Consider the following 144,179-nt stretch of genomic DNA (forward strand, 5'->3'; position numbering starts at 1 on the left):
GTGCTCAGAATATTGAGAAAGGTTCCATTTCTGCAATAAACTTTGGCCCTGCACCATGTATTTCCTTGTAAATATCTTGTCCAGAAAACTGACCAGAAAGACAAGCGGATGTTTCCAAATCCAGTCAACCCTGACTTGGAAGAAGAAAGTCTACTATGTACAATGGTATCCAGACTGAATTGACTGAAAAAGAATTAACTATTACTAAAACATCATCAATACTAATTACGATCCCAAGTGGTGGTAATTAATGTTTCTGTAAGCACTGAACTGTTAATCCATGAAAGACTAGGTGGGCGTGTTGATAGCTCAACAAGTTTCATGCTTGATGAGCAGCTCAGTATGTCTTTGTTAAATGCAGTTAGCCCCACTTGTAGCTAGCTCTATTATCAATTAAATATACAAAAGTAGATTGATAAGTACATGGTATAAATTATTAATTCAAATGGAGGACATGTTTGTATTTTTGGTCTAATGCTTTCAGTTATGGGTATGTCCTTCATATGTTTCATGGTTTATGCCTAAGACCTGCTTCAGGCTTTTCTCTTCAGCTGACCAGCCAAGTGTTAGACCAACTACCTCGCTCTTATACTGCTCTTACTGTGGGCATCACACGGTGCCCATCATTCTTGTACGGCATCTTCTCAAGAAATCACACTGCGACCATTAATCCTGTAACCTACAACTGGCATCATAGCATGAGCAGAACTCCTATACTGCTACCAATTCAGGCATCACAATGTGCTCGTCAATCCTAGACCAAATCTAATTCAGGCATCAAAGTGTCTCCATCTCTCCTAGACTGTTCCTGCTGTAGGCATTACAGAATGCCCATCTCTCCTATACTGTTCCTGCTGTAGGCATCACAGAATGCCCATCTCTCCTATACTGTTCCTGCTGTAGGCATCACAGAATGCCCATCTCTCCTATACTGTTCCTGCTGTAGGCATCACAGAATGCCCATCTCTCCTAGACTGTTCCTGCTGTATTACAGAATGCCCATCTCTCCTATACTGTTCCTGCTGTAGGCATCACAGAATGCCCATCTCTCCTATACTGTTCCTGCTGTAGGCATCACAGAATGCCCATCTCTCCTATACTGTTCCTGCTGTAGGCATCACAGAATGCCCATCTCTCCTATACTGTTCTTCTTGCTGTAGGCATCAAAGAATGCCCATCTCTCCTATACTGTTCCTGCTGTAGGCATCACAGAATGCCCATCTCTCCTATACTGTTCCTGCTGTAGGCATCACAGAATGCCCATCTCTCCTATACTGTTCCTGCTGTAGGCATCACAGAATGCCCATCTCTCCTATACTGTTCCTACTGTAGGCATCACAGAATGCCCATCTCTCCTATACTGTTCCTGCTGTAGGCATCACAGAATGCCCATCTCTCCTATACTGTTCCTGCTGCAGGCATCACAGAATGCCTATCACTCTTGGACCACTGCTACTGCAGGCATCAAGAATACCCATCAGTTTTGGCCCACACCTGACTGCAGGTATCACAACGTGCCCATCTCTCCCATACTAATATCAATTCCTATATTGCTTCTCAGACACAGCTGCTATGTCTATGTAGCATTCTAAGAATTCACAGAAGACGCCTAACATAAAAGAATGCCCATTTATCAGAGGCAGACTAAGTGTGTGTTAACACTAACCACTTAAATACAAGAAACTGTTGGAAGTGCTTATGGGTTTTGTTGTCTGCCTTATCTATGAAAATGTTTTACATTTGTGCGTAAACACAGTACATCAGATTATGAATGACATATAATGATATCACTTATTTGGAAGAAAACATCCAACTTCTAATAGATCCATATGATGTTTGTGTCGTATGTCAAAATGACTGACATACAAGTCTATTCAAGAATGGTTATTATTGAAAATCACAAATAAACATTTATGAACCTGTCAGTAACGCTTCACCATGTCAGAGAAAAAACATCCTCACAGTTGAACATGCAGCAATCCCTTAATATTCAATAAATCTCATGTATAGTGTTGCCATAGAGACAGCTGACAAAGATTTCAACTTTGGATAATTTGATAAAGTTTAAGGTACTTGTATCATTATAAAAATGTTGCATTAAAAGCAAAACGTAGTTGAAGTCCTCATTCTGTTCATCACTTGCTTGATAACAGTGTTAGAATCTACACCAAAATGTCGCCCTCACTGTAATAAAGAAGTTGTTCATCCATATATTTTTAACTGTGAAACATATTTAACAATTTGAAAAGTAACATTCAAATTTTGGGAATATCTTTAAAAAATCAACACTTTGAGGATGTGTTCAACTGATCTGATGGATCACTTACTGAGGATATATTTCATTGACATTTGATTATCTGTACTTGTGAAGGATGTAGCCAACATGTTCTGAAATCAATACCAACCCTCATTAAATGATCATCATTTTTTTCATTGATATAGAAAACATTTTCTAGTGATCTAAAGGCTGCTGGTCACGAACAAGTGATAAGAAAACTCCAGACAAATGGAAGAGGAAATATTGGTGATAACTGTTATCACAAGAATAAAATTATTTTAATATTATGTCTAAGAGGAAGGAACCTTAAATATCAGCTTAAAAATGCAAGCAAATGTATGATAACATTCCCCATACAACTTTATATTAGAACATCTCTTGACTAGATCGATTGAAATGATATAATATACCTTTAAGTGTGAACTATTTTTCTAGGAAAAATCATGCATATGTATGAGTTTTAAATATTTATACAGAGACAAGATAAATGAATTAAACCAAACAATGGACTGGAGTGATCAAATTTGAATAAATTATAAGTTTCACGAGAATTGTGAGTATTTCTTATTGATGTCAAACCCTGGGTTCTACAAAGCAATGTTAAAGTTAACATGATCAAAAGTCACATACTAAATTAGAGACTTATGATTGAACCTCGTCTTCGTGAGCCAACGCTGGCTACCCCACTGTTTGGTCACTGATCTGCAACTGTTTGGTCACTGATCTGCAACTATTTACACCATCTGGAAATGGTATATTGCTGGCTGAGGTAATGCTTACCAAGCTCAGATTTGAAATGTATTCAGTGCATATTTTGTACTAAGTAGAGAGTCTGTTTGTTGGGTTTAATGCCACTTGGAACTGTATTTCAGGTATATCACACAGAGTATCAAGATATTGCAGGAAAAGCCAGAAGTGATGCATATCTCAGATATTTACCACTTGCTGAAACCCACTGACAGTCTTGAATTATAATTGGAGGAAACTGGGACTTGAACCCACAATCAAGGTTTCTGGTAGGGGCCACAACTCTGCACAGCAAATTGTGGAAGCTTAGTCAACTGAGCCACCTGTGTCCCCCTTCTTCTCAGTAAAACTTGATGGAAGAAATGAATGTAGCGCCGCAAAACACTGCAGATTACTGATTACTGCTGTATTCTGTCAAAACATAGTCAGTGAGTGGAGTTTAGTATCTGACATGTTAACTAAACCGATGAACATTTACTTGGATCATCATTTCTGACATAACACACCTATGTAAGTGGCTGTAGATGGTGTAATTGTTAATGTGTCTGCCACCTGTGGCTAGAGAGGTTTAGTTCCTCACAGGTACAATATGTGAAGCCAATCCTGGATGCAGGAACAAACAACTTACCTAACTGCATCCATCCACTTTTCAGTTCCTTGAAGACTTGTCTCCCTTTACTTTGCCTACATGTTCAATCTTAATGCAATGAAATTATACATATTACTTAAGTTAGTTGTTATTTAAGATCTTTTGAGTAGGACATGTTCATTGTGATACAATACATCTTTTAGTCAAGTCTTATCTTCAATTCTCTCATTACATATGAAGTATCATTGCAGTAAAGTTTGCTTGTAAGGCAGGTTATAAATAATGAACACGGTTATAACTGATGTATATAATGAACTGTCTTTTCATTCTCGGACACTTGCTGTATATTATATTTTAAATATATTATATATCTAAATGCATGTAACTATGGTTATAACAAACAAAATTAGTTGTCCCTTTGAATTTGTCATAAACCATAATTAACTGTGTTCAAACAAGCAGCATATTTACATAATTATGGTGTATGTAACTATGTACTTTTGTTATGTTACCATGGAGTGAGTAAGTTTTGTTTTATGCTGCACTCAGCAATATTCCAGCTATATGGCGGTGGTCTGTAAATAATCGAGTCTGGACCAGACAATCCAGTGATCAACAGCACGATGTTACCATGGAGACTGTACAGGTGAGAATCAATACGCTACCTGCATCCAGACTTAAAATATCGTCCATGATGCAGAAGATAGAAAGTGCTGATATAAAGAATGTGTGACAAAGTAATATACCCATAATTCCTAGCAACATGCCCTTTACAACAATGCACAAACTGGACTCTTCTGTCACTGGGCAAAACGTAGAAAATTATTAATAAGAAATTGATGTGAAACAGATGCATTAGTAACATAATTTCCCCAAAATTTCCAAATCCAAACTTAAATATATTGATGATGAAATATGAATCAGAATGATATTCTCTCGAAATGCAACAGATCCTCAAGCCATCAATATGTATGAATTCAAAGGGAAGCTGTATAATTCATACTTCTATAATTTTGAGAAATTATGTTACATACAATTCCAACATATCTCCCAGCACCGAACTATGTCTTCAGTTTATATACAGGACAAACAGTGAATACAACATTTATGGTGAGTATAAAAAATAATTGCATTACAATTTGGTGAGCAAAATAAAATCACAGATAAAGATAAATATAGAGAAAAAAGTGAGATTTGCATAGTAAAGTTACAGTTTTTTACACTGATATGCTTGAAAAGTGAAAAGATATTATGTACATAAAAAGTGCCTGTTCAAATATTATTGAATACAAAAGGCCATATGACTGTACATGATTGTAATGAGATCAGGTTTGACACCATGGAAAAAAATGCAAGTGATAAATAAGAGATATTTACAGGAATAAGGCTGCAACGAAACAATTCTTCATTCTCAGACAATGGCAAACAAGCAAAACATTTCTCATGAAAGCATTTTATTTTGGATTTTGGAAAATATGAAAATTCTGATTCCTAGGATCAAACTCATTGTCTGTGAACCAACACTGTTTCTGCTTGCCCTAAAATGTAAATGTTTATATGGAGTTTAACATGGTAGACCAATAGTTGGTCTGTGATGGATTAAAATGTGTAAGACCAACTGTCAGTGATAGCATCTTGTGTTAATTCTGACTATGAAACAATTTTCATAAATTGTCCCATGGAGTAAAGGAAAACACACTGAAAGATGTGTCATACCACTCAGCACCAACAAAGCCAGTCAGTTTGTGATGAAGTGAGTCAGCTTATCACTCACTTACATTACCATAAACACATAGTCTGTGGTACCAACTTCTTGAAAGACATAAAAACTATACTGACCTCTTCTGAAGAATTTTTCAACTTGAAAAACATATTCTACTTTCACTGGACATTATCACTTGTGCGTGCAACAATTTCTGTCATCAACCATTGATCGTCTCCTCACAAATGAAAAACATGAAGTCAACTCCAATATGAATTCTTTGAAATATTTACCATGCTCCTCAGGACATCTGTCCAAAAATGTTGATATATACACATGGAAAAAAGTATTGCAACATCTATGATTATAGCCAACCCCTGCCATAACGGCTATTTATATTCATGTCAAATTTATGTTTGTTTGTTTGTATGATTTAAATTTTCACCCTTCAGGTGCATCACATAATGATTTTAGATATGCACTCGCTATTATCAAAGATGAGACATCAAGTGCAATATGTGTACCCATCATTAATCAAATATCAAGTTTCAGTAAACTGTTCTTACAGCTCAGTATCATGGAAAATCAATTAAATAATGGGCCTCCTTAATTGACAACTGCTCAAAGAGGGCATGTTATTGGTATGTCATTGAGGACTATTGCAAGACAAGTTGGTTGTCATCCATCTATTATCAGCTCATTGTCCAGAAAGCCCCAGCAAACCAATGATGTTAAGGACCATCAGTGTTCAGGTCAACCACGAGTGGCAAGGTCAATGGTGGATACATCCCTTCTCAGAATCAACTGACTTCATCCATTCTGTTAGCATGTTAAGAACATGACTGGCCTCGACTTCGATGTTTGCCCATCGCTTAAAGTCAGCTGGATATAGAGCTAGTATGACCTATCAGACATTATCTCTGAGCAGAAAACAGCATGACCAGCCTGGTGTCAAGCTCACAAACGCTGGAATTTGACGTAACTGGAACTGGTCCACTGGTCAGACAAAATTCAATTTCTTTTGTTCTTGTCTGATGGTCATACTCGTGTTTGGCACTACAGAAACACTGTACACTTGTACACAAGGGAATATGCTGGAGTATTGGTGGGAGTTCATTGATGGTGACTGTGGGCCTCTCACGTGATTGTACACTTGACCTTGTGACAATCAGACAAAATTTGAATGGACAACAGTACATCAGTGTCATCCTAAACTGGGTTGTTTTACCACGATGACATCCTCTGAACACAAGGCCAGTCTCCATTGACAACATTGCTGGTCCATATCGTGCATGAGCCACTGGTGATTTCTTAGATTAAGAGGATAGGAGTCCTGGCCCCAATTTCTCGAAACAAACTTAAGTTTTTACTCAAATTTCAAACTGAGTTTGACAATTTGAAACAACTGAATATTTAGCCCAACTGCATTTTTCAAATGAAAAAAAACCCAAACAACTTAAGTCATCTATCCACCAAACTCAAATTGTCTACTATGTTTGAGTTAAATATCGATTTTAGGTCATTCTGGGAAATGCATTTTCTCAAATTGGAGTAAAAGCTCTACCTTAAGTCGAACTCAGATTTAAGTTTGTTTCGAGAAATCAGGGCCAGATCTCAATCCCATAGAGCAATTGTTTGAGACATTGGGCAGTAGGATATGCCAGACGTATAACAAATCTTGATGTACTGGAATAAGCCCTCCATCGAGAATGGAATGCAAGACCTAATCACAAATTCAGCGTCTGATACAGTCCATGGATGTTAGTGCATTTGACAGAGGTTACACCAGATACTGAGATTGTGCTTTGTTATTGATACTTTTGAGATTTCTTGAGGATTGTATGACAGAATCTTGAAAATGACAACACTTTTTACTGTCATATGCGATTCCCCACTTGGGTACAATGTGTGAAGCCCATTTCTGGTGACCCCCGCCTGATATTGCTGGAATATTGCTAAAAGCAGCGTAAAACCATACTCACTCACTCACTGTCATATATACCTCTCTGAATAAACTGCAGTTATTCATTCTTTTTGTGAGTAGATTTTTTCATTTAATTATCCCCTGATGGTCAACCCATCAAGATAGTTAATTGAGGTTTGGATAAGTTGCCCTGCTATGTTTAATGGTAGCACATTGATACTGTGATAAATATGGGGTGTTCTGATACTTTTTTCCATGTGTATATTTCATTTGCCAAGTATGGAACAAACTGGTAATACTTAATTTCTTGTAAGGAAATATCTTATAAGAGCACAAGGTGTTTATTTATGAGTAAACAAGAAATTTATTGAAAAAAACCCCAACCAAAATGTGAAAAAAAAAATCAAAGATTTAAAAAACAAACTTAAAAGAAACAGAAATAACCCTGTTCATTCTTATTGACAGGGACACCAAGGCAACATGTCTTTTCATATCCTTGCATTTATTTCACCCTGCAGACCATAAATTTACAGATATCTTTAAAAAATGATATCTTTGTATTATATTTATAGTTTCAGTTCAGTCACCTTCCAATGGTTTGGAAAATAAATATCGGTAAACCAAACACTAAATAAGAAAAGTTGAAAAACATCAAAAGTATTGCATCACCAGGAGTCTGGTGTTTCACCTAAATATCCACGTAAATCCTTGATCAAGTTTATTCATCTATTATGAATGACTCAGTATTCATCAATATTAGAACAAGTTAGGGCAGTTATTCACCTATTGCCCACAACTTTCCCAAACTGACCATTAAATGTCACAAACAGGAAGTTAAGTCTCCACAAAACATCATAACAGATTCCACATTTTCCAATCATATATTCTTAGAATGTATTTATGTTTTCACACCCTCCATGCATGGCACTAGTTCAGTGTTGTTTTATAAGGCAGAGGGTTCGTAAAGGATTTACAGTACTTCATAATGAAAACATTCAAGACAAATGAAATAATTACTCTTAATTCAAGTATAATCAGATGGAAAATAGTGGTGTGGAATGTAGTGTTTCATATAAATATGCCAACAATAAAACAAACTATTTAACAAACCAACAGAATAAAAAACAATATCAAAATAACATCTCTGATTCAAGCAGCATTTGCTCATGTCAGTTTGTTCTTGGATGCACGCATCTGCTTGCACCCGAACCAAAACAAATTGAGAATAATATCTCACAAATATTCGTAAACTGCTTACAGTTTAATAAGGCCAGGCATGTGCAACTTTTGTAGGGAGCAGTTCAATGGCTTAATGACAAGATTAAAATATTAAATATCGGCAAATTATTTCTTCTCATGGTCACACACATATCCAACTCGTGCAACAACCTAAAACTCCTCATCATGATCAGTCACAATACATTGATGACTTGTTCATAGAAGTCACTGCTGACTTATAAAATTACCTCTTGAGGGAGAAAAGCATCCCTAGCAAGCTTTTCGAAAAAGCATAAATGACCCTGAACATAGAGATTTTTTTCTGGGTTACATCTTCTTTTTATTCTCGAGTACAACGTTTCAGGGCTTGTTCTGGCCCCATCATCAGGAAAAACTGTAGTATACCTGATGATGGGGCCAGAACAAGCCCTGAAACGTTGTACTCGAGAATAAAAAGAAGATGTAACCCAGAAAAAATCTCTATGTTCATCAAATATCATCTTCTAAAATGCCAATCAAGCATATAAATGACCCTGTCGTTGATCTCTAAATATCTATACATAGGCCATTCATCCTTGCATAAAACACTCCTCTTTCAGATCAGCTAGTAAATCTGGATCCAGCAAATATACACATATTCATCATGTTTTTTTATTATCTGTAGAACATGAGCTGCAGAGTATTGACAAACATCAATTTGAAGTGACCTTGATTTAAGCCATGGATGATTTTCAGCCATGTGAGAAGGTAGAACACACTTGTGACTGCAGATGTTGGCCTTCCATTGTTCCAATACAAAAAAGAAAAATCTGTTCTGATACAGTCACCAGTGTTAGAAAACAGAAAAATCATGTATTCCAATACATTTCAATATTAAAGAGCGAATTGTGAAAAATAGTGTATTGATATAATATAGAAGTGAAGATTAATCTGAATTGTTGTATCACAATGATACAACTTGTACACGTGTGCGTCTATAATTATAGTTAGACTGATATCAAAGATGTAATCCTTAAAACCACATTGCCAAACAATGTACATATTGGTGGCTAAACATACAATATTGCACTTTGACATTATTGAATCTGAATAATGGTAAAATAAATGTGTATTTTGCCAAAACATTGCTTGCATTGTCCAATGGCATTATTGTGATGTCTTGGTAAATAGGAGTGAAAATGGAAAGTATTAAATCTCCTAATACACCTTGATTTTACTGGTGATGTCATACAATTCATGAAATGTCTACTGCCATGCTAGGAACTAGCTATAACTAGCTGTCTCTTCCAATGCCCTTCTTTAAACTCCAGAGTGCGGTGTCCTTCTTGGAGTGAGTAATGTGACACATTTTCAGGATTCTCAACCTTTTCTCTTCATGCAATTTCTAACCATAAATTTCCTTTCAAGGAAAAAGTGCTATGAAAGCAGCCAGGAAGCCTCTCCATCTTGAAAAGCTTGATAAATCTTTCAAAATTATCATGGTCTTCTGTGAACAGTTTCTTTTCTCTGCCACCATGTTCCATGTTGTAGACCATCCATTCCTAAAGCTCCCAGCCTAGCTAATCCTGCTGCTACTCCTTGGTCTACAAGCTTCTCTTGTGGGCAGCCATGATACACATAGTATCAGTAGCTGATGGCCACCAGAACAGGATTTCCTGTTGACAGAACCCAGAACAAGCCAGTTATTCCTCAGCCATAGTTTGATGCTGTGGGATCTATAGGTGGTGTCAAGTGGTTGAGAACTCGAACAGGACTAAACTTATCACGAAGCCTTTTCTCAGGAGTAAAATTATTGTTCCTTTCAAATGTGAAATGACTCTCATTGGTGAGCACAGAATCTGGTGTTGCTAACGCTGTCCTGTTGCTTTCACTAGCGGTCTCAAAACCACACAAACTGTCCGTGGAAGAATAGCTCCACCGGTCTGCCAAAAAGAGCTTGGGAGACTTGTGGGGGGTTAGCTGGGAGATACAGGCACTTAGTTTGGCTTGAGCGTTAACTGTTGCTGGAACATAGCAGTCCATGGGATCATCTAAAGCGGTATCAAAACTCCCTGATCTACTGCTACGCTGTGATGGTTCACCATCATCGTCATCATCATCACTAGATTCACCTTCTGTACAGTGATTGTCCTCAAAGGCATAGTTTGTGGCTTGACCTTCAGATCCAGTTATCACTATCTGGGGTTTAGCGCCACTGGAAGCAGCTAACTCAGCCATGAACTGGTAAATATAACGATACTCATCCTGAAAAAATGAACATGTAGAAAATCAGAATAAATCTCTGTGGTATGATTCCTGTTATCTATAATGCATGTGCTTTTTTAGCGAGTGACACAGAGGATGGGAGCATGGGTGTTTGAGTTGAATGAGTGAGTGGGTGAGTAAGTGAGTGAGTGGGTTGGTGGATGAGTGAGTAAGGTGAGTGTGTGGGAGAGTGAGTGCATGCGTAGTTGTGTAAGTGAGTTGTCGCAAACCAATTCCAAGATTCTCACAATATGTTAAAAACATATCTGATTAATCGTATCAAATGTTGAATGGTATATTGGTACTACTTAAAGAAGAATTTGAAACAAAAATGTAAATTCTAGTTTTCAAATTAAAAAATCTACCATGGTATCATTAGTTTCTAATTTCTATAAGCAACATGTCTCGACACAAACCTTAGTTTAAGACTAGCAAAATTTTCATTCCATTATTTCTTATTCTTTCAGAGTAAAAAGCGTTATAAATGACAATAAAATGTGAAATAAGTTCAACCGAAAATGTTGCTCGAAGAGTTCCTAAAAACAAATGAGCCAGTTTCTGTAACCATTGTGGTACAACATGTATGTAGCAAGTATATGTTTTTATTTATTAGACTTACAACATTTGGCACAAGTTGGGGTCTGTTTCGTTTGATGAGCCTTACAGCGTTGAAGATGTCCACCTCACCATCCGTCCGCAGCTGTTCCGAGCAGATGTTGATGCCGCAGTAGATGCCAATCCTACAGGAACCATCTCTGTGGGAACAAGAATACACACATATAAGATAATCACCTATGCAGTCTTTGTGTAATGATGCTAGCTGCTGATACAAAACACAGGCATTAACAGGGGTTGTATCATGTTATTAACAGGGGTTTTTTTCTGGTTACTAACAGGGATTGTATCATGTTATTAACAGGGATTGTTTCATGTTATTTACAGGGATTATATCATGTTATTAACAGGGATTATATCATGTTATTAACAAGGATTGTATCATGTTATTAACAGGGATTATATCATGTTATTGACAGGGATTGTATCATGTTATTAACAGGGATTATATCATGTTATTAACAGGGATTGTATCATGTTATTAACAGGGGTTTATCATGTTATTAACAGGGATTATATCATGTTATTGACAGGGATTGTATCATGTTATCAACAGGGATTGTATCATGTTATTAACAGGGATTGTATCATGTTATTAACAGGGATTGTATCATGTTATTAACAGGGATTGTATCATGTTACTAACAGGGATTGTATCATGTTATTAACAGGGATTGTTTCATGTTATTTACAGGGATTATATCATGTTATTAACAGGGATTATATCATGTTATTAACAGGGATTGTATCATGTTATTAACAGGGATTGTATCATGTTATTAACAGGGATTGTATCATGTTATTAACAGGGATTATATCATGTTATTAACAGGGATTGTATCATGTTATTAACAGGGGTTTATCATGTTATAAACAGGGATTATATCATGTTATTGATGAGGATTGTATCATGTTATCAACAGGATTGTATCATGTTATTAACAGGGATTGTATCATGTTATTAACAGGGATTTATCATGTTATTAACAGGGATTATATCATGTTATTGACAGGGATTGTATCATGTTATTAACAGGGATTATATCATGTTATTGACAGGGATTGTATCATGTTATTAACAGGGATTGTATCATGTTATTAACAGGAATTATATCATGTTATTAACAGGGATTGTATCATGTTATTAACAGGGATTATGATCAAGTTATTAACAGGGATTATGATCAAGTTATTAACATGGGATTATATCATGTTTTTAACAGGGATTGTTTCATGTTATTAACAGGGATTGTATCATGTTATTAACAGGGATTATATCATGTTATTAACAGGGATTATATCATGTTACTGACAGGGATTGTATCATGCATTTCACAGGGGATTTATGTGGGATTCATGTGGGATTTATTATGTGATTGTCATGGTTACCTGTGTATAACCTTGAAAAGTTAGCATCCAGTGTGTCACTACAGTGTCATAATATCATGGTCATCTTCAGTGTATATCATTGTCAGTCCCCTTATTTTTTCACACAGTAAAGGTTTGTTTGTTGTTTAACCCCGTACTCAGCAATATTCCAGCTATATGGCGGAGGCCTGTAAATAATCAAGTCTGGACCAGATGATCCAGTGATCAGCATTATGAGCATCAATCAACACAATTGGGATACGATGACATGTCAACCAAGTCGGCGAGCCTGACCACCCGATCCTGTTAGTCGCCTCTTACGACAAGCATGGGTTACTGAAGATCAATTGTAACCTGGATCTTCATGGGTACTCGGTATAGGTATTGTTGATTCAGGACACAGGGCGGTAGGGTAGCCTAGTGGGTAAAGCGTTCGCTCGTCACGCCGAAGGCCCGGGTTCGATTCCCAACATGGGTAAAATGTGTGAAGCCCATTTCTGGTGTCCCCCGCCGTGATATTGCTGGAATATTGCTAAAAGCGGCTTAAACTCACTCACTCACCATGATTCAGGACACATCAATCTACTCAATCTTGAACTAATCACCTACACCACTTTTCATCCATCAACCAAACCAACAAAGTAAATAATGCACAAAGCAACTTGCTTTTTCAAAAGCAAGAGTGCTGATCTAGAGATGACCTACTTGGGCATGACACTGATCGGGTTCATGGGTTCTTCAAGGCAAGAGTGCTGATCTAGAGATGACCTACTTGGGCATGACACTGATCGGGTTCATGGGTTCTTCAAGGCAAGAGTGCTGATCTAGAGATGACCTGCTTGGGCATGACACTGATCGGGTTCATGGGTTCTTAAAAGCAAGAGTGCTGATCTAGAGATGACCTACTTGGACATGACACAGATTGGGTTCATGGGTTCTTCAAGGCAAGAGTGCTGATCTAGAGATGACCTACATGGACATGACACAGATTGGGTTCATGGGTACTTAAAGGAAAGGATGCTGATGACCTACATGGACATGACACAGATTGGGTTCATGGGTTCTTAAAGGAAAGGATGATGATGACCTACTTGGACATGACACAGATTGGGTTCATAGGGTTGGTCTTCTTCTGCCATTGGTCAGCACTGTTCATGACGTAGGTCAGTGACTTGGCCGACACATGGATGCGGGATCGGCTACTGCTGCCTGTGATCTGGAACATCTTCACCACCAGGTCATCACTAGAGGGCGCTTTACTTGTAGTCTGCCAATCACAAGATAACATTTACAGACAATGATATAAGCAACTTGAAGAATTTTGGCTATATCCTTTAAATTGTTTGGGATTCAATTTTCTGAAAGACAAGGAATTTTTGTGCCTATATCCCATTAAATTTTCTATGGTAGTCTTCCATCCAAAGGCCATTGTAGACTCTCAGTCTCCAGTTTGGTCACCATTCAAGCACAGATAAGCTTTTTCCAGACTGTAAATTAGTCTGGGACAAACAATCCAGTGATTGATGTTGTGGGCAAGAATGCACACCATTGGGATACCCTGACATGCAATCCCCAAGCCTGACCACCCAATTCATTTCACAACTCTATGACAGGCTAAGTTGCAGGGATGAATTCTAACCCAGAAAGCCAATGGGGAATACTGCTTTTTGGAAAAGGAAAGGTGCATTTTGTAATTTGTTGTATTTGTAACAAGTTTACTTTTGGTATGCTTTAGTACGCTTCAAGCAAAAGTTGGAGTACAAGCCACTGCACCACTCTCTGGATCTGCTTCAGAACACATCCGCTCATGGAATTACCACAATTGAAAACCTTTTTGTGACTTATCACTGTGATAAAAGCTTACTTACCTTGCGAATAGAAAATGCTCGGATGACAATCTGTGTGTACCGACCACATCCCAGGTACTTGACTGAGATTGGACCATATTTGCTCTCATCTTCTAGTTGTTTTGGCCAGAAACGTGGATATGACTGCAAGCACACAATAAACCACTACTTGACTCAGATGAATAAAACATTTACTTCACAGAATATTTAACATGCTTATACAAGCTGTGTCACAACTGTTTGAAAAATTGAGTGATGACCATGTAGCTGATAGCATGAGTGAAAATCCATGTCAGTGAAATGATGAAACCGTCGAAATCAGTTCTTATGGCAAGCATAGGAAGCTGGGGATAGATTCTTACAGGGAGTCCCTCAGGGACCAAGATGCAGAAGACATGTAAACAAAATTACAAATGTTGCCGATGATAAGCATGGAGTGCACAAAGATTTCTTTCAGTGTATACCAAACAGTATTGTGGTTACCATGGTTACCATATCCTTTCATCCCTTCACCTTAACTAACATATTTCTTCATGCTATTACTTGGTACCCCAGGTTGTCCAGTATTGGACTCCATCTTCAAAACAGAAACTGAAATGAATTCGGGAGATGGATATCCCTATGAAAACGCTTTCATTTTCAATAGTGAATCCTCATTCAAATCCTCGTCCGATGAAATATGGCATATCTTGAGGATAGTGATTGAAAAGGTACCAGTATGTAGTTTGAATTTCTTTTATGTGTAGCCAGTTTAGGATGTGCATAATGACCGACTTTCTTCTTGGAAAGTCCATCACCCTCAGTAGAGACATAGAGCTGATAACTGAAAACTGGATGTAGGGAGACCTGCAGCCGAGACAGCAGACGTCGAAGTATGGACACTCACCCTGGAGAACTTGACGTCATTGAGGACAACAAGTGTGTTGATCTTGTAGTCATACAACAACCTCCAGATGTCGTTCACTGTGTTCTTCTTTGGCCACTGTGTACAGAGGTAGGTGTTTTCCTGACTGTACCCCTGCATTACAACAAATAAACTTATTTAGTTCATTCTTAAAATCATCAAACCACTAGGAGATCCTGGTTACTTTTGGTCCCGAGCAAGCAATACTGACCAAATGGATCAGTAATTGGGGTCAGTGACTTGCTTCATTGAATGTCTTCATTATCTCATTCAGTGCATTTTCCAGACCCCAGCCAACATACAATGTTTTTGCAACATTGTGGGAAGGTGGGAATGGTAACATCATGACACAACGTTAGTATTACGTCATTTTATAATGTTATGTCACAACGTAATAACAATGTTGCATTTACGTTGAGGAAACGTTTCTCTTTGGGCGCCTTAACCTCATAATGTTTCTTAAAACTTGTCACGATACATTTTTCTGTACAACTTTTCGCTTTGAGATTCTTTCTTCAGTACTCATCTACAGCTTCAGAAAACACACGACCAAAACATCATGCAAATTGATGAATAAACATTGAAGTGAATTTCTGCTTTGTTTCTCATGTACTGTTCACTAATGGGAAGACTAGTCAACTATTAACATTAAATAGAATGTTAAGACAACGTAAAATACATTAGCATGAATAACTTTACTTTTTGGCGATGTAAAAATGACGTATCACCTCAGGCCACAACATAGTGACAACGTAAAGGGCAGTCCAGAGAATAATGTTGTACAAACGAAACCATAATGTTGTGACAACATTATGACAACGTTGTAACAATGTGGAATTGTTAGCGGGGAACCTGACTGGAATATTTACAGGCAGGTGTCTGGAATATTGCTGAGTACAGAGTTTAACAATGAAAAAACAATAAAAACATTTCCATGCATTCTTGTATTTTTAACTAAAGATACAGCACAAAATGGACATGGGTTAGACATACAGAGTCAGGGCATCTTGTTGAAATATATCTGAGTATGTCATAGGAATCCTGTTGATACAGATGTCTGTAATCTTCAACAAAGCATCACCGAGAACTTACCTTGTCAGTAATTGAAAACAGTATGACGCACGATGAAGGTTATTTCTGGTAAGACATTACTCTTAACTTAATTATCCTCAGTGACATGCCTCATTTGTATACAGTGGTATGTTTTGTGTGCCTCAGACTGAAAGCTACACTGAATCAGAAGAATACAACAGTGTGCAGAGTGTCAATCTATGAATTTAATGCAATCAATTTTCAATTTCTTTTTTTCAAACAGAAAGAAATTCATGTCAAGTAATCCTACATCCCCAAAGACTGTATTTGTATCAGAACCTAAATATTCCCTCTTGGAGGCATACCACAAACCTATTCATCTCATTGTCTGAGTCTCACAAAGACTCTTGTATTGGACATAGCCGTGTACAATGCATACATTACCTACCAACACCGGCGAGACATTATACACACACGTTGGCAAGATGGAGTGTGTGCATTCAAATTGCTGTTGTGTGTATGAGGGGCAGGCATGTTGAAGTCATACAATGGAAAGTCGATCAGGAATTCAGCTCTAATTACTAATTCAGTTGATAAATTGCAGACATTACTCCTGTGAAAGTGAATAAATTTCAGACAAGGTTTCTTTGAAAAATATTGATTATGACGAGGATTAATTGTGGAGTACAAGATGTGTTTACAGATGATGCATTAGTAACGTCCTATTTGTCTTTATACAGAAACTGAAACATGTTATAGGGAAGCTGCAACACCTCGGGGAGAATATATTGTTGAGAAGTTTATAAGCCAATGTTTCAGAAGGGATATGTTATTGGGAAGTATTACAGCCAATGTTTCAGAAGGTATATGTTATTGGGAAGTATTACAGCCAATGTTTCAGAAGAAATATGTTATTGGGAAGTATTACAGCCAATGTTTCAGAAGGTATATGTTATTGGGAAGTATTACAGCCAATGTTTCAGAAGGGATATGTTATTGGGAAGTGTTACAGCCAATGTTTCAGAAGGAATATGTTATTGGGAAGTGTTACAGCCAATGTTTCAGAAGGGATATGTTATTGTGAAGTATTACAGCCTATGTTTCAGAAGGTATATGTTATTGGGAAGTATTACAGCCTATGTTTCAGAAGGGATATGTTATTGGGAAGTGTAACAGCCAATGTTTCAGAAGGGATATGTTATTGGGAAGTGTTACAGCCAATGTTTCAGAAGGGATATGTTATTGGGAAGTGTTACAGCCAATATTTCAGAAGGAATATGTTATTGGGAAGTATTACAGCCTATGTTTCAGAAGAAATATGTTATTGGGAAGTATTACAGCCAATGTTTCAGAAGGAATATGTTATTAGTAAGTATTACAGCCTATGTTTCAGAAGAAATATGTTATTGGGAAGTATTACAGCCAATGTTTCAGAAGATATATGTTATTGGGAAGTATTACAGCCAATGTTTCAGAAGGTATATGTTATTAGGAAGTATTACAGCCAATGTTTCAGAAGAAATATGTTATTGGGAAGTATTACAGCCAATGTTTCAGAAGGTATATGTTATTGGGAAGTATTAAAGCCAATGTTTCAGAAGGTATATGTTATTGGGAAGTGCTACAGCCAATGTTTCAGAAGGTATATGTTATTGGGAAGTGTTACAGCCAATGTTTCAGAAGAAATATGTTATTGGGAAGTATTACAGCCAATGTTTCAGAAGGTATATGTTATTGGGAAGTATTACAGCCAATATTTCAGAAGGTATATGTTATTGGGAAGTATTACAGCCAATGTTTCAGAAGGTATATGTTATTGGGAAGTATTACAGCCAATGTTTCAGAAGGAATATGTTATTGGGAAGTGCTACAGCCAATGTTTCAGAAGGGATATGTTATTGGGAAGTATTACAGCCAATGTTTCAGAAGGGATATGTTATTGGGAAGTGTTACAGCCAATGTTTCAGAAGGTATATGTTATTAGGAAGTATTACAGCTAATGTTTTAGAAGGTATATGCTATTAGGAAGTATTAGGTTTCAGAAGGGATAATTGGGAAGTGTTATGTTTCAGAAGGGATATGTTATTACACAGCCAATGTTTCAGAAGGTATATGTTATTGGGAAGAGGTATACAGCCAATGTTTCAGAAGAAGGTATATGTTATTAGGAAGTATTACAGCCAATGTTTCAGAAGGTATATGTTATTGGGAAGTATACAGCCAATGTTTCAGAAGGTATATGTTATTGGGAAGTATTACAGCCAATGTTTCAGAAGGTATATGTTATTGGGAAGTGTTACAGAAGGTATATATGTTATTACAGAAGTGTTTCCATATGTTATTGGGAAGTATTACAGCCAATGTTTCAGAAGGTATATGTTATTGGGAAGTATTACAGCCAATGTTGTTTCAGAAGGGATATGTTATTGGGAAGTGTTACAGCCAATGTTTCAGAAGGTATATGTTATTGGGAAGTGTTACAGCCAATGTTTCAGAAGGGATATGTTATTGGGAAGTGTTACAGCCAATGTTTCAGAAGGTATATGTTATTGGGAAGTATTACAGCCAATGTTTCAGAAGGGATATGTTATTGGGAAGTGTTACAGCCAATGTTTCAGAAGGTATATGTTATTGGGAAGTGTTACAGCCAATGTTTCAGAAGGGATATGTTATTGGGAAGTATTACAGCCAATGTTTTAGAAGGTATATGTTATTGGGAAGTGTTACAGCCAATGTTTCAGAAGGGATATGTTATTGGGAAGTATTACAGCCAATGTTTCAGAAGGGTGATATGTTATTGGGAAGTATTACAGCCAATGTTTCAGAAGGTATATGTTATTAGGAAGTATTACAGCCTATGTTTCAGAAGGAATATGTTATTAGGAAGTATTACAGCCAATGTTTCAGAAGATATATGTTATTGGGAAGTGTTACAGCCAATGTTTCAGAAGGTATATGTTATTGGGAAGTATTACAGCCAATGTTTCAGAAGGTATATGTTATTGGGAAGTATTACAGCCAATGTTTCAGAAGGTATATGTTATTGGGAAGTATTACAGCCAATGTTTCAGAAGGTATATGTTATTGGGAAGTGTTACAGCCAATGTTTCAGAAGGGATATGTTATTAGGAAGTGTTACAATGTTTCAGAAGGTATATGTCATTGGGAAGTGCTACAGCCAATGTTTCAGAAGGTATATGTTATTGGGAAGTACTACAGCCAATGTTTCAGAAGGTATATGTTATTGGGAAGTGTTACAGCCAATGTTTCAGAAGGTATATGTTATTGGGAAGTGCTACAGCCAATATTCAGAAGGTATATGTTATTGGGAAGTATTACAGCCTATGTTTCAGAAGGAATATGTTATTGGGAAGTGCTACAGCCAATGTTTCAGAAGGGATATGTTATTGGGAAGTATTACAGCCAATGTTTCAGAAGGGATATGTTATTGGGAAGTGTTACAGCCAATGTTTCAGAAGGTATATGTTATTAGGAAGTATTACAGCTAATGTTTTAGAAGGTATATGCTATTAGGAAGTATTACAGCAAATGTTTCAGAAGGGATATGTTATTGGGAAGTGTTACAGCCAATGTTTCAGAAGGGATATGTTATTGGGAAGTGTTACAGCCAATGTTTCAGAAGGTATATGTTATTGGGAAGTATTACAGCCTATGTTTCAGAAGAAATATGTTATTGGGAAGTATTACAGCCAATGTTTCAGAAGGTATATGTTATTGGGAAGTATTACAGCCAATGTTTCAGAAGGGATATGTTATTGGGAAGTGTAACAGCCAATATTTCAGAAGGTATATGTTATTGGGAAGTGTTACAGCCAATGTTTCAGAAGGTATATGTTATTGGGAAGTATTACAGCCAATGTTTCAGAAGGTATATGTTATTAGGAGGTATTACAGCCTATGTTTCAGAAGAAATATGTTATTGGGAAGTGTTACAGCCAATGTTTCAGAAGGTATATGTTATTGGGAAGTATTACAGCCAATGTTTCAGAAGGTATATGTTATTAGGAAGTATTACAGCCTATGTTTCAGAAGAAATATGTTATTGGGAAGTGCTACAGCCAATGTTTCAGAAGGTATATGTTATTGGGAAGTGTTACAGCCAATGTTTCAGAAGAAATATGTTATTGGGAAGTGCTACAGCCAATGTTTCAGAAGGTATATGTTATTGGGAAGTGTTACAGCCAATGTTTCAGAAGGAATATGTTATTGGGAAGTGCTACAGCCAATGTTTCAGAAGGTATATGTTATTGGGAAGTGTTACAGCCAATGTTTCAGAAGGGATATGTTATTGGGAAGTATTACAGCCAATGTTTCAGAAGGGATATGTTATTGGGAAGTATTACAGCCAATGTTTCAGAAGGATATGTTATTGGGAAGTGTTACAGCCAATGTTTCAGAAGGTATATGTTATTGGGAAGTGTTACAGCCAATGTTTCAGAAGGTATATGTTATTGGGAAGTATTACAGCCAATGTTTCAGAAGGTATATGCTATTAGGAAGTATTACAGCAAATGTTTCAGAAGGGATATGTTATTGGGAAGTGTTACAGCCAATGTTTCAGAAGGTATATGTTATTGGGAAGTGTTGGGGTAGCCAATGGTTAAAGTATGATATAGGATGTTATTCCCCACATGGGAAGTGTTACATTTCTGCCCCATGCCGTGAATGTTTCTAGAAGGTATATGTTATTCAGTTATTGGAAGTGTTACAGCCAATGTTTCAGAAGGGATATGTTATTGGGAAGTATTACAGCCAATGTTTCAGAAGGTATATGTTATTGGGAAGTGTTACAGCCAATGTTTCAGAAGGTATATGTTATTGGGAAGTGTTACAGCCAATGTTTCAGAAGGTATATGTTATTGGGAAGTGTTACAGCCAATGTTTCAGAAGGTATATGCTATTGGCAAGTTTATCAGCTAATGTTCTTAGAGGGCTATTTTATACAGACTTATATTCAAATTTTTGTTTACTTTTATTCAAACGTTTGTGAATGTGTTCAAAGAAAACCAACATGGTGGAGGTCTCAGAAAGTACAAGTTGGGGGAAACACACAGGCATGGGTAACATCATCATACAGATGTACTTAGACTTAAAGTAAAGTGAAATTAAAAGAAGAACAGTGTATTGATTGTTGTGTTTATGTAGTACTTACATCAACATACACAGCATTGATGAAGTCTGTGCCACTGTCTCCCGAGTCATTTGTCATCAAGTAGGGCCGGGCTCGCTCAGCTGAAGAGAGGAAGGGAACATTTTAATAACCCAGCAACATAATCAAGATGCTCTGGAACTATGAATCATTCGAAGGTGTGTCTTGAACGTGAAGATGATCATGACATCGTACCAAGAGGTTGGAGGACAACGGAATTCCCTGCATCATTAGTCCAATATTATGATTAAACATACCTCAAAACACAAACAATATTTGGCAAATGTTGTCCCCAGTGCTTGTGTCCTACAAGTCTGAATTCAATGGTTGGTATGGTTTCACATTGACTTAAAGGATGTTCTCTGGTAATATTAACTTGATTAAGATAACTTGATCATATTTTAATTTAACATTTAACTGCTTTTAGGAAAAGTAAATAATAGGAAGGCAGCTGTTGTGTAATCAATCTTTTACTACTGTAACAGGGTGGTGTGGTAGCCTTGTGGTAGCCTTGTGGTAACTTGTCAATTGTTACCCTGAAGACCAGGGTTAGTTTTCCCACATGGGTACAATGAATGAAGTGGTGATGTGCATAGCACACATGTAAAATATCAAGTGAAGTTAAAGAACATCAGTGGTAGAGACAAGGTGGATGGATGACCGAATTCATCATCTTGACTCCAGGGGGTTTCTGGAACTATGCCACTTAAACAAGTTGTCAGTGGTAGAACTGGATGACTGCATTCATCATCTTGACTCCAGGGGGTTTCTGAAACTATGGTAGCAGAAGAAACATATAGAATATGGTGTCTCCTTTGGCATGTGTTCATGTGTTCACATATGCCTATGTTCACCAAGCAGTAAAACTGGGCACTTGGTAAAGACTTGGTACTATGACTGGTAACCTTCTATCACCTGGCAAGGCAGCTTTAGTTGTATGATCCCCAGGGAGTTCAGAATGAAAATGAAAGTGCAGGCTGATGTACTAAGTTAAAAATGTTAGTACTTTGAGCATGCACCTTGTATATGCCATCTGGAATAATATACACACACACACACAGATTATTTTTATTATTATTTATTACTCCCAAAACAGACAAGATGAATTCTCAGCATACACCTGATTCAGAAACAATGAATAATAACTTACAAAATCCATGTCCCTTTTTGTAATGCAGACAAAATGATTAATGAGAAAAGTCCATTTTAGCAAGACATCCAAATGTCAAGCAGTAATAAATTTGTAATCAGTCCCGGACAATTATCTATAACCCATTACCTTTATGTCTAAGGTCAAATAATGCATCTCTCTCCCAATGCACTAGGCTAACTTACAGCTTCCTCATTGATTAGAGTCCGAATAACTATAAGGAAATCACAACATTCACTCTGGTCACAAACATAGGTTTGTTCAGTAGAGAATCAATTTGGTTTGAGAAATCAATAAATTCATGTGCACTATCTCACAGAATTAATAGAAAATGAACTGACAAACAATACCATATCTCGTCATAAATGCCTTGAAGCTGATCCCCAAGGGACCTGCCATATACAATCTATGAGGGCTTGTGCGTGATGCTTCGAGCCTCATCAGTATTACAATCCCTGATAGGGCCTCAGACAGAACAAAGTACACTGGCTGCACAAGGAACAAACTTGCCGGAATCATACAGCTTCTCAGGCTGATAAACCAATTAAATCTATGGACATGACGTTTGTTGATTAAACTGTAGCTTTGGATTACATTCTTGGATTGAAACATGGAATTGGTAAAAGTCTTATAATTCCAACTTATAATTGGAATTCAGTATTTTTCCTTTGATCACACAGCAATTAGTTTTGAGCACCTAATTCGGAAATCCACAAAAAATCCTTATTTTGACAGTTTTATCAATATTTTGGTTCACCTGTATTAAAACCGTAATTTCACTTGAAATGATTAAATATAGAAGTTTAACTGCAGAATCGAAGCACAATTCTAAGTAAACAGTCACAACAGCCTGTATAATAATAAACACCTGACCTTCTTATTACAAGGATGATGTAACTTTACTCAAGTTGGCAAACTGTGGTTACCATGACATCAGCAGGTGTCCAACATATAACTGAATACAAATACCGGTACAGCAATATATTGTCGTATAAGCATATCTTCCAGTTCTCATTCAGCCTTAGTTCTAGAGGTTGAGGCAAGCAACCTCTGCTTCTTAAGATTGAGCGAAGTCAGTCCTATTTCTAAAGATAGAGGAAAGCTGTTTTACATAGGTTGTGCTAAATTAACTCTTTATGAATTTTTGGGGAAAATCACCTCTATTTCTGAAAGGTTGAAGAAAGCAAACCTATATTCAAAAGTTGAAAATTAGCTCTTTTTCTAAAAGTTGAGGAAATTTGACCCTAATTCTAAATGTTGAGGAACTTTGACCCTAATTCTAAATGTTTGAGGAACTTTACTTTTCTAAATGTTGAGGAATGACCCTAATTCTAAATGTTGAGGAACCTAATTCTAAAATTTGACCCTTTAAATGAGGAACTTTGGTCCTATTTCTAAAAATTCTAAATGTTGAGGAACTTTGGTCTTATTTGAGGAAAAAAAAGGTTGAGGAACTTTGGCTCTATTCCTAAAGGTTGAGGAATGTTAGCCCCATTTCCAATGGGATCATGTACCCAGTTGCTACATACACCATAATATACCCAGGTCATCTCTGCTTACCGTGGAATGTCATGGAAATTAGTTTGTCATGATATCAGCAGACAAAGTTCTTGTGCCTCACCTAAAGGTTACATGGCATTGTACCAATGGAAATATTGACCTAACACTGATGATTACAGATCATGTGTGTCGTGTTTTTTCTGAGGTTAAAAATATCTATCATCAGACACACTTCCTCGTCACCAGGATGGTCCATGATTCACTGATCTGTATATGTCTGGGCTGTCGGATACACTGCAGTCACGATACATTATATGTACAACTATATTTAGTTCATACTGTTTCTGAATAAAAGTGGCAATATTTTTAAGTTTGTCAAATCTGAGGAAATAAAGAATGTCTCTTGCACCTAAATCACTTTTTTATGTCTGTTCATGTCATATTAATGCACTATCAATATTCAGACTAAATGACTAAAACAAGGTCCAGTCAGGGTCAATTATTGTATTATTGTAACTAATATTGCAGCACTGTGGAGCAATGGTGAAACCTTTATTTGGAGGATAGTGGCAAAGTTCATCTTGTTGAAGGTTCATTTCTACATGGAGGCCACTTTCTGCGGTCCCTTCTATGATTTTGTTGGAAGATTGCTAAAAATGGCATAAAACCCAATTCACTCACTCGCTCTCTCTGCCTCAGCCTCAAAGTCTCTTTTGTATCAATAAGAATTAATTTTTCTTGTTCACATTAAAGATCAAATTTAGATTTTCATTAGAATCAAGTCCCCATGCATTAGTGGACTATAAACTTTTGCCATACTGTTGTCCATTTAATCTCAATTTTAGATTTCACTTAATAAAAAGGATTGAGAGCTCAGGTTTCTCAAAACTGAAATACTGTCTTGGTTTTGCCTATGTAAGCTAGGGGGAGGTGTTTCACTTTGCTATCAGCAATATTCAATCTTTGTCATGACAGACTTAAATATTGAGTTTAGACCAGACAACCCAGTGATTGAAAGCATGAATAGCAATCAGCATCAAACTCAAACCTGACAAGTGACACAGCTGGACAAACTGACCTCCACCTTACTCAGCTCTCATGACAAGCATGAGGTACAGATGGACCTTTCAAATGATTACAAGATGACATCCATGCCAAGGTGGAATTAATCTTTTCTTGATCTAATAGTAATTACTTGCGAAACTAAGTGATGCATGTTCATCAGGCACACTGCTCCAATTACACTGTAAACCATACCGAGTTTATACGACATATTAAATACCAGCATTGGAAGATCAAAGTGATGTTATAATAACACCTGTAATTACAGGTAAAGAAGATGTTGTATGAGATGAAGGTACTCACGAGGCAGCATCATGATGTCGCGGCTCTTGCTGCGGTTCTCAACACGATGTCCACTGGCACAGTCTCCAATACTCAGCCGAGGAACAACCGTATGTAATGTCTGAGAAATATCAATATAAGTACACATACATTACTATATATGATTTGTATATTGGGGGTTTTCATATGGAGTAATTACTGGACATTAATACACACTGAATGTCATTTTTATAGTGCTAGCCCACTGAGAAATCAGTTCAACCCACATTACTGTCCCTACCAGTTACTATCTCTGTGATACCTAATGCCCAAATCATTGCATACTGGACATTGATAAAATCATTTCTGTTTCTCATATTTTGGCAGTGATAAATCTTGAGAGAGAAGTCAGTAAGTTTAGTTTAGCTTAATGTGGACAGTATTCCACTTATTACATGGTGGGGGCGGTAGGGTAGCCTAGAGGTTAAAGCGTTGGCTCATCCACCCGAAGACTCGGGTTCGATTTCCCACATGGGTACAATGTGTGATGCCCATTTCTGGTGTCCCCTGCTGTGATGTTGCTGGAATATTACTAAAAGCAGCGTAAAACTAAACTCACTCACTCAGTATAACATGGTGGGTTAGCGATATGTGGGAGGAAAGCCTGAAGGGAAGTTTAAAATATTTACCGAGAAATCCACAAATCCATGGATATGGCTTAATCAGTAAGAAACAGGATTCGACCAAAGATCATATGTTTCTGCCCAAAGCACACAACTCAGTAACCTGAGCCTCAAAGTGCTCAACAATCATAAGAATGAGCTGGATACTGTCATTTGTTCACATGATTTCCCATGCTGAACTCTTTATTGTGGACAGAAAACTGCCCTTACAAGATATGCCAACCACATGAGGAAGGTTGTAACCTACAGGAAACAACGCTGTCATGATATAGAACCCCTTGCTACTGGTCATAGAATATTCAGTTTGAAGCAAAGAAAGATTCCAGATTGAACATCTTTATACATGTTACAGTGATGAAGGCAACGGTGCTGCACCTGGAACTCTCTGTCCAGCTTCTGTTGTTTTGGTTCAGCGTTCTTGCTGTACGACCTGAGATATGTAGCGGGAAGTAGTGTCCCCGGACACACTGTCCAGCCGGTCTGTATGTACATGGCCACAGTGTCGTAGATGAGGCGATACTGGCCCTGTAAAGAACATAACAAGATCATGTCAGTCTCTGAGACAGGTAGTTGGAAGAAGTGTCTTTGGCCACAGTGTCATAGATGAGGCGATACTGGCCCTGTAAAGAACATAACAAGATCATGTCAGTCTCTGAGACAGGTAGTTGGAAGAAGTGTCTTTGGCCACAGTGTCGTAGATGAGGCGATACTGGCCCTGTAAAGAACATAACAAGATCATGTCAGTCTCTGAGACAGGTAGTTGGAAGAAGTGTCTTTGGCCACAGTGTCGTAGATGAGGCGATACTGGCCCTGTAAAGAACATAACAAGATCATGTCAGTCTCTGAGACAGGTAGGAAGAAGTTGGAAGAAGTGTCTTTGGCCACAGTAAAGAACATAGATGATGTCCTCTGAGACAGGTAGTTGGAAGAAGTGTCTACTGGTCTTGTAAAAGATTATCTCCTATGTGACATATATGCACTAGCACAAATGAGAATTCTCTGGTAAAAAGGATAGGGTTGATAGAAATAAATAACAGATATTGCTGTGTCTTGGTAAAAACAACTGGTCCTTATAGAATACATGTATATACTCAGTTCCAAAAGAAACTCAAATCACGCAACACTGTGATACAGTGGTGAATACAGAGACTGATGTTTACTGATGAAAACATGCAAAGAAAACAATCTGAGTCCTTAAAGTGAACACACAAATGATCTTTACATCATAACCAGATGCCAATAGGATGTCATTAGATGTCCTTTTGGTAGAACACTGACATAAATGACATATCAGTTTCAAATATCCTCCATTAGCAACCACTTTGATATCATTAGGATGCCATGAGATGATGACATTTGCTTTTAGCAATATTCACAATGAAAAGTCATGATAAATAACATGTGGGGATCAACCCGGTTTCAAATATGGCCTTCATTAACCAACTACCCTACAACTTTGGTATCATTAGAACACACAACTGACAAGAATGACTATATGAGAATCAAACACACACCACCATTTATGTTAGCCCACTATATAGTCTTCTTTCAAGTAATTTGAAACATTTGTAATGTTTGCGTTTCTTTTGGAATTTAGTATATATAAGGCTATCTCAGATTGTGCTCATAATCCCCAAACTTACCAGTGTCCTGACCATATTTTTGCGGAAGCGCCGTAGGTGCAGCACACAGCTGTAGATGTCTACCCTCTCCTCAGCCTCAATCTGCTTCAGACAATAGTCCACAGCGATGAACACTGCTGTCCTGCCACACTGCTGTCCTGCCACCTCCGCACCTACAACACCAACATCAACATCAACATCGGTGTTTCAGACAAATGTCAACACTGCTGTATTGACACCTCTCATTCTGTAAGATCAACATCAACTTTTTTTCAGTCAATAGTCAATGGCACAGGTATTTACAATTTGACAGCAAAAGTTTTGATCAAAATTAGTAAGATGATAAAACAATCATTATCATTGAAGTCCTTTCTGTTGAAGTCACATTATCATCCCTTTGATTATTTTTAATGTCAATGTGACCTTTACCTGTGGGTTTATGAAAACAACCCTTGCTAAATTTTGAATGGTGTTTGGTGAGTCTGTAAACCAAGCAAAAAATGTAAGTCCTCATTTATTTTTCTTTGGCAGGCATAAATTTTACCATTATCATTTACCACATTCACAGAGCACTGAGTTTGAACAATGATTATCGCATGTGTTTTTTAGATTGTTGAACAGTATTTACGATCAATCTGTTATGAAACCAAATATTCTTTGGTTGAAACACATAATTTTACCTTGAAAATGCATTGTGCAACAGAAGTAACATCTGATATTCTAAATTTTTTTTCGTTTAAGATTGTCTCTGGATTTGATTTCAAGAAAGAAACCCAGAGCCATTGAATCAACACAAACGAAAAATTCAATCCCAAATAATTTAATTTTCCCTCCCCAAAAACACAAACGTACAAGAAAATGACGGATAATTATCCAGAGCAATGATCAGGGATATATTGATTGGTGATTAGATTTCCCTGAGTTTGTGAGAAGGAAAAATATTGATTTGTGAAAAAGCTGATTCAGGAAAGATTTCAGGAGACTGCTACAAGTGACACGTCCGCAACGAGACCTTTCTCTCTCCCAAGTCCCGTTCTGTGAAAACACCAATCAATAACAAAATGAGTTATGTTAGCTCATGCTACAAATAGCTTCTCCAATATTTCACCATCCCTTTGAAACTAATGGATTTTTGTAAGATAACAGTTTATCCTTTTGAAGCGTATTAAGTTGATTCACATGCTAAAATAAACAGCATACACTGTACCTCCTCCCAGACTTAACCACAGCCCTCATGTGAAATGTAGGTTAATTATATACAATTTCTTTGGTCATCTTATTCGAAGTTTTAGAATAATTATCACCATGGATCAGAATTTACTATGAAAACATGAAACTGCTTCAGGCTTTCATTCAATGCCAAACAGAAGTTGCAAAAATCTCTTCAAGATTGTCGTGTTTTTATTCTAAAGTTTTATATTTTTTGACAAAGTAAACATCAAGAGGAGGACGAAATTGTCATTGATTTTGAAAGTAATTTTGGAGACATGAACATACTGTACTGGGAGAGAGTTTCAACAATCACTCGTCTTCAGCCTCCACAACAGGTTGCATGGATGAAAAATGTTGAAATAACATGTCAATAAATTGTTGCCTCCGGCTCAAAAGTGACAGGATAACAAAATATTTTTTGAGAAAAGTTTATCTATAGAAGTTCTACTCACCATTCAAAATGCCAACAAGCTCTAAGTCTTATGAAGACAGAATTATGAGTTTTGGAAGTTTTAATGTTCCTACCAGACGTATGTGTGGGATTATAGAGTTTTGCTGAATCAGGAGTCTGCTGACAGACATCATTGAGAGATGGGAAAGGGGCATCCATTGGGATTCAAACTAACCACTGGCTAACACACTGCATGCTGACCTAACAAATCAGTCTGTAAATTGTGTAGTTCCACAATGTGTAGTTTCTGTAATTTGTTGTACAGATTAAATAATTTACTGTACTTGTGTCCTGGATGTGGGAAACATCTCCCAAACTTTCCTCCCAGGGATAACTGCCCTGCCCTGATAGAGTGGAAATACTGTTAGCGTCTTCCACCATTGATAACATATTTGTCCCGGTCATCTTACTCACCACAAATTACTTGCAGAGTTGCTTCCCTTGGGAATGCAAGAAACATATGATTCTAAGTTCAAATTCTGGACCACTCTCTGTTCTCATCACTGCACTCTTGCACAAGGGGTTTCATGAGAGACAAGGTCAGAGATGTGCATCACTTTGGGTTTCCTTCTACACTTATTACCCAACATGCTGTGATGTACCTGGAATACTATTATAAGCATCATTAAACTAAACTCTTTTGCTAGCTCCCTCTTATAAAACAACTGACTCGTGAAGGTCTAGGTTAGAATATTGATCTTCAGTAACCAATGCTTGTCGTAAGAGGCGACTAACGGGATCGGGTGGTCAGGTTCACTGACTTGGTTGACACGTCATCGGTTCCCAACTGCGCAGATCGATGCTCATGTTGTTGATCACTGGATTGTCTGGTCCAGACTCGATTATTTACAGACCGCAGCCATATAGCTGGAATATTGCTGAGTGCGGCGTTAATCTAAACTCACTCACTCACTCACTAAAAAACAGCTTAATAACGAAGTGAAACTGTTATCAAAAGTAATGACACAGACTGTTTCATAATTCAAGAATTTGCAAAACTTATAGTCTCAATAAAGTATAGCCAATGTTTTAGTCATGCCTCTCATCATCATGTGTGATTATACAGAAACAAAACAGTGATTTGCTCACAGAGACAGCCCATTAGAAATTGATGTTATTCTTCAGCTCCCTATTAATTAGTAATTTATGGTAACTGACGACAAATATATCAATGTTTTTTGTTCATAATGTCTTTTCATTACGTTGTTTCATATTCAACAAATCAAACGAAAGCTTCGATAGACATACAATCGTTTTGGTTTACAACATGTCATGACAAGGTATCTAAATGACATTTACATCATTAATGAGAGCCATGAAGATTAGCATGGTTCTTACAGACCAAGAATCATAATACAGAGTACATGTAGGTCTCACTGACTTAGAATGGTTTTACGCCCCTCATAGCAATATTCCAGCAACATCACGGCGGGGGACACCAGAAATGGGCTTCACATGTTGTACCCATGTGGGGATTCGAACCAGGGCCTTCGGCGTGACGAGCGAACGCTTTAACCACTAGGCTACCCCAACGCCCCATGTAGGTCTGAAGGTCTGAAGGCAGGGAGGAGAAGTGCGCACACACCTGTTCTGGAGTGAGTGTATCAGTTTAATGCTGCTTCGACCAATATTGACAGCTTGTTTGCTTAATGTGGGATGGAAGCCCAAAATGATGCTGGTCTCAGACATTTACCAATTTGGCGGAACCATTTACATGGATATGGTGCAGACAAACCTGGACACAAACGAATTAAGATGAACCGGGATTCAAACTCAAGATCATAGGTATCCACATGCTTGAGATAAAATGAGTGAGTGAGCTTTTAGCAATATCACGGCGGGGGACACCAGAAATGGGCTTCACACATTGTACCCATGTAGGGAATCGAACCCAGGTCTTTGGCATGAAGAGCGAATGCTCTAACCACTAGGCTACCCACCCGCCACCCTAGACAGAAGAACACCTGCATCATATTGCAGAGGCTGAGTAAACTGAATCACCCAGGTGACCTAGCCTCTTCCCTTTTTGGAACTGAACCATGTCTGCAGATGACAGTAAGACTGTACACATTATAGTGTCAAAGTTTTTGTCACCAAAAAAGTTGCTTATGATGTTGAATATATGTAACTTACTTGGTGATACAATTTTTTGATGATGAACTGCTTTGCAAAATTGCTCATTCATGAAGTTCGGATGTTAGTTTTGATCCAACCTTCCTTTCTGAAAAGCTACATCCACACTTGTTCAGGAATTGAAACTTACAGAGCCATATACCATGCATGTTACATTTGAAAAACGATATAGCCAATTTTCCTCCTCATAACTCACAAGTACATGTGATTGTGATGATAGTGATGGGGAGCTTCTACAAAAACTGGGCTCATTGAGATGCTCAGAGTCTTAATGTATTCGTCAATAGCTCACTACTAGGAACAAGACTTGAATAATTGTAGAGGACATGAACACAAGCTAGTGATGCTAGTATTGGTCAATAGCGCACTACTAGGAACAAGACTTGAATAATTGTAGAGGACATGAACACAAGCTAGTGATGCTAGTATTGGTCAATAGCACACTACTAGGAACAAGACTTGAATAATTGTAGAGGACATGAACACAAGCTAGTGATGCTAGTATTGGTCAATAGCACTACTAGTGCAAGACTACTAGGAACAAGAATTGAATAATTGTAGAGGACATGAACACAAGCTAGTGATGCTAGTATTGGTCAATAGCACTACTAGGAACAAGACTTGAATAATTGTAGAGGACATGAACACAAGCTAGTGATGCTAGTATTGGTCAATAGTGCACTACTAGGAACAAGACTTGAATAATTGTAGAGGACATGAACACAAGCTAGTGATGCTAGTATTGGTCAATAGTGCATTACTAGGAACAAGACTTGAATAATTGTAGAGGACATGAACACAAGCTAGTGATGCTAGTATTGGTCAATAGCACACTACTAGGAACAAGACTTGAATAATTGTAGAGGACATGAACACAAGCTAGTGATGCTAGTATTGGTCAATAGCGCACTACTAGGAACAAGACTTGAATAATTGTAGAGGACATGAACACAAGCTAGTGATGCTAGTATTGGTCAATAGCGCACTACTAGGAACAAGACTTGAATAATTGTAGAGGACATGAACACAAGCTAGTGATGCTAGTATTGGTCAATAAGCGCACTACTAGGAACAAGACTTGAAATAATTGTAGAGGACATGAACACAAGCTAGTGATGCTAGTATTGGTCAATAAGCACTACTAGGAACAAGACTTGAATAATTGTAGAGGACATGAACACAAGCTAGTGATGCTTGTATTTGTCAATAGCACACTACTAGGAACAAGACTGGAATAATTGTAGAGGACATGAACACAAGCTAGTGATGCTAGTATTGGTCAATAGCTAGCACTACTAGGAACAAGACTTGAATAATTGTAGAGGACATGAACACAAGCTAGTGATGCTAGTATTGGTCAATAGCACAAGCTAGTAGGAACAAGACTTGAATAATTGTAGAGGACATGAACACAAGCTAGTGATGCTAGTATTGGTCAATAGCATGCACTACTAGGAACAAGACTTGAATAATTGTAGAGGACATGAACACAAGCTAGTGATGCTAGTATTGGTCAATAGCGCACTACTAGGAACAAGACTTGAATAATTGTAGAGGACATGAACACAAGCTAGTGATGCTAGTATTGGTCAATAAGCGTGCTACTAAGAACAAGACTTGACTACTAGGAACAAGACTTGAATAATTGTAGAGGACATGAACACAAGCTAGTGATGCTAGTATTGGTCAATAGCGCACTACTAGGAACAAGACTTGAATAATTGTAGAGGACATGAACACAAGCTAGTGATGCTAGTATTGGTCAATAGCGTACTACTAGGAACAAGACTTGAATAATTGTAGAGGACATGAACACAAGCTAGTGATGCTAGTATTGGTCAATAGTGCACTACTAGGAACAAGACTTGAATAATTGTAGAGGACATGAACACAAGCTAGTGATGCTAGTATTGGTCAATAGCGCACTACTAGGAACAAGACTTGAATAATTGTAGAGGACATGAACACAAGCTAGTGATGCTAGTATTGGTCAATAGCGCACTACTAGGAACAAGACTTGAATAATTGTAGAGGACATGAACACAAGCTAGTGATGCTAGTATTGGTCAATAGCGCACTACTAGGAACAAGACTTGAATAATTGTAGAGGACATGAACACAAGCTAGTGATGCTAGTATTGGTCAATAGCACACTACTAGGAACAAGACTTGAATAATTGTAGAGGACATGAACACAAGCTAGTGATGCTAGTATTGGTCAATAGCACTACTAGGAACAAGACTTGAATAATTGTAGAGGACATGAACACAAGCTAGTGATGCTAGTATTGGTCAATAGCGCACTACTAGGAACAAGACTTGAATAATTGTAGAGGACATGAACACAAGCTAGTGATGCTTGTATTTGTCAATAGCGCACTACTAGGAACAAGACTTGAATAATTGTAGAGGACATGAACACAAGCTAGTGATGCTAGTATTGGTCAATAGCGCACTACTAGGAACAAGACTTGAATAATTGTAGAGGACATGAACACAAGCTAGTGATGCTAGTATTGGTCAATAGTGCACTACTAGGAACAAGACTTGAATAATTGTAGAAGACATGAACACAAGCTAGTGATGCTAGTATTGGTCAATAGCGCACTACTAGGAACAAGACTTGAATAATTGTAGAGGACATGAACACAAGCTAGTGATGCTAGTATTGGTCAATAGCGCACTACTAGGAACAAGACTTGAATAATTGTAGAGGACATGAACACAAGCTAGTGATGCTAGTATTGGTCAATAGCGCACTACTAGGAACAAGACTTGAATAATTGTAGAGGACATGAACACAAGCTAAATAGCGCACTACTATGCTAGTATTGGTCAATACAAGCTAGTGATACTAGGAACAAGACAAGACTGAATAATTGTAGAGGACATGAACACAAGCTAGTGATGCTAGTATTGGTCAATACAAGCTAGTGATACTAGGAACAAGACTTGAATAATTGTAGAGGACATGAACACAAGCTAGTGATGCTAGTATTGGTCAATAGCGCACTTACTAGGAACAAGACTTGAATAATTGTAGAGGACATGAACACAAGCTAGTGATGCTAGTATTGGTCAATAGCACTAATAGGAACAAGACTTGAATAATTGTAGAGGACATGAACACAAGCTAGTGATGCTAGTATTGGTCAATAACGCACTACTAGGAACAAGACTTGAATAATTGTAGAGGACATGAACACAAGCTAGTGATGCTAGAATATTGGTCAATAGCGCACTACTAGGAACAAGACTTGAATAATTGTAGAGGACATGAACACAAGCTGGTGATGCTAGTATTGGTCAATAACGCACTACTAGGAACAAGACTTGAATAATTGTAGAGGACATGAACACAAGCTAGGGATGCTGTCCTGGTTCTTCCAGTACGCAGCTGAACACAACACTGATGAAGGATATGTAAGTCTCCAGTGCTGGACCAGGAACCTGACTAAAATATTCCACTTTTGTGTGATCTGTTAGTATTCCTATCATAACTATTAACGTATGTCATTAACAGTGCAATACACCTACACAATGCAAAGAGTGCAATATAATACACCTAAACAATCAGTATTATACACCTGAACAATGCAGTGTAATACACCTGTCCAGTGCAAAATAATACACCTGAACAATGCAGTGTAATACACCTGTCCAGTGCAAAATAATACACCTGAACAATGCAGTGTAATACACCTGTCCAGTGCAAAATAATACACCTGAACAATGCAGTGTAATACACCTGTCCAGTGCAAAATAATACACCTGAACAATGCAGTGCAATACACCTGTCCAGTGCAAAATAATACAACAATGCAGTGTAATACACCTGTCCAGTGCAAAATAATACACCTGAACAATGCAGTGTAATACACCTGTCCAGTGCAAAATAATACACCTGAACAATGCAGTGTAATACACCTGTCCAGTGCAAAATAATACACCTGAACAATGCAACATACATGTATTACACCTGAACACTGCAGTATAATACAGCTACACTGTGAATACACTCAAACAGTGTAAATAATACAGGTATGACAAACAGGTATGACGAAAGAGACATAATTGAAAACAATGTTATGTATTGTGTGCGTGTTTTCATGTGTCAACAGGATCAGTTTGCATGCACTAAGAAAGTATGCCTTAGTTATTAACAAAGCGAACTTAGAACTGCCCATAAATATTACCAGCTTGATGAGTAGGTGCTGTTTTGTTTTCTATTCAAATTTGAAGAATAATTAGTACAGCAAAATGTCTAATACATTTTCAGCATTTAATTGTGTATTTCTCTGGGACATCACCATATGAATAATTATTGTTTTGTCATATGTTGTTCAAAATAGTAGTAATAATTAATCATCAGACCATAGTTTTCAGACACAATATATTTTTGGACAACAGACATCGGATTATAATGAGGGTGTTTTGTCACACAGACATTGTAAATTCTTGAATAATGGCTTAGTACAAAGATGTGTTTAGTACAAAGTTATCATTTATCATCAGTGAGATGTTTTATAGTTGTTTATGTGAAAATAAAGCTTGCAACGAATGTTTCAATGTTTTTGAAGTGTCAAAAAAAACAATAATACGTCAGGATACTTATAATAAACAATGCTATTGAAATCCATGATGTGAAAGGTTTCAGAAGAGTAACAAGAAGAAGATGAAGGATGAATTTTATATTAACAATGACGTAGGTACCATGGATACAAAGAAGACCAACTGATACATCTGTGTATCATGCTTGTCATCACATGACAAATGCATTACATGCCTAAACAATATTCTCGCAGCATATATAATTAGTACTTGTATAAGGTAGAGAATTTTTATGGCTGTCAACTTCTTTATTATGAGGAACACAACATTTCGGAGTAGGAAGGCGTTTCCTATTCGGTACTACGGATCCTGAAAAATAACACAAACAATTCTTATCGATGAATGCTGTTGTCATTTAATGAATGGCCTTCTCCTCTAACATCTGCATCTATCAGCTGCCAGATCCATCATGAATTACCACTGTAAGAGCCGGTGATAAACAATGCCATCCGTTGAAAAAGAGGCTTCTCCTATTCTCGCATTACCAGGAATTAACGCTATTGGAGTGTATGTAAGAGTCATCCTGCCGAAAGGGCTGAAAAAGTATGATATGTCCAAGTTGGTATAAACTCCCCAATATTCGTGACACTGCAAGATTTTGATCATTCACCGACTTGGTCCACTTCCTAGTTACCAGTCGGTGATGTAAACAACCGCTAAGTGTCAATGATCGGCGATTTCGAAGAAAACGTTTACCGAGAATAGGAAACCCGCGAGAATAGGAGACAATCAATTGAATGTATATGACAGATAGCATATATATGTACATGTAAGAACAACAAAAGTAATAAGACAACAAATATACAGGCAAAACAATGGAACAAATAGAAGCCAGCACTTAACAGTTAATTAGCGCTGAATTGACGCCAATACTAGTTAATTAGTGCTGATAGAAGCCAACATTTAACAGTTAAGTAGTGTTGATAGAAGCCAACTTTTAACAGTTAAGTAGTGCTGATAGAAGCCAACTTTTAACAGTTAAGTGGTGTTGATAGGTGATGAACAGTGGACATGAGAACTGGTATGTTCTGACTAAAATCGTTAAGTCATGTGAGAGCTATCCTCCAACTTTTCCTTAACAGTTAGAAGCTGGTGCTGATGAAGTGGAACACATTTTATGGATAGACAACTTCATCAACTTGATAAGTAGTGTTGATCTACACCAACTCGCAAACTACTACTGCAACAAAGAAGTTGTCTATCCATAAACAGTGTTCCACTCCAACTTTTAACAGTTAAGTAGTGTTGATAGATGCCAAGAAGATGTTAATAGATATAGCTTTGTTTAAATAAATAATGATGTCTAACAACGGTTTTCATTGTGATAATAGCATCTCAAACATCTATTCTGTTCTTTGTTATACTTAGAAGTATTGGAAGAAAGTGAATAATTCATTTGATGACTTAGTATCTGTTGCTTATGATGGAATACTGGCAGTGAGTAATTGATTGGGAGGCAGATAATCTGGTGAAGCTGGTAACTACTTTGATCGCACAGAGTTCAACAGAGCAGTTTTATGAATGTTATATTCATTTGTGTTGCAAAAATGTTCAATAATGAACTCAGTTTTCAGAGAGATTTGTGATGATTATTGAAAGGGAAGATGATGAAGATGATGATGATGATGAAGTGATGATGATGATGATGATGAAGAAGATGATGATGATGATGTGATTGTGATTGTGATTGTGATGTTGATAATGATGTTGAAGGTGATGATTGTGATGATGATAGTGATTGTGACTATATAAAAAATGAAAGTCAGTTGACTAATGGAAGTAACAGTCTGACATTAACTTTAAATAACTGAGTGTTTTTATCAAGATTAATGTCTATCTTCTGAGCGTAAAGTTTTGGTAAAAGAATCTATAAACCTAGAAATAAAATAGAAGACCTTAATCTGTCTGATGCTTCTCACCAAGGATGCAGATCAGCTTCAGATTCACTAGGACACAAATGATGATAGACAGGTTCAGCTTATCTGCGAGGAGTGGCACCACTGTTTAGTGTTTGTCCATTAACCAAGAACAGCTTACCTACAATGCACAAGTACAGGTCCTGATGATGTACTCATGAAACTGCTGACTCGGCGTCTCACATCCAAAATAAACCCTGGGTCTGCACATTCGTTGTCATGGAAACCAAGCATTTCAAAATGCCTCACCACCCTCTCTTCTGAGCTACCTTCCTGCGAGACAAGAATTGATTGTGTTAGAAATACTTCAAAGTGAAGGCTCTGCTATGCAATACATGGCCAATGTGGTTCATGTATTTTCTGATAAAGAAATATTTTGTTGACATATTTATTTGTTACTGTCAGCACAGATTATGTTTCATTCAACGTTCAACATTGACTGCTGTGAAAATCACATATTTGGAATTTACATTGATTTTAACAAAGCTCTGTACCACATTATATCTTGTTTGCCCACTGTGCAGTAAACATGTTACACCACAGTGTAATAAACATGTTACACCACTGTGTGATAAACAAGTTACATCCCTGTGTAATAATCAAGTTACATCCCTGTGTAATAATCAAGTTACACCACTGTGTCATAAACAATTTACACCACTGCATATTAAAACAAGTTACATCCCTGTGAAATAATCCATCATCATGGAGACTGGTTCCAGTCTTTACTTCCATGGCATCATCTTTATATGGAAGGACTGGTTCCAATTAATCTATTTCTAGTTGCAGTGGGATATCTGTTCATTTTTACATCAATGTAATGCCAGGCATTAAAAAAATATTTGTTGAGTTTGATTTCTTTCACCATTCAATCTTCATTCATGAAAAGACAGATACAGTCATCCCTCACAATGATGCCCTTATTCATTCATCAGGGCATGAAATATACACAATTCTTTATATTCCTTACACTTCTCGACCGCCTCCATGGTGTAGTGGTTAGTTAGAGCGTCCACCGAAGAGTGGAAGGTCGCTGGGTTTGATCCCGACTTACCAAAAGAGCGTTAAAATATGGTACTTGTTGGTCCCTGCCTGGCGCTCGGCATTAATGGGTACAACAAGGACTGGTCGGCTTGGAGTCAGTATACTGTGTCTGAGTGGGGTATTCATGCTTCACTGCGGCATGGTATCACAGTGAGCTAGCACTATAAAACCAACTTAAATCTGGGTTAGTACAAGCAGCCGCACATACACATACACACGCATGCACGTCGTCATATGAGCGAAATATTCTCAAGCACGACGTTAAACCCAATTTCACCTCACCTCACCTCACCTCACCTCACCTTACATTTCTTGTGTAATTACTTTTCTTTACTACACAGAAATTTATATGCATTATAGCTGAGGTAAAAATAGTTGTTAATATATTTTATTCTTAAATCATTGCATACATGGACTAATATTCATTTTCAATTCAATTCATTTTCAAAAAGTTCCCATGAAATACATACATACCTTCAGATTCAATGGGAACATTATGAGTGCTTCAACAAAAACAAGAAGGTGCTGCCCTAAACCTCTACATCTTAGAGATAACACTGGGCCAATCAAATCAAAATCTGATTTGACATCTTCAATACAACTGATTCAAAGGGTCAAACTGTAGTATGCTCAAACCATATAACAAAGCAATTTCTTCTCATAAAATCACCAATGTTTGGTAATCAGACATTGCAGAACAGCGCCATTAGAAAATGTGTGAATACAGTGTGTGTTCTTTGAGCTGTGAGCAATCAGACCAAGGAAGTATGTCCAGTGTGTGTATTTTATTTATATCACACTGTGTCAGCTAGATGTGGAAGGAAAGCCAACACTGACGCAGGTCAAACTGACCATGATGGTCAAACCTCATCATCAGTGGGATTCTAACCTCATCCCTGGTGGGATTCTAACCGCATCACTAGTGGCATTCTGACCTCATCACTAGTGGGATTCTAACTTCATCACTAGTGGGATTCTAACCTCATCACTAGTGGGATTCTAACCTCATCACTAGTGGGATTCTAACCTCATCACTAGTGGGATTCTGACCTCATCACCAGTGGGATTCTTCACTAGTGGGATTCTAACCTCATCACTAGTGGGATTCTAACCTCATCACTGGTGGGATTCTAACCTCATCACCAGTGGGATTCTAACCTCATCACTGGTGGGATTCTAACTTCATCACTGGTGGGATTCTAACCTCATCACTGGTGGGATTCTAACCTCATCACTGGTGGGATTCTAACCTCATCACTGGTGGGATTCTAACCTCATCACTAGTGGGATTCTAACCTCATCACTAGTGGGATTCTAACCTCATCACTAGTGGGATTCCTCATCACTGGTGGGATTCTAACCTTATCACTAGTGGTATTCTAACCTCATCACTAGTGGGATTCTCATCACTAGTGGGAACCTCATCACTAGTGGTCCTCATCACTAGTGGGATTCTAACCTCATCACTAGTGGGATTCTAACCTCATCACTGGTGGGATTCTAACCTCATCACTGGTGGGATTCTAACCTGGGATCACTGGTGGTGGGATTCTAACCTCATCACTGGTGGGACCTCATCACTATTCAGACCTCATCACTGGTGGGATTCTAACCTCATCACTGGTGGGATTCTAACCTCATCACTGGTGGGATTCTAACCTCATCACTAGTGGGATTCTAACCTCATCACTAGTGGATTCTAACCTCATCACCAGTGGATTCTAACCTCATCACTAGTGGGATTCTAACCTCATCACTAGTGGGATTCTAACCTCATCACTGGTGGGATTCTTACCTCATCACTGGTGGGATTCTAACCTCATCACTGGTGGGATTCTAACCTCATCACTGGTGGGATTCTAACCTCATCACCAGTGGGATTCTAACCTCATCACTGGTGGGATTCTAACCTCATCACCATGGGGATTCTAACCTCATCACCAGTGGGATTCAGACCTCATCACTAGTGAGATTCAGACCTCATCACCAGTGGGATTCAAACCTCATCACTAGTGGGATTCAGACCTCATCACCAGTGGGATTCTAACCTCATCACTAGTGGGATTCAAACCTCATCACTAGTGAGATTCAGTGTGGGATTCTTACCTCATCACTGGTGGGATTCTAACCTCATCACTAGTGGGATTCTAACCTCATCACTAGTGGGATTCAAACCTCATCACTAGTGGGATTCAGACCTCATCACTGGTGGGATTCTAACCTCATCACCAGTGGGATTCTAACCTCATCACTGGTGGGATTCTAACCTCATAACCAGTGGGATTCTGACCTCATCATCACAGAGATTCAGACCTCATCACCAGTGGGGTTCTGACCTCATCACTAGTGGGATTCAGACATCATCATCAGTGGGATTCAGACCTCATCACCAGTGGTGTTCAAACCTCATCACTAGTGGGATTCAGACCTCATCACCAGTGGACTTTGACAGTAGGAAGTATAAATACAAGAAGACAAAGTCATCAGTATCCCCAGCAATGGTAAAATACTCATCATGAATATGTCAACTAGTTATGACTATGTCAAATGTACGGTTTGATGTACCATTGGTACTATTGATTTTTGTCATTAGGTTCTTGGATACCCACAAAGTGGAAAGAGAGTATTGTAGCATTTTCTTTGGAAAAGAACACCACCACCAATTTCTGTCAAAGTCAACCTTGGTGCCATGAAAACACAAAAAAATATTTGATTTAGAAATCCAAAACTACCACAAGGCACCAGTTGACCACTGGACCTATGTAAAAGTTTGGTGAAGAAACATTGAACAGTTTTAAAAGTTCTGCTCGGAAAAGAGAGCACCTCCACCAATTTCTGTCCAAGTCCAACTTGTTGCCATGGAAATGTAAAAAATATTTTATTCAAAAATCCAAAACTACCAAAGGCACCAGTTGACCACTAGACCTATGTATGTGCCAAGTTTGGTGAAGACATACTGAACGGTTTTTATGTTCTGGTCCAGAAAAAACAAATTTGCATGAACAGACAGATGGACAGAGTCTATTTTAATACCCCCCTGCAAAATGGGGGATAATAATATAAAGGTGATCAAAACCCTTTTGACATACATAAGAAATCTCTGCTAAAAACAGAGTCAATTGTACAAATCTGACTTCATCATGAGCATCTGTTCATAAATCACTGTCAAAATAGGGATGACACCAGGTGTTTGCCAGAAGGTGAGTGTATCAAAACACAACCAAGGCAATAATCATATACATTTATGCAAAGGCTTGTCAAAACACCAATGCCAACACAGCCTGATTATCCTCCAAAAAATTTCATTAAGTGTTAAAAGCAAAAAGGCTGTGTAGATTTAATCAAAGACGTATATACATACACAGGCTTACCATTTCCATGAACACCTGGTGTTATATCTTATTTTCAGTGACACATCCATTAAATCAAAGACATATGTTCACAGTGAGTGGTGTTATGTGCTGCTTTCAGCAACATTACAGAAATATGAAGCACAGGACACCAGTAGACTGATCCTTAGTGTGACCATGGTACAACTGACACCCAGACCTTCAGCGGCTAACACAGGTGGACACATAATGTGTCTAAAGAAGGGGATGTGCATCTCCTGCATCTCTGGATCCTAACACTGGATCCCACAGTGGTGTTGATATCAAAATGATGTAACTTACTTTCTGTATACGAAATGTCCGGATGTTGAGCTGTGCCATGAAAACAGCATCTTGGCTCCATATATGGATGTCCCCGTGGCGGACGTACTTCTTCACACCGAGGAAGACATCCCAGTACTTCTCACATTGTTGCTGAGGGAGAGATACACATATATAACAGCTTTATATGTGACCAGAATCAGGGATCTACCATATTTACTCAACTAATAACTTCAACGAAAGGCAAGTATAGTGACAAAATTTATTGCAACTATGAGGCCAGATCAATTCTATGTATTGTTTTATGGATTTTTGTCCTCAGAAAACATAAAGACAGGAGGGAAAAGTAATATTCCTTCTAAATACTAAAAGTATTTTACTTTTGGCAATTTATGAAGTGTATATGGGGCAAAAAACAATCTAAAAACATTTTCTTGAAAGTCTACATTTTTAGCCATTACAAACATTACGATTTTACTTTTTGAGTGGGAGAAATTAATTATTATTTTTTTTCTTATTCTTGAAAAAGTACGACCGGCGGATCCGTAAAACAAGAAATAAAACTGGTCTGGCCTGACTTAAATTTTCCAAAATATCAAAAGTCAATTTCTGAAAAGGGGAAATTCATTAAACATATCAAACCTATTTCAGTGGTGTGGCCTAAAGAACCTGTGCAGTCTTGCAAATGTGTGTGACAAATGTTTTCATTGCCTGACGTTTATACATGGTTGCTTTGTCTATGTACCAGAAATCTTAAAACAGTGGTTAAACAGCTCTACAGATATATCAGGCAGAGGTCAGTTGCATGCAAACATTACACAAGTGAGTGAGTGAGTGAGTGAGTGAGTGAGTGAGTGAGTGAGTGAGTGAGTGAGTGAGTGAGTGAGTGAGTGAGTGAGTGAGTGAGTGAGTGAGTGAGTGAGTGAGTGAGTGAGTGAGTGAGTGAGTGAGTGAGTGAGTGAGTGAGTGAGTGGTGAGTGAGTGAGTGAGGTGAGAGAGTGAGTGAGTGAGTGAGTGAGTGAGTGAGTGAGTGAGTGAGTGAGTGAGTGAGTGAGTGAGTGAGTGAGTGAGTGAGTGAGTGAGTGAGTGAGTGAGTGAGTGAGTGAGTGAGTGAGTGAGTGAGTGAGTGAGTGAGTGAGTGAGTGAGTGAGTGAGTGAGTGACCATTTAAAAAATCAAGACAAAATATTTCAGCATTGTTCAAGAATGGGTTATATTTTGTCAACATAATACACAGGCACACAGCCATAATATCAACTGGTTGTCCCACAGCCAAACACATTGTAATGATAGGACTAAAACTGTGAGTGAGTGAGTTTAGTTTTATGCCGCACTCAGCAATATTCAAGCTATATGGTGGCGGTCTGTAAATAATCGAGTCTGGACCAGACAATCCAGTGATCAACAGCATGTGCATCGATCTGCACAACTGAAAATCGATGACATGTGTCAACCAAGTCGGCGAGCCTGACTTCCCAATCCTTTTAGTGGCTTCTTTCGACAGGCATAACTAAAGAAGTTGCTTTTTCTGTTATTCCACCCAAAATTACAGCATTGTGTACATTGTTGATGTGTGAATCAACCTTTGTCCTGACATTGTGAATAATTAAAACAACAGTTAGTGTCTGTGACTACCTTTTTATGACCAACATCCTGTTGGGGTCCAATTAACCAGAACAGAATGTGAATATAACCAGGCTATTTGGAATAAAAACATAAACATAGATTTTATAAACATTTAGGATAAAATCTGAAGTTGAGTTAATAAGGAGGGGGGGGGGGGAGTGGATATATTTGGAAGGAGATGAGAGAATTGATCAGGATGGGTGGCCTAGGTGGAAGGGTAATAAACTCATTCATCAACATTAAATCTGTAATTTGTTCTTGGATCCAATATTACATGCATAATGTGCTATTTCTATTTTAACCTTTAAAATACTTACTGCAGCATTTTCGAAAAGTCCAGTTGCCATGACAACACAATGTACCCCTTCCTGCCAGATCATGTGCCAGAACGCTGCCAAAGTTCTGCTTGTGGGCCCTGAAACAAAGTCAAGTAATATCATAACACAGAGCATGGACACTGAGCATTGCATCGTCAGCCTAAAAGTTACACAGTGTGGTTACAACTGCCATATTTTCTTGAGTATATAGCACACTCATGTGTAATGTGACCCGTGAAGGTCCGGGTTAGAATGAACCTTCAGTAACCCATGCTTGTCGTAAGAGGCGACTAACGGATCGGGTGGTCAGGCTCGGTTGACACACATCATCGATTTTCACATGTCATCGGTTCCCAATTGCGCAGATCGATGCTCATGCTGTTGATTACTGGATTGTCTGGTCCAGACTCGATTATTTACAGACCGCCGCCATATAGCTCGAATATTGCTGAGTGTGGCGTAAAAGTAAACTCACTCACTCACATGTATAATGTGAACCAACCACCCTACGCTTCTCAGTATGTTTTGATTTGAAACTATAATCTGTTATCCGTAGTGTTTAGTCGTCACAGTGAGTACTTCTTAAATAATTCCTTCTTAATTATTCCTAATTAAATAACAAACAAGTGACACCTTCAACTCAATTAGCCCTAATTAGTTTACACAACCGTATCCCTTTGATTCATGCCGTACCGTGTGTAAACGTGTGGCGAAAAACCTCAGTTCAGAGGGATACTTACCCATGAAAGGTGGGTGAATATCAAGTTTCTTTGAAAATATCGAGTTAAAAAGGTAATTTTGCTTGTTGGGACCATGAAATTATATCAAGATATCCGAAATATCGAGACATCCGTATCGAGTTAAAAGAACTTGAATAATGATAAATTATGTAGGATTTTGCCGGGACCGAGATGTTATATCGAGACAACCGAGATATCGAGTTATCAGAGTTCGACACAACGGTGCTCGACTGTACTCTGGATCCATTCCCTGCAACAGCTTCCTCTCTGGAGTACTGTTTTACATCTCAAACTCTCCTATTACTAACACAGCACAGAATGTCCCTCATACCTTAAAAGTCAATAATAATAATAATAATAATAATAATAACAATGCATTTGTTAAAGCGCCTAATGTCCAACCAGTGCTGCTCAGTGGCGCTGTGCAGAGAAAGTGGAGAAACTAGTAGGTAGCTAGAAAAAAGATGAGTTTTTAGTTGGCTCCTAAATGCTTCCAGGGAAGATACTGATCTCAGTTCAACTGGCAGAGAGTTCCACAAAGCTGGTGCAGCAGCACTGAAAGCTCTGTCTGCCATGGATGTTTTTGTAGCTGTCATTTTCAGGCTGCCTCTTTTCTCAGACCTCAAGACACGATTTGGACGATAGATTTCAATGATGTCTTTGAGGTAAGCTGGTGAATGGATGTCATAGAGTGTTGAGTAGGTGATGCAAATTATTTTGCACTGTATTCTCCTCTTTACTGGGAGCCAGTGCAACGACCTCAGCACAGGGGTGATGTGTTCCTGACATTTTGTCCTGTATATGATCCTGGCAGCTCTGTTTTGTACAAGCTGGAGATGTTGGATTGCTGCTGCTCCTGACACGAGAGAGTTACAGTAGTCTAGGCGTGAGATGATGTATGACTGAAGTAAAAGTTTGGTTGTGTCAATGCCCAAATAGCGGCGGATTTTTCCTATTCGGCGGAGATGAAAGGTTGCTGATCTTGCTGCTGTTAGGGCTTGTGATTCTGGTGACATTGAAGAACGGAAAAACAACACCAAGATTCTTCACCTGGGGCACAGGGCAGATAGACTGATCTCCAACTGTGAGACTACACTTGCCTATTTTGCGAAGCTTCATGTGAAAGCAAGTTTGGCTGAATATCTGCATTCAAACATCTGTGCCAGGCCTCGATATATTCAATAAAATCATACATGACCCTGGAAACATTTAATACTGGTAGGCCAATGGTTATCTCTTTTATTGTGACCACCTGGTGTTATCACTGTTTTTCAGTGAATCGTTCATTTAACTTTCATGCTTTTTCATCTTTAACATCATTATGGAATCTGTTTTGGAGATATTTTCTGAAGCCCTCTTTCTCAAGTGTAGATACTCTTATCATAACAAGACAGATATCTATCAAGAAATGTATTCAGTGTAGTGGAAAGTCTGAAGGACGTTTATCAGGAAATGTATTCAGTGCAGTGGAACGTCCAAGTGATTTCCTTTTTCAAATCCTTCTGAACCAATGTATTACAACCAGTAGAATGAGTTATTTTATTCAAGTGAAGTATTGCATTTTGGATGAAAATAGTCGTTTATCACCAAGCACATAAAGATTTGTTATATTAGGAATGATATTTTGAGTACACTCAGACAAGGGACCATTTGTCTTAATGATAATCATCCCATTTTCCATTTTCAACACATGACATTCAAATGCTCATTCACAAGTCCAGACTGCAAATAAATGCTAGCATCAGTTTCAAAAGACATTAGCCTTAATCTATTGGTTATTGTAACCTATTAGAAGGAACTATGGATTCCTGAACTTCAGAATTGGTCTTTTGTAGCTAAGTCACCGACTGCCAGCCTGTTAATTCTGATTGCCAATTATAAAGATTGCCATGGTTACCAGACATCATTTCAGAATATTCATCAAGTTCCAAAACAATTGGTGATGTATGTTATCATGTAAAAGGTCCTGAAGATGCTTTTTAAAATTCAAATTATTGAAATTATGTGACAAAAGATTGTTTTTATGGCTATTAGTATTTCTTGTTCCTTCCATGATGGAGCCAAGAGGTTTCATGCACTGTTGACATTGTGGTAGCACCAAGATTCATTTTATTGTATTACAGAATGAAGCTGGAAGACTGTTGGTTGGTGTTTTATGCCGCACTCAGCAATATTCCAGCTATGTGGCGGCAGTCTGTAACCAGACAATCCAGTGGTCAACAGCATGACCATCGATCTACACAACTGGAAAACGATGACATGTGTCAACCAAGTCAGCGTGTCTGACCGCCCTATCCCATTAGTCGCCTCTTACGACAAGCATTGGCTACTATAAGGGTAATGCTATTTTTTAGGGCATTATCATTTGCAGAAGCCTGAGGTCATCCATTAACTGCCCGACGAAGGAGGGCAGTTGAAAAAGACCGAGGGCTTCTGCAAATGATAATGCCCTCAAATATAGCATTACCGTTATTATTGCTAAAATACATGGACTTTGTGTTGAAAAGAAAAAGGAAACAATGAAGGAATTTGACTGTAAATTTACTCAAAACCAACTTCTGACGGGGTTGACTACCCGAATGCAATTACGTCATCGAACAATTCAAGTGACGTCACAACAGAAGGTGATGATATTCGACCTTGGCTTTTGACAAGACCATAGCCTGCAACATGTCAAACTATGTCAGTATTCGGTTTTGGTCCAACAACAATGTTAATATTGCAATTGTTAAGGTCAGCACCAACAAGAAAGCCAATATTACAGCTATTTAAAGCAGGAATTCGGGTTGCTTTGACATGTTTGACCCACAATATCTGCCTGTCCAAAGGCAATGTCGAATAAGCCGACGCACCCATTAAGACGTCAACTTGACAACAGAACTGATAGTGGCCCGTCGTTAAGGTTGAGCGGTCCAATATCATTTGCAGAAGCCCGCAAATTTCTGATAATGGGAGGGCTGTTTCATGATAATTCCAAGTATTTTAGCTATAATGAAGACTAATTCTAACCTGGGCCCTTATTCTCGAAACATTCGTAGCCCTAAGGATTCTTAACTTTGATAGTAGCCAATGTGTTAAGGATGGGCTTAAGAAGTTTGTAGGGCTACAAACGTTTCGAGAAAAGCTAGCCTGGATCTTCACTGGTCGAAGCTGGAAGATAACTATTTATATAGGAAAGGTTTCAAATAAATCTCGTATTTTCTGTTTCAGACAAAGGTGGTGTCATGTGATAATTGATTCTCTTTTGTTCACACATTTTTTGGTGGTTGATGGGGATGGAGGGTGGATATTTTTGTAAGTATGCTATGACAAGGGTACATGGGTGTCGTGCCAGAAAGGCTAAAATTTATTTTTCAGATGTCCTGGGAAGGCTAAAATGTATATTTCGGATTTCCCGGGAGAGCTAATTCCAAGGGAGTAGGGGAGGACTGCCAAAGCTAAAGATACGGTGCCGGGAAGCATAATCCATGTCGGGAGTAGATAGATTTCTTTTCAAAACATTGTTATAGTAGAGTGTTTATCTTCTTCGCTTGTTTAGAACTTTAAGATGAAAGTAATTTCAGGGGAATCACCATAAACAGCTGCTTTTCAAAACTCTTTACTTCGGTATTAACTGCGAGACTTGTTTCATGGTGTGAAAAATACAACATCATCTCTGATGCTCACTTTGCTTTCAAATCTGGTGGGCATCAGAGGTAGACTATGGAAAATTATCGTGTCTGTGTATGACACTGTGAAATCATGTGTTAAACACAATTTGGCTTCTTTCTATGTATCTCTTCTTCTTTCTTATTAAACAAGGGGGAGTAATGTCACCGATTCTTTTCTCCCTATACATGAAGATATTGAAGTAGCACTACAGGAAAATATCGACGCGGGATTGCTGCTTGACTATATTAACCTTTTTATACTACTATTAGCTGACGATATGGTGCTCATATCCGAATCACCTGGAGGTTTACAGCTATCACTTAATACGCTCACCAATTATTGCACAGACCGGAGCCTTAACGTTAATGTAGACAAAAGTAAAATTATGCTTTTTCGTAAAGGAGGGAAGATTCGACCGGAGGAAATATAGTGCTTTGACCAGAGGAAATATAGTGCTTTCCTACACAGGCTCCTTTACACAAGCTAATAGAACTCTAGCAGGCAAAGGTCTTAAAGCTATGAATGCTTTACTTAAAAAATGTCAGTTGTTACAACTTTTCATTGAAAACCTTGTGTCTACTTTTCAACACTTTTGTTACCTCTACTATGATGTATGGTGAAGTGGGGTATTGTGAAATGTTCTGAATTTGGAAGAATTCAAATTTTGCAGACGTATTTGCACATTAATGCCAAATCATCTACAGATATTTATCTATGAGGCAAACTTGGGAGGTACCCTTTATATATAAATAGGAATGTCAGTGTCTTACATTATTGGTTTAAGTTATTCCACAGTGAAAACTGTATACAGTAGGCCGTTTATGTTTAAATGGTCTAAATAATTGTTATAAATGATGGTTACATAGTGTTAAAATGTTTTTGTATGAACATGTTTGGGCATGTTTGGGAATTTCCAATTGTATGTTTGATAATCCTGTTTTCTTTGTAATTCGTCAGAGCCTCCGAGTGAAGCGCACCGTGTTTATTCAGCCATAACATTGCATTGCAAGTACCGGGAAGGCTATGCTCATTGAATCGATCAAAGCGTCGATTTTAGCAGCCCATGAATCGGTAATCAGTGTACATGAAGTTTATTGACATTGCGTGCTGTATATTGTTAAGGGACCATTCATAATTTATGGCTAGGGGGATGAAGACGATTTTAAGGGTGTGGTGGTACATGTATCACCCATTTTGTTCTGGAGTGGTAGGGGTCAGCATACATAAAATATTAAAACATTATGTATGGGTGGGGGTTTCATTCCTTCTTTTATATTGATTTTGTACATGACATGCAGGGGTTGCGTGTATTATTAGGGGGTAAATTTTAGGGGGTCATTCACATTGTATGGGCTTCTCCATAAAAATCATCATCTACTCCCTAGCCATTAATTATGAACGATCCCTTAAATGAACGAACGAAATATGCCACAGTTTCTCAGTTAGATGGCAAACCATGTGGGTGTTTATGTTTCTGTCATTGGATGATTGATTTTCTTTCGTCTTATTTTTTTGTGTGGATGTTTTTTTGTCATCATAACACAATAACAGTCAAAGTTTTATCCATATGTCACATACTGCCATTTGTTGCTTGGTTTAACAAAATATGTCACTGTCTTCAGTTAGATAGCAAACTTTGTGAGTGTTTACGCTGCCCTTTAGGAGTCTCTCAAGCCCCAACCATCAAGGAAGAATTCCAACTGCACAATATGTTCATCAATACTAGACCACCTACCTTGAGCAGCGATGTACTCCTTTGTCAGGTAATAGCCCTGGGAACATGAAAGGACAGAGTTAGTTGTGCTTCAAGAACGTCATCTCACATTTCAAGCTCTTCCAGTAAATAACAATTTTTTTGTCTTTTGCAACAATGCGGCAGGTTCTGACACAGTCCAGAACAATGCTTGTCAATCAAGTGTACTGTCAAATATTGTGAAAGAACACAACCTCATTATTGTAGTTCATTTCGGTTACGTATGCTCTGTCAAATACAAAAATATGCCAAAGGCATCGATAAGTTAAATTTGTTGACAATGTTGACAACATTTATCAGGCCAATGTCATGCTGACTTGATTTTTTTTTTTACACTGTCACATGGATGAGGACAATTATAAACAATGAAAAGTGCAAGAATGAAGTTGATGGAACAAGCTCTGCGAAACATGCCTGACCACAACCCAAGTATATACAATACATGACAAGTAACAGCCAATGTGGCAATGTTGGGGTAAAATGATTCATTTTAGCTGCAAGTGAAATGCAGTCTTGGAAGTAGAATATGCAATGTGTTTTTCCAACCTTCATCTGTTATTATCTGCATGATCACTTAGAGCATGAATGAGTGAGTGAGTTTGGTTTTACGCCACTTTTAGCAATATTGCAGCAATATCATGTCCGGGGACACCAGAATGGACTATACACGTTGTACCCATGGGGGAATCAAACCTGGGTCTTCAGTGTGATGAGCAAATGCTTTAACCACTTGACCACCCAAACACACTTGAAGCATGAAGCTGAGTATATGTTGGTAATATTTCAACAGCAACATTGCCTTATGTGTTTGGACCTCAAACAGGCACACATGTTCAACAGCATATTAACTATGACCTGAGCAATGAAACAAAAATATACGCCACAAATATAAAATATTGTTCAACTGATGAAAAAACCTTACAGCTTGTATTCATTCTTTGTTATTTGATCACCTGGGTCTCATTTCACATAATGTTCTCAGAGCCATGACAGCCGTAAGGGAATATGGTAGTTACAATCATCACAGCACTGATGGGTTCATGTGTGTGATACCACAACAGACAATACTACCCAGGAGACCATTTTGAGATGCCATGATTGGTTAGGTTCCTAGTATCCCACACTTATTGTCAGTGGCCACTAATGAGAATTGGGTGATTCAGAATGTGACATGGCTGATGGCGCAGTATTGTGTCTGGATGACACAGATCTTTGGCCATGTCAACAAACATGAGGCTGAAGCAAACATATAACGTTGGAGAATAATCAGACTGGATTATCTCCTCTGGTTCCAGTGGACATAAAAGGCACAATGGTGGTGAAAAGTATATGAATGGACCTCTAACATTGTATTGTTTAACACCCTTGATGCCAGAGGGATATATATGTCCCTTCTTTTACACCTTAGCTTTGAAGTCAAATATAATTCAACACACATCACAAATACATTTAAAAGTTTATATTCTGCAAGAAATTTTCTGAATCTTGATATCATCCAGTGTCATTTTAGTCAAAGCAAAATTGCTGAAAATGACCTCTGAAAAGTAGGTAGCTCGTAAAGGTCGCCACTTTTTACACATTATGAAATCGCCATTCACAGAGTTATTTGTGGGTTGTTTTGAAATGTAAATATCAGTTATGTACAAACACTATTACTAAGTTCAATGATAATTTTAGAATGTTGCTGATGGAAAACACACAAACACAGTCACCAAAGTCAGAATTCCACCATAGTGGATAGTGTCTTCTCGTAGGCTGGTTCTTATTACATCACATATATTCCACCCTCATCTGGGACAGTTACGTCATTGAACCCCTCATACAGTTTAGGATCACATAATGGTGCTTGTAACAAATAGCAAGAAGAAGAAATCAAGAAAATAATGTAGGTGTGAAAACAACTGCTGTGCTTGTTTAAAATGTAAGCAAACAAATATTGAATGAAGCATTGTGAGAGAGATTCATTCATCTATTAGTTGCATACACTGGATCAATACTGTTAGAATATGTATAGAAAGAGAACTGTAGCGAGCATCAGGAAGTTAAAAATATATACTGTCACAAAATCATGTACAGTGACAACAGCAATTATCAGCATTTCTCACTATTTCTCTTACCCGGTAGTTACAATGAAATAATGAACACAAATAACAATTATTTACATAAAAACTTTATGTACAAAACAATCCCGAATCAAGGAGAGGTCCCTCACAAAATCATGAGTACCAATTCCAGTGTACTAATCATTTTGGAAAAGATCAGTCCCCATTTAGTGATGTCATCAACATTGTTGTATAGGTAATTTCTTTGCGGTGAAGTTCTTTTGATTAGGAGTTAACACCACAATCCTGTCCTCCTGCTTATGGTTTAAAAATTTTGATGGATTATTTTGAATAGCTTATACATTTCAATTGCCTACATTTGCCGAGTTCAATATCATATCATACATGGATGATGGCTATGAGTTATTTTTATCTTTTAAAAGTTTTCGTTTGTTTGAACCATATTTACATAAGAAATTGACTCATTTATCATAGTACATCATATTTCAACCTTTTTATAAGTGCAAAAAGAAGAAGAAAGTAGGCATAACTGCAACATGTGTGTAGTTGATGTGTCATATTCAATATTGCTACTTTATTACCCACATGGTCAACGTATGGGTAGTTGCATACTAATTCTAACGGTTTGATTGGATAACCGATGACCTCTCAATTAGGCCATGTTGTGACGGAACTACTTGTTCATTCATAACAAACACGTGAATTCATTCATTCTACAACTTAGATGCATTGTGGGAATGTAAACATTGCGAACGTTGCCATATCGCTGTTTAATTGAGAGTCGAACTGAGACATTATAGTCGAAAAACATAAACGCAATGTTTCCACCAGTGATGTCAGCCGAGTTAAGCAACTGCAAACCAAGAAAAGGGGTGCTATACGAGGCGATGACAACTGACATGCATCTTGACGTCGGTTACCAATGGAGTTGACGAGAATGACGTAATGACGTCAATACAGTGTGACGTCATGCAAAAGTGAACTACAGAACAACATTCTTCCGCAACCTCTTTATGAAATCGGTTTCGGTTTGAAACCATAACAATAACAAAAATACGCTATTTTGTCAATTTAATGCATGTAAGACGTGGGTAATAAATAAAATACCACACTCAGTCTCATAACATTCGAATTATACGAAACTCATGACCTTCCTATGGTTTCTGACCTCGCTTTTCGCTCGGTCAGATAACATAGGAAGAACACTCATTTCATATAATTCGTATGCAATGAGACCTCGTGTAGTTGTCTCTATTTAGTTAAACAGGTGACTTAACAGCAATTACAATTAATCTTGTAAGTAAAACAGAAGAAAGTGAATCATGTTTTTATTTGTTCACATATAGGGGATATTTCATGTGTCTAGTGAAATATGATGTACCTGTTATTGAGTGACATGAAAACATAAATATTCGTGAAAATATCATGCTTTTCACAACTCTTGATGACAGATACATGAACTATTCTCTTCATTATATGCTTCCCATTTGGTTTAATCAAAGTTAAACATTATTTATAAGAGAAAATTTCATTAACAAGATCTGAACACACTGACTCAGTGTGGGTGCATAGACTGACTCACAAAAACGTTATACATGTATTGTGATGATAGAATATAAAATGTTAACTATATTTCTACAAGAATTGAATACAAAAATATAAACCATGGCAAATTGTAGAGCATTATTGTGATAGGAGCAATATTTCATTATATGATCATGAAGAGAACTGTCCAAAACAAGGTAAAGTCATATTCTGATATATGCTTTGAAATAATCATTTTGATATATATATTACTCATGTTGAATATGTGCATGTTTTGTCCATATTAACTATCTAACTGTTTATCTTTTCAGGACATTATTCAGTTGGTAAAACCAGTCATTTTATGTTCTGTCAAAAGAGTGTCAAAATTTGACTGGCAAACCAAGATTGTTCATATTTTGCATGGAAAAATATACTTAATCAACATGCCAATATCGTCTTTCTCTGACGTTGCAAAATGCATAAAAAAAGCAATGACGTCAATTAAAATGGTGTGATATTTTCTGTAAATTCATTAAATTTGAAGATAAGATAGGTACTCTGCTAATAATGCTGCAGCATTATTCATAATGCATCTACTAAAACAGGAGAATATCAGAATCGAAGAGCTAAATTATATATTAGATAGGGCCATCCATTTTGCTATTACCAGTGCCTCTTTTGTGATTTTGTATCATTTCATCACTTGTGATACTACAAAAATGTATCTGGTTACAATGTGGACCACTATACAAGAATAGTTTGGTTTACCAAAAACAAAACATTGCAAAAAATAGTGTCCTCATCCACAGCCAATTGAAATGACCTTGTGTTAAGCATACTGGAGTTATGCGCCCTTATCTTTATGCATGTTCATTTGACGCCATTGAGGAGTTTTCATCATTTATGGCAAACCCTTTTTATACTGGATGTGTAATGTCACACATAAGCATACAAGTCTATTTGATTTATTGTTGTGTCGTTCAGATATCAGGCAGTATTTTGTTTGCTCCCACTTTCCCTAAAGATGCCAAAAAATAAACTTCACAAACAGTGCCTTTTATGGTGTACAATAAAAAGTGGAGAAATTTACTGTTTTTAACAAAAAATCGGAAAACATTTAATAGTGTTTACTTTTCAAGTAAGTATATTTACTTGAATTTACACAATCAGATTTCATATTCTATAAAGCTGTGCAATTTTATATACGAAGGTAGATCAAACACAATTCTTGCACAATTTTCACTTTTCAAATGTTATGAAAATGTGAGTCAGTAAAAAGCTTGGCAACCAGGGGGTCATAAATGACATAAAAATATTTCTTATATCTTATTCCTTGTCATGGAGAGCTTGAGATTTATTCTTCACTGATTGAGACTCCATATCTTCTACTTTACAAAGTGCATCATGAAGTCATAATACAGGTGTGTGTTAGTATTAATACCTCACTGTTTCACTCATTCCAGTTCACTGTAAATATCATGACACTGTGATTCACTGATGTCATGACACTATGATTGAAGGACATCATGACACTGTCATTCACTGACATCATGACATTGTCATTCACTGACATCATGACACTGTGATTCACTGACATCATGACACTGTGATTCACTGACATCATGACACTGTCATTCACTGACATGACACCGTGATTGACTGACATCATGACACCGTGACATTCACTGACATCATGACACTGTCATTCACTGACATCATGACACTGTCATTCACTGACATCATGACACTGTGATTCACTGACATCATGACACTGTCATTCACTGACATCATGACACTGTCATTCACTGACATCATGACACTGTCATTCACTGACATCATTCACACATGACACTGTGATTCACTGACATCATGACACCATGATTCACTGACATCATGACACTGACACTGTCATTCACTGACATCATGACACTGATATCCTGTGACACATCATTGACTGACATCATGACACTGTCATTCACTGACATCATGACACTGTCATTCACTGACATCATGACACCGATGATTCACTGACATCATGACACTGTGATTCACTGACATCATGACACCGTCATTCACTGACATCATGACACCGTGATTCACTGACATCATGACACCGTCATTCACTGACACTGACATCATGACACATGATACCGTCATTCACTGACATCATGACACCGTGTCATTCACGACATCATGACACTGTCATTCACTGAGATTCACTGACATCATGACACCGTGATTCACTGACATCATGACACCGTGATTCACTGATATCATCACACCGTGATTCACTGATGTCATGACACTGTGAACTGAAGCACATATAAAGGCTTATGGGGTTGTAACATTAATATCCCATGAGAAATATTATTTTCAGGGTAAGATAGTTTCAGACAATACAAATCAATACACATTGATTGGAATGTGAAGAGAATCTATATCTATCAATACGATACAAGATAAGATCAAATGCATTGAGACATTAATTGATTATCAAGGGATTGATTTTCCTTCATGCTTGTTTACAGAGATGAAAAATTAATGTGTCAACATTTGTATGAAATGACTTGGAAACATGTTATGCGACTTATTTTGTTATTTCATCCAGTAGGTGAGTGTCATTATCGACTTGGAATATGCCTCAATATGTGTGACAGTATGTCGTCTCAATGTAAAAACATGGCCACCACTGGCATCAGCACAGCACAAACAGTATAGTCCTATTTAGCTGCAGGATTAATTGGCTGTTGCATCACATGTTCCTGACCTTGATAATCTAGACAATATAATTATATCTTTGCATAAACAAGTTCTAAAGAGAAGAGCATTTTGATTGGTTATATATATATATAGGTCATATATATAGTTATACCGATAACAAAATTGGGAATATCATTATCTATATCAGGTATTTCCAAAATACGAAAAAATCAATAATGGTGAAGCTGGGTCATATATAATATATTCCATAGATTTTCAGTTTCAAGTACTTTCAGCTATGGCTGGATGATCAGTAAGAAGAAAGAATAATTAATAAGAGTTGCTATATCCTTAGAAGATCGTTATTCACAGATTTATTAAAACTGTTATATTACAGACTGTAATTCAACATTTTATGAACATTCATTGATCTTTTCATCAAAACAATCTGTCCATGTAGAATCAGCCAGTTGTATTGGAAAGGTCCGTACTTATAAAGGATTACTTTAGAATTTATTTAGCAGCCAGAATCACTATCCAAGTCGCTAATGCTTCATAAAAACTGTGCACCCTGCACGGACCTGAAAGATGCAGCAGGTAACTTAAGATGTTGCCCATTAGCAAAATGTACGAAACTCTCCTACGAGTGATATGGTTGACTAGTTGAGTTGTGTGGCAATAGACGTATAGGTAATATATCATAGACTTCCTGTTCACTTCATGCAACAGTCTTGTAAACAGGATATTGGATAGCAGCATGATTGCAGTACAACATCGGCCATCAGGGATTAGTCCCAGTCTGCTATGAAATATCACCACTCACACACCGCTAACATGCTTTATGAAATCCGAGATGAATTTGTCCAAAAACATACAAGATTGATTTTCTGCTCTGTCGATAATGAGAATTTGATTCCTGCTCTATTTTTACAAATATTTAGGAAAATAAACAATCATTTGATCCTGTAAGTGATACGTCTGTGCGTTCACGTGCCTTTTATTTCAACGAGTTACCTAGTTTCTCAAAGGAATTCCAACACACGCTACGGAAACGTGAATAAAAGGGCTATTAAAAAGCAGGGTGCAGTTTCAAACAACATTAGGTTTTACATGCAAAGTGTTCCAGCAACAAAGTATCTCAAATGACAATTGCAAATTGTGGAATCTGTATTTTTAATAAATCAGAAAAGGCTGTTATACTCACGTCAATGAAACTTGAGTTGATGTAGTCATTTTTAATATGAGGCGGTAAATCCCACAGTATCACTCGGCTGTGGTCGTCTGGCAACAAAAGAAAGATAACACTACATTATACTCCAGGATGCAAAATGCAACACTTTTATGTCTGCCAGTGAGAGTAGGAATATCACTTTTTGGGAGTAATCATTTTTAGGAAGGGTTGTAATTTTTTTCAATGCCAGAATATCCATTTTATAATACGAAATAAACAGACACTTTATTTAGTAAAAATTATTCTTGCACATTTTTTAAATATCTACTTATCTTCAGGGCCTAGATTTTCAAAGCTCTCTTAGTGCTAAGATAGTCATAAGTTAATGTTAATGTATGCACTTACGACTATCTTAGCGCTAATAGAGCTTCGTAAATCTAGGCCCTGGCCTGTATTTTTTGTTTTCAAAACTTTCCCTCACAGACAGTTACAGAAACATGCGCTGAGGCAGGAGTGTTATGTAACATACATTTTATTGATTAGCTACTTTGCTGTTAATCAAAGATATGATTGCTAATTCAGAAATTGTCACAAAAAGATGTTTCAGTAGCGGCTTACAGTGTTAATTAGTTTTGCATAAACATCTTGCTTTAGGAAAATAGTATTTTAGATTGAGATAGTCACATGAAGTAAGAAGAAAATGGCAGCATTTTCTAAATAAATGATGAGTGACAATGGCGTGAGCTGTCGTATTTATGGAACACTACATCCCCCGAAGCTGCTAAAACTAAAGGGAAGAGGTTCACATAACAGGAGATCAAATATAAAAAATAAAAGTATTTGAATGTCCTTTTGCATTTGGATTTACATCAAGTTATTAGTTGGAATATACAGCAATGAAACACCTTCTCAACTTCAGGGTAAGCATAAGTGTAAAACTGGAAGAAAAATAACAACGGTTTTGAGAATAAACAATAATTGTATATAAATTACTAGGTTTCTTGTTTTGTGTGCAAATCATCAACTTCAGATAAGCTGATCCACAGTCCAAGACACAATTGCAGAGGGACTTGGGGTTGAATACAGTCTTCATTTTACATTTAGTTACTACCTGCTGTACGAATATTCAAACAGTAATTCCTGCATGTGAACACCTAGTTTGATAGGCAGTGAGAAGTGCTGTACAATGAAATATGAAGCAAATGGATGACAATTGTTAGCTGTGAATAAGCTCGAAAGCTCATCAAAAAGACACACAAAAACTTGCATCCCACACTCAGTCTCTCTGTATTGTGATACAGTAAAATCAATAATACCGGTAATATTAGGACAACAGTTCAAATTTACAAGATCATTAGATTAGTTGAAGGAAATATGTATCATATTTCATTCATCAACAATATTATTTTCCATGCATGATTGTTGATAACATTTCATCACAACAACAGGACATTTTCTGACTGATTAGTCTGTATGAATAAAAGATGGAAGATAATCATTTGTGCGCTTCTTGGGGAATTCCCGTGTCAGTAACTCAATCTAAGGACTCTCTTTACAGCAGGTCTCACCTCAGTGTCATGTGTGGCTACAACACTATTGGGTCTGCTGCCCTGATTCACTGTCAATACAAACCATGAGATATTGTCCACACACTCCCTGACAGATTGTCCACAAACTTCCTGACAGATTGTCCATACACTCCCTGATGGATTGTCCATACACTCCCTGACAGATTGTCCATATACTCCCTGGCATATTGTCCACACACTCCCTGACATATTGTCCACACACTCTGAAATTATATAATTGTCAACACACGCTTACATATTGTTCATACACTCCCTGACATATTGTCCACACATTCCCTGACATATTGTCCACACACTCTGAAATTATATAATTGTCAACACACACTGATATATTGTTCATACACTCCCTGACATATTGTCCATACACTCTGACATATTGTCCACACACTCCCTGACATATTGTCCATACACTCTGACATATTGTCCACACACTCCCTGACATATTGTCCACAAACTCCCTGACATATTGTATATACACTCCCTGACAGATTGTTCACACACAATCTGAAAATATATAATTGTCCATGCACACCCTGACATATTGTCCACAATCTCCCTGACAGATTGTCCACACACACTCTGAAATTATATAATTGTCAACACTCTCTGACATATTGTCCATACACTCTCTGACATATTGTCCACACACTCCCTGACAGATTGTCCACACACACTCTGAAATTATATAATTGTCAACACTCTCTGACATATTGTCGACCCTCCGTGACATCTTGTCCATACACTCTCTGACATATTGTCCTTACACACCCTGAAATATTGTCCACATGCTCCTTGACATATTGTCCATACACTCTCTGACATATTGTCCATGCACACCCTGACATATTGTCCATATGCTCCCTGACATTTTGTCCATACGCTCCCTGACATTTTGTCCATGAGCTCCCTGACATATTGTCCATACACTCCCTGACATTTTGTCCATACGCTCCCTGACATTTTGTCCATACACTCCCTGACATTTTGTCCATACACTCCCTGACATATTGTCCATGCGCTCCCTGACATATTGTCCATACTCCCTGACATTTTGTCCATACGCTCCCTGACATTTTGTCCATACACTCCCTGACATTTTGTCCATACACTCCCTGACATATTGTCCATACGCTCCCTGACATATTGTCCATACGCTCCCTGACATTTTGTCCATACGCTCCCTGACATTTTGTCCATACACTCCCTGACATATTGTCCAGACACTTTCTGACATATTGTCCATGCACACCCTGACATATTGTCCATACACTCCCTGACATTTTGTCCATACGCTCACTGACATTTGTCCATAAGCTCCCTGACAATATCATCCTTACACATTGTGACATATTGTCCAAATACTCCCTGACATGTTGTCCATATACAACCTGTCATATTGTTGCTGCACACCCAATTGTGGAGACCGATGATCATTCTGTTGATCTCTGGATTGTCTGATCCAGACCCAATTATTTACAGACTGCCGCCATAACAGCCTGACATAAAGCTTGTATAGGACTACGTCCTGTCCAAGTACACGTACACAGTAACAGTATTGCTGAGTGTTATGTTCAACAACAAACAAACAAGCCTGAAGGTTGTACTTTACCAGAGTGTTTAATATTTATATTCTAAGTGCAGTCTGTTCAGTATCAACAACAAACAAACAAAGCTGAAGGTTGTACTTTACCAGAGTGTTTAATATTTATATTCTAAGTGCAGTCTGTTCAGTATCAACAACAAACAAACAAAGCTGAAGGTTGTACTTTACCAGAGTGTTTAATATTTATATTCTAAGTGCAGTCTGTTCAGTATCAACAACAAACAAACAAAGCTGAAGGTTGTACTTTTACCAGAGTGTTTAATATTTATATTCTAAGTGCAGTCTGTTCAGTATCAACAACAAACAAACAAAGCTGAAGGTTGTACTTTACCAGAGTGTTTAATATTTATATTCTAAGTGCAGTCTGTTCAGTATCAACAACAAACAAACAAAGCTGAAGGTTGTACTTTACCAGAGTGTTTAATATTTATATTCTAAGTGCAGTCTGTTCAGTATCAACAACAAACAAACAAAGCTGAAGGTTGTACTTTACCAGAGTGTTTAATATTTATATTCTAAGTGCAGTCTGTTCAGTATCAACAACAAACAAACAAAGCTGAAGGTTGTACTTTACCAGAGTGTTTAATATTTATATTCTAAGTGCAGTCTGTTCAGTATCAACAACAAACAAACAAAGCTGAAGGTTGTACTTTACCAGAGTGTTTAATATTTATATTCTAAGTGCAGTCTGTTCAGTATCAACAACAAACAAACAAAGCTGAAGGTTGTACTTTTACCAGAGTGTTTAATATTTATATTCTAAGTGCAGTCTGTTCAGTATCAACAACAAACAAACAAAGCTGAAGGTTGTACTTTACCAGAGTGTTTAATATTTATATTCTAAGTGCAGTCTGTTCAGTATCAACAACAAACAAACTAAGCTGAAGGTTGTACTTTACCAGAGTGTTTAATATTTATATTCTAAGTGCAATCTGTTCAGTATCAACCCATCTCTTTCACTATCACTTTCTTCAGTCAGTTTACTTATGAGGTTCCACTAAATCACTAGAGTCAATAGAGCTGCACTGATGCTAATATGAAAAGTGTTACAAATGGACTCCAAGTCAAATAATACCACAGGTGTCTGGAATATACAATCTTATTACAAGAAGTATCAATAGCACTGGTGTCCGAAATGCACAATCTTATTACAAGATATATTAATATGACAGGTGTCTGAAATGCACAACCTTTTTTTCTTGATCTGTTAATACCACAGGTGTCAGAAATGCATTGTTGACAATATATTCACTAAAATGACAAAACTCAAAGGAGTACGGAGAGTCTTATCATAAGCATATGTTACAAAATCTTTAGTCACAGAATTCTGTAATTTAAAAGGCTGATTCCATATTTCCTCAATGCAAACTGAAGTCTTGTTAAATAAAATGCAACTCAGACGTACTCCTACAGATCTGTTGGTGAATATATTATAGCTGAAATTTTCTTAAGGCAGTGATTAGCAGAAATAGTATCTGAAACTATTTTTGCACCAGAAATAATATATTTCAATATATGTTTCTGGAATTAATATAAGTATAAGCCTTGAACGTTTTTTCACCCACACAACAATTTAATGAACCAGTCTGTTTCAGGATGTCTGCCATTTTGATTATGAAAATAATATGTTGACACACAACTGGCAAACTACATCAAACATGACCTTTTGTGAGTTACAGTATGTCACATAATGTTTTATATGTATCTATTCCCCTACCTACAAGTATGTTTAAAGCTAATCTCTTCTTGGTAACTTTAAATTTCAGTAAGTTGGTACGATCTGCTAAATTAATTTGACCAATATTGAAATGAAATTTTGAATGAAATTAATAAAACATAATGAAAATGAAATGAAATGAAATCACAAACATAAGGTCAGATTACTGTGGATGCTTTTTATAACCAGATAGTGTATCTGTTTCTTCCTGTTTGTTTATGAATATTCCACCTACAAGATGGCGGTCTATAAAATATCCTGTCTGGACCAGACATTCACCAGGCAGTATCGTAACAGGAGTACCTTGCTAATTTCAGTACAGATTCATTGACATTCTGGTGCTATGTGCTTGCGGTAATGTCATTAAGCTACGGGAAACAGTTAAATTTTATCACCTACATGTATTATGCAAAAACACCTCGACACAAGGTGTATACAAAACAAAACTCAAAACTCCCCAACTTCCATCTGCAATGATCATACGACGAAGAGAAATAAATCAATTATCTTACATGTGTAATATGATCCCCTGAGCAAATAATAACTCGTCATCCATTAACCAAACTATCTTGAAACAGTTATTGATGGCTTAATCTTTTAAATAATACATTCGTGAAACCAAAGTGTGTGCGTTAGTTCTACAGAAGGATTACCAATACAAACTTAAAAATTCATTATAATTCACAGAAAAGGAGTCTTATTCTTCAACCAACAGCAAGTGTCCATGGATCAAGTATTAGTTAATAAAACGTAATAATTCCACTGGATCAACTACAATATTTAAAGAATACAGGGTATTTTGGCAGTAATCCAAGAATAAGCCCAATTGACCAAATTTTGGAAGCAATATTTTTATTAAAATATCTCCTTGTTTATATTCTTAACTTTTCCTAACATTTTCCATATCTAAAAAGAGAGAGTTGATGTGACTAAATGCTGTTTAAATGACAATTATCAAAAGATCAGCAATACTGAAGCAATACAATATTTGGCCACTTATATAACACTGAACTCCATGCTGCAGGGACCTGCTCTAAGCGCATACAACATGGTGGACATTATTACCCTGGAAAATCCAATATGTAAATGTTTGGTCTAAACTAAACAAACCAGTGATTGATAACATGAGCATGTGCGGCTGCATTACTAGTCCAGACTAATCCCAGTTTTATAGTACCAGCCCACTGAGACACCATGCTGTTGGGCAAAATGGATTCGGCTCTCAGACCCAGTGTACCGCCTCTGACTAGTCCTTGTTTTAAGAGTTCATGTAGATCACCAGCCAGATAAACAACTTCTATTTTATCTGTTATGTTATCTGGCCACTGGCTGTCATAATTCTTAGTTACTTTGTCATCCAGTGTTTGAAGACAATACAATGTGTCTTAATGATGCCCCTCAAAGCCAATACAGTGTATAATGATAGCAGTATTCATGTCCATAATTGTTATGAAATTCTTGTGTTCGTAATTTGACATACATTGTACACAGATAGATTAGAGTGTAAATGACGCTCGTGAGACAGACTGCCAAGTCTAGCTAATAGCATGCCATCAGTAATTTCCTCTACCCAGGAGGTAATAAATTCAAGCAAATTACACCCTCGAGATTTGGACCTATGTGGAACTCAGTGATGGAGACCATGTGTATCAAACAATGTCAGATACAACTTACTGGGTGCCATTGTACAAAACAACCTTAGCGCTAATACTATCGTAAGTCTGTATTAAGGTAATTTGGGGTTACAATCACCTTAGCATTAAGATCTCTTAGTATAATGGCATCCTAATAAACAGCTTCACATTCCAACCTGGACACACTTTGGACATCAACAGAAACGGTTCCGCACAGCTATATGATGACGTGAGCTGACGTAGGTGAATGGTTAAGCTTGAGTAAAGCTGATTGGAGTATTGTTTCAGCTAATTAATATCTCTGTGGCATGAAAGTTGCAGTGGATATGCTGGGGTTAGTACATTTACTCAAGGTGTCCTGTATCACTTGTATACATTCACTGGAACAGTAATCTTTATGTATCACAACACATTTGGAAACATGCATATTGGATTTTTTTAAATTATGAATATTTTCACCTTTCACTGATTCCTGTGATTGAGAAAATTAAGCTATTAAAGACCAGCTTACAGTATATAATGTGTCACTCATGCCTTGTGTTGAGACCATATGGAAGATAAAGACGACAAACCTTTATGGATGATCAACTTCTTTATTTTCACAATAGCTATTGTGAAAATAAAGTTGAACTTCCATAAAGGCTTGTAATCTCTATACCACCAACTTCTAGAATGCCACTCAAACAAATCATAAGGAAAATGTGAGGTCCGATCTATTTCCAACAAAGTCATTTGGGTTATATTTATTCAGTTTATCCAATTTAGAAGTTAAATAACACATGCCATGGCGCAAGGTATGTATAACAAACGAATTTTTTTTTGCAATAAATAGCAAAAAGTCAGGCCAATACCTGTCTCTACTCTTGACGTTTCTTTAGACAAAATGACATGGATTCATTATTCACAGGTACCAATCATTAAGCCACAATTGACAAACTAAGTTCTTAAATATAAACATAGTCAGACTCTCCTGTCATTTTCATTTATCAATCCCATTATCTAAAACAAAACACTAAAATATGTCAGTGTCTCTTTGAAGGTCAGTAATGTGTTCAGAAACGAACATTATTTTTTGCAGAATGGTGTTTGTACCAAATATTTGGTTGCTCGTTTGTTGTTGAACGTGAACTGAATTCCAGCTATATGACAGCACTGTACAAATAACCAAGTCTGGTCCAGACGATCCAGTGACTGACATCATGAGCAGTGGTCTATGCAGTTGGGATACGGAGACATGCATCAAGCAAGGGACAGATAGCCTGACCACCCGATCTGATATGTCAGAGGTTGCTGAAGGCCAGTTCTGTCACGGATCTTCACATGTCTATACCCAATGTCCCAAGGTTGATATACAGGAAATTCGAAAGGTCGAACATCATTCTCTATATATTGGTTAAAGTTTTGGATACCAGATATAATTAACATAAAAACAAAATAGTCTTTCTGTATACATTTCATTCAAGAGAAATGGATTCCGAAACAACACCTTTTATCCAAAGCTGAAACTTTTCATGACGTGTCAACCCATTTCCCTGAGGATGAAAACAGAATTACCGGCCCGAGAGGGCAGCTGCAGACACCACACTGTACAGATAGTGATGGATTAAAACCATCGCTTAATGTCTTTCTATTACCCCATTATCACCTTGATACATGCTGTTTGTTTCCCGTCAACCCAATCAGTTGGTTGCGGAAACATTTACCGCATTACAGTCAGACAAAACCTGTTTCCGTGGTGTGTATCCAAGTAGTATATCCATATCACAGATAAGCAATGTAATTATATGGAAGGTAGCCTGAAAATTCAGGGTCCAGTGTTTCAGTGCCTTTTTATATATTTAAAGTTGATTAGAACAGTATTTCAGTTATTTCAAGTTGTGCCAGTATGAGGGGTGAGGAATGCCCAAAGTAACATATTTAACACATTTTTGTAAATATTTTGAAACCTACAAGCCTTTTTATGCTGCTGATAAACCAGGAATCAAAATTAGGAGGGACCTGGATTCAAACTCACAAGCAAAGGATCCAGGATGATAAAGGGAAGCAACTCTGTACATGAACATCGACTTAGAAGTTATCAGAACCCAAGATAATGCTGAGAAGGCCAATGAAGTGAGCAGTTTGTAAAATAACATCCTTTTTTGTTATAAATGTCACAAGAGTGAGTGAGTTTAGTTTTTAGCAATATTCCAGCAATATCATGGCGGGGGACACCAGAAATGAGCTTTACACATTGTACCCGTGTGGAGAATTAAAACCTGGTCTTCGGCGTGACGAGTGAACGCTTTATCCACTTAGCTACCACATTACTCCACAAATGTCACAAGAATCATTTGACATTCATAGACACAGTTGGTGAGGAAGGGTATTATTATTGGACAAGTTTGTATAGTGCCCTTAAAAAAAGTAAACTCATTCAATTTAATTTGAACAAATAATTATCAAGGATATATCATTTTACAAATGGTTGTTCAGCATGAGCAGCCATGTTGTTTTTCTTGCCAAGGCTTGAAATGAAATACTACAGGAAATTTGGGTTGGGGAAGTGCACAATTCCGAACACAGTATACAGTATCTAAAGGTTACTTATAACACTCGTTCATGCATGCAGCATCACTATATCAAGTATCTGTATACACTACGTTACTCCATCATCCATTTCATATGGTGTAGTTGCAATCACAGGGGCGTGTCATGCTTAGAAACAGCGTTAGAAAGACATATAGGTATATAGACCCTACCCTATGAACCCCCTGACGATCACATGAAGGTCACAAAAAGTGCTAAAAACAACTACCTGTATGTAAATATTGAACTGTTCTTCAGTGTTGTGAATTTGATTTTTTTCTTCTAAGAATGAAATTTGTTTAACAGGATTCGTCAATAGAATTTACAATATACATTTACATTGATTGGCAAGATAAACATTATATCAATTTACTTAGAGAAAGTGTTCCTGTTGATTTAAGGAAGACAGTCCTGAAACCAGTCCAAATGCAGATATTGACAATATATATTCAATGAATTATGATTGAAACAGACAGCAAAAAGAAACATGATAAAATCAATGTTTTGGTGCAAGGAAGTACATCAATGTAATCCAATTAATCAATACAATTTTAAAAGTACCTTTTACATGGCAAATACATCTTATAAAATATGCATGGTGTAAAACCCATGCAAATCTATTGCCTGTCCAATCCAAAAACAATATGCATCATCTATATATTATTGAGCATAAAATAGAGTCTTGCATTAACAGAATAAAAACCTAATCTGCTCTGTTGATACTTTCTGTAGAATTTTACCAATATTTTTTGCTGAAAATTTAATGGCATTAATCAGCTAAGGACTATTGTAATGCATTAAACTCCATGGTTCCATTTGTATTTATGGTTCTTAGTGCCAAATAGCTGCAAACCACACAACTAGTAATTGTGTAAGGCCTGTTCATTCACACAACATCTACCAGGGACATCGTGTAACCTACACTAATGGAGCATCTGGGATATTTGACCCAGTATTATTCATGTATTTTTATTATTGGATATTTATATAGTGCACATATCCACGCACTAGTACCGGTACATGTTCAAGGCGCTGGTATTTTTACCACATCAAGTAATGGTATTATGCCTGTTAATTCACACTACATCTACAAGGGATATCGTGTAACCTACAGTGATGATATAGCTGAGACACTACTCTCATGAATTAGTCTGAGGTCTGTACTTACAATATCTACCAGGGACATCGTGTAACCTACAGTGATGATATAGCTGAGACACTACTCTCATGAATTAGTCTGAGGTCTGTACTTACAATATCTACCAGGGACATCGTGTAACCTACAGTGATGATATAGCTGAGACACTACTCTCATGAATTAGTCTGAGGTCTGTACTTACAATATCTACCAGGGACATCGTGTAACCTACAGTGATGATATAGCTGAGACACTACTCTCATGAATTAGTCTGAGGTCTGTACTTACAATATCTACCAGGGACATCATGTAACCACAGACTGACTAGCTTGGATATTTGGCTAGCCCAACAAATGCTGACATGAAAAATCTGAGGTCTGCACATTCAAATTACATCTTAGCAGAATACCATGAGATCGAGATAGTATAACTGGGACATCTGGCTGGTCAAACAAACACCCACATGAAATAATCTGAGGCCTGTAGATTCCCACTACAGAACACTGTGAGATGGAGACCGTGAAGTGGGGATACTTGGCTGATCAGACAGACACAACGCACAGATCAATCAGACACAATCAGACTTGCCATCAGTGTTAACTACAGGGGTTAAAGAGGTGTTATACTCAGTGTCTTCACTCTCTTGTGGGTTCATATGGTTTAAGTAACAGACAATATGTTCCAGAAGCCATTTGTATGATGCAATAGTAATTGATGTTGAGATGCATCTTTCACTGACAGTCCCAGAAATGTAATTACCAAACACAATGAATACCCATTTTCTACAGACCAGTAATCATTCACCAGGTGATAATCAATTTATTCTGAATGTATCAGTTTACAAACATAATTATAGATAAATACAGACTTATAATTTGTGCTACTGTATAATTAAATTGACTTTTTAATTGCTTAAAAATATTATTACTAATACATATTTTCATGAGAGTCATTTAACATGTAAAGGGTAATTATTCCCAGTAAGGCCAGACCAATTTTATTTCTTGTTTTACGGATTTTTGTCCTCAGAAGACCTAAAGGCAGGAGGGAATAAAAATAAAAATAAAATCACCAGTCAAAGTAATATTCCTTCTAAATACTAAAAGTATTTTACATTTGGCAATGTATGAAGTGCATAAATGGGGCAAAATACAATTTTAAAAAAATGTTCTTGTCAGTTTACATTTTTGGCCAATAAAAACATTAGGATTTTATTTTTTGAGTGGGGAAAATTATTTTATATTTTTTTCTTATTTTTGAAAAAGTATGACTGGCAGATCCGTAAAACAAGAAATAAAATTGGTCTGGCCTAATAAAAACATTTAAACAGTTGTTTTATCATGCGTGTACATCTTGTATTTGTGTTTACATGTTGGAAATCAATATATTTGCTTAATGGTTTAAGTTGTACTCAACAATATTTCTGCAATATGACAATGAGTAAATACAACCTGAACCAGACAATCTGGTGATTGATACTGTAAGGATCCAACAGCCGAGGTACAATGGCATTCAATCACACCAAGTTATTAACCTGACCACCAGATCAATAAACTTGTTTGTGACAACCATCACAGGCTGTGGGTGACTATTCTAACCTGGACTCCCATTAGGAGGATTTCATATAGAGGCCATAGTGTTTCATTGTGTGGACCATGGACGTATTCAGGTTAGAATTTGTAGATGAAGGACAAAAAACTACTACAAAACAAGGCAGCAGTATAACTGTAATCTATATCAATTGGACCAGAAATAACATAAACACTGATTCCAATAAAACACATGATATATCCTTTTTTGACACAGTGTTAACAGGTTTTGCAAAGTTACCATATTCTAGAGCAATGACATAAAAAACAGAACTGTTCATAGGGTTAACATGGATTGACAAAAATGGGTCATCTTCTTTGTTTTCCAAGGGGTAATCCAAGCAGTGCATAGTGGTTCAGTTATAGTATATCTTTGCCGAATGACCACCGAAAGATGTCTTAAAGCAGTCTGGCCAGTGGGCAGCTACATTTCAGTCAGATGGAAAATTTTTAAATGTCCATGTCTCTGGTCATAGACTACTGAAATTTTAAGGTGATACTTTTGTTTACACCTCTTGTTCATCAAATTAATAAAAATGTTCTTTAATTTGCATTAATCAGTACAACCATGAATAATATTTAAAATTGAATTCATATCCGAATTTACGTAAAATCAGAGTTGTGCTAGATTTAAGCAATTTTTAAGTGAAATTTGAACCTGGTTAAGAAGTTTTAAAGCCATTTAGCCAAGCAAGACAGCATTGTTTTGAGACTATTTGACTATTCCACACACAGATTCATAATAAAACACACATTTCAGGGCAGTCAGGGTTACAAATATCTATCAATGTGCAATGTTTTGAACATTCATGAGTTTATGTTTTAAATCATAACTTTTCTTGACATGGTCAGACCTTTTGGATTACATATGTTACATTTCAGTGGCTACTTTCTAGCCCTCCACAACCCCAAATACAAGGTGAAATGAGGAGTCAGTCTGGTTGTAAGACACACCCCATGGATGTTGAAGTATTGATGTGAGATATTGGAGACTTCCGTATGAATCTGTATTGACTCCGTGCTCAACCTAAATGTGTACACATACATACTCACATATGGACTCCCTGTCTAGCCAACCATTTCTAAAGCTATAATCAGGAATTTTGAAAGCACTGGTGCTTAGAGTTCACAGCACTGGCAATAGCATCTAAACCTTGTATTAACCAGCAATGAAGTCTTAATCCTCTGCAATTTGATCTTCATAAAATTACCCAGATAGATCCACACACCTTAAAAATGGCTCAGACTAACGGTACATGCCCAAAGCTTATCACAAACATCCTCTTTTTCATCAGCTGTGCTGCATCTTCCTTAATCATGGACCAAAGAAGGTCCTTAATTCCTGTCAGCATGCTAGAGTTTCCTGACTCACTGACCCAGATCTGGCCTGGACACTGTGCAAGTATGTGTAATTAAAAAAACATGGCAGGCAAAGTCTGTATGTACCAATGTGTAATTAGAGGCTAAGGAATCTTGCCTGGGATCAAAGTGTACGTTGGGTGGTTGACTGACTGTGTCATAGGAAAGATAACTAGCCGTGCAGCAATAGATGTGGTCCTGGGTAAACAAGCTTTATGGACTCAGCTTTAAGCTGTGAGAATGGAGGCATCAGTCTGAAGACCACTCTCTATCATCACTTCCAGTATTTGAAACGTTTCTTTGCATTCTAAAAAAGTTTTGTATGAAAGCACTTAACTAAGATGAGTGCTGCAGATGAATAATGGATGTTGAACATATGTCTATTCTTGAATTCTGTTTAATCAGCAGATCACTGTGACCTGTCACAGATCTGTGCCATTGTTAGAGAATACTATACACTGAACCTACCACTATTATAGTAGTTCACTGAGTATATAGCTTGTAACATGGAATGAGTATATCACAGGACTTAACACCACCTTCTATATACTAGTTGTATCACATTGTCAGAGTGAGTGAGTGAGTGAGACAGTGACTGAGTGAGTGGGTGGGTGGGTGGTAGGGTAAGTGAGTGAGTGAGTGAGTGAGTGAATGAGTGAGTGAGTGAGACAGTGAGTGAGTGAGTGAGTGAGTGAGTGAGTGAGTCAGTGAGTCAGTGAGTGAGTGAGTGAGTCAGTTACGCCACACTCAGCAATATTCCAGCTATATGGCGGCAGTCTGTAAATAATCGAGTCTGGACCAGACAATCCAGTGATCAACAGCTTGAACATCAATCTACACATTTGGGATTCGATGACATGTGTCAACCAATTCAGCGAGCCTAACCACCCAAACCCGTTAGTCACCTCTTATGACAAACATGGGTTGCTGAAGATCAATTCTAACCCAGATCTTCACAGGTCTCCCATTGTCAGACATCGGAAATAGGCTATCATAGTGGTACAGAGAGTACACAGCATATAACATTTAATAAGAGTACATAACAAGACTTGAGATCACCTTCTATATTTGGTTGTATCACATTGTCAGACATCAGAAACAGGCTTTAGACATTGTACCCAGGTGGGGAATCAACCCTGTCTCTGTGGCAAGAAGAACCCATATGTTACCACCAGTCAGAAGACAGATCAGTCAGGGGCGGTGGTATTTGGTTGTATCACATTGTCAGACATCAGAAACAGGCTTTAGACATTGTACCCAGGTGGGGAATCAACCCTGTCTCTGTGGCAAGAAGAACCCATATGTTACCACCAGTCAGAAGACAGATCAGTCAGGGGCGGTGGTATTTGGTTGTATCACATTGTCAGACATCAGAAACAGGCTTTAGACATTGTACCCAGGTGGGGAATCAACCCTGTCTCTGTGGCAAGAAGAACCCATATGTTACCACCAGTCAGAAGACAGATCAGTCAGGGGCGGTGGTATTTGGTTGTATCACATTGTCAGACATCAGAAACAGGCTTTAGACATTGTACCCAGGTACAGGGGGCAGGGGGGTAGCCTAGTGGGTAAAGCATTCACTTGTCACTCCAAAGACCTGGGTATGATTCCCCACATGGGTACAATGTGTGAGGCCCATTTCTGGTGCTCCCCACCATGATATTGCTGATGTATTACTAAAAGTGTCATAAACCATATTCACTCACTGGTTCATGCCAAAAACATGAAGTGCATTAGTTAGATTTGAAATCTCTAAATAATCACATATATAAACATTTCCATTTTTAACAATTTTTCCAATTTCTAATTTTTTTTTTACCAGTAATGCACTATTCCAGTTTGATAAACTGCAAAACAAATGCCAATGCAACTATGCTTTCAAAAAAGTCTGGCCAGCCAAGCTTTTACCATTTAGTAACCAGACAATCAGCTACCTTGAATACCATGGCATAAAAATATTGTGAAAACATACATTTGAAAGTTGCAGAATTTCTGCTGTACAATAAAACAACATGATGTAAAGGTGGTTTGGAAGGGTGACATCATGTACAAAAGCCATGAGGCACCACAGATGTAAGAATCTAAGCATACATTGTAATAAATAGTCCAATTTTGGACTGATGTGTGGGTGAAGTGAAATGGTGTTTAACATTACCTTAAAGATATGTTGATGAGAGGCATGTGTGTATGCAGGAAGGGAGCTGCTTGTACTGACTGGACTTGTGTCGGCTTTATAGTAGTGCTAACACTATTGAGACACCATTCTACAGTTTAACACAGATGACCCACTCAGACACAGTATGCTGACTTGATGACCACTGGTATTACTGCCAAATCCTGGGGTAACAAGGCAACTTGTCGTAAGAGGTGACTAACGGATCAGGTAGTTACACTGAGTAATGGGATCAGGTAGTTACACTCGCTGACTGGGTTGACACTTGCCATTGTATCCCATTGTATCCCAGATCGATGCTCATGCTGTTGATCCCTGGATTGTCTGGTCCAGACTCGATTATTTATAGAGTCATATAGCTGGAATATCGCTGAGTGCGGCATAAAAACTCAACTCACTCACTCACTCACTATCAATGCCAAATTCTAGGGTAACAAGGCAACCACTAGCGCCATCTTCTTGACAATCTGCGCAAATTGGTTTACAATGGCAAGTGTCAACCAAGCCAGCAAATGTGACCACCCACTTTTGGTCTGACATGGCCAGGAGTGAACCACTGTCCCCAAGGCAAACACTCTATCCACTAGGCCATAGAGTATCCCTGTACCAATGACTGGTGAAGGTCTGAGCTGACTAGTTCAGCATGACAATCACAGACTGTTCAATGCTCCTGCTAGAGATCTACAGCAGATGTGGTCAAGACATTTACAATAAGTCTACTGTGTTATTTGTGTAGCTTAATTACAATGCAGATTGTTGATGTTAAGTAGTGATTTAGAATAAGCATATTTTCAATGAAAGCAAACAGTTATGTGAGGCTACTTTTGCAACAGTTACATCAGATTCATTTGAAAATTCAATTTGTATTGATATTAACATACAGCTCCAGAATAAAAAGTCATTAGGATAACTTGTGAGAATGTTGAACATCAATAATAAATTTACATTGATTAGATGTAGGTGTGGCCCACGTGTGTCCATTAGCCAGGATGTGTTCTCAGTGCATACAATATATAAAGCCATGATGTCCCAGGCTGTGACAGAGCTGGAATAGTTTTAACTGAGAATACAAACCATGTGTACTCATTCATATATCAACAGCTACATTATATGATGATCAGAAAAATAATACAGGTTTTATATATACATGCTTACACATTAAAAAGCTCTAAGAACATAAAACGTTAATGCCTAAGAATAAGCTTTTTAGATCATTAGATGAAAACGATAAGCTTTATCACTGGATCACTGACAATCAGGGATGACACCAGGTTCTTGCAATGTGCAATTGGCATTACCTACTCCTTGGTTTAACTAGAGAGGACATTGGTTTCTAAATTAAAGGCATATGAGTTCATTTTGAAGTAAGGCACATATCCTAGCAACTTAGATTCAAGCTCACCTGTGAAACATGTTGCCTGCATAATGCATAATGCAAAAGATTAGCATCATGCATACATATGACACTTAACACATCACAAACCAATACTACAAGGGCGTAAATACAAGATGGTTCAATGAACAGTTTCCATCTTACAGAACTTCAAAGAGGACATTAAGTTAATTCACTCATCTCAAGTTCTGGCAGCATTGTTGGCCCAGATGTTTAACTGCCACAATCAGAGCTCCAGATAAGATTTAGCTCATGTGGGTACTGTACCCAGTGTATTTTTTTGGAGTGGGTATTATGAATGTTGAGTGGGTATATCATTTTCCGTTACCCACTGCTTTCAAATATGTGCATATTTCAGTCATTTTACTCACCTAAGTATATGCCATTGAGTAAGTTTACTAAGCAGGTACGTATGTTCTGCCTTATGTCATACCTAATCAAAACCAACTTAAATATAATGGAAATGATTTCACAAAAAATCACTCATCCTATACTGACAGTACAACACTTGTCCTATACTAACAGTACAACTTGATAGCAATCGATGTCTTTTTCATTACGCAAGCGATTTATATATATATATATATATAAATTCTGTACGCATTTGTTTTAAACTTTCTGCGTATCTAACATTTTAAATGCGTAATTGGTACACAAGAATTATTTTTCAATGCGTAATTCTATGAGCATTTTACCCGGACACGCAGCTTATCTGGGCCTCTGCACAATGTGCTCAGTAAAAGCCTAGACCTGTCAGCGCCATGACAGGCTCACTGACTTAGTTGACACATGTCTTTGTATCCCAGTTGAATAGATCAATGCTCATGATGTCAATCACTGGATTGGTCCAGACTCCACTGTGACAGACCAAAGTCATATGGGACCTGAAACGTTGGGCATATATGCTCTCTACCTCATACCATTCATTCACCTGATGAAGGAGTAAGGATATACTCCGAAACGTTGGGCATATATGCTCTCTACCTCATACCATTCATTCACCTGATGAAGGTGTAAGGATATACTCCGAAACGTTGGGCATATATGCTCTCTACCTCATACCATTCATTCACCTGATGAAGGAATAAGGATATACTCCGAAACATTGGGCATATATGCTCTCTACCTCATACCATTCATTCACCTGATGAAGGAGTAAGGATATACTCCGAAACGTTGGGCATATATGCTCTCTACCTCATACCATTCATTCACCTGATGAAGGAGTAAGGATATACTCCAAAACGTTGGGCATATATGCTCTCTACCTCATACCATTCACTCACCTGATGACGGAGTAAGGATATACTCCGAAACATTGGGCATATATGCTCTCTACCTCATACCATTCATTCACCTGATGAAGGAGTAAGGATATACTCCAAAACGTTGGGCATATATGCTCTCTACCTCATACCATTCATTCACCTGATGAAGGAGTAAGGATATACTCCGAAACATTGGGCATATATGCTCTCTACCTCATACCATTCATTCACCTGATGAAGGAGTAAGGATATACTCCAAAATGTTGGGCATATATGATCTCTACATCATACCATTCACTCACCTGATGAAGGAGTAAGGATATACTCCAAAACGTTGGGCATATATGCTCTCTACCTCATACCATTCATTCACCTGATGAAGGAGTAAGGATATACTCCGAAATGTTGTGCTCCTCATAATAAAGAAGTTGACATCCATAAAAATTCTCTTCCCAATGTCACATAGCTGGAATATGGCTGAGTGTGGTATAAAAAAACAAGCACATATACTGTCTGATCCTTTTCTGAGCCAGTATTGTCAAAGAGTATCAGTTCCAGAACTGAATTTGTTCTCTTGTACTATTTTTTCTCTATGTAAATTAATCCCATTGAACATTTTTTTACAAGGAAAATATTTCCATGATACACTGACAATGGTAATATTTGTCCCAGATTAAACCAATTCCAAGCAGAACTGACCCTTTCACACCATAATAAAGCTTGGCATGTTCTGACAACTGGGTCATGTTTGTTTTACTGAGTAAAATCCCTATTTACTCTCCAAACACACAGACCGTGCTGATCTCATGAAACCAACAGGGAAGTGTAAGTTGATATTTGCAGTGCTGCTGATATGAATGAAAACATATAACTGTTCTCATCCACTTGATGACAGATAAATTTGTTATTAAAATAAATATTCTATAGTCATAAAATTTAGTGTTTTTTTGTTTAATGACGTCATTGTTTCTGCAGACGCATGACATCGGTTATCACCAGTCATTAGGAAAATAACATCAGCAGAAGGAAGACATATAGGATTATTTCACTAATAGACATGTCTATCTCACTGTCGAGCACATTACATACAATGATGTTTTACTGTCAAGCTGACAATGAGAAAGGTCAAAAAGAAAGATGATCATAAAGTTTTATTTTTTCCAAAACTGTTTTCTGAACAGATCTCCTTGTATAGTTTGATGAGATTGTTTAAACAGAGAAAAAACACAAACACTCAAGCAGCAGAAACCTTCTTTCCAGCTCAGGTCAAGCTCCATGCTGGTGCAGCATTCAACTCTCCAAACAGGATACATATGCTCGAATGTAGAAAACAAACAATGCTACTTGTGTGGGTTTCATGGTTGCAAATGGCGCCAATTGATGCACAGGAAGGTTAGGTACAGCCCTTCAACATGCATGATCAAATGCTCACAATAATTCCCAACATAACAACCAATACCACTCCATAAAATTCAAGCATCTCTCAGTCACACAACGTTTAATAGCTGATGGGAGTGTTTGTACAGAAATAATGGTTTTGCATGAGATAAAAGCTGTACATTGTTCTTGCACTTATATCTGTCAAATTTCCAATGCATATGAAATTAACTGCCATGCCTAGGCATTAATCATGTCTAATTTTGGAATGCTGAAAGCCGGAATGAGATTAAGATGAATGGGATATCTAACATTTTTTTTATCTCCCCAAACACACTACACACCAGCATTCAAATATCAATAGCACCATTGACTGGCTCCATTGCACAGACAAGAGAAGAGGAAAATGAAATAGACGCATATTTTTTCATCGTAATCTTGGCTATAGATAGACGTATTGGAAGGGACAGAGAAGATATAAATAGCCATCGGATTCTTACCAGCACTGTAATTTGATAGATCTTCTACTGGCGAGGGAGACATATATCTCCCTTTTCATTCTGGAGAATATTTGTCACAAAGAATATATAGACAGGAAATTGTCTTCTATGAACATTTTGTTTCCATATTCAGTCAGTTCTGATGGCTTTTAATTTGTGTTTGTATGTTTTAAATGTGTTAACTAATCATTTGGCAACAGATATGAATGTTTTAAACACTGCAGTGGCATCACATATTCATAAAGGCATATATCATATCAACATAGGTTGATTACTAATTGTTTTAAGACATTTTTGCCATTGAAGTCATCAGCATGAATACATAATGACAATGCCAGAGAAAAAATCAGTCCTGATGATACATTTTCCATAAACAAAATCTCAAGAGATCACCATAGTGAGAAAGAAGGAGAAAGAACGAGCACATGAAATACCTATCCAGAGAAAGGAGACAGAATGACCTCAAGTTATTTTTATCAAGAGATAAGAGAGTGAATGACCTCAAGAAATATGCATCAATAATGACCTCAGGATATTTCCATCAAGAGAAAGGAAAATGAATGACCTCAAGATATTTCCATCAAGAGATAGGAGGGAGAAAGAGCTCAAGAGATCTCCACACTCAGCAAAACAGAGAGAGAAAGGAGACAGAATGAATTCAAGTTATTTTTTCCATCAAGAGATAGGAGAATGAATGACCATCAAAAGAGATAGGAGAGAAAGAATGACCTCAAGATATTTCCATCAAGAGATAGGAGGGAGAAAGAGCTCAAGAGATCTCCATCATAAAACAGAGAGAGTAAGCTCTGGATATCTCCACAGACAGACCGAGATGCCGAGACATGAACGTCTTTGTGATTGACAGATAGAGTCCACAGATAGAGACAGGCAATCACAACCAACGTTAAACTAAACTAGAAGATATATGAATACTTTGCCAATGTCGGTGACCACATTGATTCCTGCCTCTTCTGGTCAGTCATCATACTGCCATCATTGATTACATATATCCACAAATATTTATAGTGCTCATAGAAGACTCAGAACAACTACATCACTTAATGTGATGGTTAAGCTTGACATAAAAGCTAATTCATGTGGAAGAAAAATAAGATTTCTTCAGATTTTTTTAGTTTGTTGTCAATCATGTGAAAAGAGGATTGTTTCTGGGAATAGAATTTTAATCAATCAGTGTAGTTTTTTGCTGTTAACGAAAGAATCCTAACGAATGGAAGCATCATAGAATTGATTTTAGCGATGGAAGGGTTAGCCTAGTCTAGGAAACAGAGGATTGGCAGTGTGTGATAGCCACTAATTGGAACGACATAGATTTTCACAATACGATCGATAACCAAACTTTGATGTTTTTACTAGCCATTGTGTTGAAATGATAGCTGGAACAGTGTTTCTGAGAATGTGGAGTGTTTATAGAGCAGTGGTGTGTTTAGAGAACAGAGTTTACATGTTGTTAAGGCATGGAGCTGCAAACATAACACCTAGTCACTGCCTAATGTTACCTGGAGGGACCAGTGAGTGAGTGAGTGAGTGCAGGAGGGAGGGAAAGAAGAAGTGAGTGAGTGACTGAGGGAAGGAGGGAGGTGTAAACCTGCTCTGATTGGTTATGTATCACAGACTGTAAGCTTGTAAGTCAAACCTGAATGTGACAAATGCAAACTGACAACCATAGTAAGTTTGAACTGGTGAAACAGTGCCAAATTTGTCTTTAACCCAACTTAAATGTTATGTCAATACGTTCAATACATAATGCATAGATGGTAGAACAGATTCCAAGTATCTAATGCTAGCAAAAGGAGACATTATATTGATGACAGGATTTTTCTTCTTACTGGAAGCAGATCACCAACTTTCCTTTGATGAACTAATGAGACATTCATAAATGAAACCTTATTTAGAGACTTTTCCGTCAAAATTCATATTCTAGTCTTCTGTTTTTTTCCATCACATATTTATAACAGTGCCACTAATATTTGCCTTTAAAAATACATTTTTACTATCATTTATTTATCATTTTGATGATGATGATGATGGTGATGATGATGATGATGATGATGACAACGATGATGTGCAACCTGAATGATTGTGTCATCATAACTTGCTACAATGTTGATTATACTCCTTTTAATTAATTTATCTAATCACCAATATTCCTGGTGCAGAATTGAGTATTTATAAACTTGTTTTGTTACAACGTCAATGGTTACGATGGCTGGAACCAGTGTTGCTGATAACACAATCATGGACGTGACAGGGAAAGCCATACTGACTGGCAGACACATCCAAGCTAAACAAAGCACACATTTAGTCACAACAAAGCTGAAATGTGAAATACACATCAATGAGAACATATAACTAATCACGCTGTATACCTAACTGAGATAAAACATCACTTATATATTATTTACAACCACATCCAGGATAGTGTTCTCCATACAACTGCTCACAGCGACAACTTCACACATAACACCAGTGTGGCAGACTCATGTTACCGTGTAGACTAACACTGTGTTGAACATTACAGCAATTTATCTAAACATGACATTCTATATATATACTGAAAGACTTTTCATGTGATAGTCGTGATTAACTGCAGTGGCAGCTAGTATTAAAGTTGCAAATAAAACCATGCTGGACTGTACCAGAACATTACAATGATGTTTCATGTGAACAATTGCCTTGCCTTGCATGTGTTTGTAATGTGTGATACCGATGGGAATGAATACACCCATCTCTTCAGGAACACCTGCTATCTCAACTAGTTAATACTTATTTATATACACATACTCATGATATAATTGGAAACTAATTTTATGATAACGTCACTTTTGTTGACAAAAAAATATTGATTGTCAATTGTTCAGCATAACACAATATACAATAGACCTGACATCAAGGGGATCACAGGGGATCACAGATGATCACAGATTTGAGGATACTGGGATTGATCCAGTGGGGACCAGGAAGGGCATAAAAGAATTATGTTACTCTAGGGAATTCATTTGACTGTTTCATTTCAACTGAGGTTCAAACAAAAGTATATAATTTTATTTTATTTAATTTAATTTAAAACTGAAAGAACTGATGTTAAATGTGATAATGTCTGTTTAAATAACAAGCATTCCTACAACTGTTTGTAAAATATTCTGTGCAATATTGATAAACCTTAAGACAACAACTTCTTTTATTTGTTAGTGCAAAGTTTTGATACAGATTCTTGTGCTGTTGTCAAGATGCAATGGAACAAGAATCTGTATCAGAACGTTGCAATCACAAAAAGGATGTTGTTTTTCATAAAGTTTGTCAATATTGTACTCTCCAACTTCTAAAATGCCACTGAAAAAAGTAATCTGTGGCTGGGTAAATTTCTGTAAAAACCTTCAATGGTGACTGGGGTAAGGAGTGAGTGAGTGAGTGAGTGAGGAGGAGTGAGTGAGTGTGAGTGAGTGAGTTCAGATTTATGCCGCACTCAGCAATATTCCAGCTATATGGCGGCAATATTCCAGCTATATGGCGGCGGTCTGTAAATCTCAACCAGACAATCCAGTGATCAACAGTATGAGCATCGATCTGTGCAATTGGGAACTGATGACATGTGTCAACCAAGCCAGCGTGCCTGACCACCTGATCTCGTTAGTTGCGTCTTACGACAAGCATGGGTTACTGAAGGTTCATTCTGACCCAGACCTTCACGGGTACTGGGGTAAGGAATGGTATTTGACTACATGACTCATGTCATGTTTGAAATGTTGCAAATTTGTGCCAACAAAAGCAAATGTACTCATTTTCAAAGATAAGATGTCTAAGCAACATAAGTATCACGTAAAACAAAACTCCTTTTGTGACAGTCACAAAAGTGGGCAATTCATTCATGATCATACAAACACATGAAAACATTCATGTAGATTCATAGCATGGAATAACAAGTGTCATTCATAGTAACCATGTGTTGGGTTCAAACCTGATGCTTGGTGTGTGAACACTTTAACCACTTCCCTACTCCTCGCCCCTCAATTCCTATGGTCACATTGCTTCAAATAGTAATACCATTGTGAAGCATTGTCAACAATCTGTAAGTTCAGCCATCAGTAGAACAAAATATTAACTAGCCAGCATGTGATCTCAATGTTGCATGTATTATCAGCAACAAGAGCTGAGCGGTCTGGCGTGCAAAGCGGCATTCAAAGCATACCAACCACGGCAATCATTAGCATCCGAAACGCGGCATACAAATGTCAAAGATGGCGGGGAGGCGAATAGGCTTTGGTACATAATGTTTTTCGTCACTATGAGTCTAACCTTGAAAATCTGATGTCGGGATGTAGCGCATAAACCCCCTATTGTAGTAAGCTTCAAACCTATGTCCATACTTCTCAGTGTCAGGCTTGCAATTCTGCACAATGTGGTCCCTCGTTTGACCGAATAGGATTTGTTGTCAACATGCCGTGCTACTGTTTCTTTTCAGTTTTGTAAATAAAATAATCATAACACCACATTCAACATTAATATATTTTAGTGATTTAAAAAGTTTATAAAAACTTTGTTCCTACTCCTTGAATTGCGTATCTAAGTGATCATTATTAAAAAGAAGTTCAAAAATCGGGTAACACTGCGATCTCATCAGAGAAGGAAACATGAACCTTCTTATAATTTCAACTGTGAATTGTGTTTCAGGAAGATTTTATCATTCTGCAATTTTATCTTTTCCATGTACTTCAAACTTTTCCATGCAATCCCAAACATCATTTAACAAAAAATAAAACTTAACTTGAGGTACAAACATGCGTCCGTCTTTGTTCTTGTAAGTATCAAGAAGTCGCCTCCTACAGGTGGACTTGAAAAAGAAATCCCTGCCCTAATTGGTGGATTGAGTTTGCTCTCGTACTTTTTAAAAATGATCACTTAGATAATATTATGGAATTCACGGGGAGAATGAACAAAGTGTTTGTAAACTTTTTAAATCACTAAAATATATTAATGTTGAATGTGATGCTATGAATACTTTATTTACAAAACTGAAAAGAAACAGTAGCACGGCATGTTGACAACAAATCCTATTCGGTCGAACGAGGGACCACATTGTGCAGAATTGCAAGCCTGACACTGAGAAGTATGGACATAGGTTTGAAGCTTACTACAATAGGGGGTTTATGCGCTACATCCCGACATCAGATTTTCAAGGTTAGACTCAAAGTGACGAAAAACATTATGTACCAAAGCCTATTCGTCTCCCCTCACCGCCATCTTTGACGATTTGTATGCCGTTTCGGGATGCTATGACTGCCGTGTTGGTATGCTTTGAATGCCGTTTTAATGCCGGGTGACCGTTCTCGCGCGCTCTTGTTGCTGATACGCGAGTTATGTTTCCATTTCAAACGATTAGTCTTCCATTATAGATGTATTGTTTCGGTTTGAGAGGATATTGTTGCAGTTTTGGAAGTTTATTTTCCTATTTTGGTGATTTTTGTTCTGTTTTGGTGTATATCAGTTCAGTTTTGATGATTTGTTCACCGTTTGTATGGTAGGCCTGATGTATCAAACTGTCTGCTCTTGTTAACTAGTTAGACATTGTCTGAGAGCCAATGAGTAATGCACTCCAACCTCACCAAGGCCTTGCAAGCATCTAATTTCCTATATTCCATACTGTAGAAATCCCAGGGCCACAGGAGTGGTTGCATCAGTTCTATATTTAGACTTGACTTCTTGAGGACCTTAAGTCATGATTTATTCAAAGGGGATGATCAAATAAATAGCTGAAGTCATGTGTGAAATTTAGACTGAGGTTGGCTTTACCAGTGTCTTCTATGTGTAGAGTGTCGACATATTGGTATCTGAAACACAACAAACCCTTACCCTACCTGCACTTGATATGGCTCTGAAACTGAATCCTTCATATATTGCAGTAATGAGAATACACAGCTGTGATACACTGTCACTGTGTAATCTTACAATATCTCCAAGGCCAAATATTTGTATTATATGTTCTGCAGATTGTATTTTCAAAAACATAGGTTGAATCTAGAAATCAAAAGACACAGATATTCAATCCCTCTACAAACTGCTAGTATTTGTTCTGTAGATTATATTGTCAATAAACATAGGTTGAATATAGAATCAAAAGACACAGATATTCAATCATCCCTCAATAAGCTGTTAGTAATTGTTCTGTAGATTATATTTCAAAAACATAGGTTGAATATTGAATCAAAAGACACAGATATTTAATCCTTCAAGTAACTGTTAGCATTTTTTCTGCAGATTATATATTCAAAAACAGGTTGAATATAGAATCAAAAGACACAGATCCCTCAATAGTTGTTGAACTGTAACAAATGTTATATTTGGGAAAACACTTTCTTAGCAAAGTAAAAATTCTAGCATTTATTCTGTGCATTGAACTTCAAAAATATGTTTTTATAAAATACTGAATCTCCTTGAGCAGTATGTACTTGGGTGTGCACAATAGTCAAGAAAATATGCTAATTTTGTGGGTTTCAATCCAGTATTCTAATCTACAAGATGTTCTTGGCCAGTTTTTCAAGGTTTGAAAAAAAACTATCTGGAACAAGACAACCTCAGGGTCACCCAGTAAGCAACAGTATAAACTACTGAAGACATAATGTAATAATCAACAATAACAACAGCAACAATTTCTGTATTTTCCCCAGGGAGTTGAGAATAATTACTTGATATTTATGGTCTGAGAAAAAACTACTTAAGGTGATACTAGTACCTAGATAAGTGCAGTATATACATATATAATATAACAATATAATAATGAGTACTTCACACACACATTCAGTAAACTTACCGTACATTATGAGCTTGGAAGAAGGGCCTGGTTAGACACTATTACTTATTTTAATTAAATCTATTAACTCTACAGGAATAACTATAGTCATAACAATAGAACATTCACTTGTTGTGAAGTTTCAGAAGATCCATTAAATGAAGGAATAACAAACAAAATAACAAAACAAACAATGTATACACATACAACACAAATGATGTAACTGCGATGAGCTGGGTCAGGGTGACCACAGATACTTGTGCTGTGTTATACTGTTAGTGAGGGTGTAAGTAGGGAGGGGTGGTGGGTGTGCTATGTCTGACTGACTGATTGAGTTTTGGTTTTACGCCACTTTTAGCAATATTCCAGCAATATCACGGCGGGGGACACCAGAAATGGGCTTCACACATTGTACCCATGTGAGGATTCGAACCCGGGTCTTCGGCGTGATGAGCCAACGCTTTAACCACTTAGGCTACCCCACGGCCCCCTGGGTGTGGTATGTGATTTCCATGCATCAAGTATTGATACTAACATCTATTCAATGTATTCTCACTTGTTCTACAACAAATTTTGCAGGGTGTTTAAGCCTAACTTGCCATGTATTCCTTCGTCTGTGTTCAGTATGTTGGTAATTAAGGTTAGTGAGTAGAGAACTAAAGCAATGATGGATTGTAAGTATCCATATTCATATGTGCAGATTTGTATTTTTAATATTTGAATTGATTAGTTCTAGCACCTGGCTAACCTATGATGGGATGGGAAGTCCGAACAATTTACTACTCTTGTTGTATGTGGAACAGACTTCCCCAGGAGAAATGTATTCATGTAATCAAGAAATTTTCGACCAGCTGACTTACTAGACATTCCAAATCTAAGTGACACACAAAGGAAATAAATGTTTCAGACATTCTCCTAGGTCATGGAGGAGTAAATCATTTGGAGACAGCTTGTACCAGCTACCATCTGTTTAACTCTCCTGGGGCAATATGTCTAATCTCTGGATCACTGAACAGAGACTGTTATACATAGAGCTTGATTTGTTTGTTGTATAATGCCACACTCAGCAATATTTCAGCTAAACGACGACAGTAAAAACAAACTAACAGTGTAACAGATTGAATCTTGACCACACAATCTGATGATTGAAGTCATCGGCACTAATCAATGAAACATAGACATGATGACATTCCATCAACCAGAAATGGGCTTCACACGCCCATGTGGGGATTCGACAGCTGTATCGTACAGTTGCCTTGTATGACAAACATAGGCTGCTGTGGGTCTGTACTCTTCCATGGATGAGCTTTACTGTTACATTGTGCCTGTTACCATATCATCTTGTATAAATGCATACCCAGCTTTTGAGTTCAATATTTATGGGAAAATGAAACTGTTAACTTCATTCCCTTGTTGGAGCAAACACAAAAAGTTTATTCAACTGAATTTCAGACAAACATGATAAAAGTTTAATCAACAGGATCATTTTCAGTTAGGGATTGTGAAGTCAGCAATTTTGTACACATTTACTGGGGGGTCAGCAGTTTTGTACACATGTACTAGGGGGTCAGCAGTTTTGTACACATGTACTAGGGGGTCAGCAATTTTGTACACATGTACTAGGGGGTCAGCAATTTTGCACATTGCTATCTAAGTGACAATGCATTAATTGAAACAATACGTTATGTATTTTGTGTGAAGACAATTCATTTGACGGACTGACTGACTGACTGACTGAGTTTAGTTTTACGCCGCTTTTAGCAATTTTCCAGCAATATCACGGCGGGGGACACCAGAAATGGGCTTAACACATTGTGGGGAATCGAACCCGGGCCTTCATTTGACTGAAGTGATACACATAAAGAAGAGAGTTATATGGATATCAACTGCTTATGAGGAACACAATATTTCGGAGTATATACTTACTCCTTCATTACCTGAATAATTAGCCATAGTCTGTTTGGCTCAAAAGCGGACCGATGAATTGCAATCTAACTCGAAAACTAATAAACATAAAATACACAATGAAACGCTGATCATAATCAAAACATCATACCCACTCTGTGAGGTTTTTGCAGAATTTTTGTTGTAAAAATATAAAAGTTGTTTAACAAACTATCATTAAAATATTGACACAGTTCACTATTTGTTACGAGGGAGGAGTGCAGAGAAAGGGACAGCCAGGTGTTCGAGAACGGATGGAGACGGCACAGCACAGGTTAATGAATAAATAACTTTGTCTGTGAACATGCTTCTCGAACACCTGACTGTCCGTTTCCATTGAGTATGTTATGTTTCACCAGAAAGTAATCCAATGCCACTCAAAAAAACAGATAAACCATGAAATATTAACATCAAATCATAATTCCAATAATGATTCTCAACTTTTTACATCCATTTACGTCATCAATTTTTTTTCTTTTTAAACTCCCAGGATGTTTGTTCAATTAATGACGAGAGTCTCCAAGTAACAGTGTGTTATTCATAGCTTCTGTAACATCCCTTGTGGCCTCGCTTCCAGTGTAAGTCAATAGACAGTTTCCTGGGACATGTGGTATATTTCCTAACATCGTCACATCACATTGTATACTTGTACCTATATAGAAGGTGCACCTGTTTAAACATATCATTAATTAGGGAGAATTAATTTGATACTTGGGACCTAGTTTTTGTCTGCCTTGTTAAATCGGCATAAGTGTGAATAGGTGAAAATACAAATTTCTTTTTAATATGAGGATGTTTTCACGAATGTATGATGTCATCACTGATTTTGAATCATTACTTTAATTAATTTTCACATTTTGCTTGTCCTTTGCAAATAATAGAAACAGTTTTCGGGATAATCAAGATAATCAATCCCTGGCTTTGATCTTTCAAATTTTTGTCAGGTTATTATATCTTTTTGTGTATCTTTTAAGGAGAAAAAATGATAATGCTATGACTATTGAATTTGTATGAACTATATTAATATAGGTTCTCAAAATTAGATTGGCAACCTAGAAGGGCGATTGATAAGATTTGTTTACATTACTTTAACACCATTACTTCAAGCTACACAAAAATAAATTGCTGCCAAAGATAATGCTTGAAATAATATCCAGTGCTTTTAAAAAAATTTAAAAAACCTGATTAGTTTCAGTGGTAGATACAATACATGCAATATTTACCTAGCTTCAAATGAGCTTCTTTAAATATTACATGTATCGTATCTACTAGTTTTGTATCATTTGAAGTTCAGTAAATATTACATGTATCGTATCTACTAGTTTTGTATCATTTGAAGTTCAGTAAATATTACATGTATCGTATCTACTAGTTTTGTATCATTTGAAGTTCAGTAAATATTACATGTATCGTATCTACTAGTTTTGTATCATTTGAAGTTAAGTAAATATTACATGTATCGTATCTACTAGTTTTGTATCATTTGAAGTTCAGTTAATATTACATGTATCGTATCTACTAGTTTTGTATCATTTGAAGTTCAGTAAATATTACATGTATCGTATCTACTAGTTTCATATCATTTGAAGTTCAGTAAATATTACATGTATCGTATCTACTAGTTTCATATCATTTGAAGTTCAGTAAATATTACATGTATCGTATCTACTAGTTTCGTATCATTTGAAGTTAAGCAAATATTACATGTATCGTATCTACTAGTTTCATATCATTTGAAGTTCAGCAAATATTACATGTATCGTATCTACTAGTTTCATATCATTTGAAGTTCAGTAAATATTACATGTATCGTATCTACTAGTTTCATATCATTTGAAGTTCAGTAAATATTACATGTATCGTATCTACTAGTTTTGTATCATTTGAAGTTCAGTTAATATTACATGTATCGTATCTACTAGTTTTGTATCATTTGAAGTTCAGTAAATATTACATGTATCGTATCTACTAGTTTTGTATCATTTGAAGTTCAGTAAATATTACATGTATCGTATCTACTAGTTTTGTATCATTTGAAGTTCAGTTAATATTACATGCATCGTGATCACTAGTTTTGTATCATTTGAAGTTCAGTAAATATTACATGTATCATTATCTACTAGTTTTGTATCATTTGAAGTTCAGTAAATATTACATGTATCGTATCTACTAGTTTCATATCATTTGAAGTTCAGTAAATATTACATGTATCGTATCTACTAGTTTCATATCATTTGAACTTCAGTTAATATTACATGTATCGTGTCTACTAGTTTCGTATCATTTGAAGTTCAGTTAATATTACATGTATCGTATCTACTAGTTTCGTATCATTTGAAGTTAGGTAACTATTACATGTATCGTATCTACTAGTTTCATATCATTTGAAGTTTAGTTAATATTACATGTATCGTATCTACTAGTTTCGTATCATTTGAAGTTAAGTAAATATTACATGTATCGTATCTACTAGTTTCATATCATTTGAAGTTCAGTAACTATTACATGTATCGTATCTACTAGTTTCATATCATTTGAAGTTAAGTAAATATTACATGTATCGATCTACTAGTTTCATATATTACATGTATCTTGTTTCATATCATTTGAAGTTCAGTAAATATTACATGTATCGTATCTACTAGTTTCATATCATTTGAAGTTCAGTTAATATTACATGTATCTACTAGTTTCATATCATTTGAAGTTCAGTAAATATTACATATTACATGTATCATGTATCTACTAGTTTCATAGTTTCATATCATTTGAAGTTCAGTAAATATTACATGTATCTACTAGTTTCATATCATTTGAAGTTCAGTAAATATTACATGTATCTACTAGTTTCATATCATTTGAAGTTCAGTTAATATTACATGTATCGTATCTACTAGTTTCATATCATTTGAAGTTCAGTTAATATTACATGTATCGTATCTACTAGTTTCATATCATTTGAAGTTCAGTAAATATTACATGTATCGTATCTACTAGTTTCATATCATTTGAAGTTCAGTAAATATTACATGTATCGTATCTACTAGTTTCATATCATTTTATCATATCTACTAGAAGTTCAGTAAATATTACATGTAACTAGTTTCATATCATTTTCAAGTTCAGTTAATATTACATGTATCTACTAGTTTCATATCATTTGAAGTTTCATGTATCGTATCTACTAGTTTCATATCATTTGAAGTTCAGTAAATATTACATGTATCGTATCTACTAGTTTCATATCATTTGAAGTTCAGTAAATATTACATGTATCGTATCTACTAGTTTCATATCATTTGAAGTTCAGTAAATATTACATTTGTCATATCTACTAGTTTCATATCATTTGAAGCTTAGTAATCTTACATGTATCGTATCTACTAGTTTCATATCATTTGAAGTTCAGTAAATATTACATGTATCGTATACTGAGTGTATCATTTGAAGTTCAGTAAATATTACATGTACCGTATCTAGCACTGAAACTAATCACTACACAGGGGACACATTACAAACAACATGCTCTTTGAACCATGGTTACAAAAACTTCAACATGGCCTGGTAGTTGGGTACATGAACAGATGCATTGTGTCAACAATCTGTGAAGCTTCAAGTATAAAATTATACTATCCAAGCACTTTTATTTGCTGATCAAGTCTTAATTTCCACTTACAACATCTTCACTTATGACAGTCAAGTGCTAACTTACTGCAAGTTTAGCATCATTGTACTGTTGACTTGTTCTAACTCATGTCAGCTGTGCGTTGAGGGGTATCTAGGTGTTTGTATGTATACATTACCTATACGTCAGCTTATGCTCCTTTTGCAAATGATAATTCATGCTAGAACATTATAATGCCAGCCAAGTTTCAATTTATGCTAATTTAGTGTGAACTTATGCTCGTTGTATTTTAGTTAACTTATGCTAGTCAAATTTTGAACTGTAACTTGAGAGTTAACTAGTTAGCTTACTTTAGCTAGTTTCCATGTAAGTGTTTTCTTTAGCTGTTGGCTTATGCTAGTTGACTTTTGACTGTAAGCTTAGTTTAGTTCCATGTTGGCTTATGCTAGTTGACTGTGTAAACTTACTTTGGTTCCATGTTGGCTTATGCAGTTGACTGTAAACATATGTTGGCTTATGCTTGTACTGTTTAAGTTCCATGTATGCTAAAAGTTCCATCTTTTCACAATGACACAGAGTATATATTAATTCACAACAAACTTTTCGCTAGTCAGTAAGTATACAATATTTATGTTTATGTACTCTTTTCATAGTTTTACATTCTTATAAAAATAGTAACTGTCGACAAACATCCTTTGTACCTCAAACCTTCTTCAAGATTTAGAGAGCCCTTCCTCTTACAAGGGAAGGTTAAAAATAACACTAAGGCTTTCCTGTATCCTGTCTTATGTACATCACAGCTACATGTGGCATTGTATGAAGGAACTTCAGACTGAAATATATTCTCTAATTAAGTCTTAATTACCTCTTTAAGCACACTATATATAGCCAGGGTAATAAAGCTGAAACCCCTCATCTACCGGTAGGTTTCCCATTATTTCCTGCTATTCTCATTCCCGAAGCCTTTGTGTGAGTGTTGACGTCTTACAATCGACAGAATCTCTCATCCTAATCCCTTCCCTCAGTGACAATGAGATTTGGCTGAACCTGCACAGTGTGGTAGCTGTATGTAGAGAAAATCTATTTAGTAAATCTAAATCACCTGATAGACTAAAAATACATTCTTTTTATTAAATGATGTTCTAAAACAATGTCTTGATGTTCTGAGTCTTTCTAGGGTTAACAGACAATTGATCAAATGCAGTTTGGTTACTTTCAAACGCTATATATAAGATCATACTCAGAATTAACTCAGATTATTTTAACCATCTTTTGTCATATCAGGGGTACATAGATTAGGATATTGTAACTGTGTTTTGTTATACTGAGGTGATATAGATCAAAATATTGTAATAATCTTTCTGTCATACCAGTGCAAAAGAGTGAATGTAGTTTTACGCCGCTTTTAGCAATATTCCAGCAACATCACAGCAGAGGACACCAGAAATTGGCTTCACACACTACCTATGTGGGGAATCGAACCCGAACCTTCATCATGACAAGCGAACGCTTTACCTATTGGGATACCCCACTGTCCCCAATGTAATAGGTAGTTCAGATTCCTTTAATCGTCGTTTTATCATGTCTGTGCCATATAAACTCTGAGTGTTATATTTGACTTGATTTAAACATATTTATTTCCAATGAAAGGAACCGGATTGGTAAACAAGCATTATTTTATACCTGTTACTATGGACAATGGATGTACACAAAATAGATGTTGAATACTATAGATGACATAAGACACAATCATTTCTACTAGGTACTGATTGATAACAACTGATATGCATGCTATCATTAAAAGCTATTCACCTCAAACAAGTGATAATTTAAGTCCTTGAATAATAAAAACCAAACACTATCTGACATTTAGAATATATGCTACTTATGACGGAGAACAGTCATGCTTAACATCAACTTCTGTTTCCTTACAAAGGCTGCATATTTCTCACCATGGAAGATGACAGTGCAATATTAGTTGTATACATAAATCATGATGGTATTTCACAAATATAGATGATTAATTTCACCCATGTTTCAGAATTTAAAAAGATTTTGTTGATGACGTAATAATGCCAGTTTGCATAATTTGATCAGTTTCTCAGGAAATTTAAAAATAAATAAATGTGGTTTTGCTGTTATCTATAGAATAATTATTGTAAATTAAGTAGACAATCAATGTGAACATCAATCAAGTGATGTGTGTGGTTATTCTTAAGGATTATTTCAGGCAGTCATGTTAGAAGATGATAGGCTGGTTGAAATTGCTGCTTAATCTTTGGTCGTGGAAATATAATGGTGAAAGTGAGATGAAACATATGAGTCATTTCTGAGATCACCCCTACAGTAATAACATCCTGAAGAACAGATGACTAGAGAAAATATTGACTGAAGACAAATGTACAAGATTAATATCCTGCAAGTATCAAGACTGATTTTTGCCTCTTATTTTATAAGTCTGCTTTTGATACAAAATTTGAGATCTTAGTAAAGCTTTCAGAAAGTTTCATCATAGACATAATAATAATAATAATTCATTTATATAGCGCCTAGTATCCATCTGACTAGTTGCTCAGTGGACGCTGTAATCAGAATCTGATTATTATTACCCTGGATAACCCAAGCTGCCTGTTAGGTGCTAGAAGGTTATAGACACATGACTTTATCCAACCGGGTACCCGTTTTCTGCTGGGTGAACAGAGGCAATTTTGAACAAACTCCCTTGCCTAAGGTAAGACCACATGTATCACATGTGCTTCGTTGTGGGGCAGGACTGAAGTCCTAGACACTCTCAGAAGTCAAGCTGCCAAACACGGTTACCCATCCAAGGACTCTCCGAGCTCGACATTGCTTAACTTCAACTGATTCGTGACCTGAGCTGTACGCACACCACCACATGAGGAGATAGTTTCCAAATATGATGCATCAGTGATGAAAATGATATCTGATGCAGTTCTCTGATTTTACCAAGGCCTTGTATTTTCTGTTGAATAATTAACCGTTGAGGATGGATACAATCACCTCTTTTCAAACCCCTTGTATCATCCATTTTTAATCATGATTCATTAACACATACTCTTGGATATATGGAATTGCACAATTGGTGCTGCTTCTATCAGAAATTGCTAATGAGTGATGGTTCTGTCGCTGGTTTATCAAAGTGTCCAACTGATTAGTCCCACTGAGGACAACCCAATACATACCAGAACTCTTGTTCTTATCCTAACATGTGCAAGATTCTCTTTTCAATCCTAAAGAGATTCTTGTTTCTATTTTGGAATGTGCAAAATGTATTTTCCTATATCAACATGTGCAAAATTCTTGTTTTATCCTAACAAGTGATAAGAATGTGCAAGATTCTAGTTTCTACCAAGAAATCAGGGGCGTATAGACCATTATGAAAAAAAAGCCTGGGCTTACACATGATTTTGGCTAAAACGGTTGGGCAAGTAATACTATCTAAATATAACGCTATGCAACCTATTGGGCTTACACAAAAAAATTGTCTTTCTACGCCTGGAAATGTGCATGACAACTACTCTCTCCAAAATTGTGCAAAATGTTTACTAAAGATATTTTTTGTGAATGAGAGGGTGTAATTAGATTTCTTTTCAACATAAATCTGTAAAGTTTATTATAAAGTTTCTATTAAAAGAGAATAAAAATATCCTGTTTTGATATGCACATATTCTTTACAGCCATATATATGTAAAAGCCTTCATTTCATTACACAGTAGACATTTACCAACATTGCATACTAAGGTTATTTCAAGCCACACTGTCTAGCACTATGACCAGACTGGTCGTAATCAGATGAAGTAAGACCACATGGCAGCCAGTTGACCACGGCGGAGTATTTTAATCTGGCACACAAGAAGCGTTGCGATGCCGCAGACTCGCAGTAACTGGTGCAAATGGTTTACGGATTTATCACAGACTAGTTGTCGGCTAAAAATAAACTGCAGTTATCATTTCACGAGGTTCATCCGTTTCATTTGAAGACACATGTATCTGTCACAGATCCCTATCAAAATAATTCAATTCTCCACCAAATTCCTTCCATAAAGTTGAATTTAATCATGAGAAGTATTGATCTATGGCTACTTAAAACTGGAACAAGGTCAGTCTAAATTTAGCTGATCAATGCTCGGGAGTTGAGGATAAAAGTCTGTTTTCAGTCATTGTACCTCCGTGGTGTTTTACATGGCAGCGCCTGCTGGAGACAGAAAGCCCACATTGTTGGTGTTTCTATCCCATTGAAGCCTGCTATCTGCCGATGCCATTGATGGTTTGTATCAAGTCATCCTGTCATGATGGTCTATCAGAATGTGGTATTCTGACAAGTTGATTATAAATTATACACCTAGGGATTATATCCCAAATACATCTGAGAGGATTATCAAACAGTTATTAAATGTTTAGGCTGCAGATCATTAAGCTGTGAGTGAGTGAGTGAGTGAGTGAGTGAGTGAGTGAGTGAGTGAGTGAGTGAGTGAGTGAGTGAGTGAGTGAGTGAGTGAGTGAGTGAGTGAGTGAGTGAGTGAGTGAGTGAGTGAGTGAGTGAGTGAGTGAGTGAGTGATTTGCATCATTTTTTACACTACAATATTCTAGATATATCACTATTGGGTACACAAAAAATAGGCTTCACACATTGTATGCATGAATGGAAATGAACCTGGGCCTAGATTTTCGAAGCTCTCTTAGCGCTAAGATAGTCGTAAGTGCCATACATTAGCATTAACTTATGACTATCTTAGCGCTAAGAGAGCTTCGAAAATCTAGGCCCTGGTTCTTTGACATGAGTGAACAATTCACCCACAAGGCTACCTCGCCACCTGTAAACTGTACGTAGGACATACGGACAGAATACATAAATCCTTCACAAGTATTCGCAAAGTGATTCAGAGGTTTGTTGAAGTTTTTGGTTTTATGTTTAATGAGTGAGTGAATATGGTTTTACGCCGCTTTTAGCAATATTCCAACAATATCACGGCGGGGGACACCAGAAATGGGCTTCACACTTTGTACCCATGTGGGGAATCGAACCCGGGTCTTCGGCGTGATGAGCAAACACTTTAACCACTAGGCTACCCACACACGCTTAATGACACACTGAGCAATATTCTTACTAAGCTACATGGCACAGTCTGCAAATAATCAAATTTGGACCATGATAATCCAGTGTCTTACATCATTATCTCTTGACCTCATGAAACGATGATTTGTATCAACAAATAGTCAGCAAGTCTGACCTCCCAGTGCTGTTGGCCATGTCTGATGGATTCTTCAGTTTATCAGTGGTTTGCCATGAGTTGAAATTTGAAATATTGTCAAAATATAGAATGAATACTGTCTATCACAGGTTACAAAGCTTCCTGAACATGATGTGTCAAAGAAAGATACATGTTGTGAAACAAATCCAAAGATGTGGTAACAAATTTCATGCTTTTCATTTCACAATATTTTTATATCATTCTTTGTTTGTAAAGAGATAAATATATGTTCATGGATTTGAAGGTTGATTATTTAGCATTCTAATTCAGTATAAAACAATGGCATTAGCTAATATTGTCAAATGTTGAACTCCTGTATATTGAATAATGATGTCTGAAAACACATTAAGATGTAATTAAGTAAATATATGTAAGATGTCAACAATAACCTCACATTGCTCTCCATGTGGTCAAACAGATGTGACACTCAGTCATGACATCACTCTGGATGATGTCTAGTCTGATGTCAAGTTACAACTAATGATGCCTTTACAGAGATAAAGATCAACTGCAGCAATGTCAGTTAATGTAAATAATTTCATTATTTACAATCAAAAGAAGTTAAAAAACATCCACTTCTTTCATATTCCTATAGTTAATCTGGTCCAGACTTGATTATTTACAGACCGCCGTCATATAGCTGGAATATTGCTGAGTGTGGCATAAAACTAAACTCACTCACTCCTCCTTTAGTTAATCTCTCATGCCATGGCACATTTCAGTGTAATAATATTGAAAAAGTGTGTCCTTAACTTCTCATGCCAATAGTAGTTGTACCCCTCCCCTGACCATAATTAAAAAATTGAAGGGGTGACAACCATTATTGGCATGAGTATAGTAGTATATAATGACAATAATATTCATGGCAACATGCTATGATATTTAAGTATGGTATTAAGTAAAGACATGAATTCATCAAGAGAAATATTAATATACACTTAAATATCCTGAAGTTGTCTGGGTTTCAGATACCATGTATTTCTATTTTTAAACCAACACTGGCTCATATTCAGTACAGTTAATCAGAAAAACAGTAACACCATGTAACTGTAGAATTGAAACAATAATATTTGATAAACAACTTCTTTATTACAGTGAGAGTGACGTTTAGGAGTAGGTTCAAACACCATTATCAAGCAAGTGACAGTGCTAGAACCTGCATACCGAAACCTGCGCTCTCACTGTAAGGAAGAAGTTGTTTATTGATATATTGTTATCCTTCCTTACTACTCCAGCTTGTAAATGCCTCTCAAAGAAGTATTAGACTTATCTGAGTTTAGTTTTACCCTTCCCAGCAATACTACTCCAACTTGTAAATGCCTCTCAAAGAAGTTAACTGTAGAATTACCAGCTAATATCAATTAAAAACATCATAGCCAGAGGATAACCAGTCTCGATTATCTGTGGAAACAGAAGTCATTAGGCATGGAAGACAAAGCAAGGATGAATATGATATAGATGGATTGCTGGGTTCAGCGATGATACCAGGTGTGACTCCATTTACAAGAAGCAAAACATTTGCTACAGCTTACAATATATATAATGCTGGTTTTTGCTGAAAATCATTAGCCAATTACTTTCACATCTATAAAATATGACAAGAAATAACATTGCTTTTCATCTTCCAGTAACAGGCACATCCACTAATGTCCTGCTGGCATACATAAAAGATGCTAATTGAATGTAAATCTCCTGCCACCCACCCTAACAGGGTGTAGCAACGTCAATATAAATAGTTATGCAATGTTTTGACTCTCATTAGGAATTCCTGGTATTGTTGGGAAAGTCATAAACATCTGCATAATTTAAAAGCATTTTCAAAGATGTCTCAACACATATTATTGGAGTATTTATTAGGAAATGTGTTTGAAGAAAGTCACTGTACCATATAAAGCCTATAACAAAAGCCATGAGAACGTCATTAATTCTCTGGAGGGTACGCTTGCTGAAAGTCTTCAGCTCCAAATAGAATTGCAATTTGAAATGATGGCAGCTGCCATTTAATGATGATTGTGTTCAGTTAATATATAGAGAACTATTGTCTGGAAAGTAAAATATTGAGCTGTTACTGTATACTAGTACCCATCCATCCATCTATCCATCCATCCATCCATCCATCCATCTGTCCGTCCATCCACCCATCCGTCCGTCCATCCATCCAACCATCCGCCCATCTACTCTTCTGTCCATCCATCCGTCCATCCGTCCGTCCGTCCATCCATCCGTCCGTCCATCCATCCATCCGTCCATCCATCCATCCATCCATCCATCCATCCATCCATCCATCCATCCAAATCAAATGTCAATTCTTTTACAATACTTGTTATTGGTTACTAAAAATAGCATTGAACTGATAGATATGAAATACAGTGGTACATTAAAGTCATCCAAATGATACTGGCATGTGAGGATTTGGATAATTCCCTTTTCGGTCTATCATGGTACATGTGATCCATTTGGGTAGAACTTTACCACCTTAGTGTATCCCATGACCATTGTGTTAATAGACAGGTAGTGAAAACTGTTATGTTATTCGTTTTAGTCTCATTCTAGTGAATGAAACTGTTTTCCTCACGAGAGACTATGTGATATGAATGATTGCATACACAGACATGGCATACACAGACACAGACACACAGGCAGAAAGAGACACACACAGACACACACAAGCCATTGAAGTGTTGCCTGAGAGAGATCAACTATTATAATTTCTTGTGCTAACATAATTAGACAAACGTTCATATCCTCCAATTCCTGTTGTGTTATTCAACATGCTAATCAATCCAAGTACCATTATCACAGCCCTAAACGGTGAGAGGAAATATACTTCCAATGATACAATATCAGAAAACACAATGTAAATGAGTGGTGTTTGAATAATTTGAATAACGCTTGCCAGGAATGACAATTTGCTGAAATTAGTAAACAACATCTGAACATGATGTGAAATGGACTTACATGTTACAACTTCTTGCTTGATGTTGAAGTTGATGTTTCTTGGAGACATGGCTGTGGTACACGGGAAGTCCTCCTGGTTCCGTACAATGGCCTGGAAGAAGAGAGATTGTTTACTTCAGCAGGAATGTATAGTAATGTGCAAACTTAGATAAAAGTCTAGAGCCTGTTTACATCATCATGAGTGTATATCAATGTGCAACCTTAGTAACTAGTCTATAGCCTGTTTACATCATCATGAGTGTATATCAATGTGCAACCTTAGTAACTAGTCTATAGCCTGTTTACATCATCAGGAGTGTATATTAATGTGCAACCTTAGTAACTAGTCTATAGCCTGTTTACATCATCATGAGTGTATATTAATGTGCAACCTTAGTAACTAGTCTATAGCCTGTTTACATCATCATGAGTGTATATTAATGTGCAACCTTAGTAACTAGTCCATAGCCTGTTTACATCATCATGAGTGTATATTAATGTGCAACCTTAGTAACTAGTCTATAGCCTGTTTACATCATCATGAGTGTATATTAATGTGCAACCTTAGTAACTAGTCTATAGCCTGTTTACATCATCATGAGTGTATATTAATGTGCAACCTTAGTAACTAGTCTAGTCTAGCCTGTTTACATCATCATGAGTGTATATTAATGTGCAACCTTAGTAACTAGTCTATAGCCTGTTTACATCATCATGAGTGTATATTAATGTGCAACCTTAGTAACTAGTCTATAGCCTGTTTACATCATCATGAGTGTATATTAATGTGCAACCTTAGTAACTAGTCTATAGCCTGTTTACATCATCATGAGTGTATATTAATGTGCAACCTTAGTAACTAGTCTATAGCCTGTTTACATCATCAGAGAGTGTATATCAATGTGCAACCTTAGTAACTAGTCTATAGCCTGTTTACATCATCATGAGTGTATATTAATGTGCAACCTTAGTAACTAGTCTAGAGATTGTTTACATCATCAGGAGTGTATATCAATGTGCAACCTTAGTAACTAGTCTAGAGCCTGTTTACATCATCAGGAGTGTATATCAATGTGCAACCTTTGTAACTAGTCTAGAGATTGTTTACATCATCAGGAGTGTATATCAATGTGCAACCTTTGTAACTAGTCTAGAGATTGTTTACATCATCAGGAGTGTATATCAATGTGCAACCTTAGTAACTAGTCTATAGCCTGTTTACATCATCAGGAGTGTATATCAATGTGCAACCTTAGTAACTAGTCTATAGCCTGTTTACATCATCACGAGTGTATATCAGTGTGCAACCTTTGTAACTAGTCTAGAGATTGTTTACATCATCAGGAGTGTATATCAATGTGCAACCTTTGTAACTAGTCTAGAGATTGTTTACATCATCAGGAGTGTATATCAATGTGCAACCTTAGTAACTAGTCTATAGCCTGTTTACATCATCACGAGTGTATATCAGTGTGCAACCTTAGTAACTAATCTATAGCCTGTTTACATCATCAGGAGTGTATATCAATGTGCAACCTTACTAAAAAGTCTATAGCCTGTTTACATCATCAGGAGTGTATATCAGTGTGCAACCTTAGTAACTAGTCTAGAGATTGTTTACATCATCAGGAGTGTATATCAATGTGCAACCTTAGTAACTAGTCCAGAGATTGTTTACATCATCATCATGAGTGTATATCAATGTGCAACCTTAGTTGCTAGTATATAGCCTGTTAACATCATCACGAGTGTATATCAGTGTGCAACCTTAGTAACTAATCTATAGCCTGTTTACATCATCAGGAGTGTATATCAATGTGCAACCTTACTAAAAAGTTGAGCCTGTTTACATCATCAGGAGTGTATATCAGTGTGCAACCTTAGTAACTAGTCCAGAGATTGTTTACATCATCAGGAGTGTATATCAATGTGCAACCTTAGTAACTAGTCCAGAGATTGTTTACATCATCAGGAGTGTATATCAATGTGCAACCTTAGTTGCTAGTATATAGCCTGTTAACATCATCACGAGTGTATATCAGTGTGCAACCTTAGTAACTAATCTATAGCCTGTTTACATCATCAGGAGTGTATATCAATGTGCAACCTTACTAAAAAGTCGAGCCTGTTTACATCATCAGGAGTGTATATCAGTGTGCAACCTTAGTAACTAGTCCAGAGATTGTTTACATCATCAGGAGTGTATATCAATGTGCAACCTTTGTAACTAGTCTAGAGATTGTTTACATCATCAGGAGTGTATATCAATGTGCAACCTTAGTAACTAGTCTATAGCCTGTTTACATCATCACGAGTGTATATCAGTGTGCAACCTTAGTAACTAGTCCAGAGATTGTTTACATCATCAGGAGTGTATATCAATGTGCAACCTTTGTAACTAGTCTAGAGATTGTTTACATCATCAGGAGTGTATATCAATGTGCAACCTTAGTAACTAGTCTATAGCCTGTTTACATCATCACGAGTGTATATCAGTGTGCAACCTTAGTAACTAATCTATAGCCTGTTTACATCATCAGGAGTGTATATCAATGTGCAACCTTACTAAAAAGTCGAGCCTGTTTACATCATCAGGAGTGTATATCAGTGTGCAACCTTAGTAACTAGTCTATAGCCTGTTTACATCATCACGAGTGTATATCAGTGTGCAACCTTAGTAACTAATCTATAGCCTGTTTACATCATCAGGAGTGTATATCAATGTGCAACCTTACTAAAAAGTCGAGCCTGTTTACATCATCAGGAGTGTATATCAGTGTGCAACCTTAGTAACTAGTCTATAGCCTGTTTACATCATCAGGAGAGTATATCAATGTGCAACCTTACTAAAAAGTCGAGCCTGTTTACATCATCAGGAGTGTATATCAGTGTGCAACCTTAGTAACTAATCTATAGCCTGTTTACATCATCAGGAGTGTATATCAATGTGCAACCTTACTAAAAAGTTGAGCCTGTTTACATCATCACGAGTGTATATCAGTGTGCAACCTTAGTAACTAATCTATAGCCTGTTTACATCATCAGGAGTGTATATCAATGTGCAACCTTACTAAAAAGTCGAGCCTGTTTACATCATCAGGAGTGTATATCAGTGTGCAACCTTAGTAACTAGTCTATAGCCTGTTTACATCATCACGAGTGTATATCAGTGTGCAACCTTAGTAACTAATCTATAGCCTGTTTACTTCAGCAGGAGTGTATATCAATGTGCAACCTTACTAAAAAGTCGAGCCTGTTTACATCATCAGGAGTGTATATCAGTGTGCATCCTTAGTAACTAGTCTATAGCCTGTTTACATCATCAGGAGTGTATATCAATGTGCAACCTTACTAAAAAGTTGAGCCTGTTTACATCATCAGGAGTGTATATCAGTGTGCAACCTTAGTAACTAGTCTATAGCCTGTTTACATCATCAGGAGTGTATATCAATGTGCAACCTTAGTAACTAGTCTATAGCCTGTTTACATCATCAGGAGTGTATATCAATGTGCAACCTTAGTAACTAGTGTATAGCCTGTTAACATCATCAGGAGTGTATATCAATGTGCAACCTTAGTAACTAGTCTATAGCCTGTTTACATCATCAGGAGTGTATATCAATGTGCAACCTTAGTAACTAGTGTATAGCCTGTTTACATCATCACGAGTGTATATCAGTGTGCAACCTTTGTAACTAGTCTAGAGATTGTTTACATCATCAGGAGTGTATATCAATGTGCAACCTTTGTAACTAGTCTAGAGATTGTTTACATCATCAGGAGTGTATATCAATGTGCAACCTTACTAAAAAGTTGAGCCTGTTTACATCATCAGGAGTGTATATCAGTGTGCAACCTTAGTAACTAATCTATAGCCTGTTTACATCATCAGGAGTGTATATCAATGTGCAACCTTACTAAAAAGTCGAGCCTGTTTACATCATCAGGAGTGTATATCAGTGTGCAACCTTAGTAACTAGTCTATAGCCTGTTTACATCATCAGAATGAAAGTGTATATCAGTGTGCAACCTTAGTAACTAATCTATAGCCTGTTTACATCATCACGAGTGTATATCAGTGTGCAACCTTAGTAACTAATCTATAGCCTGTTTACTTCAGCAGGAGTGTATATCAATGTGCAACCTTACTAAAAAGTCGAGCCTGTTTACATCATCAGGAGTGTATATCAGTGTGCATCCTTAGTAACTAGTCTATAGCCTGTTTACATCATCAGGAGTGTATATCAATGTGCAACCTTACTAAAAAGTTGAGCCTGTTTACATCATCAGGAGTGTATATCAGTGTGCAACCTTAGTAACTAGTCTATAGCCTGTTTACATCATCAGGAGTGTATATCAATGTGCAACCTTAGTAACTAGTCTATAGCCTGTTTACATCATCAGGAGTGTATATCAATGTGCAACCTTAGTAACAAGTCTAGAGAATGGTTGGATCATCAGGAGTGTATATCAATGTGCAACCTTAGTAACTAGTCTATAGCCTGTTTGCATCATCAGGAGTGTATATCAATGTGCAATCTTAGTAACTAGTCTAGAGATTGTTAACATCATCAGGAGCGTATATCAATGTGCAACCTTAGTAACAAGTCTAGAGATTGTTTACATCATCAGGAGTGTATATCAATGTTCATCAGGAGTGTATATCGATATATAGAGGCAGTTTGAAAAAGGTATTGTTTACAACATAAAAATGAGTTTAATTCAAGAGTTGCACACACTTCAACTTCTTCATCGGGAACACTATCATTCATGACTTCAGAGATTTATGTACCGGTACATAAATGTTATAATACAGTTAAAGTTTTATTTCAACCAAGGGAATATTTCTATTGATATCTATGGAACAAATTAATCATTAACACCCATCTGTAATTCTGATGCAAGCCTGGAATTTTGTATTTCATTTCATTTCTTTGGAGTGAGTGAGTGAGTTTAGGTTTACGCTGCACTCTGTACAGAGGTCTGTAAATGATCGAGTGTGGACCAGACAATCCAGTGATCAACAGCATGAGCATCGATCTGCACAATTGGGAACCGATGACATGTGTCAACCAAGCCAGTGAGCCTGACCACCCGATCCCGTTAGTCGTCTCTTACAACAAGCATGGGTTACTGAAGGTTCATTCTAACCCAGACCTTCACGGGTTCATTTCATTGGAAAACAATGCACGATATAAAATATTCTTTTTAATATCAAACTATGTATATTCTTCACATCCTATATTTCCAAAATTTTAAGGCACATTATTATTTGACAGTTGCAGTGAGAATAGGGAATAAAGTATTTCTTAAAAGGAAATTCCAGGTATATTCATTTCAAATGATAAAGACAGCATCAATTTTGTTTTGTGAACTGACATGAAACACTGACTCCCTCTATAATAACTTCATGAAATTGTATGTCTCACATATTCTTATAATAAATAATGTATCTGAGCATACTTTTGCCTGAATCATCAAGAGTTTTTTTTGGCTACCAATCAAGATGAAGGAGACACATTTAAATTGGTTGAATCATGGTATGTAAAAAGTAAAATTGATAAAGTCAGAATTCAGGTTTATCTAAAAATGAATACACAGCTATGCGTGTTCTATGGCAGGCGACTCACTTAAAAAACAATAAGGGAAGATTCAATAAGAGTGATGTTCTATTTGCCTTTATCAGTGATGTTCTATTTACCTGTATGAGTGATGTTCTATTTGACTGTATGAGTGATATTCTATTTGCCTGTATAGGTGATGTTCTATTTGCCTGTATGAGTGATGTTCTATTTGCCTGTATCTGTAATGTTCTATTTGCCTGTATGAGTGATGTTCTATTTGCCTGTATCTGTAATGTTCTATATGCCTGTATGAGTGATATTCTGTTTGCCTGTATAGGTGATGTTCTATTTGCCTGTATGAGTGATGTTCTATTTGCCTGTATAGGTGATATTCTATTTGCCTGTATGAGTGATGTTCTATTTGCCTGTATTGGTGATGTTCTATTTGCCTGTATGGTGATGTTCTATTTGCCTGTATCGGTGACTTCTGTGCATCACTGAACATCAAGTGTGTGTGTGTTTACAGAAAGTCTCCAGCTACATGATGTCAGCCTATAAATGATAAAATCTGGATCAGACAATCCAGTGACTGACATCATGAGCATCTGTCTATGCGACTGGGATAAAATAAAATTCATCGACCAAGTCAGTGAGTCTAACAACTCAGTCCCATTGGTCACTTCTTTCCAGATATGGGTTGCTGGTGACCAATTGTAACCCAAATCTCAATTTAACATTTAGCAAGTCAGGCATTTCATGTGATTTATTGTTTGCTTGCAAAACATTCTTTATAATTTCCTGTCACATAAGCATGTTGATAATGTATGGCACATTCACAACCACAGTCTGCTATTGGCATACACTAATTCCTTTTCCTACTTAGGAATGATTTAACTGCAATAAATCTTGAGGACATTTTACAGTTCTTTATAATGTATTGTGATACCAGCTGATGACCTATCGACAAAGTATTAACACAACAGTGGAATAAAGCGAAGGTAAACCAAGCTGGTAAACAAAGATGGCAGCTATAATTGGTAAACAAAAATTGTAAACAAAGACAGTAGAAGATGGCAGAAAATAATGTTTCTGAGCTGACAATTTTGACATAATCTATTTGTAATCCGAAAGAGTATCAGCTCAGAGGAAATGCTTGTACAGAAACAATACCCAAAACAACTGATATCTTCTCTTGAACGAAAATGACAGGTTATCCAGTGATAATTGCTCGCAGAGTGTACTTGATGCTATTTTCCTACTGGCTACATGTGATTACTGTGTTACTGCAGCATGTATTGCATGCCATACAGCTCCGTGATATATGAACACTTCATTACTAGATGTCATTACTGTAATTTATCCCATATGGACAATTGATGGGGACATAAGTAAGAACGAAATTTTAGATTTTAAATTGCTTGAAGTTAAATATGACATGTTTTCACAGAATTCAAAGTCAATTTTAGAAAAACTATTTATATATTTATAATAAAGATTTGTTGCCATTGTTGTTAAACATAACAATATTAAACAATTTTTCACAATTACAAGCCATTAACCAAGACATTTGACCATGTTCGCTTGCCTTTTACATCAGTACAGGTTGCTAGAGCGATATTTGAACCTGGATATCCCCGTGTAATGCAACAATAATGAACACAACAAAAGAAACAAGAATTACAAAAACACTGACAACAATAATAATTATGCACAGAATGAAATCAACAACAATTTTCAGAACAATGGTGGAAAATATTTAAATACTGTCTGCAACAATAATATTAAAACAACCATTATTAAAACGGTAAAATTATGATCAAAATAACAAAAATCATACCAAAAACAGCAATAATTATAAAAACAATGAAATAAAAAATAATCATGATATGAAATTGAACAAGAATGATCAATACCATAGTAACAAGAAACTGTACGATAATAGTAACTTTTATCAATTTTAAAAATTTAATAAAAGATTATCAAGAGAATCTATGATGACAGGAATTTCTTACCCTGACTTCAATGTTGAGCTGTTTATCTGACTTCTTCTGTCGGAGTGTGTGAAGGAATCTGGAGACAGTGATTGGTTCCTGGCACACTGAAGCTACTGCCTTCTCCTCTTTGGCTGCAGAGTCCATAGACAAACCACACATTACTTTAAACTTCAACAACTGGGCATTAAAGGAACGTAACAATTTCTTGCCCATGTTTATCATGACTTAGTACCATAGAGGATGGAAAAAACTGTTGCACAGCAGTCCGTCATTGCTACACTCAGTTAGAAGAATAAATCCAAAAGTGACATCAACATGCCAGTGGTACTGCACATGAGAGTGCAGGCCAAGCATATCGGAGAATCAATTTGCATGTTTTGTCATGTATGTGAGAGAATTAAAAGGCTAAGCTTGGTTGACTGTGCATCGCCATGCGAGTGATGCATGTCTTGTCGATGTGTTGTGTAGTTCCGAACTGTCACAGTCTCAATGAACCTACTGCACATGCTCGCTCACAAAAAGTCACATGACAATCAATGAAATTGTTCCAAGTCTCTGGGGAGTTATGAGTTTAGACGATGATCTCCGTGATGGATACTGACGGCTGGGACAACTAGCAGAGGTATCACAGTGCTACCTACACCTGATTCAGTCCAGCATTTCTTCTCTCTAAGTCTCCTCTACCTTTCATTCTGACCAATATAGTAGCACAGCGATGGTAATCACGCTCACCTCTGCGAGAGCCTCTTCCCAACAACGCTGTCAGAACATCCAGGAAAGATAATTGAAAATTATGTCAATACAATGTGTTAACAGTCACAACGTGTCATTCAATCCACAGGGCCGTTTGTTTTACATGAATCACGGGGTGAGAGACAGAAAAACCACACAGTAGGTTGATGACAAAGTTATCTGGTCATGACAATGCATCAAGCCTTTCATTTGTGTCCACACTCATGGCATATGTCTGAGGAGGGGCTGGAATAACGCAATCGTTGGTACCAATTGTTATTCCGTATTTGAACATGGAAAACACACCACATTGTCTAAAACACCAGCGAATACATGGAAAACTGGCAGGCTGTCTCTCAAAGCACACAGTGGACGAGCAGAAAGGATCCCTCAGCCCCACTAAGCCATACTAAATATTGATTCTGCGGAATCTTGAAGACTAGGAGAATGGAATTCCCTAATCCGTGTAACATCATCGGATAATCTGGGAGTAGCTTATGCATGCTGCATGAAGGATGTGGCATACATGTGGCATACATGTGGCATACATGTGGCAATGTTTTCTGTGCTTCTGATCAAGATGGTGGCCATCATTCTAACTGCCCACAGCAGGAAGGTTCAATGGCATATCGGCCATACCAGACACCCTAAGGATTTGGCGAACACATTGCCATCACCCTCAACCATGACAAACTAGCTCGGCAGCGACGGAATCACACTCTAGCTGCGAAGTTCCAGATTTCTTCAGACGTCTTAAAATAGATTTAATTTCTACTGGCTCACTTCTCCAAGAAAGCTCTAATTTAGGATCCCATATTTTTTTCTCTTCCTCAAATCCATCACTACTGATTTCTGTGAAACCCATTTGAGATAAACAGTTCTGCACTAATATGAACAGAAAATTCAAACAAATAAATGATAATTCAGTAACATTTTTTCTAGAAAGATTTGACATGTTAACATTGAAAATAAGATCAGTTTACAATATCTTCTCAATTTAAATTAAGGTTATTCATAATTAATGCTAATATATGCATAAATATGATAATGAATTGAAATTCATGAAACCCCAAGGCTTAACAATTTGTATTCAACTTAGTGAACTAAATAGTTTGAATACTGACTGAGACAACACCAACACCACAACTCACTTCATGCGTGCTCTGGTGCACAAACAAAGATATATATAGATGTATAGTTAAGATATATAGACGAGAACAGTAATTTTATTCCACCTTTGACCCTGACAATTAGCATTTCTTTGTGAGAAATCTTTCTCTTTCCTTTCACTGAAATTGAGAGTTTCTGAATCCGAAGATTATTTTGTGAAATATACCATTCCTGAAAGATCTCTCTATATGTTCAATCAATTTGTACAGTTTACTTATGTAAAAATAAATTAATTAATGACTTTTTATAATAAATATCTTTGCAAAATTCAGTTTGTGCTTTAGATATCAGGCATATTTTAACTATACCATTAAGATTTAACCAGGAATTTAGCAGTGTAATACAAGGAATTTGATCTGTGTGGGATACATAACTGAAAGGCTGTTTTAAACAGAGTTGAATCTATAATACTACACATTCAGCTGTGAACTAGAAGACTTCCCATCAACAATAACAATAAAGGCCTTTTGTCCATTTAACAACTGCGAGTGGTCACTGTAATGATTGATTGTAGTGGTTTATAATACACAGATGGTGTCATATCTCATGCTACACTGCTGTCACTTGGTCACATCATCATGAAAAATCAATAACATGATTGATGCTTAATGATTCTTAATACTTTATTAATGAATCAACAAATGATTGGCCAACACATTGCTTTGCTTCGTTTTAAGCTTGATTAACATTAGTTTTGGGTAACAACAGCTTTGCAACAGAAAACAATGACATGGTTTTATGAAATTAAATATCTTCAGTAGTGCATTTCCACTGAGGGATTGGTCATTTATTATTTTGGGAAGGGTTGGGGAACTTAGGGGTGTACCATACTTTGCTGACTCCTAATTCATATCTTGCCCCTACCCCAAATTCATATTTTTATCATCTCCTCCCCCAATTAATTAATTTCTTCATGACTCTCCTCCTCTATAACAAAGACCAGTCCCAAGATTAAACATTCAAATCAGTACTCATTTATTAAAAAAGAATATTAGAACTGGTATATTTTTCATGGCCTCCTCCATATGCACCCCTTCTTTCTGTGTGTCATTTTTCATGACACTACCCCTAATCTCACCCCTTCCATCCCTCCCCAGTGATAAATGGTCCCTAAACCCATCCTTTGTAATGGCGACAGTTTAAAAAGACCTCATGATGAAGAAGAACAATCAGTCTGAAGACAGAAGGTCTTTGTATTGTTTCAACCAACAACGCACTAACAGCCTCGCCACAATGATTTGAACCAATGAGAGATGAAACACTGCTACTGTCTCACTCCACTCCACACATTCGCGAGTTCAATAAATAATTAATACACATAGCACTTTGTGTTATAATCATACTTTCATATCTAAAGATAGTGAAAATATTTCCTCAGAACACAATGATCATCTGTTGGTATTATTGATTGATTTCTCAGTCACAAATGTGATTTACTTGGGCTGGCCCCTATACATTATTGATAGTGTTGGTGTACTAGTCTGACTCAAGGCATGGAGGAAGGGTATAGTGGACCTTGGGACCCTGGAGCCCTGGAACCCTTTGGGGACATCATCTAATACAACCAAGTCCCCCTTCTGTGGATAACTGTCAAGACTATGACAGCCTGATAGTTAAATATTACCCATAAGGGTTGAAAGACATAGTGTAATAACTTTCTGATGTTTGCAGGTGTGGAATTTATTGATTCTTATAGACCCTTGGTCAGTTGAGGCTATGATGTGCCACAATGGGACAGTGTTGGGATCAGTATGAAATGGAGACATCCATTTTCCATGATGCTGACAACATCATGTCATCAGGACAACAGACTAGTCCGTGAAGTTTCTTCAAGTGGTGTGTGTGTTCTTGTGCAATGTTGGTCACAGAAAATCGTTGGATTGGTGAACGTGTTTGGCAACTTTACTCCTGAGAGTTTCTAGGAGTTCAGTCCTGTCCCACAATGAAACACACTTGACACATGTGGTCTCACCTTAAGCATGTGGGTTTGTTCAAAATTGCCTGTTTACACAGCAGTGAATGGGTACCCAGTGGGATAGGTCATATGACTGTTAACCTTCTAATGCCACACAGGCAGCTTAACTGGGATAATACTGTCTTAGCACTTTGAGCATGCACAAGTATGTGGATATAGGCACTTCATACATTCTCTTATGAGAGATGCCCGCTGTATTTGTGACTTGTAGTGATCCATGATCATCAACCATATACATGTATCTATTTCAGTAAAAGTTTCCTTAGTGATGGAGAAAAGCCTTTTGTGGTGTAGTGGTTAGAGCATACAAACCCAATATCCAGTAAAACTGCGGAAGGTCGCTGGTTCGGATTCCCCCGTCATACCAAAAGACGTTAAAATATGGTACTTGTTGGTCCCTGCCTGGTGCTCGGCATTAATGGGTACAACAAGGACTGGTCGGCGCGGAGTCAGTATAATGTGTCTGAGTGGGGTATTCATGCTTCACTGCAGCATGGTACCTCAGTGGGCTAGCACTATTCATAAAACCAGCTTAAGTCTGGGCTAGTACAAGCAGCCGCATATACACATACACACACATGCACACACGTCGTCATATGAGCGAAATATTCTCCAGCACAACGTTAAACCCAATTTCACCTCACCTGATGGTGGTGGAAGTTAAAAGCCTTCTTGGTATTGGATCATTTTCTATATGTTCTCTTCCAGCCTTGAACCCTAGAGTTGACAACATGTTTGCGTGTATGACTGCATGACAGCACAGTGGTCAAGTTTCATGAACAGAGAATATCTAGTGTCTGTGATGCTTTGGGAAATATGATGCCAGTTGATGTGTATGTTGTTCCAAAGCAGCCTTCAGGCATGGAATGTATTGTACATACATGAAAACTGTCATCCTTCATCCACATCCTCCATGGATGGAACATTGTGGCCAAAGCTTGAGTTGATGATGGAATATGGTTAATGAAATCAGCTCCTGTGGGTGCATCATGGCCATGCTATTATCAATACCACCTTTCAGTAATACAAACCACCAGTCGCAATGATCATCAACGATGTCTGGAATATAATAATTCATGTATCAAATTGTTTGATCATTCACATATCATAATTAACCTACAACAAACAGAATTAGAAATTGATTTTAGTGTTTATGTCAGACATTTGAATTACAAATTTGGTGTTTGTGTGTCAACAACCATGTCAACTCAAACATGAACAGTTGGAAATTCCATGTTAATTACTTTCCTGTTGGAGTTGAGAGAATAGCATTGAGGCATGGTTTCAGTGTTTCAGTATCTGGTATATTCCCTGGATATTTTATGTGCACTTCTATCAATATCTTTTTTAATTGACTTATTAACACTTGAGACGAGCAGTTTTTGACAAGAAAAAAAAATTAAATATAATTTTTTCCCCGGAAGCACATGCAGCGATGTAATCAGTCCACCTCTCTGTGCCCTGACATAGAAACATATCTGTGTGTTTCCATACAATCACAGATTGTATCAGTGTTTTGGTAACAAGTGCTGTTTTATCATACACACTGGCAGTGGGGTAGCCTAATGGTTAAAACATTTCGCTCATCATGCTGAAGACCAGGGTTCAATTCCCACATGGGTACAATGTGTGAAGCCCGCTGTGATATTGCTGGATATTGCTAAAAGTGGTGTAAAACTAAACTCACTCACTCACTCACTCACTCACTCACTCTCATACACAGCCTCAAGTTCCTACCAGACTAGAACATGTAGGGATTCCAGGTAAGAATATAGTACCCTGCAACCTTTGTTGGTCATAAGAGATGACTTAATGGATCAGGTGTTCAGGCTATGGGTTCAGGCCCTGATAGTGCTGATCAATATTGATCACTGGATTGTCTGGTCTAAACTTAATATGCACTGACAGGTGTCATGCAGTAGGAATATTCCAAAGTCCATCACTAAACACACACACACACACACACACACACACACATGCACATGCGCCATACACATGCTTACGCCATCAACACACACACACACACACACACACACACACACACGCACACACACACACACACACACACACCAACACACTCACAAACACTTGACTAGAAAAGACATGCATCACTACAACAATGCTTATTATTACCAAGTGATGGAGGAACGTAGCGTAGATGTACAGTCATTGGAGTTCTCCATTTTTTCAGGGGGTGGTGGGGTAGCCTAGTGGTTACATCATTTGCTCATGACAACAACTGCCTGGGTTCGATTCCCTACATGGACATAATGTCCATTACTTTTGTTCCCTGCTACAATATTGCAGGATTATTGCTGACACCAACATAAATCCCAACGCACTCACTGTTCCAAGTCCATGGTACCACACACAAACTGCATCAGTTCCAGCTATACATCAACAACATACACTCATTTCATCCTTCTTCAAATCATTCCACATATCCTATTTCAGTTCTCTCCACATATTTATCTCCATCAATATTTAATTTGTCCACACATACACATCCAATGTGTAGTCGGCACTGTGTGTCAACTTGAGCCTCCGACACGGCCAATTATGTGTAATTTGTAGACTGTCTGTGCCTGTGCTGTTGTCTGTATGTGGAAGTAGACGATCATGAGGACTTGATATTAACTCAGTTACGGCCATCAATGTCTGCATGTGCATACCACAATGCAGTTATGGCTTCTATTGTGGCTGTATGAAGTGGTAAATGACGTTACTGTCATCTAATTGTTGGCCACCTCCATGCAAGTCTGGAGTTACGGAGTTATCTGTCGTGGGATATATGACTTAATGGAGGAAAACAGGATTGGAAATTGGACAGGAAAGCAGTTTGGTTATTGATAGATGAATCTTTTTGTTGAACCATTTTCGTAGCATAATATTTTGGTACGCGATTTCTGAACCTTCTCCTCTAGACCCTGTTTTGCACATTTTATTTAAAATCTACTTTAACATCTACTGTGTTACAGATCCTTGTTACTGTTGATTTTGTTACTTGATCCTTGCTACTGTTGATTTTGTTACTTGATCCTTGCTACTGTTGATTTTGTTACTTGATCCTTGCTACTGTTGATTTTGTTACTTGATCCTTGTTACTGTTGATTTTGTTACTTGATCCTTGTTACTGTTGATTTTGTTACTTGATCCTTGTTACTGTTGATTTTGTTACTTGATCCTTGTTACTGTTGATTTTTTTGTTACTTGATCCTTTGTTATCTTGATCCGTTGTTACTGTGGATTTTGTTACTTGATCCTTGTTACTGTTGATTTTGTTACTTGATCTGCTGTTACTGTTGATTTTGTTACTTGATCCGTTGTTACTGTTGATTTTGTTACTTGATCCGTTGTTACTGTGGATTTTGTTACTTGATCCTTGTTACTGTGGATTTTGTTACTTGATCCGTTGTTACTGTGGATTTTGTTACTTGATCCATTGCTACTGTTGATTTTGTTACTTGATCCATTGTTACTGTTGATTTTGTTACTTGATCCGTTGTTACTGTTGATTTTGTTACTTGATCCTTGTTACTGTTTTGTTACTTGATCCTTGTTGTTACTGTACTTGATCCTTGATCTTGTTACTGTGGATTTTGTTACTTGATCCTTTGCTACTGTTGATTTTGTTACTTGATCCTTGTTACTGTTGGATTTTGTTACTTGATCCTTGTTACTGTGGATTTTGTTACTTGATCCTTGCTACTGTTGGATTTTGTTACTTGATCCTTGTTACTGTGAATTTTGTTACTTGATCCATTGTTACTGTGGATTTTGTTACTTGATCCTTGTTACTGTTGATTTTGTTACTTGATCCTTGCTACTGTGGATTTTGTTACTTGATCCTTGCTACTGTTGATTTTGTTACTTGATCCGTTGCTACTGTGGATTTTGTTACTTGATCCTTGCTACTGTGGATTTTGTTACTTGATCCTTGTTACTGTTGATTTTGATCCTTGCTTACTTGATCCTTGTTACTGTTGATTTTGTTACTTGATCCTTGCTACTGTTGATTTTGTTACTTGATCCTTGCTACTGTTGATTTTGTTTTGTTACTTGATCCGTTGCTACTGTTGATTTTGTTACTTGATCCATTGCTACTGTTGATTTTGTTACTTGATCCGTTGCTACTGTTGATTTTGTTACTTGATCCGTTGCTACTGTGGATTTTGTTACTTGATCCATTGCTACTGTGGATTTTGTTACTTGATCCGTTGCTACTGTTGATTTTGTTACTTGATCCACTGTTATTTTGTTGATTTTGTTACTTGATCCATTGCTACTGTTGATTTTGTTTGCTACTGTTGATTTTGCTTGATCCGTTGTTACTGTGGATTTTGTTACTTGATCCTTGCTACTGTTGATTTTGTTACTTGATCCTTGCTACTGTTGATTTTGTTACTTGATCCTTGTTACTGTTGATTTTGTTACTTGATCCTTTGCTACTGTTGATTTTGTTACTTGATCCTTGCTACTGTTGATTTTGTTACTTGATCCTTGCTACTGTTGATTTTGTTACTTGATCCTTTGCTTACTGTTGATTTTGTTACTTGATCCTTGCTACTGTTGATTTTGTTACTTGATCCATTGCTACTGTTGATTTTGTTACTTGATCCATCCTGCTACTGTTGATTTTGTTACTTGATCCGCTACTGTTGTTTTGTTACTTGACTGTTGATTTTGTTACTTGATCCGCTACTGTTTTTGTTACTGTGGATTTTGTTACTTGATCCATTGCTACTGTTGATTTTGTTACTTGATCCGTTGCTACTGTTGATTTTGTTACTTGATCCGTTGCTACTGTTGATTTTGTTACTTGATCCGTTGCTACTGTTGATTTTGTTACTTGATCCTTGCTACTGTGGATTTTGTTACTTGATCCTTGCTACTGTTGATTTTGTTACTTGATCCTTGTTACTGTTGATTTTGTTACTTGATCCTTGTTACTGTTGATTTTGTTACTTGATCCTTGCTACTGTTGATTTTGTTACTTGATCCTTGCTACTGTTGATTTTGTTACTTGATCCGTTGCTACTGTTGATTTTGTTACTTGATCCGTTGCTACTGTTGATTTTGTTACTTGATCCTTGCTACTGTTGATTTTGTTACTTGATCCTTGCTACTGTTGATTTTGTTACTTGATCCGTTGCTACTGTTGATTTTGTTACTTGATCCATTGCTACTGTTGATTTTGTTACTTTTTGTTACTTGATCCATTGCTACTGTGGATTTTGTTACTTGATCCTTGCTACTGTTGATTTTGTTACTTGATCCGTTGCTACTGTTGATTTTGTTACTTGATCCGTTGCTACTGTTGATTTTGTTACTTGATCCTTGCTACTGTTGATTTTGTTACTTGATCCTTGCTACTGTGGATTTTGTTACTTGATCCTTGTTATCCTTGTTGATTTTGTTACTTTGACTTGCTACTGTGGATTTTGTTACTTGATCCTTGCTACTGTTGATTTTGTTACTTGATTCATTGCTACTGTGGATTTTGTTACTTGATCCTTGCTACTGTGGATTTTGTTACTTGATCCTTGCTACTGTTGATTTTGTTACTTGATCCATTGCTACTGTTGATTTTGTTACTTGAGTCATTGCTACTGTGGGTTTTGTTACTTCATCCTTGCTACTGTTGATTTTGTTACTTGATCCGTTGTTACTGTGGATTTCGCTACTTGAGTTGTTGTTGTTTTCGCTTGACACTGTGGATTTTGTTACTGTGGATTTTGTTACTTGACCCTTGTTACTGTGGATTATGTTACTTGATCCGTTGCCAAGTAATCTTTGTTTTAAACAAACTATTTTGTGAAAATGTAGCTAAGTAATGTATGTTATGGTGAAAGCGATTCTCAAATACACTGATTAGTATTAAACAGAGGTATTAAAGATATATTTCCTTCTTCTTTGCCGTAGGAGAGAATATTCTGGTGATAAAAACCCCAAATAACTGTCATAAATATCAAAGAAGAGTTCCATTCCAGATCTTCAAAGGTCACTTATCTTTTCGGCCCAGATCCATGTCCGTGTAATTTCAAACTACATCATTTGGTTTGTGGGATATTCACTAAATACAAATGTTTGGAGACGAGAACATTTTTAGAAGTCGGCACTTAAACTATAATCTACGCAATTATTTCAAAATGAAGTATTCAAATGTGTTCGTTTCTTAAATGGGTTCAATGAACATATATATACATGAAATGTAACGTACATTTCTGCCTTTGTATCACAGTTCTGACATTATGAATTCTAACACAAATACTACCTCTTTCACTTCAACAGACAGAACAAATTAAGACGAGGTAAAAGAGACATAAATCGTTTCAAGCAACCTTAATAATATTTTCAAATCGGTGATTTCATAACTTACATCTCTCACATCCATGTTTGATACTACATTATCCTAGCGTGACTCTCATTCGTACCGCACATTTTAAAATCTGACTATGGCTTTATGATTTGTTTTACTCCATACGATCAGTAAGGTTTGACTGAGAAACAAGCAAACACACTTTCAATTATTTGAAATATTTAAACAACAAATCTAACACTCTGCTTTACAACAGCATCCAATTTCAGCATTCTTTGAAATTTGACTACAGGAACAGGTTCACCTATCTTGCACAAGACATCAGAATCCATGTGACATCATCACGTTTTGGCTACTGAAAAATCTGCTTTTTCCTCTCCAAAAAGGGGCGGTGGGGAGCCCAGTGGATAAAGTGTTCCCTTGTCACGCTGAAGACCCGGATTTGATTCCCCACATGGGTACAATGTGTGAAACCCATTTCTGGTGTCCCCCGAAGTGATATTGCTGGAATATTGCTAAAAGTGGCGTAAAACCATACTCTCTTACCTCTCCCCAAAAGGAAATTTTCACTTCATTATCCTCTCCATCTTCTTGAAGGCATACATTTGGCATACTAGTTAAACATCAAAAGCATTTAATAATGTTAAAGATTATGAAAAGGATGTTTTCTTTAAATGTCCATGAATAACTGGATACTCTTGTGAAATGTACGCTACCAAGTGTAACATACATTTCTCTATCAGCTTACATGCATAGTTCGTCAACCATAGTTTACAATCAGCCACAGCCAAGATACAGAAGTAAATTGACCCCAGGGAAATGGATTATATGAACAAAAAGGTTTCTATGTTTCGCTTACATTCTATTAGACAAAGAAACATATTGGTACCAAAGTTTCACCTGTTATTTCATCATATTTTGAGCAATACTGAAGATTTTCATTCATAGTTCTGCTGCCTCAGGACTCTATGACACGTGGTGGGTCAAAATAGTGACGCATGCAAAAGTCTTATTTAACTTGACAATGTTGGATTAAAAATTCTGAATGTACTGGTATCGTACATTTCAGTAACATACAATTCTTTTTGTAAACAATTTCCCCATATCTGTTTAAACCTGTTATGGATTGAACAAAAAATGTTGATATCGTGATGAGACCATTAATGTTTATAATTATCATGCAAGTTAAATTCTGACATATTTTGTTTACTTTGATATCACATAATAGTAACGTACATTACATCCTTAACCATACGCATTTGACAGGCCTAGTTGAAACTGGGACAGAGTAGAAACATGCAAACGTTTAGGATCCGTCAGACCTATTTTCACAGCTCTTTCTCATAGCTACCTCAAAACCGATGTATAATACTTTCATATATGTTAAACAGTGCTCCAAATTCATTATAAACTAAAGAAAGTCGACACGAATTTTCGTAAATTACAAACTGGTGACAGACAGTTTACACTTGACAGTTAAGTTATTTAACTACAGTCAGGCTGCGTTAGTCCGGACCCCGATAATCCGATTCCCACGATATCCGAAACGGTAGCTAGCTGTAACCAATCTTGTTTACTATGTAAACTCATTAACTGTTGATTCATTAATCCGGTGCTTCACTCTCCGGCTCCGGACGTTAATTAGCGGTAACGGATTAGCTAATTACACTTAGTTTTGCTTGATTAATCTGGCGGTACATCAAAAAAGTTTGAATACCTCGTGAGCACCATTGATTAGTGCTGATCGTCATCGGTAAACTTCAATGGTAATTGATAAGTGAGGTGACACTACTGAGTTGAACACGTTGTTAGTTTGTGATTTTAATCAATTAATAGGTCTCACTTTTTGTTAGTTTGAGTAATACCTGTCATGCTTACATGCAGCACTTCTACTGTAGTGGTGTACATACTGGTTCGTTTCAGTAGTCTGTACGTTTCACTATCAGAATGTTTTTGATGAAAAACTGAAGTGTTTGTTTTAAATCTTTAGATTACATGTTACAAAATGCAAAAAATCAACTAAGAAAAAAAAGGCAATAACGCAAATGTGCTCTTTTATTGAGAATGAGTGTGGAGCCCTTGTTGGACAAAAAAGAAAGTTGACTTTGAAAGTTGAAATCATTTCTTTTGTCACAAAGCCTTGTGGGGAGAAGACAAGGTAAGCAGTGTTACACAGATGGACATTGTCCTGGGTACAGGGTGTAGGTCACACATCAGGCTGAGCTAAGCAAGCTGGTCACAGGGAGTAACTGGATAGGTAGACCCTATTGACTCAAGAGAGTTTCTACAGCTTTGGCCTTTACCAACTCTAACTGGGTGGACTAGTTGGGTTTTATGCCATTGTCAGCAATATTCCAGCAATATTATGGCTGAGGACACCAGAAATGGGCTTCACATATTGTGCCCATGTATGGGGAAATGAACCCTCATCATCGGTATGACAAGCAAACACCTTAACTCCTAGGCTATCTCACCTCCCCTCCCAACTCCCAAAGCCTACGAAACATGTGAGATGTATATACTGTTACCTTTTGTTATAAATGCACCTATTCTGCCAGTAGGTTAAAATGGTCATATGACTATTAACCATCTAGCGCCCCACAGAAGCTTGAGTTGTATACTCCCTAGGGAGTTGAGACAGAAAATTGATTGCAGGCTGATCCACTGGCTGGAGTAATAATGGGATTAGTGCGCTGAGCAGGAGTCAACAGATGGCATGTAGCACATCACAAATATTCATTTATTATTCATTATTATAAATATACAATGTCTGTGAATATACAATGTCTGTGAATATACAATGTCTGTGAATATAGCTCAAGTTTATGCTTCATACTACTGTTGCTTTTACTGCATAGTTGCACTGGCTTTCTGTGTGTGGAGGTCCTATCACATTGTAGTCCCCACATAAGAAAAACAACAGAGACACTGCAGAATATTAGGATAACAATTTTTAAAAGAGTTTCCCATGTTACTCACTGTCATACTCACAAGTCATTGGTCATACGACAACTCCAATTAAAGTGTTCTTATCAAGAGCCTCAATAATGCTGATAAAGATCAACACTTAATTAATTGCAGTACAAAAGGTCATCAATGTAAATTTATCGACATTGGCTAGAATAATATAAATTATAGATTCCTGCTGTCTGTCGTATATCCTGTGGTTTGTAACATAATAGCCTGTCCAATAATTGCTCATGTCCCTCGTCTGTGTACCTAGTGTTAGCTACAACATGCATATGTTGAATGAGTGAAATTGCTAAAGTTTCAAATAATGAAGATAGTTTTTACCTTTGCTGTCCTCTTCTGCTTTCTTTTTCCGTCGACGCTTACTTTCAGGTTTCTGAAACTGATCTCTGAAACACAGGCCACCCATTTATATGTTTCATGCAAAAGCATAGGCTTCAGATGCATAAATCTGATGATATCTTAAATGATATGCCGCAGTAGTCAGTGATAGCTGGCTGGTTGGCTTCAGAATCAATATTGGAGGAGACATGGAAAGTTGCCATAGATGTGGATATTTTACAACTGCTTCCATCACTTTCCTGAATGTACACTATCAGCACCAATGAGAGGAGTGCTACACCAGAGTGACTTAAAAAATATACAGTGTAATGATATAAGTTTCCAGTCAAGCTGTTGATCAGGGGAGAATGTTGAAAATGTTGTCACCACAACATCATGTGTAATATGACAACTGATTGTCATTCGAATCAGGTAATTATTTGTTTGATTTATGCCAGCTCAACTGCGAGTCAGCAGAACTATTCAAACAGGTGAGGTGAGGTGAAATTGGGTTTTACGTCGTGCTTGAGAATATTTCGCTCATATGACGACGTGCATGCGTGTGTATGTGTATGTGCCGCTGCTTGTACTAGCCCAGACTGAAGCTGGTTTTATAGTGCTAGGCCACTGAGATACCATGCCGCAGTGAAGCACTATTCAAACAGACAAACAAAACATTGGTGTACTTCATGAAAGAAAGAAATATTGAGTGGCACATAAATAGCTACTTCTTTCTTGCTTGGGAACAATACAGTGGTGTGAGGCAACTATGAAGAGCCACAATGAAAATTGAATTAACCATTTTTGTCATTTTTTACCAAGTAAACTGATGATCCAAAGTACACATTGTTAATAGGTTGTAAACACCATGACTAATGAATTCAAGAATAGATATGTGAGACACTGAGACATAGTCCAGAGTACTATTCTGACAAGAGCAGCATCAAGTTGTTCCATCCTGATGGTCAAATGCAGGTGTATTAATGAACAGGTGAATAGTTGGCTCTTTGAAACCCAATATTCACATTCACATTTTCATAGTTCCAGCTTTCTGGAAGAGTACTCACAGAGAAGGTGGTTATATCCTGGTACTTTTGGCCAAACCTATCGGATTCACTGCATGAAGCTGTATGAGATGTTCCAAATAACTGTTTGTGCAAATACTATATTTTGACAAATTCCCACTGTCTTGTCTATGACTTGAAGAAAACTTCTCTTACTTCAAGTATTGAAGTCTCACGTTACACAGGAATCATTTTACAATCCACAGATGGGAAACTCTCTCTTACCTCCAGTACTTGCAGGAACATGTCTCACCAACTATTTGAGAATCAACAGACAGGAAACTCTCTCTTACCTCCAGTACTTGCAGGAACATGTCTCACCAACTATTTGAGAATCAACAGACAGGAAACTCTCTCTTACCTCCAGTACTTGCAGGAACATGTCTCACCAACTATTTGAGAATCAACAGACAGGAAACTCTCTCTCCAGTACTTGCAGGAACATCTCACCAACTACTTGCAGAATCAACAGACAGGAAACTCTCACCAACTTGCATTTCACCAACTATTTCAGAATCAACAGACAGGAAACTCTCTCTATTTGACTTCCAGTACTTGCAGAACATGTCTCACCAACTATTTGAGAATCTCTTACCTCTAGTACTTGCAGGAACACGTCTCACCAACTATTTGAGAATCAACAGACAGGAAACTCTCTCTTACTTCCAGTACTTGCAGGAACATGTCTCACCAACTATTTGAGAATCAACAGACAGGAAACTCTCTCTTACCTCTTGCAGGAACATGTCCTACTTGCAGGAACATGTCTCACCAACTATTTGAGAATCAACAGACAGGAAACTCTCTCTTACCTCTAGTACTTGCAGGAACACGTCTCACCAACTATTTGAGAATCAACAGACAGGAAACTCTCTCTTACCTCTAGTACTTGCAGGAACATGTCTCACCAACTATTTCCAGTAACTTGCAGGAACACGTACTCTCACCAACTATTTCAGAATCAACAGACAGGAAACTCTCTCTTACCTCCAGTACTTGCAGGAACATGTCTCACCAACTATTTGAGAATCAACAGACAGGAAACTCTCTTACTCCAGTACCTGCAGTACTTGCAGGAACACTCTCTCTTACCTCATGCACTCACCAACTATTTGAGAATCAACAGACAGGAAACTCTCTCTTACCTCTAGTACTTGCAGGAACATGTCTCACCACCTATGTGAGAATCAACAGACAGGAAACTCTTACCTCCAGTACTTGCAGGAACAGGTCTCACCAACTATTTGAGAATCAACAGACAGGAAACTCTCTCCTCTAGTACTCAGGAACACGTCTACTTGCAGGAACCTCTAGTCTCACCAACTATTTGAGAATCAACAGACAGGAAACTCTCTCTTACCTCTAGTACTTGCAGGAACATGTCTCACCAACTATTTGAGAATCAACAGACAGGAAACTCTCTCTTACCTCCAGTACTTGCAGGAACACGTCTCACCAACTATTTGAGAATCAACAGACAGGAAACCTCTAGTACTTACTTCTCACCAACTCCAACAGGCAGGAAACTCTCTCCTACCTCTAGTACTTGCAGGAACATGTCTAACCAACTATTTCAGAATCAACAGACAGGAAACTCTCTCTTACCTCTAGTACTTGCAGGAACATGTCTCACCAACTATTTGAGAATCAACAGACAGGAAACTCTCTCTTACCTCCAGTACTTGCAGGAACACCTCAAGTACTTGCAGGAACACGTCTCACCAACTATTTGAGAATCAACAGACAGGAAACTCTCTCTTACCTCCAGTACTTGCAGGAACATGTCTCACCACCTATTTGAGAATCAACAGACAGGAAAATCTTACCTCCAGTACTTGCAGGAACATTACCAACTATTTGAGAATCAACAGACAGGAAACTCTCTCTTACCTCTAGTACTTGCAGGAACACGTCTCACCAACTATTTGAGAATCAACAGACAGGAAACTCTCTCTTACCTCCAGTACTTGCAGGAACATGTCTCACCAACTATTTGAGAATCAACAGACAGGAAACTCTCTCTTACCTCCAGTACTTGCAGAATCAGGGAACATGTCTCACCAAACATGTCTCATTTGAGAATCAACAGACAGGAAACTCTCTCTTACCTCCAGTACTTGCAGGAACATGTCTCACCAACTATTTGAGAATCAAACATTTCCACAGGAAACTCTCTCTTACATGTCTCACCAACTCCTAGTACTTGCAGGAACATGTCTCACCAACTATTTGAGAATCAACAGACAGGAAACTCTCTCACCTCAGTACTTGCAGGAACACTCCTCACCAACTATTTGAGAATCAACAGACCTCTTACCTCCAGTACTTGCAGGAACATGTCTCACCAACTATTTGAGAATCAACAGACAGGAAACCTCTCCAACTCTTAGTACTTGCAGGAACACATGTCTCACCAACTATTTGAGAATCAACAGACAGGAAACTCTCTCTCCTTACCTTGCAGGACGCACAGTACTTGAATCAACAGGGAACTCTCTCTTACCTCTAGTCTTGCAGGAACACCACCAACTATTTGAGAATCAACAGACAGGAAACTCTCTCTCTACCTTGCAGGAGTACCAACTTTTGCAGGAACACCTCTAGTACGTCTCACCAACTATTTGAGAATCAACAGACAGGAAACTCTCTCTTACTTCCTTGCAGGAACATGTCTCACCAACTATTTCAGAATCAACAGACAGGAAACTCTCTCTTACCTCTAGTACTCACCAACTATTTGAGAATCAACAGACAGGAAACTCTCTCTTACCTAGTACTTGCAGGAACCACGTACAACAGGTAAGCAGGAAACTCTCTTCTTACCTCTAGTACTTGCAGGAACACGCCACCAACTATTTGAGAATCAACAGACAGGAAACTCTCTCTTACCTCTAGTACTTGCAGGAACATGTCTCACCAACTATTTGAGAATCAACAGACAGGAAACTCTCTCTTACCTCTAGTACTTGCAGGAACACGTCTCACCAACTATTTGAGAATCAGGAACATCGTCTCACCAACCAGCTATTTGAGAATCAACAGACAGGAAACTCTCTCTTACCTCAGTACTTGCAGGAACATGTCTCACCAACTATTTGAGAATCAAATAGGACAGGAAACTCTCTTGTAGGAACTTACCTATAGTACTTGCAGGAACATGCAGGGAACACCCTCTAGTCTCACCAACTATTTGAGAATCAACAGACAGGAAACTCTCTCTTACCTCCAGTACTTGCAGGAACATGTCTCACCAACTATTTGAGAATCAACAGACAGGAAACTCTCTCCTCTACTTCCAGGAACTTTCAGGAGACATCTCTCTTGCACCAACTATTTGAGAATCAACAGACAGGAAACTCTCTCTTACCTCCAGTACTTGCAGGAACATGTCTCACCAACTATTTGAGAATCAACAGACAGGAAACTGTAGCAGGAACACGTCTCACCAACTATTTGAGAATCAACAGGCAGGAAACTCTCTCTTACCTCCTAGTACTTGCAGGAACTCTTTACCTCGTACTTGCAGGAACATGTCTCACCAACTATTTGAGAATCAACAGACAGGAAACTCTCTCTTACCTCCAGTACTTGCAGGAACATGTCTCACCAACTATTTCAGAATCAACAGACAGGAAACTCTTACCTCCAGTACTTGCAGGAAGCAGCACCAATACCAAGGAGGGTGATGGCAATACACATGCTGATCCAGAAGAAATGGTTCCAGAAGGTGTTGATGGCATTAGCTTGAGTAACCTCACTGGAGTGGCTTGCTGATCGAGGCACTGAAACAGTCAGAAGAGAGGAAGTAAATCATGTTATCACCTTCTTTGTGGTATTCCAGTTAAATTATTCCAGTGTATTCCAGAGAGTCCAAAATGTTACAGGTCTTGAGACATTTATCCATGACAAATAAGGTATCACCATGAGTTGAACCTTGGATTTGTACCAGTTGTGATACAATACTAAGGGAAAATTACTTTGTTTGAAGCATTTGCTACCTTGTGTCCCTGCATCAATACTGGTGAAACGTTCAGGTTTATGGACGTCACAGACCTGAGGGGCAGTGGGGTAGATTAACGTATAAAGTGCTTGCCCATCACGCCGAAGACCTGGGTTTGATTCCCTACATGGGAACAATGTGTGAAGCCCATTTCTGGTGTAACTCGCCATGATATTGCTGGAATATTGCTAAAAGCGGCATAAAACCACACTCACTCATTCACTCACTCATAGATCTGAGACACACACAATAGTTCAAGGGGACTCCTGAACTCCTTGTCTGACTTGCATCTTCTTAAATATTTAGAGGATGTCAGGGACCTTATCATGTCAGACGCATGCCAATTTCTCCATGTTGGAGTTTTACACTGAAATCCTGCATTTTTTAGAGTTTTAAAGGTCACTCTTGGCCATTCAAAACCCCACCTAACATACAAGGCATGGCTCATTTGGTTCGAACAGATCATCACTTGGCTTCTCTATGGTGGAATTATCCAAGGTCACAATGACACGATGTGCGAAAAATGTCCAGGTTTAATGCCTTATGTTAGCATGTGCTTGGGAGTTTTGGTGAACAAATTATTCTTTGTCAACATTAATTCTTCTGCCTCACAGAGGTATTTAATTTACTACTTTAATGAACATGATTAAGAACCAATATCTGGAGTAAAACTATGAAGTAAATCTTAAATCCTTTGTGTTTGGTATAAAACATGGAGTTTAGAGTTAATAAATACCTTGACTCCAACAATATTTCATGTTGTCAATTTATGTTCATATGAAAATTTGTATTTGAGAGTACTCTTCAATGTTGAATTACATTTCAGCATATTACAAAGATTGAAATGCCAATGTTGAAACTATGCTTTTCAGTGTATCAGTCTCAAATCAAACAAGTTTCAACACTGAAACAATGTCATGTGCCTGCAGGGAAGGGTTCACATGAAATGTAGATGTGATATAATCGGGATATTGCCTTTAAATGTTTCACTTCCATTTAATGTTAAAGGCACAATGTCACACATTTTTGACAATATTTTGGCCTATATTAAACATATTGTGGCATATGCACAGACTTCTAAGCTTCCTATTGACACAATTATCCCTTACGACTTGCCTGAAATCGATAATTGAAACTTCGAGACGAACAGCTTCCAAACAGGGAACACTTGCCATATATGGAATGTAAACAATTGCTCCATACATCGAAAACTGTCGCATGTGATGTTGTTGGTATTTGCCGAACTGGTTTCAATCACATAGTTGTGCGTAGGATATTCGTAAAGACTGCTCCAAGGGACATAACTCTGTGAGGTTTGCTTGAAATATTGTTCAATGTTAATATTGTAATCTAAATACGCAATTTTGGGGGGATTAAATTATATGGTATTTTCCCTGAGGGCTGATAGTATTATTGAGATAAATGCATTATGTTTTTTTTTCAGAAAAGTGCAGTGTGACATTGTGCCTTAAAGTCATCATGGCTCAAAAAGTCTTGATAGTGCTCGGATCAAGGGATCAACTGACCAGCCATTTCTGAAAGCTATTCATGACTCTACTACACCACATCAGAATTTGTCATTCAAGTGACATATTGCATTGACGTTAAGAAATCTGGCAGCTGTGATTGGATGATTTTGTGTACCATTTTTATGTTTATAAAATGTTTATCGATCAAGTAATTAAAATGGACCATATCTTTTCAATATTTAGAGCAGTCTGTTTATCATGATGACCTATTCTGAATGTGACCACAAACAGCCATCACTCTGTTTGGTATGTTTAGCATCATGTACTGTATTTCCTCTAATTAGCGCCTGGCTGCCTATTTTTTCAATGGACTTTCAGACCCGGTGCTTATTAGAGGCCTGCCTCTTATTGGAGACCCAGTGGTTATTATATAATATCCATCAACCTCATGTGGAGACAGGAAGTTATGACTAAAGGGACCATTCCTTAATTTATTTCTATTTTTAGATCAAGGGAGAATACGTTAATAAAAAAAACATACCCGTTGCTTATTAGAAATCCGTTGCTTGTTAGAGACCTGGCAATTATTAGAGGACCGACACTTATTTCTTAAACTGCTGCTTTACTCGCAGCACTTATTAGAGACCTGGCACTTATAAGAGACCTGGTGCTTATTAGAGGAAATACAGTACGTCAAAAAAGATACTGGCTCAAATAGTTGAAAATGTTGGAAATATCATGACCAGCACTTCAGTTAATTGTAGGTTGTCTCCCTTGGGCTGTAGCTACCACTCTCGTGCAATATGTAACCATAACAAAATTTGCGCCTTGAGCATGCTGCAAGTGTGGAAATGAGCGCATTATAAATGTGCACTATTATATTATTATTAACAAAATAGTAATCATAGCATAAATATCATAGCATCAATTGTTTTCAACCCTTGTTTTACAAAATTTCTCGTCCTGTAAGTCAAGAAAATACAGATCAGCATTCAATGTTGGACAATTCAATGAGAAACCTCTAGCAGGGATGCAGAGCTACAATACATCAACAAGCTTGGAGGTTATTGGTGTTGTGTAACAAACATATGATATGACGAAAATAAATATATTCACAATGTCAAAAGGGCAAAATTCAAATGGAATGGATAAACAGAACTTGTAAGCATCATGGGAACAATCAGTTTCACCAAAAGAAACAAAATACAGTAGAACACGGATATAACGAACTCCAAGGGACCACGAAATTTAGTTCGCTATATCCGGTGTTCGTTATTCACATTTGACCGCCATCTTGGATTGTAGAGATGTAGAGACACGTATATGCTGAGGCTACAAATATTTATTCTTGTACATGTACATTGACATAACATTAAAATTCTGAATTTATCATTCACAGACATTAGCTAGAACATGTTTAACAATCACAACAATCTCAACAATACATGTATATAACTTAATTACGTTTAACAAAGTCCACAATTTTGCTCTGCACACCACGTCGTCGCCAACAAGGTTGATGTATACCGCTAAGTGGCTGAGCTGACACTGACTGAGTTTGCTAATCACGTCGTTAGTTGGGCTTGGGGGTAGTAAATCAGTTCGCTATAGCCGTTAATTCGCTACTCACGAGTTCGTTATTCGCGTTTAATTTTAATGATATTATAAAGGACTGTTGACGGGACTTTTAAATTTGTTCGCTATATCCGTTTGTACGCTATATCTGTGTTCGTTATATCCGTGTTCTACTGTACTAGTAGACTCCAAACACCAGTACAGATATATAATGACTATGTCTTGTACCACAAAGAGTACCCACAAAGTTACGGTCAGAATACAGATTTGTTGATATCCTATTCCTAATGTGTGATCATGATGAGAACATGTAGACAGGTTGCATTGGCGGATCCAGGAATTCTGAAAGGAGGGGGTTCAGGGGGGTTCGAACCCCCTGAACCCCCCAATTGGCTCTGCCAATGCAAAAAAAAATCTTCAATGCGATCTTAAGTTATTTTCAAAAGGGGGCGGGTTCGAACCCCCTGAACCCCCCTCTGGATCCGCCACTGGGTTGGTCGTCCAGATTTTGTACTGGACATACCATTTTGACACAGATTGCAAGAAGTAAGTTGTCCTATCTACAGTCTTATAACAGGAGATAAAAACTGACAAGAAAAATGGCCCTGAAAATGAAAAATAAAATTGCCACTGTAGGAATTCCTTTGGGGGTCCTACTGTAGAATTTCAATGCATTTGGCAAAAATGTTTACATAGAAATAGGTTCACTTGGGTATGTTTGTTTCTTTGTTTGCTGTTTAATGCCGCTCTCAGCAATATTCCAGCTATATGATGGTGGCCTGTAAATAATTGATCCATGCAATGGGGATACCTTGACATGTGTCAAGGAAGTCAGCAAGGGTGACCACCCAATCCCGGTAGTTGCCTCGTACAACCTGGGATGCTAAAGACTAGGGCTGCTCAATATAACCGGTTTACCGGTATTTACCGGTTCAGGCATGAAAATGATACGATTATGCGATAAGCTGATCGACTAAAGACCAGTTCTAACCTGGATCTTCGGCACTGGTTCACTTGTAAGACCATAGGAACATTGACAGCAGCTCACAAATGATACAACTAGTTGGTGACTATCTCATAAAATATAACCAGACAACTACTGGGACAGAATATTCACATTCTATAAATGTGGACAGTTTTTTGAGCAGCGGGAAAGTATTGTGTTTTGTTTGTTTGTGAAAACTGAGAGAGACAGATAAATGCTTTCATGATTTAATAATATCTTCAGACCAACAAGATAGTGATGAGTTTGAAGACACACCTGAGTTAGGGAGGACGAATTGAGTTCCGCTGACATTGGTGTCATTGTTGATGTGAACATCCGTGACGTCATCAGACATCGTAGCTTGGAAGACGTAGAGATACTTCTGCTTGGAACCACTTATCCCAGCCATTCAGCCTCTGGTCTGTATTGGACATGGTCGGTCACTCATAAAAGCTGCAGAAAAGCAATGGGGTTATTATGGACGTCAGCTAGAGATAACATGAGGCTTTTGTTTTATGCCTGTTCAGCAATATCCCAGCTGCATTAGCAGTCTGTACTTAATACAGAATTCCTGATAAAATGCGTATTTCCATAAAATACTCAAAATAGAACACCATTGCCAAGTTAATTTTGAGTTGCTTATGAAGGAATATGCATGGAAAATTTAAGTAACTCAACAGCATAATAACATCCAGTAATTTCTCGATGGTTCCATATCATCATGTGTTACTTGAACAGATACTATTTTCCTAACTGAACACACACATCACACGCTGAATAAAGAATAAAATAGCTGTTACATCTCACTCATTGTTAATTAGGCAAGTACATTGCTGCTGCAAATGCAGATACAAATTAGTAGTCACCTGAAAGAAGGTTAATTACATTATTTTAATTCTTTAAAAATATGTCCACTCTCTGGTGTAAAATACCCATTAGCCTTGAGACAAGTTAATACACTGAGTGCTGAAAGAATACTATCAGTACGCAATGCCAATGATGATATGTGTAAATGCTAAAGGCATTATCGGGTGCTGTGTTAATCATTTCTGCACTAGATAAACCACTGACAGAGAACATCAACATGCAGCATTCCACCCCATCAGGACATGACGTCATGCAATTGTCATGTCAGTTTACCTGCCCTTCCAAGTTAGCCAAAACTCTTATAGGTTTGAAGGACATAACATCTGCAATATGAAACCAGACATTTATTGTCTCCTAGTTTCAATACTTTTATAAACTGTTTGTGTTATGTGGGCCTGATGGATTTCCAAGGATGAATGGCATCAGCAAAAACACCCAGTATATTTAAGACTACAATTACAAAGATGAACTGAACTGGTGAACAGCTAGGTGGGCATGATCTTGCGTGTGATATAACTGTATGTACCAATAGTGGTCAGATATCTGACCAAAGTTGTCCTGGCATATACCCTCATGTGAATAACTTATGTGTGGTGGGAACATATTCACAGAAGATAGAACAATAATCAAAAAACAAATTTGTACGTATTTATATCATGACCACAAGATTATTTGACAATTTGGGATTTTAGGATAGGTCCAATTATTATATGATATTTGTATCGCGCCAATATCCAGCTCAGCTCAGCTGCTCAAAGGTGTTTTTCCCTCAATCACAGGATGTCAATCTCAACGGCACACCATATTTTACAATCTGAACTCACTGGGGAGCATACAACTCTTGCAGCCATTTAGGCATACCAAATTAATGTGGCTTTCCCATCCTTACGAGGTACCCATTCACAGCTGGGTGGACTGGGACACATAATCACAGTACTTTGTCAAAGTTTACTGCACGTTGCTGTACCCGCAACTGGGTGTTTGCATGTATTCATGTGGCCACCATCTGGTCATTTTCCAACGGATTTGTGGGTTCTTTTAAGTGCACAGGGCTGTGTACTATACACTAGGGGTTGTGACAACACTAAAAGAGTCTGCACACACTGATTTATGATTCCAAGGTTTTTACACACGGTCACAGGTGGGCTCGATCCTGGCACCTTCAGCTCGCTAGATCACCAGCATGGCACCTTAGATCGCTCTCGCACCGCGCCATTGACAAACAGCAAGTGTTGTCCTCCCAATGATGTATCAATGTAGATATGACAAAAGCTTTTGTTTTATTGCATACAAATTATTATTTACATATGATTTCTGTTTTCCATTGTCTAGGACACATAGCAAGAGTGATGAGCTGGACATGTCAAACCCAAAATGAACTGGGTGATTTGCACTTTGAAAGTTGGTAAGTAATAGTTATATCAAGAAATATATTTTATGGATGACAACTTCTTTGTTCTGTTAGGATGAAACATTACGGTATAGACCCCTATAGCTTGGTCAGATCTCAAGTATGCTGAACTATTCAAAATATTATGGGATTTGGTCATGTAATCAAGTGTGGAGGTCCTCTTTGTGGCAATTTTAAAAAATTGTCATTTTGTGCATGGATCCTTTGACTCAGAAATGAATGAAAATAACATTAAAATAGAAATCGTCATTAACCCTTTTTTTGTGTCACTGAGGAAACTTTTCTATTGGAATTGAAGAATGTATTTCAATAATTTTGACTTTGTCATGAAGACATGCTACTTTGAAGAGGGAATTTGTTTCAGCAATGATTCACATGTCAATGAAGGGTGGACATAAGGATAAGCTACTCTAGCCATGTCAGGTACCTTACAATGTCTGATTTATTTTATTAGCTACATTAATCAACAGTCACACATAGAAACTCAATGACGTTATCACGAAACAATACTATGAATCAAACCATTACTAATCAAAAGATTTCAATACGTCATTCATATAAACATTGGAAGCTTTGTATAAAATATCATTATCATGTTAAACTCTCATGGGGATGTAATCAACAAGTATTCATAATTAGAATGAGAAAAAATGGAGACTTTGTTCACAGTAAACCACTGAGACAATTCAGAGCATGAAAACATCACAAGATTGTAAGAAACTTAAGAATTATCAGTGTTGGGTGGTATGTTTGAAGTGAGAGAATGGTTTTACGCCACTTTTAACAATATTCCTGCAATATCAAGGCAGGGGACACCAGAAATAGGCTTTACACATTGTAGCACGAGGGGAATCGAACCCAGGACTTTGGCGTGACAAGCAAACACTTTAACCACCAGGCTACCCCATTGTCCCTGGCATGTTTGTATTGCAAAGTGGTTCACTTAAACCATAATAACCACTCTCATTTGAAATCACTGAATATGAGTGAGTTTCAGTGCCTCTATTATAGTCTGTTTGCAGTGAAAACGTACCGATGAATTTCAATGTAAACAAAAAAGTAAATCGAATAAAGTGGAATTATAATTGCGAATCCTCTTTATTTTCACCTTGCCAAATGAGCATTAAAATCTCAGAATTTTATTCATCTTAGGATAAAAGTTGTTTAACAAACGATCATAGTTTAAAATCGCTATTATTGGTTTGTATTATAAGGGTGTATGCACATTGAATGAAACACCGAGAACAAGTAGAGTTGGTCTAAGTTAACGCTCATCACGAACCGCACGTGCATTTGTTTCACTGTTCCAACATCTGAAAATCTTTAAACTAAATGTAATGAACCTCAAATGAATGTTATAAATTAATAAATTAAAAAAATCACTCACTCACTCAGTCTATCCTTCCCTCCCTCATGCTAACTAAAACTTTGCCTCAGTCTATCAGTTCAGTTTCCCAGTCAATTTCATGATCGGGATTATTCATAATGTGTGAAAACTGCAGTTTCCCAACACATTATGAATAATCCCGATCATGAAATTGTCTGGGAAACTGAAGTCCTCGCAAAAAACATCAGTGACTGGCGGAAACGCAAGTTGATTGAAGCTATCTTCATCAAACGCACAAAACCAGCAATAAACAGGGATCAGGGTGTCTACCTCCCAAATGCATGGTACATAAAACAATAAGACAATACCCTACCCTCGTCACTGTTCCCATGTATAAACCATAATTTCTATGTATACACTGCTATAACTTTACATTCTATACATTTATAAATAAGTCTCTGTACATTTCTAAATCAATCAACAATTTTGTATAATAAGTATTGACATTTTATGTATTCATTATAGCATGTATTCTATCATCCCTGTTAGCTGTATCTATTGACATCCACATGTATTGCGTCGTCATAGCATTGTGACGTCACGGCCAGAGTTAACAGTAACTGTTCAGTTTTACCTGATGATGGGGCCAGAACAAGCCCTGAAACGTTGTACTCAAGAATAAAAAGAAGATGTAACCCAGAAAAATCTCTATGTTCATCAACCATTACTTTTGTCAAATATTTATATGAGTGAGTGAGTTGAGTTTTACACTTATCAATTTTCCAGTAAAATCACCGTGGGGGACACCAGAAATTGGCTTCACATATTGTACCCATGTGGGGAATCAAACCCGGGTCTTCAGCGTAATGAGCAAACAGTTTGACGGTTGGCCTCCCCCAACCCCCCAAATATACATGAAGTATACATTATGATCCAAATGTAAATGACTGACCAAAACCTACCTGTGGTGACTCTACAAACAGATACTCTTTGGACTTACACATAACCATGGGTTTGGCTGGTGTGCTGCACACAAATCACTCTAACTACAAACATGACATGCAGTACATTTCTATTTATTCTTGGTATTGAACATTGTGATCAGAAAAGCTGTTACCATGGAAACAAACTTAAAAGTGTAAAAAACATTGATTTTCGTGATTAGATATGTGTACATATATATTTATCATTGGATATTGATAGATCTTTGAATGAGTTTATATGCTTTGTCTGGCTATGATCCAGGGCTGACTCATGAGGGTATGTAATGTTACCTACTCAGCGGAACTTGTAATTGACTGACATGTAGCAACTGTATACATAGAGATCATTACTATTGTAATAAGGTTTGTTACTGTCAAAGTTATCAGATTTCCTCTTAATTATGTCTTGCTTGTCATGAAATGTCTTGGCCAATATGTTGTTCTGCCAGGGTTTGGAGAGGATACCTGGCCAAGGCGACTGATAGCTGGATGACTGACTCCTGGAAACCTATTCCTCAGGGAAAAATGACAGCCTTCCCCGAAGCTGACCAAGAAGAAACCTGACCCAAAAGAAAACTGACCCCGAGAAAGAAACTGACCAACATGGAAAACTTAAAACCCCAACTACCGGAATTCTTTCACCGGAGAAGTACTCCTAAGGAACAAAGTACACACCAATTATGAAACATACAACTGTATGGATGACAACCTTGCTCTATGCAATAGAGCGATGTAGTCATCCATAATGTTGTATGTTTTGATGTAGACTCTTACACCATTATCTAGCTAAAACTGTTAGCTTGATTACTGTGTAAGAGTCTACATGAAACATATGCAATAAATAAAATATGCAATAAAATCCATACAGTATGCAATAAAGACTCTTACACCATTATCAAGCTAAAACTGTTAGCTTGTCATCCATAAATTTGTATGTCATCCATACATTTATGTTTCATTTGACTCACCAACTTCTAGAATACAAATCAAACAATTACACCAATTGTATTGGAGATTTAGTGAAAAAATAGACATATAAATATTTTGAAAAGTGTTTTGATTGTGACTCAAATACTGTGTTTGTTGACAAAAATTTCTGTTTTTTATTAGGGAAACAAATTCCAAAGCACCAGGTGTGCGTTTACTTTCTTTTGTAAATTAGTTAATATATATATATATATATATATATATATTCTTTTCACCCAGGGGCTCATTATTTCCTGCAGTGGCTGTGATGACCACAATAAATTTCCAACTTAAACCTCATGAACACATTTGGGTGTATGAGACGTATCAGTTTCATTGGTTTCTAAGGAGAAAAGGTTTATGACATTGGCAGGAGACAGACAGAAACAGGCCATGGCACAAGCTCCATCAATTTAGCTGCAAATATATTGCTGAATGAAACACAGTTTTTTCACATATTTGCGACAAGGTATGAAACATGACATAAATCAATATGTAATTAATGACATTATAGCATGTGTGTGCTATTTGTTGTTATGCTATGCGTGTCTCAGTCAGTAATGTTCCAGCTAGTGATTGATGTAATGAGTAACTATGCATGGCAATGGGGCATGTTGACATGCCATCAACCATGCTATCAAATCTTTTCAGTCGTTTCTTTTATACAATGAATAACATATTTATTGACAATTCGACATTGAAAACTCAAATCCTTTGGTCTCCGATTATTCAGCTATGGAGCTCCAAAACTCTAGAACCAACTGCAACTTGTGATCAGACTTTCTCCCTCTGTTGAAGCTTTCATAAGTTCTGTATTAACCTTCATTTTTAGAAAATTTTACAAAGTCTAATATAAATCTTCAGCCACTTGACAGTTTCAATCAGTTGCTTGTTCTTGATATTGTAGCGCTTTGAGCAAACTTTATGTGTGGAATTCAGCGAGACAAAGTACACAAATTATTTTATTATACATGTATAACATCAGAATTCATGATAGAACTGAGGCCAAATGTATGTTTGTTAGTATCTATAGATATTCAAGGTCAGTGTGCACAAGTACATCTAAAAATAAATTTTGGGGAAAGGGTTTTGAGCTCGGTACATTATAACTCTATGTTCAGTAAAACATCCATGACATAACCTTAACATGACCAAAATTACCATGAAAGAAGAAAACAATGGGCAGGTACATGATTTTCAGAATCAAAGTGTTTTTCTGCCTTGCAAAGCTTAGTGTGTACTGCACACTCCGATAATGTTCATTAAATCACATTGTCAATTTTGAGACCTGATGATTATTTCAGTTTAAACCCATAAAGCATTCATATGTGATATTTATTCTAATTTTGACTGAAAACATGGATATAATACTGAACACATCATCCAGATACCAACTCATACTGAATGACTTGCAATGTACCAATGACCATGTAACAGGGAGGACACTGGAGGATGAAGTAGCAGGAAGAAAAGATGCTTTCTCCAGCCATCTATTTGTTAAACAATGGGGTTATTGTTTATGAGTCAACTTTCACAAACAAAAGACTTTCTGTTCAAGTTTAACTGGGGCGGTGGGGTAGCCTAGTGGTTAAAGCGTTGGCTCGTCACGCCCAAGACCCGGGTTCGAATCCCCACATGGGTACAATGTGTGAAGCTCATTTCTGGTGTCCCCCGCCGTGATGTTGCTGGAATATTGCTAAAAGCGGCGTAAAACAATACTCAGTCAGTCAAGTTTAACTCTTCATAAAAAAGTGATAATTGATTATCTTAGATTCTTAAGAAGAATAGTGAATTCCTAACAAAAAAACATATATCCTGCTTCCACTTAGTGTTATATTGAGGTACAGGCCATAAAATAATCTATTACATGTTCTTTGATCGGAAAGATTGGTTTTCAAGAATTAACGTCTTGTAGTTTAACTCTAACGCAGATGCAGAAATGCGTCAAGATCCATCTTCTAATGGGATTGTCATCAAGGTGGATGCTGGTATATACCTGTACCATGAACCACTGCATGTGTCAAGGCTAAGTTGATCACAGCCATGTTACAATGATGCCAATAACCTTGTCGTCCCTGTCAATGCAGAATGAATGTTAATGCTGTGGTATTGACTACTATATAATGAATCCACTTACTATATACACTGACACTATGGGGACTAGGTCCGGATGTCTCACTTGTCTGTTAGCACCCAACACTCTGATCTCTCTGATGTCACGGTATATCAATATATGTACTATAATAACTTCACTGTACAACATGGTTCTGGATAAGATGTGTTCCCTTTTAAAAATGTTAGTAGCTCGTGAATTGGGGGCAAATAGTCAGTTGTCATTACTTTTGCCGTTTAGCTTGTAAAATATACAATCACGCTGAGGTCATGTCAGGTTGAATCTAAAATGTGAAACCATCTCCATAAGAATGTGGAATGTTGGTCTGTCTATTAATGGGGAATTACTGGTTCTGCTTTTCTATTCATTCTGGCAAATTTCACTATGTCAGTTTGTGTATTGCTAATGCCAAACCCATAATGATATGTGTTTTTGAGTCATTAGATGAAGTTAAACATATGTGTCTTATCAATATAATGATAAACAGATAAGTTATAATATATGCTTCTGCATTTCTTTTTGGACATTCTATTTTTTGTGATGACAATTTGACTCATTTGACTTTCAATCACCCATATACTATATACCATATATAGTAGATGAAAAAATAAACTAATAACATTGAAATCTGATCAGCATTTTTTGTCTTCAACCCAGTTTGCCATTTATATGTTTCACATGTTACACATGTTACACAATGTTACATAATGTTACAGTTTTCTTCCCACCTTCAGTGACTACAAAAGAGAATGATAGTTGATGTCAGGTGAATCTTCACTAGATAATCCACCAACAACTACAATCACTATTATTAATAAGACTCTATACTGACTAGGACATCTTACCCTATGAATCACATACTACAGATAAATCATTTTCACCTTTTTCACATTTTCACCATAAATCTGTTATGCTCTAAATAATTGAAAATAATCAATTACATGGATTAAGCATCTAGTTCATAATCATTGTCACATGAGATTCATATCCCATTCAGTACGGCTGCATGGAATTACTGATTGATTGAAGAGATGTCATTTGTGGGATGCTTGACAACATAATCCTCTTTATGGTTGAAAGTGGAAAGATTTATTGCCCAAGGTTTCATTTTTTGTAACATGACATTTCACCTGATGCTGTCAGTAAACTGACCAGAGTACAATTATTTACTCATTCGGTCATTCATTCATACACACACCTTCCCATACCCCCATCCCCCTCCAACAAACTTCTTACTTCAATACATGGAGGGATATGTGTACAAAACTGCTTTATCTGTACAATTTGAAATGTTCATATATAATGCAATAAAAATTTTTTTATTTTTTTTAAATTGACCAGAATATATAGGCAGTCATAGGACATGGTATGTCAGCTGATGCTATGAACTGGGATATTTAACTGAATTGCATATGTAGAAAATCTTAGGTTGTACTTAGTAGTACTTATGTATGCTTGACATTTTCTAGTTTTAAGTAATACATACAGTGTAAAAGGTCAGACATATGCAACAATGGACAAAAATACTTCAATTATGATTTTTTGTCATATTCTTCATATACAGCCAATGAGCAACACGTTCACTTTAAGCAATATTCCAGCACTATCCCAGTAGGGCACAACACACAGATGGGCTTCACTCACATTACCAATGTGGTGATTCAAACCCAGGGGTAATGGGCCTTCAACCACATGACTACCCAGTCACCCCCTTGATATGTGATACAGGAGTATAACTAGTCAAGTCATAGTAAATAGCCCATGTTGACAATACCATACAGCAACATGTGGAACAAAACATAACAAAACATGTGTAAGACAAATATTATGCGAAACCCTCCTGGCCCTGTCCAAAGGGACCTAACTTCACTGCATCTGGTTTTATCTTAAACATTAGGAGCCTTCATTCCACCCTCTTCCCACCCCGTCGAACAGAAATGCAGCACATCTACACATGTTTATACCCCTAAAATATCTTTTCAGTGTTAACTCATGAAATGTATGTTGTTAGTGTTCTGGGCCCAATTCCACAAAGCGATCGTAGTGCTACGACAGTCATAAGTCTATGTTAAAGTTTGGGAGTTACGACCATCATAGCGCTATGTTCGCTTTGTGGAACGGGGCCCTGAATTCTAAACTGGACACATTTGAAAATTGGCTTTTGAATTTTATTAATCCTAGATAAAAATGAAAAGTTGAAAAAGTTCTAACCTGATGAAGAATGTTTTCCTATTTGACCAATAGCTGACTTACATGTTCACAATACAGCTGTTTCACATTGAAATCCATCATCTGACGAGCACTCATCAAAGCCCAAAATGAAATCAAACATTTGAAACATAATCTCTATGTACAGGTCCTAATTATTGAGACAATCCCATGACTTCTGCTGTGAATAACATAGTCTCACCTGTACGTGACTTCTGTGTTGCCTTGACTACAACATCCATCCTTTAAGTCCCATCTGTGATAGTGCCTCCATCTATGCTCACCTTGAATGTATATACACAGCCTTTTCCCCTCAGCTCATATACTGCTAACCACCATGTGTTCTAGCCTCGACGTAGCTCCGACCTTTCTCACATCAATATAACGTTTAATTACGTATTTGCCCTCAGACGACTGGCTCGATAATAACCCACCCACCAAACACCAGTGTATGTACTCTGCCTTTATATATGTTGCTTGATCTTTCCAATAACGGCCGAAATAATTTAATAACATTGCTGCTATCTGAATAATCATTACATTTGGCACCGATGAGCGATGCGCGGAAAAACACTAACATGACGAAATAAATGCTGATCTAGGTTGTCGATGATCAATTTAATGTTATGTCCCGCTGATGAGATTGATAAAAACACTATCTATTTATTCCGTTTCGGCTAGGATAATGCGGCTTTCAGAGATAGGATTTTCCAGCAGTTCAGTCGTTGATGACAGTTATAATACATCTCGTAAATGTCATGCTGTGTTATCAAGGTTATCAAGCTGGCTTGATCAGTGTTACAGATATGGGGTTCTAGTGGTACCAACTGTGAAGTTTGTAAACACTGTTATCTCACGATTAGCCAGGAGGGCCACATTACACTGTGGCATTTCATTCTAGGATTTGGCTCTTAGCAATTGTGTTTAGAAGTAGATTTTGTTTTAAGGTGATTGCAAGAGTTGCATCTGTGAAACAATATGCTCATTAAGCAATAGATATTGCTTATTAATGATTTTTGATACAAAATAATTATATATCTGTGTATTCATTATTTAAAATTAGATAGAGTACACCTTGATGCAGCTTGAAATATCCTGATCTTGTTGACTTATGTCCAAAAAATATATACAAATGTAGCTATCATGCGATCATCATAATTCAAAACTCACATTTTCAAGATGATGAACTTTTTAAGCATGGCTGATGCAACCAGAGAACAATGAACTTGTACAGTTCATTAGAATTACAAAGTTCATGTGATCTTTGTGGTGAGACTTTTATACTTCAATGGTAAAATATTTCAGTTACAACATTCATAATGGGAAATGGGCCTGTCATATAAAGTGCCGCAATTGGCTGTGCAGAGTTGCCTCCCTTCGGCATGTCAGAATCCTATAAGCATGGGTTAAACTCCTGGCTTGCCCTGATTATGTTTCCAGATTTGTCAGCACCTCGTTCATGTTTTTACCAAAGTAAATGTCTAAGATCTACATCACAAAAATCTTTCCTCCCCATTTGGCTAACACACTGTGATATAACTGTTCGAGGCTGTGTTGAACCTAACTCCCTCACTCACTTACCATAGCATTCATACAAACAAGTCACTGAATCAAGTAAGCCAGTTGTAGGCCAGGGTTTACCTGTGTCTATCTACTTATGTTTCTATGTTTATTGTTTAACACAAGACTCATCTATATTCCAGCTATATGACCCCGGCCTGCAAATATTCAAATCTGGACCAGACAATCCAGTGATTGATGTTGTGGGCAATGATCCACACTGACACACAATAAACCAAGTGACCATGCAAGTCTGACCACTCAATCCATTCGGCCTCTTACCTCCAGCATCACCCCCTGGAGACCAGTTCGTCTCTTGATGGCTATATAATGATGCCATATAGCAATATTCCAGCAATATCATGGTGGGGATACCAGAAATGGGCTTCACACATTGCACTCATATGGGGAATCAAACCTCAGTCTTCAGCAAGATGAGCCAATGCTTTAACCACTAGGCTATTCCACAGCACCCTGATGCCATAGAACTATAGCCAGACATGGACAGTGTAATCTGTGACATACTGCTGATTGAGAATAAAAATAATGTTACAATTTATTCTGCATACAACTGAAGTACTCTGATTAAACAAACTCATATTTTGGGTATCTTGTTTCTAGATTTTATGTGCATAGGATGATATATTTCCATCTAAAAAATGCCAATGAACACACATCTGTGAAGTATATTTGTTATCAATGTACACACAATCACACCTCATTGTTCATTGTTTACAAATTGCTTGCTTTTGTATTTGGTGCTATGACATTTTCTGTTTTGAAATAGAAATGTAATGGATATATATGTTTTTTAAAATATAACCCTTTTGGACCTTGGACTTAAAATGGTAATGAATGGAAACTTGATCTCGTTACTATATGGCTGGAATAATGCTGATGTGACCTAAAGCCCAACTCAACTCAGCTCATTGTTTACAGGATTCACCAATGTATTGATTCATTCAAAGTTACCTGTCACAACACATTTCACAATATACCCTCCCATGTATCTATTCATTTGTCACTTCAGTATTGATTTTTAATCTTGCAATAACCTGTGCTGACTCTTACTGATGCAAAATAAGCCTTACCAGCTGTTGTGAAACACATGCTGAATCTCATTGCATAATATGCTACTGGAGAAAGTTGGATGACTAATTCACTACTTTTAAAGCTGTAAATGATCAGAGTGAGCGAGTGAGTGAGTGATTTTGGTTTCACGCTGCTTTTATATTCCAATATTCCAGCAATATCACGGCAGGAGACACGAGAAATGGGCTTTCTAACACTTACTCAATGTGTGTAATATTGATATGGGCAGTGGTAGTGGTGCATTTGATGTTCCACTACACTAAATCAGAATCACCTGCTCCCTGAGCGAGTACAGTATGTAAACAACTGAACAGACAGAGACATGTGACAGCTGTGATTGGATGAAATGGTGTATGATTTTAATGTTTTTTTAAAAGCAAATCCATACAGTAATTAAAACTGACCACAATTTTAAGTATTTAGTGCTGTCATCTTTATCACCAAGACTTATACTTATTGTGTACAGATATTTTCCAGTAGGTGACATTTGGTGCGGAACTGGGGTTGATGTGTTAAGCTTCCTCTGCTCGGAAAATTGGCAGGATAAGTTAGCCGGAATTTGTGTTTTTATTGTAGTTTAAAGGCCAGACTGATGTGTACATGGAATGGATGTCTACAGCCTGGATGATTTAACAAAAATATAACGTGACTATAGAAGTCTATGGGAAAACATTTGGTGTTAGCTTTGAGCAATGTGCTGTATGTAACTCTTGTGGGTACCAGTGATTTACCATCACACAAAACCTGGTGGTGTGTATCTTCATTATGGATTTATGTGTCAATGTATGCAACAAAAAGTATATAACTATTACCACAAAGTATGAAAAAGAATTCTTAAATGAATTGGATCATTCACCTTAAATCATTTTCATGACACTCTCAGATACCTTCATCATCAGAAAATGACCAGAATATTCCATTGGGTGTACAAGGGATAATTACATGAATAGAAACCCAGTGACGACACAAGACACAAGGAATGAACAATATAGGATTGTCATGAGCATAAACCCCTGAACCAGTGATGCATGAACTCTGGCTGCAGTGCATCCTGACACGAGGAAGCTGGTGCCTGCCAGTTGAAGATAAAACACAAATAGCATATAAACAATGCACTCTAGGCTGTAGAAGGTAAGAGCATTAATAAGCCAGGGATTAATCAATATGTGTCCTGTAATTACTTGACTTGAGAGGAAAGTATACACTTGATAGTGCCTCTTCAAAGTAGGAGTCATTTTTCTAGGTTGGAGAAAAGGTAGATAATGAATAGATGGTGAATCTGGAAGTCAAGTTGAAACTAGTTTGTCCTGTTATATACAGCTTGGGCTGGATATTCATATCATAACCATATAATTTTTAAATGTGTGTTTGTTGTTTCATGCCTCTCTCAGCAATAATATAGCTAGATGTTAGCTGTAAATAATCAAGTCTGGACCAGAAATTCCAGTGATTGACATCATGAGCCTCAGTTTAGTCGATGGGGATACAATGACATGCCAAATAAGCGAGCCCGACCACCCGATCTCGTTATTTGCCTCTTATGACAAGCATGGATTTCTGAAGACCAATTCTAACCTGGATCTTCACTAGTCTTTGATACAGAAACAGATACAGATAAATGATAAAACTGTAACATTTGAGAAATGTAAACGTGCAGATTTGATGTATATTTGTTGTGGTTGAATGAATATTACTTACACCATCAGTATATTTGCATACTGTATGCAAACTCTTTTCTCATGTAGAATTCCCAAGTCTCCTAGTCACAGGACCCTTTCTTGATCAATATGCCATGAGGCCGGAGATTGGAACAGGGTCTAGACTTTAGACTAACATTGTTCTTACTCTGTGTTAAATTGTCTTTTGACATGAACAGGAAGGTGCCCAGAGAATATATAGACAGTGTGTACACTTCCGTGCCAGACTTTGGATGTTTTTTGCACAGGGTATGTATTTATGAGGTTAAGACATGAGACAAGGAAGGACATGAGACAAGGCAGGACATGAGACAAGGAAGGACATGAGACAAGGAAGGACATGAGACAAGGAAGGACATGAGACAAGGAAGGACATGAGACAGGTAAAACACCAGTGTTGCCTGAATATATGACACGTTTATATGGATAACAACTTCTTTTTATCCTTTACATGATGTTTCAGAGCTAATTCTTGCTCCTTCATCAGGTGAATGATTCTAATGTATTGATATCCATCCTACTTCTAAATGCCATTCAAGAACATCAGTGTTGCCTGCTGAAGCAAGGAAACAAGAATTGGCTTGGTATGATAAATAGTAACCCTGAAGTCATTGAGCAGTATTTCAATCATCTCATAGCTTACTTTGGATGAAATTTATAGTCAGGTTCTTGACAGACCAAGGAATCATGATCAAATCTGATTCAAACCATGGATCAGTAGGTCCTCACAGCTAAGGGAGTCAGTAGAGTGAGTGAGTGAGTGGGGTTTTATGCTGATTATAGCAATATTCCAGCAATATCATGGCAGGGGACACCAGCAATATCACGTCAGGGGACACGAGAA

At 37.2% G+C, this 144,179-nt stretch overlaps 1 long non-coding RNA gene and 1 pseudogene across 1 annotated transcript in view; one reads left to right on the plus strand and one right to left on the minus strand.

The window, feature by feature from the left end:
- Nucleotides 1-10,147: 10,147 nt before the first annotated feature.
- LOC124276329 lies at nucleotides 10,148-107,680 on the minus strand (annotated as a pseudogene).
- Nucleotides 107,681-140,878: 33,198 nt separating this feature from the next.
- Nucleotides 140,879-144,179, plus strand: part of LOC124276322 — a 3,348-nt gene continuing 47 nt past the window's right edge. The window contains exons 1-3 of the long non-coding RNA XR_006898517.1: nucleotides 140,879-140,911; nucleotides 144,076-144,078; nucleotides 144,168-144,179. The exon at nucleotides 144,168-144,179 is cut by the window's right edge and continues 47 nt beyond it. This is a non-coding gene — a long non-coding RNA (uncharacterized LOC124276322). The remainder of the gene's footprint in view (nucleotides 140,912-144,075; nucleotides 144,079-144,167) is intronic.

This window comes from Haliotis rubra, unplaced genomic scaffold (assembly GCF_003918875.1).
Source record: "Haliotis rubra isolate DU_JTF1 unplaced genomic scaffold, ASM391887v1 Scf208, whole genome shotgun sequence".
In the NCBI taxonomy this organism is placed as follows: Eukaryota; Metazoa; Mollusca; class Gastropoda; order Lepetellida; family Haliotidae; genus Haliotis; species Haliotis rubra.